This window comes from Spermophilus citellus (genome assembly GCF_964194105.1).
Source record: "Spermophilus citellus genome assembly, chromosome: 18".
NCBI classification, from domain to species: domain Eukaryota; kingdom Metazoa; phylum Chordata; class Mammalia; order Rodentia; family Sciuridae; genus Spermophilus; species Spermophilus citellus.
Window position 1 is genome coordinate 16,167,409 of NC_138200.1, and position 144,179 is coordinate 16,311,587.

General features: G+C 37.1%; 3 protein-coding genes, 2 long non-coding RNA genes and 3 pseudogenes across 17 annotated transcripts in view; 4 read left to right on the top strand and 4 right to left on the bottom strand.

The window, feature by feature from the left end:
• The first annotated feature begins 7,803 nt into the window (after nt 1-7,803).
• On the top strand, nt 7,804-24,726 carry LOC308637137. 3 transcript variants are annotated; one of them, XR_014019558.1, is made up of 8 exons: nt 7,804-8,547; nt 9,094-9,202; nt 9,347-9,445; nt 9,950-10,029; nt 13,929-14,014; nt 18,121-18,188; nt 20,965-21,025; nt 24,087-24,726. It is a non-coding gene; the product is annotated as an uncharacterized lncRNA (long non-coding RNA). The 3 variants fall into 3 exon arrangements; XR_014019556.1 differs by having other exon boundaries at nt 9,094-9,445; XR_014019557.1 differs by lacking the exon at nt 18,121-18,188 and having other exon boundaries at nt 9,094-9,445.
• LOC308637132 (high mobility group protein B1) lies at nt 15,623-16,785 on the bottom strand. The gene has a single exon (XM_081273338.1). It carries the CDS (start codon nt 16,693-16,695, stop codon nt 16,090-16,092), a length of 606 nt encoding a protein of 201 aa, XP_081129464.1. The 5' UTR covers nt 16,696-16,785; the 3' UTR covers nt 15,623-16,089.
• Nucleotides 24,727-25,925: 1,199 nt separating the features above from the next.
• On the bottom strand, nt 25,926-28,149 carry LOC308637133 (cAMP-regulated phosphoprotein 19-like; annotated as a pseudogene). Its single transcript has one exon. The product of its transcript is annotated as a cAMP-regulated phosphoprotein 19-like (transcript).
• Nucleotides 28,150-32,103: 3,954 nt separating this feature from the next.
• LOC308637140 lies at nt 32,104-82,811 on the bottom strand. Of its 3 annotated transcripts, none has more exons than XR_014019561.1 (4): nt 81,502-82,811; nt 59,070-59,434; nt 36,322-36,403; nt 32,104-32,464 (listed from the first exon to the last, which is right to left on the bottom strand). It is a non-coding gene; the product is annotated as an uncharacterized lncRNA (long non-coding RNA). The 3 variants fall into 3 exon arrangements; XR_014019562.1 differs by lacking the exon at nt 32,104-32,464 and adding an exon at nt 33,259-35,649; XR_014019563.1 differs by lacking the exons at nt 32,104-32,464; nt 36,322-36,403 and adding an exon at nt 56,176-56,359 and having other exon boundaries at nt 81,502-82,807.
• On the bottom strand, nt 51,705-52,045 carry LOC308637280 (large ribosomal subunit protein eL30-like; annotated as a pseudogene). The gene has a single exon. The product of its transcript is annotated as a large ribosomal subunit protein eL30-like (transcript).
• Nucleotides 82,812-95,628: 12,817 nt separating the features above from the next.
• LOC308637122 (uncharacterized protein) lies at nt 95,629-112,947 on the top strand. Of its 3 annotated transcripts, none has more exons than XM_081273306.1 (3): nt 95,629-95,727; nt 96,544-96,618; nt 111,006-112,947. In XM_081273306.1, the coding sequence occupies exon 3, from the start codon at nt 111,085-111,087 to the stop codon at nt 112,546-112,548; it is 1,464 nt and encodes a 487-aa protein (XP_081129432.1). In that variant the 5' UTR covers nt 95,629-95,727; nt 96,544-96,618; nt 111,006-111,084; the 3' UTR covers nt 112,549-112,947. The 3 variants fall into 3 exon arrangements, with proteins under 3 accessions (XP_081129432.1, XP_081129434.1, XP_081129433.1); XM_081273308.1 differs by having other exon boundaries at nt 95,646-95,702; XM_081273307.1 differs by lacking the exon at nt 95,629-95,727 and adding an exon at nt 95,862-95,944.
• A 3,909-nt stretch (nt 112,948-116,856) lies between these two features.
• On the top strand, nt 116,857-117,317 carry LOC308637282 (large ribosomal subunit protein eL21-like; annotated as a pseudogene). Its single transcript has one exon. The product of its transcript is annotated as a large ribosomal subunit protein eL21-like (transcript).
• Nucleotides 117,318-134,126: 16,809 nt separating this feature from the next.
• ZNF420 (zinc finger protein 420) overlaps nt 134,127-144,179 on the top strand; it is a 27,274-nt gene continuing 17,221 nt past the window's right edge. Inside the window, exons 1-4 of one of the 4 annotated variants that reach the window (XM_081273230.1) lie at nt 134,127-137,327; nt 138,715-138,764; nt 141,347-141,436; nt 143,462-143,588. In XM_081273230.1, the coding sequence (XP_081129356.1) occupies nt 141,428-141,436; nt 143,462-143,588 (136 nt within the window). In that variant the 5' untranslated portion in view covers nt 134,127-137,327; nt 138,715-138,764; nt 141,347-141,427. Of the gene's footprint in view, nt 137,328-137,456; nt 137,518-138,714; nt 138,766-141,346; nt 141,437-143,461; nt 143,589-144,179 lie in introns of those variants that run through there. The other 3 variants (XM_081273228.1, XM_081273229.1, XM_081273231.1) reach the window with 3 other exon arrangements.

Below are 144,179 nucleotides of genomic sequence, written 5' to 3' on the forward strand. Positions count from 1 at the left end.
TACTCAAGGGAATGAAACAAGGGTATCTTCTATGACTACTTATACTTGAGATCATACTGGAGGCCCAAACCAGTACAGTAAGATAGGAGAAAGGAAAAATGTAGAGGTTGAAAACGATGATGTATAGAAATATTTGCAGATGACATGGTTTGTATATGCAGAAAAACCAAAAGAATTCTAAAATTATTTGAATAAATTTAGCATGATCACTGGATGCAAATATAAAACATAAATTATATTTCTATATATTAATAGCAAGTAATTAAAAAGTAAAATTTAAGCTGAGTGCAGTGGCGCATGCCTGTAATCCCCCAGCATCTTGGGAGACTGAGGCAGGAGGATTGAAGATCAAAGCCAGCCCTCAGCAACTTATTGAGACCCTAAACAACTTAAGCAAGACCCTGTCTCTAAATAAAAACATAAAAAAGAGCTGGGGATGTGGCTTAGTGTTTAAGCACCCCTGGGTTCAATCTCTGATAAATGTAAGGAAAAGAGTAAAAATTTAAAATAAAAGTACTTATAGCAAGAAAAACACAAAAAATAAGAGGCACAAAATCCTCACAAAACCGAATCAAACAACAAATAAAGTTTATATACTATGTATTATGATTTGGACATAGTTTGTCTCATTTTCATGTGCTGGGAAGCTTGGTCCCTAGTGTGGTGGTGTTGTTGAGTTGGGAGAGCTAGGACCTGTGGAAGGTGGTTAGGTCACTGGGGGTGCTAAAGTCAGAAGAGATTAACGTAGTTCTCAAGGGACCCAAGAGGAAAATACATTGTTTTAAAAACAGCAAGCCTGATCCCTGAATCCCTCTAGTTTCCTACCTCATAGTGTCATCACTTCCTTCCATTTCTTGCTGTTTCTCCACCACTGTATGAGACAGCCAGAAGGCCCTTGCCAGGATGCCAGCACCATACTGTTTAGACACTCCAGCCACCAGATTTACCAAACTCAGATAAACCGCTTTATATAAAAGTCCCCAGCCTCTAGTATTTCTTATAGCAACACAAAACAGACTATATACGATGAATAATAAGTGGAGACCCAAGAATGCAAATTTGGATTAATATGCAAAAATCAATGTAACACACCACATGAACAGAATAAAGAGAAAATCAACTTGATTAATTCAAAGACACAGAACACACATTTAACAATATCCAACATCCTCTTCATGATAAAAATACTCAACAAAGTTGGAATGAAGAAGAAGGTCCTCAACCTAATAAAGGGCATTGTCTTAGTCTGTTTGGGCTATTGTAACAAAATACCACAAACTCTTTGGGGTATGAACAACAGTAATTCATTTCTCACAGTTCTGGAGACTGGAAGGTCCAAAATCAAGGTGTTGGCAGATTCATGTCTGATGAGGGCCTGCTTCCTCACAGGTGATGCCTTCTTGGTGTGTCCTAGAGTAGTGGAGGCGTGAAGGGATTCTCTTGGGTGTTTCTTTGGTAAGGGTGCTAATTGTACTCATGAGGGCTCAGGCCTTAAGACCTAATGTTATTCTCTTATACCAACAGAAAACAGACTCAGGATAGTGATTCTCGGGGTTGGAGTTGTGGCTCAGTGGTAGAGCACTTGCCTAGCATGTGTGAGGCACTGGGTTTGATTCTCAGCACCACTTAAAAAAATAAATAAAGTCCACTGACAACTAAGAAAATATTAAATAAAAAAAGACAGTGATTCTCCCAAAATTGATCTGCAGATTGAACATCATCCCAATGAAAATTCAAGCTAGCTTTCTGGCAGAGATAGATGAACTGATCCTAAAATTCGTATGAAAATATAAAGGACATCTTATACCAAGATTTCCAATTTACAAACACGTGCACCTCCCTGCATTGCTTCTACTTTCTTTTTTTTTTTTTTTAATATTTTTAGCTGTAGATGGCCACAATACCTTTATTTTATTTATATATTTTTATGTGGTACTGAGGATTGAACCCATGGGTGAGGCAAGCACTCTATCACTGAGCCACAACTCCAGACCCATGTCTCTGCATTTTTTTTTAATTGTTGGTTGTTCAAAACATTACATAGTTCTTGATATATCATATTTCACACTTTGATTCAAGTGGGTTATGAACTCCCATTTTTACCCCATATGTCTCTGCATTTCTTTTTTTTTTTTTTTTTAAAGAGAGAGTGAGAGAGGAGAGAGAGGAGAGAGAGAGAGAATTTTTAATATTTATTTCTTAGTTCTCGGCGGACACAATATCTTTGTTGGTATGTGGTGCTGAGGATCGAACCCGGGCCGCACGCATGCCAGGCGAGCGCGCTACTGCTTGAGCCACATCCCCAGCCCTCTCTGCATTTCTTTAGGTCTTTATTAAGTTACTCTCACTAATGTTATGTAAATTTTATTGTAAAGGCTTTTTACCATGTTAAAAAAGTTTTACTGAAATATAATTAATGTAAAATGCTCCCATTTAAAATATTCACTAGTTTTTAAAATATTCACAGGTGTGCAAACATTCCTATAATCTAATTTTAGAACACCCAAGCAATTATTAATCATCTATCTCTATAGAATTTCCTATGTGAACACAAGTTTTCAATTCTCTTACATACCTAGGAGTAGAATTGTTAACTCATGTGGTAACTCCATGCTTAGCTTTTTGAAGACAGCCAAACTGTTTTCTATAGTGGTTATACATTTTAAATTCTACCAGCAATGTTTGAGGGTTCTAATTTCTTCATATCTTCAACAATACTTGTTATTATTTGTCTTTTTGATTCTAGCCATTCTAGTAGATATGAAGTAATATCACATTTGCCTACTGACTAATATAATTGATCATCTTTTCATAGGCTTATCAGTCATTTTTCTATCTGGAAAAATGGCTGTTTGAATCTTTTGCCCATTATTTACTTATTTATTTATTTTTTAATTGTTGAGTTATAGCAGTTTTTTATATGTCTGGTATTTGTTAATTCACCCTGTGTTTATAGACTCAAAGAAAATCCAGGGAAATTCAGTTTTATTTGGGTAAATCAACCAATTGGTTCTTGAAATACATATGGAAATGCCCAGAACCAAGAGTTGCCATGTTAAGGTTGCTAAAGAATATAGTTTAGGAGATGGGGCTGTGGCTCAGTGGTAGACTGCTTGCCTACCATGCTTGAGGCACTGGGTTCGATCCCTGGCATCATATAAAAATAAACAGATAAAATAAAGGTATTATGTCCATCTACAGCTAAAAATAAATTTTAAAATTAAGAGGAAAAAAAAATAAAAGAATACATTTGAGGGCTGGGGTTGTAGCTTAGTGGTAGAGCCCTTGCCTAGCACTTGTGAGGCACAAGATTCGATCCTTAGCACCACGTCAAAATAAATAAAAGGTATTGTGTCCATCTACAATGAAAAAAAAATTACATGGGGCTGGGGTTGTGGCTCAGTGGCAGAGTGCTCACCTGGCATGTGTGAGCACTGGGTTGGATCCTCAGCACCATGTAGATTTAAATAAATGAAATAAAGGTATTGTGTCCATGTACAACTAAAAAAAAAAAAAATCAGGGGCTGGGGATGTGGCTCAAGCGGTAGCGCGCTCGCCTGGCATGCATGCGGCCCGGGTTAGATCCTCAGCACCACATACCAACAAAGATGTTGTGTCTGCCGAGAACTAAAAAATAAATATTAAAAATTCTCTCTCTCTCTCTCTCTCTCTCTCTCTCTCTCCTCTCTCACTCTCTCTTTAAAAAAAAAAATCAAAAAGATTACAGTTTAGGGGTTGGGGCTATGGCTCAGCGGTAGAGCACTCGCTTAGCACGTGCAAGGCCCTGGGTTTGATCCTCAGCATCACATAAAAATAAATAAAATAAAATAAAGGTATTTAAAAAGATGTAAGCATAATATAAAAAAAATTACAGTTTACAATTTATAGCATAAAATTTCAATACTTAATCTTATAAAAATTATGTACATATAGCAATAAAACAAAGTAGAATATAGAAATATACCCACACACATAAGGTCACATGATCTGTTAAAGAGGCAGCACTGAAATTCAATAAACAGTGTCAGCAACAACTTATATATATGTGAGAAAAAATATATCTTGACCTCTATATAAAAACAAATAAAAAACTTAATTTGAGATGGATTAAAGTCCTAAATATGAAAGGTAAAACAATAATGTTTCCAGGAGGAAAATAGAATACCCTTATTTTTGGTCTATTTTGTGCTAGTATAACAGAGTACCTGAGACTGAGTATTTTATAAAGAACAGATATTTACTTCCTCACAGTTCCGGAGGATGGGAAGTCCAAGATCAAGGCACTGGCATCCTGTTTCTGGTGAGGGCCTTCCTGCTACAGGGTAAGGCAGAAGGGCAGGTGGAGACAAATGCTGTGAGAGAATGAAAATCCAGTACAGCAAGCCCTTTCTTTTTTTTTTTTTTTTTTTTTTTTTTTTTTTTTAGTACTGGAGAGTGAACTCAGGGGTACTTGGCTACTGAGCCACATCCCTAGCCCTGTTTTGGTTTTTATTTAGAGACAGGGTCTTGATGAGTTGCTTAGCACCTTGTTTTTGCTGAGGCTTTGAACTTGTGATCCTACTGCCTCAGCCTCTCCAGCCGCTGGGATTATGGGTGTGCCCCCAAAGCCCTTTATATAGTGTCATTAATCTGTTCATGAGGTCTGGGCCCTGATAATTTAAATACCTCCAATTAGGTCCCACCTCCCCAAACTGTTACATTAGGGATTAAGTTTCAACATGAATTTTGAAGAGGACAAAAACAGCCAAACATAGCACTTTGTCTGCAATGGTAGGGAAAAGTTTTAAACAGAATGAGCCATGAACTACAAATAAAAGACTAATAAACTGATTTCATTCAAATGAAGAGCATATGTTCTTCAAAAAGCTTTCATTATCAGAGTGAAAAGGCAATTGATAACCTGGGGGAAAATACCTGTAACATGTATCAATACATATATCCTACAAGGGCCTCATTTCCAGGATATGCAAGTACCTATAAATAAACAGAAAAAAGAACAAATTGATTTTAGTAAAATGGTCAAGAGCTGAAGAAGCAGTTCGACATAGAGAATATTCAAATGGCCATCAAATGGCTAACCTGAATGTTCATCAGAGAAACACAAATTAAAATCACACTGAGTTACCACTACTCATCTATTAATATTACAAAATTTAAGAAGGCCAAGAAGAGCAGCTGAAATCTTTTACTTTGTTGATAGAGGTGTAAACTGGCACAACCACTTTGGAAAGGTATGTGAAGGTATATAGATACTTTGGCAGTATCTACAGATATGTATATACACACATATTAGAGAATATATGCCTACTTATGACCCAGCTATTACACCATTAGATTCCCCACAGAAATGAACGCTAAGTCTACCAAAAGATATTTCAAGAATGTTAAATGTCATAATAGCAAAAATACCAGAAGACACACAAATGTCTACCAATACAAAATAGATTAAATTATGATAAGGATTGAACAACTACAGTCTGTAGACTAAAGCCAGCCCATCACTGTAGTTTTGCATGGTCATTAACCTAACAATAGTTTTAAGTGGTTAAAAAATAGCATTTTCTGATATATCAAAATTATGTGAAATTCAAATTTGCATGTCCATCAAGTTTTTTGTTTTATTTTTTCTTCAGTACCAGGCATTAAACCCAGTATATCATCCATGCTAGAGAGGTACTTTACCACTGAACTACATCCTCAGTCCTTTTAAAATTTTTATTTTGAGATAAGGCCTTGCTTAGTCATCAATGCTGGTCTCAAACTTTTGATCCTCTTGCTTCAGCCTCCCAAGTAATTGGAATTAAAGATGTGTGCCACCAATTCTAGCTCCCCATAATGTTTTGTGAACACAGTCATGTTTATATGTCATCTGTGACTGCTTTCATGCCACTTAAAGGGGTTGAGCAGATGTTACAGAGACCATTAGATCTACCAAACCTAAAATATTTACTAGCTGGTTAAAGGAATTATTGCCACACCCAATAAAAAAAGACAATTCAGAGTCATTGTGGATGGCAACAAGACAGACATATCATTTATCTGACTGCATTCACATGAAGTTCAAGAATACCCCCAAACTGCTGGGCTCTTTGGTGCATGCCTATAATCTCAGCTACTTGGAAGATTGAGGCAAGAGGACCGCAAGGCTAGCCTAGGCAACTCAGAAAGATCCTGTATCAAAATAAAAAATCAAAATGGCTGCGGGTACAGCTCAGAGATAGAGTACCCCAGATTCAATACCCAGTACCACAGAAAAAACAAAACAGAGTAAAAGAAAAAGAATACCCCAACACTAACCTAAGGTTTTAGAAGTCCAAATATTGGTCATTTCTGGGTGGAATCTGGGGCAAAAGGAAGATTTTTTTTTTTTTTTTTTTGGTATTTAGAGACAGGGTCTCACTAGTTGCTTAGGATCTTGCTAAGTTGCTAAGGCTGGATTTGAACTTGTGATCCTCCTGCCTCGGCCTCCCGATCAGCTAGTATTACAGACATATACGATCATATCCAGCACAAAGAAACATTCTTGATCAGTGTGTGGCAATTGCCTGTGTATGTAAAGAATCATTGAGGTGAATATGCAATATTTATGGATTTTATATAAATTATTCCTCAATTTAAAAAAAAAGAAAGACTAAAGCTCAGTTTGAATTTCCTTTCATCTCTTTCCCATTTCAATTTTCAAATATTTGATACATGAATTACTTTCACTTTCACCTCCTTCAAATTTTTAAGGCAAATTGATGTTCCAGGTTGCACTGTCCAATAGTAACACTGCAAGTCACATATAGCTGTTTAACTCTAGGTTTATTAGAATTAAATGAAATTAAAATTCCAGTTACTTAGTCAAACTAGCCACATTTTCAGGTTCTCAATAGCCAGATATCACTAGTAGCTACAGTACTGAATAGCACTGATATTAAAAAATGGGATCCAGTTTTGTTCTACCGGACAGCAATGTTCTAAAGCCTCACACGACTGTTGTTCTTATTTTAAAGGTGAGGAAATAGATGCTTAGAGTTTTAATGATAACTCTTAACAATTTATCTCATTCTCACAATACTATGTTCACATACTTCTTTTCCCACAATCACTACCAAAGGTCAATTCTCAACGTAATTTATAAAATTCTGTAAGAACCCAAATATCATTGTCTTTCTTTCTAAGTCTGATAACATCCTCAAAGCTAGTCATACAGAAGTAGACCAGGTACCCCCACCCCAAAGACCCTTGCCATAATTAAGATTCTCTTCTGGTCAGAAAGATTTTTGGAGTGTCAACAGGATTTCACATGAGTACTGCAGAAAGCTCAGTGTGGTCTGAAGCTTTCTCTTTCTTGTAATGCCAGGTTTGCAGACAAAACATGTGAAATTATGGTCTAGCCTAAGAATACAGGACAGAGAGTAACTGTTATGTGAACCCCCAATCCCCACTAAGTATAAATCTAAAAGAATTTCCAGACTCGGAGTCCAAAGATTTTTAGGCATTAGCCCCTCTGGACCGCTGCAGCTTAAATAAGCCTACTTCCTGAAAATTCCTCTGGTATCCAGCCTCATCTGTCCTTCCCAAAGACCCTCTCATGCACAATCCCAAATGGACCAATATCCCACCTCAGTCTCAAACTCAAGCTAATATGCACCACATTCATAAGGACAGCCACAGCCTTTCCCCACTTTTTTTCCCCCACAGGGGACATTGGGACAGATAGACAGGCAGACACACACACACACACACACACACACACACGGCTGTGAAGCAGGTATCACCCCCCCCCCCCGCCCCGGCCCCGGAAACGTTCAGCAACCTGGTTACTGTGGCGACCGCATCCTAGTCGTAGATCTAGCTGAAAGAAATCCAGACCCTGCCCCGAAGCCTTTTGCAGTTTTTCCAGTTACGGACTATATTTCCTTGAAGGCATTGTAATAAGATGTAACCTTTTCTGTGTGAGATTTTCTAGAAGTTCGGGGGAGCCAGCTCAGTAAGACCGCTCAGATGGGATTCCAGCCGGTGTCCATTCTGGACCTCACCATCAGGCCTGGAATCACCCTGACCCTGCTTGTATCCCGCTGTAGACCACGTTTCCCGAAGGCCTTTGCGTCGCTGCGACATTCCATACACCAATGCCCTTTCATCTTGACGCAAAGATCCGGTGTGCCGCGGTCATGGGAACCGGAACCCTCCCTAAGACCCGCGCCCTGTTTTAGGGTTGGAGCACGAGACAGCTCCCGTAGAATGCGGGTGGGGAAAGCGGAGTGCTGTCAGGGGCTCGATGCTGACAGTAAAAGGGAGAGCGCTGGCTCTGGAGGATATTTCTTCTAGATCTGAGTGCTCCAGACTACTTCCAGGAAGTCGGCTTTGCCGGGGTGGGATACTGGTGTCTCCCTCCGCCAGGAAACAGACACCGTCACTTTAGTTCCGAGATCAGCGAGGGCCTGTTGGTACTAGGTGTGTTCCACCGCTCTGAAATTGATGGGTGTGGCCGCTGGAGAGTCCTCGGGCTCGATCCGCACCGTTATCTTGGCAAACGGGAGTCAGTCCGAGGAGGGAAGGGTATAACTTGTAGTGTTTTAAAGCTGGATGCATGTGTGCTGGCGGGCTTGTAGGACCGCGTGGGAGGCTAATGTTCATGGCCGCTGGTTTCCTCTCCACCTCTCTAATGTTCCTTTGTGTAAAAGGGAGGAGTTCTGCCAGCTGAGAATTGCTTCATTACAGCTGCCACCGTTCTTTCACTTTACAGAGAACGAGGCTCTTTTGAAGAATGTCTTTTAATGTGGATTTAACCCCTGAAAGCATCAAAGGAAGATGCTAGTGTGGTAGTAGGAGCAAATGTGACTCCATTTTGTTTTATGACTTCATCCTGTAAAACAACCATGCCAAGTAGAAGAGTCATGACTGGGGCAAGATGTTCTTTTCCTTTTGCTAAAGAAACCTTTAAGAACATGGAACTACCTAATGGGGCATTGTTTCTGTAACTAGGGTAATGGGGCTCTGTTTCTGTAACTGGGGTGATTGGGCTAACTGTGACTTGTTAGGCTTCCCTCCGCTTGACTGCACTGTCCCGCTCCTGTAACCTAACCTCTCTTTTGTGGTTTTCAGGCTTATAAGGAGCGCCCTTGCAATTGTTCGGGGCTGATCCAGGGAAACAGCTTTATGTTCTGGTCAGCCGCCACCGGTGTGCTTCAATAAAGGCTTGATTCGATTATACGTGAGTGGTCTGGAAGTCAGTTTATGAAACCCTGGGAGGAAGCTTTAACTGTAACATCTGGGGGCTCGCAGGGATCCATTTCTTCCCTACCCTCACGCCAAATTTGCCTCTAATGACGGGCCTTTGGACCTCGCCCCTGAGTAGAGGGGAGCTCCTGAGAGACGTTCCTCAGCCTCACTCTGAGGACGACTCCAATCCATCCTAGGACGCTCTGAAAAGCCTCCTGCCAACCTGTCAGTTCTGGTGAGTCGACTCTTCTGTGGGGGAAAAGGTCAGATTGGACGCAGTCACTTACACCTTCCCCGGGGCTGGACGTTTTCACTGTCTCCCTGGAGGTCTCCCTGTGTGACCTCATCTGTCTGTATCTGGGGCCCACTGGAGGCCTCCCTGAGAGGCCTCATCTGTCTGGGGGCAGGACGAGACGTCTGGAAGTCAGTTTATGAAACCCTAGGATGAAGCTTCAACTATAACATTAGTAGATGTCCCATTCCACCTTGAGAGCCCTTTGAGGGGGGGAGGACGGCTTTCTTGCCTGAGGTTGGGTAGAGGTGGTCCTAAATAGTTTTGTGGACTTTGAGGAAGATTTAGTGTCCTTTGGTTGTTTTTTCTTCTGCTTTTTCTAAGAGGTACACAGGGAGGACTTACACATTTGAAAGCCGTTATTTTTAAAAATCTTTTTGAAAATATTGTTTAGTTGTAGATAGACATAATACCTTTATTTTTATTTATTTTTATATGGTGCTGAAGATCGAAACCATTTCCTCACATGTGCTTGACAAGTGCTCTACCATTGAGCTGCAACCCCAGCCCTGAAAGTCTTGCATAAAGTAAGTTAACATTTTCTTTCTTCCCTCAAATTTCATTCTTTTCAAGGCATTTTCTGTGTCCTACAACATCTTCCTGAGGAGGAACCAGCCAGCCAGTGATACTATAGTTATGCTTTCTAGCTACACTAGACTTCTCCTTTCTACCCAGTTACATATCAATCCTTTCTGAGCCAAGATTTTGATAAAAATAATTACACTTCTGGAAGGAACTTTGAAGACCTTTTAATTTTAACTTTATTAAAATTTCAAGCAGAATAGAAAGTATAAATCTTAATGTTTCTAACAGTATAGCTATACAGTATAGCTATAATTAAGAACATACCTTCTATCAATCTTTACCCATTTTCTTCCTATGATAGTATGAAAATACTATTATATCAACTAACAGTAGTTTCATACTATCATATAACCAGTCCATATTCAAATTTCCCTAGTTTCATAGATTTTTACAGTTGATCCAGGTAAATTACACACATTGCATTTTGGTGCCAAACTTTAAACCTTGTTTAATCCATGTCAGTTTCCTCCTATTTTTTTGCTTTTGTCTTCATATAATTGGTGCTACTGATTTGTACAAAACCTGTATCATTTGACCTGTAGACTATTCCACATCTTACTTTTGGATAATAGATTCCTTATAGTGTATAAATTTGTAACCACATCCCCTATATTTCTGCAAAAGTGTAGCTAGATCTAGATTCAGATCAGATTTTACCTAAATCACCTTTTTAGGCAAAAATAGTTCATGGTTGGTACCTGTTGCATCACATCATGAGGTTCTGAAAAGTGTGGTGTCCCACTTGTGGTGATGTTATACCCATTAGTGTTTATGTGCTATCTGCATAATGTTCCCTATTATAAAATTCCCTCTCCTCTTTCTCCTAAAACATGCATTCTCAAAGGAGGAAAAAAGTGAGTATTGCCCATGAAGGGCCTGGTTAAGTTGTCCTACGTGAGCCTCCAGGAGTAGCTGGAATTAAGAGATTTGGACCACCACACTCAGCTCTTCTATATATTTGTTTTGGTTTTTTGGTGGTGCTGGGGATTGAACCCAGGGCTTTGTACATTTGAGGCAAGCACTCTACCAACTGAGCTATATCCCCAGCCCTCTTATGTACATTTCAAATCATGATTTTCATCTTTTCCTCAACTTTTTTCTTTTGATTTGTAAAATGAAGCTCATTTGATCTTGAAAGTTACCCTTTTCAATATAAGTTTCGAATCCCCCCCCAATTTGTCATGTGTCTGTATGTTTTTTGTATCTCATGGAAATTTTTTTTTTTGAATTTTTAATATTTATTTTTTAGTTATTGGCAGACACAACATCTTTGTTTGTATGTGGTGCTGAGGATCGAACCCGGACCGCACGCATGCCAGACGAGCGCGCTACCGCCTGAGCCACATTCCCAGCCCCTCTCATGCAATTTTTAAATGTAGTAAAATTTATCCATATAATTTTAAGTCATAGAAAGGTTTTTTCCCTTCTGGAGTTAAGAAGAACACAGCGAGTTTTTCCTTCTAGCACTTTTATGATTTTGTTTTATAGTATTTAGAGCTCTTATTTATTTGCAGCTAATCTTAGTATGTGGTATGAAACATAGATCTGATTTTACCTTTTTTACTAACACTTATTAAATAGTCCATCTTGCACGGAGATAAGAGATTTTTATTATATTCCATTATCCTGTCTATCTATTTATATGCCAAGATATAGCATTTCAATGACATGGACTTTATAATTTTTTTTTTAAATCTCTGTTCTCATTTTTTTTCCAGGTATTTTCTGGCTATTCTTACTTTTTAATTTTCTTGCTCATTGAATTTAAATTTAATGTTTCTGGGTCCATACTTTTTGATGCTTTATTTGCATCTCTATCATATATCAAATATCTTATCCACTTGTAGGGAATTTACATCTTTATATTAATTTTAGCCCATGTATTCTCAGTGAGGATGTTATTACCTCCAATGGGTAAAAATTGGTCATGGGAGTCAAAATCTTACTATAATGGCTTCTCACTCTTCAAACTACATTCTACCCAAGAAAATCTTGTTCCTTATTATTTACTTTCTCATTAGCTTTTCTTGGGTATCACTCAAGCAACATTGAATTCAAGAAAGATGCAAATGCAAGATCAATATTTCGAAAAAAAAAATCAGTCCTACAAAACTGTGGCAAAAAAAGTGACTATAATTTGAGGATTTTCACTTGTTCAGTATTTTTTTGTTGTTTCTTGGTAGTTGTAGATGGACAATATGTCTATATCGTTTGTTTATTTTTATGCAGTGCAAGGATCAAACCCTCACACATGCTGGGCAAATGCTCTGCCAGTGAGCTACAGCCCCAGCCCACTTGTTCACTCTTGAAGTCATACTTCTGTTTTTTTCAATTAATTTTTTTTTGTGTGTATGGTGCTGGGGATTGAACCCAGAGCTTTGTGCATACAAGGTTAGCACTCTACCAACTGACCTATATCCTCAGCCCTTGAAGTCAAACTTCTAAAGGTGACCTGCTGTATGTACTTTCACCATCTTGTGAATTAACCCTCATTGCTTTTGTAACCTGAGCTTGGAGAATTAAATAAAAATAGTTTTATTATTTTATAAAAGTTATTCAACCTGTTGAATAAAAAATTCTGAAAGGAAAGACTTTATGCAAAGGATCATTGCTATAAGGGAAGGAAACTGGTATAATTGGGAGCATACTACAACCATAAGATCTGCAACCATCTCAAGGTTCGGGCAGAAGGAATTTTCTTTTATGGGAAAGAGCAAACAGGCAAAAAAGAACTGATATAGGCAGTGGGAAGGGTGTAGACAGTGGAGTTGAAGATGTTGTCGGCAGTCATTTGGGCTTGAGTCACTGTTCAGGGGGTTATTACCATGCTGAGGGGCTGAAGAACACATTGAGGTCCTAAGAGGGTTGCTTTTCTGGGAAGGGCATGAAAGCTGGGTAAAATACTTCCACCTCATACCTTGCTTGTGCATCTTTTCCATTTGGTAGTTCCTGAGTTGCAGGTAAACATAAGTAAAGTACCTTCCTGATACTAAATAAAATTATAGGAGGCCATAATATTGGACTAGCCTCCTTCACTAGACCTTAGCATATATTATCAAAATGGAATCAATCATGCTGAGGTTCCTTGCCACCAAATCAAAAACAAGTTGTCATCTAATCTTCAGAGAAATCAGGAGAGACAACCCAGTTTCTGAAACAGGCCAGGTTCAATTGGTATAATAATGAATTTTCCTCTACTTTAATCCTTAAATCATTTAATCCTTGTAAAAAAGTAACCTAAAGTGGGCTGGAGTTGTAACTCAGTGATAGACTGCTTTCCTTACATGTGTGAGGCACACTGGGTTCAATTCCCAATACCACATAAAAATAAATAATGGTATTATGTCCATCTACAATTTAAAAAAAAGTGGCCTGAAGTAATCTGATGTTAATCAGTAATTTTTCTATTGTTCTCTCTTCCTGTTCCCACTTTACAAGGACTTTGAAATGACAAATCTGTTTGATGTGCTTTGTTTCCACTTTTTACATCCCTTATCTATAAAACTAAGCTCTGTGTTTGGGGATGTCAATCAGTGGTAGGGTATTTGCCTATTATGCACAAGACTCTGGATGTGGAATTTCCTGGGCATGTTCTTTCCTATGCTACTGTAGAGTGAAGGTACCCTAGGAAAGTAGCACCTTTAGCGTCCTGTTTGACATCATGGAATTAAGGAAAATTCTATCCTGAATCTCTTCTGCTCTAGCTGGTTTTCATTGGATTTGTGGGAGGGCTGAGATTTTTCCAAATTCCCTCAAAGAGGGAAAGTTTAAGTAGTTCAGAGTCACTCATTTTGTGAGCTCTGAGGCAAGTCTGATCTCATGGCTTCTTTTATTTCTCCAGCATTGGCATCTTTGGATTCTGCACATTTCCAGGAGAGAAACTCGGAGAAAAGATGTATGCTGACAATTTTAAAAACTATGCCACATGTGAGTCATTATTCCTTCTTTCCTTCTTGAAAGACTATCATTTCATTGTGTGATGTGAATATTGGACTTTTGTATCCCAAAATTTTCTGCCTTTTTTGGTTCCCTAAGAGAACTGGTCCCAAACATTTCCTATTCCAATAAGTGATACTAGGAAAAAACCACTGACTTCTCTAAACATTTTCCCTCTGTCCATTGTTTAGATGTTCATTCATCAGATCCCTTTACATTTTTCACATGCATAGTCCCTGAGGGAGCAGAAATAAGTCCTTTTTTTTTTTTAATGGGGTGGTGGGCAGGGATTGAACTCAGGGGGCACTCAACTACTGAGTCACATCCCCAGCCCAATTTTTGTATTTTTTATTAGAGCCAGGGTCTCTCTGAGTTACTTAGTGTATCACCCCCGTTGCTGAGGCTGTCTCAGCCTCCCAAGTTGCTGGGATTATAGGTGTGTGTCACCAAGCCCGGTTGAAATACCTCCTCTTAAGAGCAGTCTTAGTACCATGGTTTGATGAGTTAGAGATGAATTGTTAATAGGGACATGTAGTAAACCTTGATCTTCTCTACATAGTTTTTCTAGTTGGAAATGACAGCATTTCTCTTTGGATGTTCTCTCAGTGTGTGACAAGATTTTCTGTGAAACTTTTAAAATTGGGTGGGACGGAGTCCTGTGAAGAAAGAGATCTTGACCCTTGTATTCCTGTTGTTACTGTAACAGAAATAAATTTGTCTAAAAAAACAAAAAAAAAAAAAAAAGAAAGAAAGAAATTACTGGACCCAGTGGCTCATACCTATAATTCAAGCTACTCTAGAGGCAGGAGGATCACAAGTTCAAGGCCATCCTCTATAACTTAGTAAGATCCTGATTCAGAAAAATAAAAAGAACTAGGGATATAGCTCAGTGGTAAAGCACCCCTGGGTTCAATCCCCAGTACCAAAAAAAGAAAAACAAGAAGTTTATTCTTATACTTCTGGAGGTCAGAAGTCTGTCATGGGTCGGATAGGGCTTCAATCAGGGTATCAGCCAAGCTGTGTTCTTTCTGGATATTCTAGAGGTGAATCTGTTTCCTTATGTTTTCTAGGATCTAGAGAATGCCCACAGTCTTTGGCTTGTGGCTTCCTTGCATTCTCAAAGTCAAGAATCATATCATTTTGACTTGTATGTTTATAATAAGGTCTCCTCCTCTGACTTCCCTGTTTTTTCAATAATTTTAAATACCCTTGTGATTACATTAGGCCCAGCCAAGTAATCTAGGATAATTTCCCATATCTCTGGATCCTTAATCACACCTGACAAGTCCCTTTTGTCATGTAAGGTAATGTAGTTACAGGTTCAAGGGAATAGGATATGGACATTGCAGGGGTGGGGGGCATTATTCTACTTATCATCATACCAATCTCACCCAGGAACCAATGAGTGAAGATGGTTTTCAGTGAGGTTTGCCTTGGAGATGGCCAGAATGTGCCAGTCCAGAGCTTTTAAATTTAAATTTTTATTTTGAATAGCTTCAATAAAAAAAGGATTTCATAAGGTTATTTACAATGCTGAATGTACAATTATGAATGTATGTCTTTTTGACAACAGGGTACCTTTCTTGAGCAACAATACAATTTTTTTTTAATAAAAATTGTATTTACTTAGAAGCATTCAGAATGTCAACAAAACAGCTGCAACTTTTTTTTTTTTTTTGCAATTACAGAGTGGTATTCAGTTAACAGAACAACAATTATTTCGTATAAGCTGCATCAGAGACAACTGAAGATGAAAAACTACCGTCCCCATATATAACTAATTTGTGCTGTGCACCAACAAGAACCTGCTTTAAATTTCCATGCCAATTTACAACCCCCATACTGTACCAGGCAAGGTTAGTGGCTATTGAAAATACCACCTGGACAGGGCTATCTAAAGACACATTTGGTAGTGTGTTAACTATACAAAAAAAGACACTGTACAGTTTAAAAACAAATCTTACACAGCCTTACATTTCAATTTTTTTCTTTAAAAGGAGTGAGTTGTGTACAGGGGGGTTAAATGCTTTATAGACAAGAAAAAAAAAACCTGCGCTAGAACCAACTTATTCATCATCTTCTTCTTCATCTTCATCTTCCTCATCTTCCTCCTCTTCCTTCTTTTTCTTGCTTTTTTCAGCCTTGACAACTCCCTTTTTTGCTGCATCAGGTTTTCCTTTAGCTCGGTAGGCAGCAATATCCTTTTCATATTTTTCCTTCAGCTTGGCAGCTTTCTTTTCATAAGGCTGCTTATCATCTGCAGCAGTGTTATTCCACATCTCTCCCAGTTTCTTTGCAACATCACCAATGGATAGGCCAGGATGTTCTCCCTTGATTTTGGGGCGATACTCAGAACAGAACAAGAAGAAGGCCGACGGAGGCCTCTTGGGTGCATTGGGATCCTTGAACTTCTTTTTTGTTCCCCCTTTAGGAGGGATATACGTTTTCATTTCTCTTTCATAACGGGCCTTGTCCGCCTTTGCCATGTCTTCAAATTTTCCTTTCTCTTTAGCAGACATGGTCTTCCACCTCTCTGAGCACTTCTTAGAAAACTCTGAGAAGTTGACTGAAGCGTCTGGGTGCTTCTTCTTGTGCTCCTCCCGGCAAGTTTGCACAAAGAATGCATATGATGACATTTTGCCTCTCGGCTTCTTAGGATCTCCTTTGCCCATGTTTAGTTATTTTTCCTCAGCGAGGCACAGAGTCGCCCAGTGCCCGTCCGGCTCTCACTTGCCCCGGCGCTGTCTCTATGGAGCTCAATGTACTCAGCAATACAATTTTTAAAATATAAAGATGTAGTATTATTTCTCATATAGAGTTATTTTAAAAAACCAAGGTCTTAAGGAATTCACAAATCATAACAGGAAGTAACTATTTTATTAATTTCATGTGCAAATAATTACTAAATCTTAATACATTAAAAATATGTGTAAATGCCCATAGACTGTACAAAAATTAACATCCCACTTTGTTGAAAGTTACCAAATACTTCCCACCATAAATATACAAAAACCTATTTTCAGATGTTAAAATTACATGCATGAAATATTAGAATGTTTTCTAAAGCTTGCATTTTGCTCTTCATGGACCAGAATTTCTTAAGTTATTTTCAAATTCTATTAGTCTGGAGACCTGGCAAAAATTGTTTGGAAAGAGTCTATCAATCTTGTTTATCTTTTTGTTTAAAAGGAGAAGAGAAGGGAAGACTTATTTTCATAAAGAATTAATTGTTGGGCTGCAGTTGTGGCTCAGTGCTAGAGCACTTGCCTAGCACGTGTAAAGCACTGGGTTCAATCTTCATTACTATATAAAAGTAAATAAATAAAATAAAAGTATTGTGTCCATCTATAATTAAAACAAAAAAGATTTTATTATTGTTTATTAGAATTAGAAAGTTTAATGTTCTGTCTGATTGCATTCAGTATTTCATGTTCTCATTTCCCCTTTTTTACTTCCAGACCTTTCTGATTAATTGAATTGTCCTATTATACACAGAAGGTTTGTCTGTAGCAATACAAGTACTTGAAAATCATGTTGCTACTACAGTTTAGGCACACATATTCCTTCAGTGACCAATAATATTAATATTATCAGCCATAGCCTATTGTCTATTGTGTCTTACCACCTCCTTCCATGACCTCTTCCATCCTTTCTCATTTCACCTCAAAATTGTTACCATATTTTCACAAATAAAGAATGAATTTTTTGTTCTAGTGGCCGGTGACTTTCAGTAATATGTCTGTCAACTTCTCTCGGGAAGAATGGGAATGCCTGGACCTTGCCCACAGGGATAGGGATAGGACATTAGAGAACTATAGCAATCTAACCTCACTCAGTAAGCTCTTCTTATATAATAATCAGAATTTGTCCCCACATAATTTCTGCCTCCTTCATTGTGAATTTCTAATTTCCATTCCCAAGGAAAGGTTTCAGTTTGTAGAGGTAGAAATGGAGTACTTCATTGTGTACTTCTGTGTTTATCATCCTTTGGATCATGATACCTTCCTCTGTCACTGTCTCTTCATTGTTGGCCACTGAATCTGATTTGATTCTAGAACTCCTGTAGAATCACCATGTTCCATTTCTTTTCTTTTAAGCTGGATGTATCATCCCTAAGCCAAATGTGCCTTCCTTATTGGAGCAAGGAAAGGAGCCTTAGATGGTGGTAAGAACCAAAACAGGAAGACAGTGATCAGGGAAATGAGGGTTGGTCACCGCAAAGCATCTGTTGCTGGTAGTATTATGGTTGGTCTGTTAAGTAGCAGCTCTTTGAGATGTTTGTGTGAAACTCTCATGAAAGGCCCGAGGAAAGAAGGCCTGACACCTGGGGAGAGCAGGTACATTATATCAGTGTGGGTATGTATAACACTCTTCTCTCCTATTTCCCCTTTTGTTTTAAAAAGGAAAACTACTTTTGATCTCTCTCAGGGGAAATCATTCTATTTATTTTTTTAATTATTTTTTCTCCTAGATGTTCTTTTATATTTAAACTTGGACAAGTATCTCCAACTAGGAAATGTCTGTTGAGAATTCCTGTGTTCTTAGATTAGGATGGTCAGGATAATCTGTCAGGGGAGGTAATCTTTGAACTGAGACCAAAATAAAATTAGCCATGAAAAAAAATCAAGGAAATAGATTCCGGCAGAGGAAGCAGAAGTACAAAGTCCTAGAGATAGATTGAGCTTTACTTATTTGAGGATTAGTAAGAAAGGGCAATTAGAGCAGAGACAGTGAGAGTAGAAAGGAGAGGTGAGGTAACCAAAATAGATTTGATCTTATAGGACCTTTTAGGCCACTGCAAGTAATGAAATTTTATTCTGTATATGGAAACCAGCTCCTGACTGGTTTTGTGCAGATGGGTAAGGGATCTTTGTTTAAAGGTCCTGAGGTACTGGGGTTGTAGCTTAGTGATAGAGCACTTGCCTAGCACATGTGAGGCACTGGATTCAATCCTCAGCACCACATAAAAATAAATAAAAAATAAAGGTATTATGTTCATCTACTACTAAAAATATTTTTTTAAATGGAAGCAGGCGGGGGGCTGGGTTTGTAGCTCAGTGATGGAGTGCCTGCCTTGCACTACATGAAATAAACAAAGGTATTGTGTCCATCTACAACTAAAAATATATATTTTTAAAAAATAATGAAAGCAGGACTGGGATTGTGGCTCAGTGTCAGGGCACTTGCCTCGCATGTGTGAGGCACTGGGTTTGATCCTCAGCACCACATAAAAATAAAGAGATAAATAAAAGTATTGTATCCATCTAAAAAACTAAATAATAATAATAATAGCAAGAAGACCATTAGAGGACTAGTTCAGAATTTCACATTGGAGGTAGTGGCTTGGAACGGGGTTTAATAGATGAGAATTGGTGATATTTTAAAAATAGAATAAATACTTTTGAAGTCAAGTACTTTGAAGGTTGGAAATAGAGTCATCAGAGTTAAGAACCTGGCAGAAGAAAGTCAAGTTGTGTATTTGAGATGCTCATTAGATGTCCATATGGAGAAGTTAGATAAGCATTTGGAAGCCTTCAAGTGGTGGGGATAGTCAGGACCAATAAGAAATATGGGATTAATCTTGTATCATGGAACAGGATGTGATTATGGAGGACTTGATTTAGACAGAAGGCAAGGTAAAGTGCAAGGAGAAACCATAGGTATTTCAGCATTCAGTCAAGAAGAGGAGACTAGTCTAGCAAAGGAGACTGAATAGCTTGTTATCAAGGAATGTAGTGTACCAGGAACCAGTGACAAACAAAAGGAGGGATTTGAGTTGGGTGTGGTGGTGCATTCCTGTAATCTCAGCGATTCAGAAGTCTAAGGCAGGAGGATTGCAAGTTTGAGACCAGCCTCAGCAACTTAGTGAGGCCCTGTCTCAAAAAAAGAAAAAGGCTAGAGATGTGGCTGTGATTAAGTACCCTGGATTTAGTCCCTGGTACAGAAAAAAGGGGGTGGAGAATTTGGTTAATGAGAGATTCTGCCCATTGGTCAAGTAAGATGAAGGCTGAGAATTAGCTATTGGATTTGGCAAGACAAAAGGATATTGGTAACCCTCACAAGTAGGTTTGGAAATGAGAGGAACAAAAACCTGATTATAGAGGATTAAAAAGAGAGAAGAAATGAGCCAACACTGGGACAGTGAATTAGCTCACCAGGCAGTGTTAAGGCATTATTGAGGAGCTCTCAAAGATACAAATAGAGTTTAAAAATGTTTTAGAATTGCCAGATATGGTGGCACACACCTATAATCCAGGTTAATCAGGAGGCTGAGGCAGGAAGATCACAAGGTCAAGGCCAGCCTTGGCAACTCAACCAGAGTGTCTCAAAAAATAAAAAGGACTTGGGGTGTAGTTCAGTGGTAGGGCACCCCTGGGTTCGATCCCCAGTAACACACCCAAAGATTAATATCTATGTCCAAATATATATCATATTGAAACTTCCATAGTAGATCATGTGACAAAAAGTGGTACTAGTATGGATGTTATTGAGAAGCAATCTAACTTGAATTGAGCGTCAATCATAAAGTATTTATTTATTATTTATTTATTTTTTAGTTGTAGACAGGCACAATACCTTTATTTTATTTATTTTTATGTGGATTGAACTTAGTGCCTCACACATGCTAGGCAAATGCTCTACCACTGAGCCACAACCCCAGCCCTCAATTATAAAGTCTGAATAGACATTCAGTGTCAGTTTGAAATGAATAAACATTAGGGTTAGAGTAAAGCTTGTGGCAAAAGCATGTGAAATAGAAGTCTTCACATGGTGTGGGGAAGAGGTGTTTTTATAAATGTTAGTGACTGTTAGGGTAATTGGTTAAAATAAGGTGGCAAATGAAATTATGATGGGGGAGAGAATAAATTTATTACTTTTATTTGGAGTTGCATCATGCTTTTCACTTCTAAAGCCAACTGATTACTTCTATCTTTTGAAAGGTGAGAAAGCCATGTTGTTCTATGTGAAGGAATGATATGGCAGTTCTTGCATACTTTCTTGGTAAGTAGAGCTTTTTGTTGTTGTTGTTTTAAATATATTTTTAGTTGTCAAAGGACCTTTATTTTACTTTATTTTTTTAATCTATCTATTTAATTGCGGTGCTGAGGTTTGAACCCAGGGCCTCACACATGCCAGGCATGTGTGAATTACACCACTGAGTAACCACTGAATTACACCCCATTCCTAAATTCACATTCTAGTGTTTTATTTAAACTCTATTTACAGTATATAGGTTCTAGAATAATTTTTGGGTTAAGTGATAGATGTAATAGTGGTAGGAGATGTAGAAATACAAGAGCATTTTCTTGTGTGAATGATGTTTGTTATTATTACTGTGACTTGTGAATTTTCCTCATTGTGTTGTGGTTCATATATACAAGGAATTCAGGGCTATAATTGTATATTAAGTCCTCTTAGAATAGTGGTAAAATTAGAACATAAGTGCTGGAGGTGTAGATCAGTGGCAGAACACTTGCCTAGCATGTGCACGGCCCTTCGTTCAATCTGTATTAGACCACCCAAAAAAATAAAAGTTAGATCATGAAAATAATACTATAATTCTCCACTTAGGTAAATAGTTGGTAGTAAGGATAAGTTAGTTAGGCTTTCCAATACTTGCTTTGCTATTAAAGGAAATAACATCTAGTCTTCAAGCTAATAGTATAGTTTGGCTATAGATTTATTCATAGTTTGAATTTGCAAGATAAAATAATATTGAAGAGCCGCCGCGCCCCCGCTCCGCTAAGGCCCGCAAGCCCCTTGGGCGCAGGCGAAGGCTCGGAGCAGTGCAGGAGCGCGCGGCCAGTCAAGGGCTGGGGTTATGACTCAGTGGTAGCGCGCTTGCCTAGCACATGTGAGGCACTGGGTTCCATCTTCAGCACAACATAAAAATAAATAAATAAAACCAAGGGTTTTTTTTTCTTTAAAGCCAGTCAATATAGAGAACAGGAAATAAAACCCTGCATTTAATTGTTCTGTTTAGTTTCCACGTCAGGAAATTATTATTTACTGATAATAATAATAAAATTGTTAAGATAATTGTTAGGAATCATTATACCCTGATAATTATTTCCTGATGGGATTAGTATTGCTTTAAAAGAATATAGAATAACTGGGCATAGTGGTGCACACCTGTAATCCCAGTGACTTGAGAGGCTGAGGCAGGAGGATTGCAAGTTCAAGTCCAGCCTCAGCAATTTAGCAAGGCCCTAAGCAACTTAGCTAGACCCTGTCTCAAAATAAAAAGGTCAGTGTTTAAGTGCCCCTGGGTTCAATTCCCAGTACAAAAAAATAAAAAGAGAGAGAAGGAAAGAAGGCATTCATGGCAGCTGGAGTAGCATGTGGAAATTCTAAATGGGAAAGAAGAAAGAATTTGATATATTCCAGGATCTTACATCAGGCCAATAAGAGTAGAGCATCATTCTTGAATACAGTAGTGGCTCAGAATGAAGTAAAATGTATTCAAGAACTGGATCATGCAGCAACCTTTAAGACTTTTAAAAAGTATTTGTAGTTATAGGTAGACATAATACCTTAATTTTGTAATACCTTTATTTTTTATACCTTTATTTTATGTATTTATCTTTATATGGTGCTGAGGATTGAACCCAGAGCTTCACACATGCTAGACAAGTGCTCTACTACTGAGCCACAGTCCCAGTCCCAACCTTTAAGACTTGAATAGGAGTTTGGATTTTATTCTAAGTTAATGTATAAATCATTTGAAACATTATGAGTAGTACTCTCAAATTTTGTTTTATATCAGAAGCATCTGAGGAGATTGATGAATACAGGTACATTTGCATTTTCAGTTGTTAATAAGTATTAAATATCAACAAGATTCAAAAAAATGGTACTAAGCACTAGAGACAAAGCATTGGATGCAACAAAGTCCTTGCTTTAATTAAGCATTGGAGAGAAAAACAGTAGACCAACTTTAAAAATAGTCTATTAGTGGAAAATACAGTAGAGCTGCAATTACATATTGGACATTTTCATAACGTGACTTTTGAGCAGATAACTGAAATGAGGGGATAACAAATATAAATAGGGACTGGGTTGTGGCTCAGCGGTAGAGTGATCGCCTAGCATGTGTGAGGTCCTGGGTTCAACCCTCAGCACCACATAAAAATAAACAAGCAAAATAAATGTATTGTGTACAAATAAAAAAGAAATATTAAACAAAGAAATATAGATATTTGGGGGTTGAGGTTGTAGCTTTGTTGAAGAGCACTTGCCTTGTACAGGTGAGGCACTGGGTTTGATCCTCAGCACCACATAAAAATGAATAAGCATGATGGGAGAGGAGGAGGGGAGGGGGAAGGGGGGATAGGAAGAGCAGCAGAATAAAATAGACATTATTATTGCTGTATGTATATGGGTGACTGTATGACCAATGTGATTCTACAACCTGTACAATCAGAAAAATAAGAAATTATACCCCATTTGATTAAAAAAATGAATAAGCAAATAAAGATTTTAAAAAAAAGAAATACAGATATATGGAAGAAGAACATTCCAAAAAGATAAGTAAGGTAGTGATTTCCCCTGGCTTAGGATGGTTTCTCCATGTGCATGTATTGGTGACTACTTACCTGAACATTAAGGAAGACCCTTCTTTTTCCAGTTGTTGGGATTGCAGACATGTACCACCACACCTGGCCATTTCTTTCTTTTCCTATGAAATATCTATTTATGCTTTTTGCCTAATTCTATATCATACTAGGGGTCTTTCCTATCTCAATTTATCATTTTCCCATTTTATATTGTTTAAGACCTACAAAAATTTGACTTCCTTGTTTCTGCAGGGTTTTTGAGTCATAGTTATTTTTGTTTTTGTGATACTGGAGATTGAACTCAGTGCTTTGTCCATGCTAGGCAAATGCTATATAAATGAACTCCATCCCCAACCCTCTTTCTTTCCTATTCCCTCTTCCTTTTCATTCCTCTTCCTTTTTTTTTTTTTTTTGTTGTTGTTGGTTTGTTTGTTTTTTGAAAATTTGAGACAAGATGTCTCCAAGTTGCCCAGGATGATGTTTAACTTGTAATCTTTCTCCCTCAGCCTTTCCAGTTGCTGGAATTACAGGTGTGCACCACCCTGCCTATCTTCAAGTCAATAGTTATTGGTATCCCCATTCTATGGTTATAAAAGGTACCAGCCGTGTTTTCTTGTCATACTTGTGAAGTTTCTTTTTTGTATTTTTATTGTTATATTAGGTCTCTTGATTTGTCAGAAATTTAGTCTGATTTACACTACCAGGAATAAATTTAATTTTACTTTTTCTCCCCCCAAAGGTTATTTAGTCCTTCTTTTTCAAAATGGTTCCAATATAGTGACTCTTGCAAAGAAAGGTGGTTAGGGCAGAATGAGGGTAGTTTGTCATCTGTGAGGTATACTAGAAAATTATCAGTGTTCAGAATACATAGAGGATAATGGAGAAGCCCAAATGATGCGTTAAAGGGTATCCAGAAATTCACTGTGAAGATTAAACACTGGTAATTAACAATTACCCCAAACTTGAGAAGGCAGTTTGGGCCTAAGGAAAAAGGAATGAATTATACTTTTCTATAAATGTGTGACCCAAACCAGTGATGGGGTCAGCGATTCATCAGATAACCTCTAAATGATATTTTTCTCAGTGTACATATCACTTTGGAAAAGAAATCTAGGGGCTGGGGTTGCAGCTCAGAAATAGGGCACTTTCCTTAAATGTGTGAGGCACTGGGTTCAATCCTCAGCACCACATAAAAATAAATAAAAATGACGATATTATGTCCATCTACAACTAAAAAAAATATTTTAAAAAAATAAAAAATAAAATAAAGTTATTGTGTCTGTGTTACAATTAAAAAATTATTGGAAAAAAAAAAAAAGAAAAGAAATGTAGCCAGGCATGAAGACATACACCTGTAATTTCAGTTGAGACGCTGAGGCAGAAGAATCACAAGTTCAAGACCAACTTGAACTGGGCACTAAGCAAGATCCTACCTCAAAATAAAATTGAAAAAAGAAATGAAGATGTATCTCAGAGGTAAAATGCTCCTGGGTTCAATCCCCAGAATGACAAGCACACAGCATTAATGAAAATGGCCAGTTTATCATAGTAAAGTTATATAACAATAAATTACTTTCCCCACAGTTGTAAAATTCCACCTGTTAAAGATAGGAGTTATTAAAGTACTAAACGTGTGCACTAGAGCGATTGCCTAGCATGTGCGAGGTCCTGGGTTCAACCCTCAGCACCACATAAAAATAAATAAATTATTTTACTTTTTTTCCCCCAAAGGTTATTTAGTCCTTCTTTTTCTAGAACAGTGACTCTTGCAAAGAAAGGTGGTTAGGGCAGAATGAGGGTGGTAATTCTAAAAGGGAGAAGAACTGCACTTAGGGACTGGGGTTGTGGCTCAGTGGTAGAGCTCTACAGCATGTGTGACGCACTGAGTTCAATCCTCAGCACCACATAAAAATAAAATGAATAAAATAAAGGTATTGTGTCCATATACAACCAAAAATATTTTTTAAAAATCTGCACTTAGAAGAAACTGAGTAAGTAAAAACTAAAAGTACATTTTCATTCAGGATTCTCATCCATCCAGATAAAAGATTTGTAAGCATATTATAAGCATAATATATTTTAATCATATATTATTCTTTCATTAACTACTGGGTTCAGCTATTGTTTTATTCATGTATCTTCCTGAATGAAATTTTTGAATTTGTTGTTCAGAAGCTATTGTGATCTAATTGTAAGAATTACATCAACATAAACTGGCAAATTTGCTGTAGAATTTTTTTGTTCCTTGAGGGTGTAACTATACAATTATCTAGTCTCACATGATTTTTAATTATAATTTTTTGAGGTTTTTGTTTTGTGTTGAAAGGTTGTGCAAAACTACTGTATTTATAAAAATGGCACAAAAGAGAATTCAACAGTCAATGCACATGCATACTTCATTCACATCCTCAACAATGAAAGGTATTTAACACTACAAAACTAAATAAGAATACTAGCTTCAATGGCAGCTGTTAAGCACTGGAGTCACGTAAGTTACACCAGAATGGGCAAATATTGCCCAAATAAAATTCTATTGTTAAAGCTGAAACAGGTTTAAGGCCATTCAAGTTCAAGCACAGTTATACAAATCTTTCAAAGCCCCTCTTATTTTCATTTGAATTTGTGATCTTTCTTCAAACTTGTGGTCTTAAACTTCTGTTTGACAAAATCCAGAAGGAAAATACAGAAGAAATCAATACAGAGGTTCCATTAAATAAGAGTAACATACACAGCTATAATTAAGATAATCGAGGAAGGCAAAACATTAAAATTGTAAAATTTGCTTATTACTTGTGGGAACCTTTATTAGGAGTTAAGTAATATATACAAATACTTCCAAGTAGATTACTTATGTTGCTCTAACATGTCCTTTTCATCAATGCACTGTTAAAACTAATCAAAACCTCTACACATGTATATTCCAGCACATACTATGGCTACCTGCAAAGCCGCCAGTCTCATTTAAATGGCTTAGTGAATGAAAGGAATAAAAGGTGGATAAGTAACATATGAGGAGAAATAATGGGAATTAGAAAATTCATGCAGGTCAGCTCTTTTAATCAGCCAGCCAGCTTGCTAGCAACAAGGGATGGTTTCCGTTGAGGAAGGTCCTGGGGAGTGGGAATATGGTCACCAGTGACCTCTTTCTTATCCGGGCCTGCAGGGGAAGTTGCTTGTTCTTCGTCTTTGCTTTTGCATGTTGCAATCCCCAGAATCAAAATATTTTTGCCCTTTCTGCAATCGTTTCCTTAAAAAATCTGAACCTCCAGGCTTTTGTCCCAGGTGAGGATACCTTGCTTTTAAATTTTGCTTCTTCAGCTTTATCTGGATTAGTCACTTTATCTTCTTCCATTTCCTTCTGCTCCTCCGCCAGGGCCGCCTCTGGGACTTCAGTGGACATAGTGCTCCCTCTGCCCAGCCGCACTCCTCTGGCTCCGTGACAACCGAACACTTCCTCTTTCCTTCAAAGGTCCTTGTTTTTGTTTTTGTTTTTTGCCTTTGGGGGGCTGTTTAAAAAAAAATCATTTAATAATATTTCCTAGAAAATAAGTCCTCTTCCTACAAAAATCACACTTTATATATTTTAAAAATACCCTTAAGAGTATAGGTACATCCCTTTCTTTATCATAATGATAAAGACAGAGGCATTACCAAATCTGGGAATAGTTTTCTTCAGAGAAACAGGTTTTTTTGTGTGTTTGTTTTTTGTTTAATCTGGTACTGGCGATTCATCCTAGGACTTTGTGCATGCTAGGCAAGCATCCTACCCAGCTATATCCCAGCCCTCAGAGAAATGCTTTGGATAAACCTTTATTGTTCCTCATTCCATGATTTGGTCTTTATTTAAAAAAAAAAACAAACCATATTCATCCACTCATTTGGGGCATTTGATTTGTGGTGCTGGGAATTCATTCCCAAACTTTACACATGGTAAGCCTGTGCTCTGTCACTGAGTAACATCTCCAGCACAGATACTTTTTTCTTCTTCAAGCTTGCTGAGTAATCATTATTTAATTCAACAAATCCTTTGAGATCTTACAATATTGTAGGCATTATTGAAACTGCAAGAGTGGTGACAAGACACAGACTGCCATCTGTCTTCCTGGTTACTTACATGGAACAATTTCTACTAAGAACTGTTTTGGTCTCATTCATAAAAATTGAAATACAGAGGTCTAATTAACATTCACATTTAAATAGTCAGCAATTTCACCTTTTGTTCTTTAAGAATTGTTTATATAAGTAATACTAAATTTCCAAGAGGTCAGAATTCATTTGGCTATCCATTTGCTGAATTTTAACTATGATGAAAAAAATGATGACATTTGGTTTTAGAAACTATTGGGACAAATTACATCCAAATGCCTTTGTTTCTCCACCTTTGGTACTGAGGATTGAAGTCAGGGGAACTTTACCACTGAGCTACATCCCCAGCCCTTTTTTATTTTTTTATTTTATTTTGAGACAGGTTCTCACTAAGTTGCTCAGGGGTCTCACTAATTTGCTGAGGTGCCCTTGAATTTATAATCAGCCGTTTGAGTCACTGGGATTACACGTGTGTGCCAACAAACCTGGGGCGGTACTGGGATTGAACCCAGTGGTAGTTAACCACAGGGCCACATTTCCAACCCTTTTTTTGTATTTTATTTAGAGACAGGGTCTTAATGAGTTGCAAAGCGCCTTGCCGAGTTGCTGGGGCTGGCTTTCAATTCACAGTCCTGCTTTGGCCTCCCAAGTCGTTGGGATTATAGGCACACACCACCATGCCTGGCCCAAGTGCTTTTTTAAACAACTATTGAACACTCAACAATTCCACACACACTAAAACCAGTAAGTAAGAATTTTTTTTTATAGTCCAGATCCTTTGAAACAGCATATGAAATTAACAGTGGTCAAGGCTTTCTAACTTTCATTATAATCTACTGGTTTCCATTCAGAATTAACATTATGATAAGACATACAGATAGCGTATTTGTCATCATTATGCCCTTATAGTCCTGCACTCGGTAGAAATGGCAATACTAACACTAATGGTGGTCATTAAGTTATCAGGTCTCAAAATCATCCAACCCTTGTAATCTAATGACTAAACAAACAGATCAATTGAAGTTACTTTCCAACAAATATAGAGGCAGGATGTATTGAAACCAAGACATGCAAAGTAAGTTAAATGACATAGTTTAAGGCTTTTCCAAACTGATTATATAAACAGCCTCTGTATGAGATTTTTGGAAATGCAATAAGATTCTGGTAGTGATGGAATATTTCCCACATGAATTAAATATAAATTCTTTATAAAAGATATAAAATTATCTCTTTAGAAAATGATCCAAAATCGGGGTTGTGGCTCAGCCATAGAGTGCTCGTCTAGCATGTTCGAGGCCCTGGGTTTGATCCTCAGCACCACATAAAAATAAACAAAATAAAGGTATTGTGTTGTTGAGAGCCACAGCCAAAGGGGCCCCAGCAAACTTCCAGCTGCCAGCAAACTTCAGACTGCCAGCTGATGATTGGCTCACAGGGCCCCAGCAACATCTAGCTGATTGTCTTCTCTGCAGTGATGTTCATTGGGCTGTTTCCCTGCCCTTCAGACTGTCAGCTGATGATTGGCTCACAGCGGCCCCAGCAACATCTAGCTGATTGGCTCCTCCACGGAGCTGCTCATTGGGGGACTTCTTTGGCTCCGCCCACATGACCCAGCCAATCAGCCTCAAGAGCAGGAGGAGTGTGGGAGGTGGTGGGGTTTGTGTGGGGGTGAGAGTCTTGTGGGAAGCCGGTGATGGCAGTTGGGCTCTGAGGGTTTTTTCCTGAGGAGCTGTTTTGTTTGGCGTTTGTAGTTCTAAAAATAAAGTTAGTTTCTTTTGACAAGTGGCTCCTGAATTGTGCCCAGCCAGACTGCGGCATTGTGTAAAACTAAAAAATAAATATTTTAAAAAAAGAAAATGATCAAAATCAATTCTCTCCCAGTGATTCAGGAGGCTGAGGCAGAAGGCAAGTTTGAAGCCAGTCTTAGCAACTTAGTAAAATCCTATCTCAAAATTAAAAAAAAAAAAAAAAAAGGACTAAAGATAGCTCAATGGCAAAGTACCCCTATTCAATCCCCAGTACAACAAAAAAGGAAAAAAAGGAATCCATACTCTGATGTCATTCATAGCATTTAACCATGATGTTCCATAATTGATGATGAGCAGATTTTTTTCCTAAATTATCATAGATTGCATGGTGTATTCTTTGATGGGTGCACTGTGTGACCTGTCAAAAGGTCAATATTATACTTCTAGCGTTTCTCTAAAGAAGGAACTAACAGACTGAATTAATTTTTTATGAATAAAGTCTTTTTTATGTTTTAATCTGGGAAAATCTTGTCTCTAAATCTTCATATTCATAGCATTTCTTAAAGGTGTAAATATTCTGGTGTTGAGCAAAATTTAAGACTAAAGGTGTTCCCATAGTCTGTCCATTTACAATGATTCTCACAATTGTGAATTTTCAGCTCTGTAAAGAATGAATGGTGACCAAAGGCCTGGTCAGTTTTCTTACATTCATAGGGTTCTGCATCAGTATGTATTTTCCTATGTTGAGTGAGCTGTGAGCCTAAGACAAAAGGATTTCCCACATTTTTCACTTTTATAAGGTTTCTCGCCAGTATGCATTCTCTGATGTTGAATAAGTTGTGAGCCCGAGAAAGGCTTTCTCACATTCTTCACATTCATATGGTCTCTTTCCAGTAAGGATTTTCTGATGTCAGTTCTGAATCATGAAAAAAAGGTCTTTTTACATTCCTTGCATTCATAATTTCTCTCACCTGTATGTTTTCTGATGTCCATTAAACTTGAGCCATGAAGAAAGGTCCATTCATGGAGTTTCCTCTCAACATGACTTTTCTCATGGTGAACAAGATGTGATGCCCAAATAAAAGTCTTCCCATATCGCTTACATTCATAAGGTTTCCTACCAGTATGAATTCACTGATATCGAGGAAGGTGTGAGCTCCAAATGTAGGGCTTCCTCCCAACATGAACATACTGGTGTTGGGCTAGATTTGCACTATGAATAAAGGCTTTTCTCATTCTTTACATTTATGTGATTTCTCATCAGTATGAATTGTCTGATGTTGAGTTAGGTGTGAGCCACAAGTAAAAGGTTTCCTGCACTCCCTACATTCATAAGGTTTTTCACCAGTGTGAATCCTGGGATGTTTAATGAGATGTGATCTTTGACTAATTGTCTTTCTACAGTGAGTACATTCATAGGGCTTTTCACCTATATGAATTCTGTGATGTCAGGTAAAGTCTGAACCACAACTGAAGGCCTTCCCACATTCTTTACATTTAAAAGATCTCTCCCCAGTATGAATTCTGTTATGACCAGTAAAATTTGAGTACATTCATTTTCTCACCAGTGTGTAGTATCTGCTGTTAAGTTCTGAATCAGAAAGAAGTGTCTTCCCAGGGGCTAGGGATGTAGCTCAGTTGGTAGCGTGCTTGCCTCACATGCACAAGGCTCAGGATTCAATCCCCAGCACCACAGACACACACACACACACACAAAAGGATTTTATTATACATCTTAGTTTTATACATTTCATATATGCTTTTAAAGCTTCACTTAACAGTTCAGTGGTTTTCAGGCACAGAACTTAGGATATTGGAGCAAGTCTTTTCCTGGCATATAATGGACATTAACCATGATAGTGGATAGTTTCCTTCTGACCTAGCTGCTTTCTTGATTGAATTTTATTAGAGCAAACAGCTTTAAGACATGTGATACTGCTAAATGGAAACAATGAGATTGAAAATGTTTATAACCTGTATTTTCTTAAAGTCTTTAAGATATAAATGATTACTTTTCTCCTAAACTAGGATCATTCAGTGAAAATAATATTGTCCACAAACTATTTGGAACAACTGCCTAAGAACCCACTGTCTTCAGGCCTCACAGAATGAGGTAGTGGTGTGACAGATTTCTGTTTGGTATCCCTGGAAAGTGCCTTACTCATATCATAAGCATCCTCATCAGGCTCCCCATTGCTGGCTGAATAGTACTCTAACAACTGTCCTGTACACACTGTAGGCCAACTGCTTGTACATGTTGACTGCAACTTGGTTATACTCTTACAAAGAGATCAACCAAAAAAAATCCACTTCTTCTTTCTGAAATATCCTCTAATAACTCTAAGTTTAGCAGCCAAACCAAGGTGTTAAAATTCAGGGGCATCAGACAGAGCTGTGACATGCCCATGCCATTCTGCCCTGGCTACAGAGCCTTCTGCTTTACCCATAATGTAACCCATTAATTCTCCACCAGGTGCCTCTGCAACGATGAAATACTCTGGCCACTGAACACTGTACTGTAAGTAAAAGGAATCCCACTGTCATATATAAATTAAAAAAAAAAAAAAAAAAAAAAGGAATCCCGTTTCTGTAAGAGGTTCCAAGTTAATGTTGAAATAAAAATGGTTGTCACAGATGAAGGTTGAGGGCATGGTCCTTTCACCACAGCCGCCATCCCAGAAAGCCAGCTTATCTCCTCTTCACAGAATTTCAGTATAAATTAACTGATATTGAGCATGGTGAGAGGCAGAACGGAAGGTTTTTTTTCAGTCTTTAAATCATTCTCTCCTATATTGAGTCTCTGGTGTTAAGTAAAACCTGTGTGCTGGTTCATAGTTGGCATTTTTTCATAAGTCAGTATCACCTGCTGGAAATACTCTTCCTGATTTTCCTTTTGTACTTGAAAGTGACCGTTGCCTTCCCATCACCTAGAACACAAACCTTCAATGCTGTGGTTTCTATAAATCTGCATTATCTCCCATGGGATAATTCTCTTTCAAAAAAGTTAGTTTTTGATAATAACTTCTTGGTCTGACACCTGGTCTGGGGGGCTGGAAGACAAGAAGGTAAACACACACTATTTTACTGTCCAAAAGAAAATTAGATGTCCAGTATAAATATAGAAAGTAAATCCTAAGTTTCACAAGAAGAAAATGATTTTTAAAGTTCACAGATTCTGTGCAATATGAAAAAAAAAGGCAAGAAGTAAGTCAAACTTTTAAAGTGCTAATAAAAGTTTAAAAAAACCTTTAGTCAGGTGATGAGAGACAAAGTTTGTTTTGGCCATATTCATCTGAGGAGTTTGATAAATGATTCTCTGGGGCTGAGATTATGGCTCAGGAGTAGAGCTGAGCACCACATAAAAATAAATAAATAAAAAATAAATGTATTAACAACTAAAAAATAAATATTATTTTTTTTTAAAGAGAGAGTGAGGGGGGGAGAGAGAGAGAGAGAATTTTTAATATTTATTTTTTAGTTCTCGGCGGACACAACATCTTTGTTGGTATGTGGTGCTGAGGATCGAACTCGGGCGGCACGCATGCCAGGCAAGCGCGCTACCGCTTGAGCCACATCCCCAGCCCCAATATTAATTTTTTTTAAAAAAATGATTATCTGTATACCTCTTCAATAACAGAATAACAAACTAAAGACTTTTAGTATGGTATAATGAATTCTTAGCATATGTTAGTTGTTGGAAAATAATTATAAACACATTATAAGACAAAAAGAGAATGAATGGTACATAGGATGGAGTAGGGGATGCTAGGGACAAAGTAGCACAAATGGAATAATCTAATCATATGATCTATCTTACAGTTTAATCCCTTGCATCTCTTATGTAAATTATTATGCATAGTGCTTCCACAAGATAATAGCATTTCCAGGTGCTTAAGCAGTCAAAGAAAGATATGAAAGAAGGAATGTGATTAGATCTTCTTATTCTCCATTTGCCATTCTACATGTAAATATTTAACCTTGCTCATTTCTTCTACTCTGTATAGCCAAATCATTTTTTGTCATATAATCCCAACCAAAGTGCTTTATTTATTCTTTATACCATGGTATTGCTTATCCGTTTTATAGTAGCTTTGGTTGTTTTATGCTTTCAAACCTCTTCTGAGATCTTCTATTCCCTTCTAGTCAAGGCCAAGGAAAGTATTTCAGAAAATAGCTACAAATACACAAGTAATGTGTGAGACACTATGATGAACATTTTATATAATTCTAAGTTTAAAAATGGGAAGGTTGGGAAATAACATCATCGGTTTAACATATGGAAAGCATATAGTCCAGAATCACCACTCTACCAGGAACTCCATGACACACGGGGTAGGTTATATTTACATTGATTGAGTTGGTTTTGGGTGATATTTCAGATAAGAAAATTACTTGAGAAATCTGCCAAAGCAGTATGAATCTGGCAGGAGCTAGAAATTAAGTAGAAGTCTTACTATTTTGAGACTTAATTTTTCTTATGTATTTAGGATTCAGTAAAAGCATCATTTGGTTGTGCTATAATTTTTTTCTTCAGAACGTGGGAATTCTTCCTGGAAACAGAATTTCTTAGGAACTGAGCAAGGATTCAAGCAAAAACCAGATGAGTTAAAAGGCAGTTCAGTCACAAGATATGAGCAGTATAAATTAACCACAGCAGAAAGATAACAGTCCTCAGTTTGAGACTATTTTAGTTTATTGATGTCACCTTTTGGTGATGGGAAAATTAGTGACCTTGACAGAACTTTTGTTTATTTTCTTATTTTTTAAAAATATTTTTTTAGTTGTAATACCTTTGTTTATTTTTATGTCCTGCTGGGGATTGAACCCAGTGCCTCATGCATGCTAGACAAGCACTCTACCACTGAGCCACAACTCTGGCCCCTTTTGTTTATTCTCTGTATGATTATCAGAGGTTTGTTGAGGAAATTGGGAATAATACACTATTTCTATGAAGCACCTGGGACAGAATAAGTGCTGACTCTAACCCACATCCCATGTGTGAGGTGGGAATGGAGTTCCTCTTGGTGTAATGGGCTGGCTGCAGGGGAAAAGCTAAGAAAGAGTAGCAGAAAGTAAAAAGCAGGAGTGGGACAAGCTAGCCGATCTTAGGAATCGAGCTTCCAAACTAAAAAGAGCAAAATGGAGCCCGCGCTTGATTTATATCAGGGAATACCAAAGGTTTTCCATGGAATGATCTTTGCCAAATAAGGTAGGAGGTGGGCTGTCCAGTTCCCAATGGGTTATGCCCAACTCTGGAGCTACAAGAAGGGTCTTCCCAGAAGACCCGCGATATAGGTCATGTGCCTTGGGCCATCAGATAGTTACCAAGGATAAACCTAAATCTCCATGGCTCCATACCAAGAGAAGACCCTCAAGTAATTCATGGCTGGGTCCCTGCACTGAACAGCTAATAAGCAATCATCATCATCATTAGAGAAGTAAATGGAGAATCTAGGGAACTGGACAAACCAGAGCTTGTCTCTTCTGAGGCTGCATTACCCTGGTTGTCTTCTGTTAGCTTTAACCTCTCTTCTGCCTCTTCCTCCTTACTGGCCAGAAATTGTTAACACCTATTATTCTGATTTCAACCATGCAGTCTATTGGGTCTTTTCTTACTGTAGAACCTATTATGCAGATTTGTGGCCATGCTCTTATCATAGGAAAGAATAAAATTTTCTTAATATTATATACTCTTTGTTAACTCTTCTAAACTAAAATGAAATTTAAAAATCAGCTAGAAGAATGTCAGCTAAAAGCATGAATTAATGAATGCAGGAAATACATAGGAAGGAAAAAGTAGGTAATATAGGAAAACTTCAAGAGGTAGTAGATACAATAAAAACAAAACCACAATTTGTTTGAGAATGAAGAAATTAACAAAAATATAAATGAAAAAGAGAAACTTGACCCAAACCATTCATAAAATAATTACCACTAGAAAAAAGAGGAACATTTACCTTTTTGTAACACAAGGGAAAATCTAGAGCATAGAAATAGAGAGTAAAGAGAAAATTCTCTTGCAAAAGGCTTTGTGTGTAGATTTCAGGACTTTATCAGAGATTTTTGGCCAGTGAAGTGATATTCAAGCTGGATATTTCAGAGGTGTTGCTGCCTCACCAAGCAGCTGAGCTGTTATCTACAGTGATGGCTGTCTGATGCCTCTTCAGCCCACAATCACCTGGGCAAGGTCCTCTTACTTCATTCTTCAAAACCATCCAGGAATCTTGGCCTTTTCCTAATAAGAACACATCTGGGGGCTGGGGATGTGGCTCAAGTGGTAGCGCGCTCGCCTCGCATGCGTGCGGCCCGGGTTCGATCCTCAGCACCACATACCAACAAAGATGTTGTGTCCGCCGATAACTAAAAAAAAAATAAATAAATATTTTTAAAAAATTCTCTCTCTCTCTCTCTCTCTCTCTCTCTCTCTCTCTCTCTCTGTCTCACTCTCTTTTTTAAGAAAAAAAAAAAAAAAAGAACACATCTGGCTGATAAATGTATAGTCCTGCCCAGAAGATAAAATATTTTAAAATGACCACATGAATAAAATTTCCATCTGGAACCTTGGTTATTACAAAAGAAAGATAATGACAGGACAAGAAAAAAGGCACGAAGGATGAGGAAGATGGGTCACCAAGAATGATGAGGACTGCTAATAAAATACAAACCAGAGCTGGGCTTGTGGCTCAGTGGTAGAGCGCTTGCCTAGCATATGTGATGTGAGGCACTGGGTTTGATTCTCAGCACTACATATAAATAAATAAAATTCCTTCAATAACTAAAAATATTTTTTTTAAAAAAACCATTTTCCCAGAAACAGAAGTCAGAAATGCCCCTAGATATTTAAAGATAATCAAAAAATTGAGAGTAATAAAAGCAGGAATTTCTAGGTTCAAATTCTGAATCTTACCCAGTGAGATGAGGTGGCGTAGTTCTCCAACGTTACATGTCTATACAAATCCCTCTGTCCTTGACACTAGGCACTCCCACTCCTGAAAAAAATTCATTCACATTCTTGATTATCATCAATGGCTAAAAGCACAAACAGAAATATTAATGGTGAAATCTGATGAAATATTTTAGATGGAAAGTGGAAAAGGGCACTCCAGGCAACTGGACATACTAGGAACAAAAAAGTGGAGTTGGCAGCCTGTGGTATGGGAGGAAATGATATATTAGTGTGACTGCAGCGGAGTGCTTTCAGGCTCTCAAAACTCGTATTGCTCAGTCACAAGTTCCTGTGACCTTCATGTAAAACACAAGGCACTAGGATGGCAGCCCAGAGTAGTACACATGCATCATAGCAGTCCTTTGTGATGTCACTGAGAGGCTGGAGCGTGGCTGCAATCATTACCTCCAGATTTATAACATGAAGAAAGTTGGGGCTTTTGTGGGCTGTTCATTTCCTTGTGCTGTGTAAGCTTTTAGTTGAATTTTCCATCCTTTTAAATTGAAAGAATGCTTTATAGGTATGCTCCTTCACTGCTCTTTTCTATGGAAAATGTGTAGGGACTTTGGTGGTTAAACAGCTAACAATCGGTACATGTTTTCTTGATATTTATGTCTCTCTGATTTCCTGGCAACATGTCAGATTTCTTTGAATTCTCTAACTAAAAGTATCAGAAAGTGTCTTATACTGAAATGAATGCCATCCAATGCTTTAGATAATGTGGGGTTGGGGTTGGGGTTGGGGCTCAGTGGTAGAGCACTTGCCTAGCATGTGTGAGTCATTGTGTGCTTATCCTCAGCATCACATAAAAATAAATAAGGTGCTGTGCCCATCTACAACTAAAAAAACTTTAAAAAAAATGATAAAACACTGAAGAAAAAATCAAAGACTCTAGAAGATGGTAAAGTCCCATGATTATGAACCAACAGAATTAGGTATAAACTTAAAGGAAATATAGTCAGCCTACAAAAGAGATACCTGCATACCTATTTTTATTGTGGCAATATTCACAGTAGCCAAGTTATGGAATCAGCTTAGGTACCTGTTAACAGATGAATGAATAAAGAAATTATGATGTGTATGTATGTATATGTATATGTGTATATATATATATACACACATGCATACATACATATATATACACACACACATATATACACATTTATTTATTTATTTATTTTAAAGAGAGTGAGGAGAGAGAGAGAGAGAGAGAGAGAGAATTTTTAATATTTATTTTTTAGTTCTCGGCGGACACAACATCTTTGTTGGTATGTGGTGCTGAGGATCGACCCGGGCCGCACGCATGCCAGGCGAGCGTGCTACCGCTTGAGTCACATCCCCAGCCCTATACACATATATTTACAGGAAAACTATAGAACTGAAGGTAATCAAGTAAGCAAAAATGTCAGATGTAGAAATGAAGTGTATCATGTTTTCTTTCATATGTGGTAACTAAAAGATTAAAAAAAAACATGAACTGAAAATAGAAGAGGGACTATTAGCACAGGGGAACGAATAAACACAAGAGAAGGTAGTATGGAGGGTATATCCAATGAAAACACAATATATATGTGCATAGAAATGTCACGGAAACCCATTAATTTGAACCATTATAATGAGTTAATGTATATGATGATAATGGTGATAATAATAACAAATATAGCTCTGTATATTTAAGGAATATAAAGTGGGAGAAAAAATTGATGGTGGGTATATTAAACAGGGATCAGATAATGAAAAGTCACAAAAATAGGCTCTCAAGTTTGGGCTTCTTCTCAGAAGTAATGAGAAATCATTCTGCATTTTTAAAGTCAGGTTAATAATGTTTCCAAAGAGATAAAATTGGTGTAAGAGGAAAGACTATACTCAGTTTGAGGGGTTTGTCAAAATTTCATTTGTAAAGCATGTAGTATGAGCTGGGCCAAGGAAAATTTCAGTGTCATAACAGAACTTCATGTACTTTGCAAGAAAAGCAAGGAGCTGGACAACAAACTGGACTGAAATATACTTGTATTTCGGAAGCAGAGAGGACTTGAGAAAGAACCTGTGTGGATGCCATAGTAAGGTTACAGAGAAAACAAGAAATATTTATTGCCATAAAGAGTTGCCATTTCTGTAAAGAGGAATGGTATAAAAAGAGGTAGTAAGGGCTGGGGCTGGGGCTCAGCAGTAGCGCACTTGCCTGGCATGTGTGAGGCACTGGGTTTGACTCTTAGACCTTTATTTTATTTATTTATATGTGGTGCTATCAACAACTAAAAAAAATATTTTAAAAAATAGGTAGTAAAAGGAGACATGGAGACATGAGGGCAAGTCAAGGTGATTAAAGAAATAGTGAACAATTCAATGGTTATCAGTGTATTTATAAAAATATGCAAACATTCAAGTCAATTTCATGCATGCTAGGCAAGCGCTCTACCACTGAGCCACAACCACAGCCCTGATTTCTCCTTTTTATTTTATTTACATGATTCATTACATTAATTGATTTGGGGATGTTGAGGCAAACTTGCATTCCTGGGATATATCTGACACTGTATCATGTTGGATAAGTCATTTCATATGTTATGGGGTTTGGTTTGCTTGAGTATTTTGTTGAGAATTTTTGCACCCTTATTCTTACAAGATATACTTACAGGAAAATTATAGAACTGAGTCATTGTATGCTTATCCTCAGCATCACATAAAGTTCTAGTATGTAGGCAGTCTTATTAACTGGCTCAGCCTTTGTGGAAAACTAACAGTAACTGCTTATGAAGATTCATATACTGTATGACCCATCAGTTGCTCTCCTAAGAATATACCCAGCAGAAATGCAAGAAGCCTTGTAACATCACTATTTATGAGAGCCTAGAGAAGGAAACAATATCTATCAGAGTAAAATGACCAGGCACAGTGGTGCACACTTGTAATCCCAGCCGCTTGAGAGGTTGAGGCAGGAGGATCTTGAGTTCAAAGCCAGCCTCAGCAAAAGCAAGTTGCTAAGCAACTCAGTGAGACTCTGTCTCTAAATAAAATATAAAATAGGCCTGGGGATGTGGCTTAGTAGTCAAGTGTCCCTGGTACACCGCCCCCCCCCCCCCGAAAAAGGTAAAATGGACACATACAAGTGGTGTATTCATGCACTGGAACACTATTTAATACAAATGAACTTTCTGCATACAACAATATGGATGGCTCTTAAAAACATGATATTGAACAAAAGAACCAACACAGTAGGGTACTCACAGTGTATGATTCCTTATACAGATCAGTTCAAAAAGAGACAAAGCTGATGTATGGTGGTTTCTTTGGTGGAGCTACTGGTTGAACAAAAACTCCAAAGGGACTTCTAGGTTGCAGGTGTTACTGGACCTGGGTACTTATATTGCTGTTCCCTTTGTGTTCTTTCACTTAAGTCATACAGTTCTAATTCTAGTGGTTGTTTGATTGCATTATCATGTACAGACTTGCCTATAAACACGGTAAACTCTAATAAAATTTACTTGGGAAGAAATATATAATAGGCAAATAAACAAAGATAAGCAGGGGTTATAATCTTGAAGATTATAATACCATAGCCTACAGTTCACAATAACATATAGCAATTATAAGTATATGCCTATTAACAAAGCTACAACTTTCCCGCCGAGGCTGTAGTTCAGTGGTAGATACCTTGCCTGGCTTGCACAAGGCCCTAAGGTAGATAGAGACATCAACACCACAAAAACAAAGAACAACAAATACAAATTTAAAAAGCTGCACTTCTCCTAAAGCAAAAATTACAGGTTATGTAAGAAATAAAATTTTCAGGCTGGAGCAGAAATGGAAGAAAATGATAGACTATAGATGGGAGTTAAAAGAATTAGAGAATGAGAGAAAAAAATAGGCAAAAAATATAGCACACTTATATCCCCAGTGATTCTGGAGGATGAGACAGGAGGATTTTAAGTTTGGTGCTAGCTTGGGCAACTTAGCAAGCAAGACCCTGCCTCATAAAACAGAAAACTCCCAAAGAACTCCTAAGTACCAACAATGTAGCTCAGCAGTAGAGTGCCCTTGGGTTCAATCTCCAGTACTGGCCCCTACATAAAAAGAAACAATTTCATTAATCAGAGAATTTTAATACACAATCTAATATAAATCAGGTACAAAATAATAAGTAACTACAGACTGGCTTTATATTATATCACAACGAAAAAGTCAATTCCAAAAGTAAAAAAAAGTCACAGTGCGGCAAAATCATATTGCCTGCGTCCTTTATCTGAAGTGGTCATTGAGTTCCCCTCCTGTCACAGGGTCAAGACTCCTTTCCAGTACTGAGGCTAAGGCACTATACCAGTATATTAGTTTTCAACTGCTACTGCAACAGGTGTCTATAAATGTGGTGGTGCCTTAGGCTAAAAGCAAGGTGGTCTTGGCAGGACCATGTTCCTCAATGCTCTAGGAAGAATTTGTTTCCTTATGTTTGCCAACTTTTTGGAGGTCACCAATATTGCTTGATTTGTGGCCCAGTTCCTCTGTGAAGCCAGCAGAGTTACATCTCTATGACTATTTTTCTGTGGTCACACCTTCCTCTGATTATAAAGTCATCCAGGAAAGATTCATTGACCTATACAATCATATTGGGCCCAATTAGATAATCTAGGATATTTCCCCATTCAAGGCTCCTATTCCATCTGCAAAGTCCTTTTGCTATATGAGGTTACATATTAGGAATTAGGAAGGGGACATCTTTGGCAGGGCCATAATTCTGCCAGCTCTGAGGCTGGGCTCATCACAGAAAACTTGCACCAGACATGTTAAAAAGGCAAGAAGGGCAAGGTTAAGGAGTACAGCAACTGTCTATTTCAGTACAATAGTCTTTGGGGTTTGGGGGGCTGTTATAGCCAATAGGTAGAGTAAGGAGTCAGGTAACCTTATGTTTTTCATGGATGGAGAAGATTCTTGCTAAAGTGGCTTAGTAAGATTCTTATTGAAGTGAAGTTAACAGGCTAAGGAAGAAACCTAGCTAATAAAGAAGGCTCAGAGGAGCCTGATTAGAGTCTGGTTTAGGGAGTCCTTGTCAATTGAGAATCATGGAAAGCTCTGATGAGAAGTTTCACTGAAGCAGTTTTGGTTTGGTCAGTTGTCTGTACCATTGGACTGTGGTCAGGCTGTACTTACTGGACTCTACTTCTCAGAGGCCTCTAGGCCCAATTCCCCCTCCTTGAGCCTCTTCTGAGGACTGGATGGTCTTTTCCAAAGAAATTGGGGAACAACTTCAGGACTTTGTGAGACCAGGTTTGACTCGTTTGGACTGAATGTAGTGGAGCTGATTCGGTCATAGGAGGCTTAATAAGAGGTGCCTATGGACTCTGCAGTTGTGACTGGTTGAGAGGTTGTGTGTGTGTGTCCTGTTGTGTTTAGGTTTGGGGTGCCTGCAATGTTTGTGTCTCCTTGATGTGAGTGAGTTTCTAACTTTTTGTCCTTATTGCGACTGACTGTAGAAGTGGGGCACCTTGGTCACTCCAGCAATGGATCTGTCAGCTCAGGGAGAGTTCTGGACAGAATCTGTCAATGTCTCTGCTTTTATCTGATGCCCAAATTAAGTAGCATACCATAGACTTCTTTGACTAAACTCCGAATGTGCGGGGCTGTCGGAACTGAGCCAGGGTGACCTCTGAAATGGTATGGTGGCCCCACAAAAGAACCTATTGTTTCCTTCTGCAGCTCTGCCCTGCTTGGATAGAAGCCTCCTTCTTGGATAGAGAGGAATCATGGCTGTTGAACATCCACAAAGCATCTGCAAGGTAGCTTGTCATTTCCTCTTGTTTCCTGAAATCACTTACATGACTTCCTTTCCTTCTCTTGAAAGTTCCACATCCAGTGACCTGATTCCTCCAGTTTCCTTTTTGAGAAACTATGATGGCAACAGACCCCAATCCTTGATTCCCACCACTTGATTTTCCCTTATTAATTTCTCAACTAGTTTTATAAATTAGTTGTAGATGGCACAATATTTTATTTATTTATCTTTATGTGGTGCTGAGGATCGAACCCAGGGCTTCTTATGTGCTAGTCAAGTTCTTTACCATTGAGCTACAACCCCAGCCCTATCAGCTAGTTTTAATTTTTCTTTGAGCTGTCTTTTTATTTAAAAAGTATTTTCTGTCTTGTTAAAAAATTAAAATTAATATGACTAAGTAATTTCAAAAGTACAGACATCCCCAGTGAAGATAACCTGAATTCCCTATTGAGACCAGTGCTAATTTTTTGACATTTTCTTCCCGGTATATTTTATGTGCATGCATAAATTATAATTTTTTAATCTTTTTCTTTTGGGGGGCTTGATATGAAGCCCATATTTTCATTCATGCTTGGCAAGTGCTTTAATGCTAAGCTAAACACCAGTTCTAATATATAATTTTTAAAACTTGAATTCATATAGCATTTTACATGTAGCACATTCTACCTTTTCACATAGAATCATATTCAATTATTTTTCCACTTAGCCTAATTTCAGAAATACTTTTAGAGAGGCATAATATTTATTTGGATACTTTTGGTTTATTTTCTTCAAAATTAGATCTAGAAATGGCTTAAAACAACCATTGGTGTATATAGTTTAACAAATAATTATAAAACACACATGTAAGGGCTATAGTGTTCAAGAAATAGAGCTGAAAATGCCCCTAATTTACTCTCCTACAGAACCACAAACAATAAGGTTAAATTAATGATAATCATATGACCATTTCTTTGCTTTTTTTTTTTTTTTTTTTTTTTTTGGTTACCAGGGATTGAACCCAGGGTACTTAGCCTCTGAGCCACATCTATAGTCTTTTTTATTTAATGTATTTAAAAATTTTGAGACAGGGTCTCACTAAGTTGCTTAGGATTTTGCTAAGTTGTTAAGGCTAGCCCCGAACTTGTAATCTTCCTGCCATAGCCTTCTGAGTCTCTGGGATAACAGAACTGCATCACATCTAGTTTCTTAGCCTTTTATTAGAGCTTTGGTACTTATCAATACATGAAGCCCCAAACCATACAGATTTATTTTTCGTCTATTCTACAAGTAGACATGTCTATTGTACAAGTATATATTCTTTGTGTCTTTGTTTATAACACATTAAAATTATACTTCATTTTTTCCATTGCCTTATATGTGCTATCCTATATATTTAAAATAAACTATAGTGTAATTTACTTTTCTTTTCTCCTTTTACTGAATATGTGACTTCCCCTTTTTAGCTATTAACAAGTCATGTGATTATGAACCTTTTGGCACATATTTGGATACACCAGTGCGTACATTTACATACTTAGGATATAACTAGGATTAAATTATTGATAGGGTTTGTGGGCCTTTGATTTTACCAGGCAATGCTAAACACTTCTCTTACAATACTGTGTAAGTTTCTACTTGTATCAACAGTTTACAGGGAGTCCTTTTGCTCCATATATATGCTAGTTCTTGGCCTTGTTATACTTTTCTATTTTTTGCCAATTTTGTGTCTAATATCTTCATATTTAACTTATATTTCCTTTATTATTAGTGCAGTTGAATACCAGTTCTTGGATATTAGAAAGTCCTCTTTTCTAAAATGCTTGTGGAAATATTTTGCCAGATTTTAGGTGGGTTGTTTTTCTCTAATATGCAGTAGTTAATATACATATATGTAGATACATACATACGTGTATAACTTCTGTATATTAGTCATTTCATAGTTATACATATGACAAATTTTTTCCCGCTCTGGCTCAATTTTTCACTTTTTGTTCCTTCCTTCCTTCCTTCCTTCCTTCCTTCCTTCCTTCCTTCCTTCCTTCCTTCCTTCCCATTGAACCCAAGGCCTACTGCATGTTTATTACTACCATGAGCTATATCTCCAGTCCTATTTTTGTTATTTTATATTGAGACAGGGTCTTCTTACATTGTCCACACAGTACTTGAACATGGGATTTTCCATGTAGCTGGGATTTTTCAGGTATGTGCCACTGCACTCAGCTCAGTTTTTATTCTTTATATCATTTTGTTGAAATTCTGGATTTGGATGTAATAAAGTCTTTTCCTATGATTAATTCTTAAGAAATGTCCTTGTGGGGCTGGAGATGTGGCTCAAGTGGTAGCGCGCTTGCCTGGCATGCATGTGGCCCGGGTTCGATCCTCAGCACCACATACAAAGATGTTGTGTCCGCTGAAAACTAAAAATAAATAAACAAATATTAAAAAAAAAAAAAGAAATGTCCTTGTACCTTGAGATACTGAGATTTTCTTCTGTATTCTCTTCTAAAAGTCTTCTAGTTATTAACATTTAGGTCATTATACTATCTGAACTAATTTTTTTAGGGGAGGATTCTGTTTTATTCTTTTCCCCACATGGCAATTCAGTTGTTTCAGTATCATTTATCAGAAAGTATATCTTTTCTTCACTTGTATGCATTACCACTTTTGCAAAGAATCAAGTGATCATTGTTTCAAAGTTTGTTTTCAATTTTATATTCTGTGCCATTCATTATTTATCTCTCCTTCAGTAATAAAGCATACTATCTTTTTCACTGTCAATTTATATTTGGAGAAAGTTCTTTCACCTTTTTTTTGTTGTTGTTGTTTGTTTGTTTTTAACCAGGGATTGCACTCTACCACTGAACCACATCCCCAGCCATTTTTTGTATTTTATTTAGCAACAGGGTTCCACTGAGTTGTTTAGGGCCTTGCTAGGTTGCTGAGGCTGGCTTTGAACTTGCAGTCCTCCTGCCTCAGCCTCCCAAACTGCTGGGATTACAGGCGTGTGCCCCCCAAGCCCAGCTCTTTTTACTTCTTGTTCCTCAACAATGTCTTAGCTATTTTGTTTTCCTTCAGATAGTTATCAGTTAACATCATAATTTTAACCTGAGTATTTGATAATAAATAACTATGCTAATTTTCCCTTTTTTTGCTCTTTTTCCTCCTTCAAGAAAAGCAGATTTAATAAACTAAAATGACTATGCTAACTTGAACTCAGCAAAGTTGTAAGAAAAAAGTCTTAAAAATTCACCTGCTGATGTCCCCACAAAGTGTGAGTTTCATTTTCATGCACCATGTTCTTTCCCCAGAATGCTGAAGTTCAGTTTGGAATTGAGCAGAAACGTAGCATACAGTTTTTCTCAGTTCAGTCCTAAGTATTGGACTTTTGAGGCAACAGGTTGCTGGTGAAAATACCTGGGGAAAACACAAAAATGTGGGTGAATAGTTCTTTGAATATTGCCTCCTTCTACTTCTATCTTTCCCACATCTTTATGTATGATTTTGAAAATTTTCTCACGTTCTTAGCCTCCTCAAATACACTTTGGAAAGTGGAAGATGTGAACAAATTATAGATTTAGATACAGATGTAGATATTTGTTGTCTGATATTTTGTGTTTTAATAACATTTGGTCTAAGTCCATTCTGTGTGGTATCTTTTCCCATTCTCCCTTATTACACTTTTTTTATACTCTTTTCTCCCCTTCCACCCCTTACCCCCACCATGTTCTATTACTTTCTGCCTATACAGATTTGCCATCTATTCCTAATAACATTTTAATTCAAATTTTGAATTCACTATAAAAATATACAAATCAGATTATTTAATCATTGTAGTTTAAATAGTTTGAAATATGGTATAAAGACCTTGGGCTCTATTATCAGAAAAAAGTTTCTTCTGATCTCACCTATACACCTGAGAACTTTTTAACCTGTGAATGAGAGAATACTTTTTTCTCAGTGTTGTTGATATTGAAATAACGTGTGTATAGAACACTTGATGCATACCAGGTATTTGATAACTACTATCTCCCTTTCTTCATTACTGCCTCTTTGTGAGACTGCTATAGCACTTAAAGTATATAGCATTTAACTAGATGCATTTTGTTTTCCCTAAAGTATCTTACAGTAAAACCAGGATGATGTCTTTCAGTTATATTATACATAGCTTTACAATCCATTTACAAAGTTTTCCTATTTACTAGGAATCTAATTCTCATTTACCTACTGTGATTCTAATATAATATACTCAAAATGACTTATTTTCTTTTCCCTTACTTGGCACTGCGTTCTACTTGATATATCATTAAAATAATTTGCATTAAACATTTGAATTTTTTGCAGTTCTTTGATTTATGTCTTGTTGCTTCTACCTAATACTATGTTTAGGTGTTTTGTTTTTAAACTCTTTCAATAACAGATCAAATGGCACTTCTTTTCTGAAGATTGCTGTAGTCTTTGTTTCTTTCATTATAACAAAATATCTCTATTATAAATATTTTGGAAAACATAGAGAAATATAAGGAAAAACCAATAGTCCTCTGTAACCCCATATATTAGAGATGGGTCACCATATGATTCTAATATGCTGTTACATGTGAGAACTAATGACTTGAGCTTATGTGAGGTGATAAGAGAAACATTAAGGTTTGGCATGGTTTCAACATTTAGAATTTTAAAGACCTATTGATTCTAATGTGCAATCAGGAATGAAAATCACTGGCTTAGACAAATCATGATTCGTTTTCTTGAGCTGAACATAATAGCTGTGAAAGAAAATCAATAGTTTTGTAAGAAGGAAGTAACAAAAGGTGTAGTTTGGGAGAGGTAATCAACAATATCTGACACACTTGTGTTCTTGCTAGCAATTAACATTATGAAAATATCACTGGTCATTTTAGTGGCTTTGGAAGAAAGAAAACTAAAGGATATGGTACATACACACCATATTTAACCAGTCTTTTTTTTTTTTCTTTTCAAAACTATCTTTGGGCTTTGTAAACCTTGCATTTTTTTAATCTGAATTTTTATTTGATATTCTTTTATTGAGAAACTGAGTTTAAGTGGGTTTTCTTTTTCTCCTTTTTAGGCATTTAATTCTGTTAATTATTTTTTTATTTGGCAGTTTCCCTGGGTTCAGTCTTTGATATGTTGGTTTCTTTTTACTCCATTTCTGGGTGATTTGCATTTCTTTTATATTTTATATTTAATGTGAGAATCATTTAGAAATATGTTTGAAAGAAAACTGGCATAGAACTGATCACAGAGGCACACCAAGGACTGAGGCAGAAAGCAGATGTATTGTCAGGCACCCGACAGGCTGGTCTGCCCAGAGAGAGCAGCCAGCTGGAAAGAGCAGCAGCAGTCCCCTTGAGCATTACTTTTTATAGGCCAGGATCATGACTGGGTTTAGTCCTTGTGACTGGCATAGCAAGCATCACCTGATTTCACAGAAGGCAAGTTTCTATTTCTTGGGAACAGAGATGGGCAAGTCTTTATCTTTCAAGGAGAATAAGAATAGTATTCATAAAGTTGGGGTGGGGAAAGGAAGATGGCTGTAGTCATGCCAACAATGTTTTATTTTGGATACTTACATTTTTAACTTTAAACTTGCATGGGTTTTAAGTAGACTGTTAAGTATACTTAATAGTATACCTCTTACTCATATTACCCATTGTTGTATTTTCACCAAATGGCCTTATCACTGCTGCCTGCATCTCTTCTTTTTCTTTTTATGTATATATTTTGCCCCCTTTACCACCTCAGTGTGTTATTTTCTAAGAATAAGTGTACACGTGACCATGGTAGGTTATTAATATAAGAAACTTTAACAAAGAAAACATTTGGCATTTGTTTTTTTTTTGGGGGGGGGATTGGTTAACTTCACTTAGCATTATCTTCTCCAACACCATCCATTTACCTGGAAATGCCATGATTTTATTCTTTTTTATTGCTGTGTAAAATTCCATTGTGTATATATGCCACATTTTTTTAAATCTGTTTACCTACTGAATGGTATCTAGGTTGGCTCCACAGTGTAGCTGTTGTGAATTGTGCTGCTATAAACATTGATGTGGCTGTATCCCTGTAGTATGCTGATTTTAACTCCTTTGGGTATAGACTGGGTCAAATGGTGGTTCCATTCCCAGATTTCCAAGGAATCTCCATACTGCTTTCTATAATAGCTACACCAATTTGCAGTCCTACCAGCAACGTATGAGTGTATGTTTTCCCCCACATCCTCGTCAACACTTATTGTTGTTTGTCTTCATAATAGCTGCCATTCTGACTGGAGTGAGATGATATCTTAGTTTTGATTTGCATTTCTCTAATTGCTAGAGATGATGAACATTTTTTCATATATTTGTTGGTTGATTGTATATCCTCTTCTGAGAAGTGTCTGTTCAGGTCCCTGGCCCATTTATTGATTGGGTTATTTGGGGTTTTTTGGTGCTTAGCTTTTTTAGTTCTTTATATCCTAGAGATTAGTGCTCTATCTGATGTGTGAGGGATAAAAATTAGCTCCCAGGATGTAGGCTCTTCAATAAAATAGAAGATACTGAAGGCATCTCTCTTTTCTTATCTTTGATCACTTTTACATTTTTGAAGAGGATAAACTGACATTTGGATTTGTTTTTTGATTCCTATGCTTACAGGTTATGAATTCTGTGGCAGGACTAGTACAAAAGTGATAGTGTGTCCTCAGTGCTTTCCATCAGAAGAGACATGACATTGACTTTGTCCCATTATTTGGAGATGTTAACTTTCATAATAGATTAAGGTGATGTCTGTCATATTTCATCACTATAAAATTAGTAATTGTATGTAATTGATAGATATTTTGTGAGGAGATGGTTTGAAAATAGAAATAATTTCTCACTAAACTTTCACCCACTAGTTTTGACATCCATTTATATTGAAAGATCTACATTAGTATGATGTTTTCAAAGTAGAAGTTTCTTTTTTTTTAAACCTCCATTATATTGTCAATATTAACTAGTTGGAATTATAATACAAAGAAGAGCTTTCCCTTCTTCCCTATTTATTTGTTCATTTACTAATATCAGTATGAAATCACAGATTTTTATTCACTGGGTTATAATCTATTATTTTTATTTTCATACTCTGATATCCCTATATTTGGCCAGTGAGAGCCTATTAAGGTTCCTGTGTCCTTTAATTTCTATTATTTGAACATCCTTACCTCCCAGCATGCCAATATGTTCAGTTCAAAGTACTAATCTCTTTGCTCTAACTTGGAATAATCTGTGTCCCTAGAAAGAAGTTTCCTTATAATGAAGTATATTTAGAAACCAAGATATGGCTAATAGGACTATAGCTTTCATTTTAATCTTTACCTGTTCCATCTTTATATCTTCCTTCACCAGTAGATAAAAACCTGGCTCCACTTATCATTATCTTTACCAATTTGTTCAATTCTATAATATACAAGAATGTAGTTTTAGAGTGCTAATCTGTACTATAGTAAAAACCAAAATACTGAGTAAATCTCACTATTTATTTATGCTTCTCTATTTTTAGACAAGGTGCCTAGCTAAGATACATGTGAATTTACTTCGATAATTTTTTCCCAAGGAAGTTATAATATTAGTTTACGTTTGACTATTTTTATTCCTTCATTATTATTCATTTGATTGCATAAGTTCGTAAATCATTAACATGGTTCTTAAAAGTTGAAACTACACAAAAAGCAATATTACTATGCTCCCAAACCCTTATTTTGGTGTGTGTTATGGGGAGAATTGTGTCTCCCAAAATTCATATGTTGAAGGATTAAACCCCAGTACTTCAGAGTGTGACTGTATTTGGAAAACAGGGTGGTTATGTTAAAGAGATGGTGATGTTAAAATGAGGCCATTGGTGTGAACCTTCATCCAGCCTGACTGGTACCCTTATAAGAGGAAATTTGGACACACAGAAATACACCAGGGATACTCACATTCAGAGGAAAGACTGTATGGGCATGCAGAAAGAAAGTGCCCCTCTGCAAGCCAAGGGAAGCCTCAGCGTCTAGGGTTTTCAATAGTGTCCGTTTCTTCTGGGTTCCAACCAAATGTCCCAGTTTCACATTAGGAAATTTATATTTGAGGTAAGCAACATTCTTTCTTCAAATATATTTTCAACTATTTTTTTTCTCAGACCTTCTGGGACTCTGATATGGATGTTAGAGCTTGTAATTGTCCCTAAAGTGCAAAGGCTTCATTTAAATTTTTTTTCAATTTATTTTCACATCTAGAATGGGTAATTTGTGTTGATGTGTATTTACCATTTCTGTATTTACCATGGAGCACAACTTCTCAAACTTCTGGCTGTACATAGTGCAGAGATATTTCTGAATAAAGTATCCCTCTCTGAATTTGTTTCTTAGTTCTCTTAAGTGTCTTTAATTTTCATATTTATTGTTTAATGGATGCATTGTGAGGGTAGCCCAGGACCTTTATTGTGCTAGGTAAGCACTCTATTACTGAGCCACACTCAGCCTGTGAATAAATATTCTATCTCCCCACTTGCCCCTCCTCCATCTTGCTATGTTGTTGTGTCCGCCGAAAACTAAAAAATAAATAGTGAAAAATTCTCTCTCTCTCTCTCAAAAAAAAAAAAAACAGATGGTTTAAACTACAGTATAGTATGTTGTTGTTTCTACAAAAATAGGTGGGTTTGAGAAACAAAGGAGGGAATAGGTCTTGTTATTACATCTCATCAGGCAAGTCCTCTTTGCCAGCCAGTAATGTTTGCTTTTCATTCCCATACATTTGAACTTTGCTATTTTTGACATCTTAGTTTCTTCCACTAAGGGATAGGATGATTCCAATGATCTTGTTATAGAATCTGTCCTTCAGGCAAAGGAAAGATGTCAAGTATGTGTGACACCTACAGAATGTCAACTTAATTCTCAAAAAGGAAGCAGGAATATGTTAGGAACATAGAGGCATCCTTTGGGATGCTTCTGCCATTTCCATGTCCACTAATAAACATTAATGGATGCATACAGCACCTCAAGAGTGGCAAAGTGAATAATTCAGACTCTTTGGTAATGCAAGTTTATGCAAACCTAACTGGTAAATATTCCAGCTGAATGTACCATGAAATATCAATGGTAGAGTAGGTAGGAGGCATATGGTTGTTCACTGTAATATTCTTTCAGTTTGTCTCGCTAAAATTTCATAATAAATCCTTTAACAAAGAGGAGGAGGAGGGAATATAATTTTGAGATGCTAGCTTAATATAGAGAGTATGTGTGAATCTTTTCTTTGCTCCTACTATGGAGTATTTTAATACATTTTTGGATGTTAGCCCATTTGACTGGTATGAAGTGGTATCTCAGTGTAGTTTTGCTTTTTTTTTTTTCAAAGTATAGGTTTATAATTTTACACAGTAGTTAGGTTCATCCTAACAACTTTATACATGCATGGAAATCAATTTTAGTTCATGATCTTCTCCTTTTCCCTCCTGTCTTCTATCCCTCTCCCATTCCTCTACTCTATTAGATTTCTTTTCAGTAGTCTATTAATGTATATTTGGTTCTTTTTTTTAAACAAGCTCTGCCAAGTTTTATTAAAGAAAAATTTTGCATGTTTTACCTTTCACCAGTCTGTTCTGGCATGCTTCTAATGATATCAGACTCACCTGGACCAATGATAGACAGCATGCACACTCTGTAGTATTTTCCGCATGTTGTGCCCAATTCAATATTATAGCCACCGTAGTGATGGTCACCAGTTTTGGCCAATATGGCACAGTACTCTATTTCAGATTTCCTCAAAGCTGGATAGTTATTGGCAAGGAGGGCAATTTCACTTTGCCCTGTGTGATCATCTTCGGAGTCTGCTGTACCCCAGCACATACTTTCCACTTTCCATAACAAGTTGGAGCTTTATTAACTCCAGAGACATTTTTTGTCTTCTTTGGAGCCACCATCTTCCTGCCTTAGATGTGGACTACCCCCAACCAAGAGTAGCTGTCAAGATAGCTGGAGAGCTGGAAAGCTATATTTGGTTCTTTTTAATTTTTTTTTAATTTGTTCTTTTTAGTTATACATGACAGTAGAGTGTATTGTGACATATTATACTTTCATGGAGTATAACTAACCATTCTTGTGATTGTACATGATGGGAAGTTACTTATACTGGTCATGTGTTCATACATGTACATATGAAAATTATGTCCAACTCATTCCAGTCTTTCCTATTCCCATTCCCCCTCCCTTCCTTCATTTCCCTTTATCTAATTCAGGGAACTTCTGTATTTGGTTCTTTATGTTATCTAGCCTTCCCTTCCCCTTTTCTTTATTTCACTCTAGCTTATGAGAGAAAACAATCAACCTTTGAGTATTTGAGTTTGGCTGATTCCACTTATCATGATATCATCCATTTCTAACTTACTGGTAAATGACATGATTTCATTCTTTTTCATGCCTGAGTAGAACTCCACTGTATACACATATACAACAATTTCTTAATCTGTTCATTTATTGATGGGCATCTGGGTTGATTACATAATTTAGCTATTGTGAACTGCACTGCTGTAAGCACTGATGTGGATGTATTATGCTGATTTTAGATCTTTTGGGAAAATTCAAGGGAGTGGGACAGCTGAGTGAAATGATGGTTCCATTCCTAGTTTTTTTGAGCAATCTCCATACTGCTTTCAAGAGTGGTTGTACTAGTCTGCAGCCCCACAAATAAAGTACGAATATACCTTTCCCCTATGACCTTGCCAGCATTTATTATTATTCGTATTCTTAATCATGGCCGCTCATACTAGAGGGAAATGAAATCTTAGTGTAGTTTTGATCTACATGTCTCTAATTGCTAGATATATTGACCATTTTTTCATATATTTGTTAGCTATTTGTGTTTCTTCTTTTGAGAAGTTTGTTTAGTTCTCTTGCCCACTTATTTTTTTTTTTAATATTTATTTTTTAGTATTTGGCGGACACAACATCTTTGTATGTGGTGCTGAGGATCGAACCCGGGCCGCACGCATGCCAGGCGAGCGCGCTACCGCTTGAGCCACATCCCCAGCCCTCTTGCCCACTTATTGATTGGGTTACAGGATTTTGTTTTTTGATGTTAAGCTTTTTGAGTTATTTCTCAAATATTCTGGATATTTATCCCCTATTGGATGTAGCTGGTCAAGATTTTCTCCCATTCTGTAGGCTCTCTCTTCATGCTTTTAATCATTTCCTTTGCTGTGCAAAAGCATTTTGGTTTGGTGACATCCTTTTTATTGATTCTTAGTTTTATTTCTTGCATTTTGGAGGTGTCTTGCATTTTCCTAATGAGCAAGATGAAACACCTTTTTAAAAGTTTTTTAAAAAACTTAACCCTGATATTCCATAATGATGATGAATCAGTAAATCCTTTCCTAAATTAATATAGATTGCATTGTGAATTTTCTGTAGATGGGTGAATTCTATACCATATCAGAATGCCTTCCATATTATACTTTGGTGTTTCTCAAAAGGATGAATTAATGAACTTCAATGTTATATTGTTATAAATAAAACTATTCCTAAGTTTTGATATAATAGATAAAATTAGAGCTTAAAGAAAACATTCTCTAAATCTTCATATTCATTATACTTTTCAATAGTGTAAATATTATGCTGTTGAGCAAACATTGAGTCATGATTAAAGGTGTTCCCAAAGTGTCCATTCATAGTGGTTCTCACCATGGTGAATTTTCTGCTTAGTAAAATATGAAGTGTAACTAAAGATGTGGTTACTTTTCTTCTCTTCATAGGGTTATGCATCAATATGGATTTTTTCTGTCACAGAAATGGTGGAGTTCTAGATACAGATTTCCCATACTCTTCACATTCATGTGGGTCTTTTTCTGGTATGGGAAATTATGTTAATTAAGTTCTGAGTCATTGAAAAAAAAGCTCTTTTCACATTCCTTGCATTCATAGATTTTCTTACCAGTATGAGTTTCCTGGTGATGATGAAAATTTGAGCCATAAAAAAAGGTCTTTCCACATTCCTTACATTTATGGAGTAAATTTTCTTAAATTTTCTCATGTTGAGCAAAATACAAAGCCAAAATAAAAATCTTCCCAGCTGGGCATGGTGGTGCATGTCTATAATCCCATCAACTCAGGAGGCTGAGGCAGGAGGATAAGTTCAAAGCCAGCCTCAGCAAGAGCAAGACTGTAAGCAACTCAGTGAGACCCTGTCTCTAAATAAAATACAAAATAGGGCTGGGCATGTGGCTCAGTGTTTGAGTGAGCTTGAGTTCAATCTCTGATGCTACCCCCCAAAAATGTCTTGTGCCTAGATGGGTTACAAGTCAATGTATCCTATGTGGCAAAAGTTATTGTACTGATGATCTCTTGCAGAGGGCACTCAAACCAGCATATTTTGGTATTGTTAAGGAAGAGAATATAAGAATGAGAAGAAAAATTTCATGAGAGAAAAAAACATGTAAAGTTATGCTCATGATAAGTACTATGAAATTCAATGGAAAAGCATACTTTATCTAATTTATGATTATGTTGGGATATGTGCATGTCTGCTCAGTAATTAAAATTGTAACATTTGCTAGATCTATACAAGTTGTTTGGAAACAGTATACTCTAAGATGTCATAGAAATCTTGTTTGAATCACGTCAAAAAGTATAAAAAATATAAAATTTACATAAACAGTGTCCTTAGTTCAGAGAAATGACAGGTGGATTATAGTCATATAAAATGTAACAAACTTGCATACAAAGTCAGTAGGAAAATTCCAACTATTAACATAAACTCATTGGGGCGGGGAGCTGGGGGTTGAACCCAGGAGTACTTAACCACTGAGCCACACCCCCAGCCCTCTTTCTATATTTTATTAGAAACTTGCTGAGTTGTTAAGTGCCTCACTAAGTTGCTGAGACTGGCTTTGAATTCATTATCCTGCTTTGGTCTCCTGAGCCCCTGGGATTACACCCATGCACCATTGTGCAGGCCTAACCTAAACTCATTTTTAATGGCCTGTCTCTCAAGCTGGCATATGAAGAACACATTTCATTTCTCCCATGGATTCAACATAGTTCAAAATGAAAGGAGAAAAAAAACAAACTCCGTATGTAACTTAAAACCCTGATTCAACTTAAACAGTCCATACTGATTAAAACCATACACTATTGTTTAAACAAAACTTGTAGAATTGTATCACCTCAAACTTTAGTTTCTTTTCCTGTGGTTTTTTTTTTTTGGTTGTTGTTGTTTGTTTGTTTTGTTTTGGTAGTAGGTATTGAATTCTTGTGTGGGTGTTGCTTTCTTAACCACTAAGACACATCTGCATCTTACGTATTTTAAGAAAGGGTCTCACTAAGTTGCTGAGGCTGTTCTCTAACTTAGGGTCCTCTTGCTTTAGCCTCCCAAGTCACTGATATTACAGGCACACACCTCCACAGCCAACTTCAGTATTTATTCCCAAGAGTAAAAGTTTTTATTAAGTCACTGATACACACAATATATATTTAACTTTTTTACATTCTTTTTAGGTTTTGCATTTTTTGCAGTATTCTACACCACTTCAATTGAATCAAGCTTTTAATAGTACTTACATATATTTCCCCTACATGGGGAATTTTTACAGGGCTTGGAATCTGTAAAACCTGAAAACTTTCTTGTGTTTTTCACATTTACAGGGCTTTGTGCATTGTTATATATGGGCTAAATCAGGAGTTTTGCACCTTTTTCTAGTCATGGTCCCTGACTATATTTTGTTCTTTCACATATATGAACAAAACCAAGATGACTAGAGACATTCCACACATCTTTCATTGACATGAGTTTTTTCCACCATTCAATCTCAAATTTTCTAGAAACTTTGTGTGGTAATGAAGCATTTACACATTCTATATTTTGAGTTATTGTCTAGTGTGAATTTTTTTCATGCTTGTGAAAGGTATTGCAATGACTAAAAGCTTTCCTACATTGTTTACTTATATAGGAATACTCTACACTGAGACTTTGTGTTGTCTGTGTTTTGTGAAGGAACTGTGATCTCAGATGTCTTTCCCACATTGATCACATATGTAAGGGTCTTCTGTAGTAAGTAATTTCATTAAAAATGGAATATCTGAGCATTTTATCACCTTGTATCCATTCTTGATGTTACTCTAAAGTGTCCTTTCATTCCTCTGAATGTTATCTGGAAACAACTGAGGGACTCCCATATTCCTTGCCTTTGTATGGCTGCTCTCCATATTCCTGACATTCATATCATTTGTATCTGATATGAGCTCTGAAAGGAACATTAACACGTGAATGACCAATGAGGACTTCTCCAAACAAATTACTTTGACCAGCTTTTTACTCAAGGAAGTTTTCTTGTTTACCATAGAATCTATAGTACTACTGAATATTTTTCTATGTTTTGATTACCTATTTATGTTCAGAGTCTGTGTTTCATTTGATTTCTATAGAGGCCAGGTTCCTGAAGGTTTCCCACATTACATCTCTGTAGAGCTTCTTTTGGAAAGGATCCAGCAAAGCCCACTCCTCTACAGAAAAGCTCAGAGCGACATCCTCAAAGGTAACTGATTTCATTTCTGGATTCCAGGGTTCCTCAGCCTCCTCTCTACAGTTCCTCCAGGTAGTGGAGGACATAGACTGACAGAGGTTGAGCCACATAGTTCTCTCATCACCTGAGGGAATGTCCCTAGAGTAGAGGTGCCACAAAGCACCAATATGAATTTTCTGATGTTGAGTTAGGTGTGACTCAAGAGTAAATGCTTTCCTACAGTCCTTACATTCATATGGTTTTGCACCATTGTGAATTCTTTGATGTTTAATGAGATGTGATCTTTGACTAAAGGCTTTTCCACAGTGAGTACATTCATAGGGCTTTTCGCCTGTATGAATTCTGTGATGACGAATAAGATCTGAGCCAGAGCTAAAGGCCTTCCCACATTCTTTACATTCATAGGATTTCTCACCAGTATGAACTCGCTTGTGGACACTAAGTTGTGAATGAAATCTAAAGGCTTTCCCACATTCCTTACATTTTAATGGTTTCTCCCCACTGTGAATTCTCCTGTGACAAGACAGACCTGATCTCAAACTAAAAGTTTTGCCGCATTCTTTACACTCATATGTTTTCTTACCAGTGTGAAAAGTTTGACATTGAGTAAGTTCCAAGTCAGGAAGAAAGGTTTTCCCGCATTCTTTTTCTTCATGTAACATTTCACCACTGTGAACAACCTGATGCTGATTATGGTCTGAGGCAGAACTGAAGACCTTTCTACAATCCTTCCATTGACACAATTTCTCATTAGTATGAATTTTCTGATGTCGAGTTAGGTATGCACGACGAGTAAAATCTTTCCCACACTCCTTACATTCATAAGGTTTTTCACCAGTGTGAATTCTCTGATGGTTAATAAGATGTGAATGCTGACTAAAGGACTTTCTGCATTCTTTACATTGATAGGGCTTTTCACCAGTATGAATTCTTTGATGGCGAGTAAGGTCTGAGCCACACGTGAAGGCCTTTCTACAGTCTTTACACTCATAAGGTTTTTCACCAGTATGAATCCTCTGATGTCTAGTAAGGTCTGACATATAACCAAAGGCCTTCCCACAATCCTTACACTTTAAATCTTTCTCCACAGTATGAATTTTGTTGTGACTACTAAGACTTGCACATGACCTAAAACACTTGCCACATTCTTTACATGTATACGTTTTCCTATCATGATGTATCTGAGATTGAGTAAGTTCCAAGTCAGGAACAAACATCTTCTGAGATTCCTTATCATCACAGAATTTCTCACCAGTGTGAATTAACTGATGTTGACTATGTTTTGTACCAGAACTAATGGCTTTTTTATGAAAGTCTTTACATTCATGGGATTTCTCACATTTATGAATGTTCTGATGTTGAATTAAGTGTGAAATACGAGCAAAATTTTTCCCACACTCTTTACATTCAAAAGGTTTTCCACTCATGTGAATTATCTGATGGCTAATAAGATGCGATCGCTGATTAAAGGCCTTTCTGCATTCATGACATTCATAGGGCTTTTCACCAGTATGAATTCTCCAGTGTCGAGTAAGGTCTGAGCCACAACTAAAGGCCTTCCCACATTCTTTACATTTATATGATTTCTCACCAGTATGAATTCGTTTATGGATACTAAGTTGTGAGTGAAACCTAAAGGCCTTCCCACATTCCTTACATTTTAAAGGCTTCTCCCCACTATGAATTCTCTTGTGACCACTGAGACTGGAACGTAAACTAAAAGTTTTGCCACATTCTTTACATTCATATTTTTTCTTATCATTGTGAATAGTCTGATATTGAGTAACAGCTGAAACAGAAAGAGACAACTTCCCACATTCCTTTTCCTCACATAGTTTCTCACTAGTGTGAATTAACTGATGTTGACGATGATTTGAGCGAGAACTAAAGGATTTCCCACATTCCTTACACTGAAGTGATTTCTCACCAGTATGAACTTTCTGATGTTGACTTAGGTGTGAGCCACAAGTAAAAGTTTTCCCACATTCCTTACATTCATAAGGTTTTTCGCCAGTGTGAATTCTATGATGTTTAATAAGATGGGATGGCTGGCTAAAAGCCTTTCTGCACTCATTACATTTGTAGGGTTTTTCACCAGTATGAATCCTCTGATGTCGAGTGAGGTCTGAGCCACAAGTAAAGGCCTTATTACAATCATTACATTCATAGGGCTTTTCACCAGTATGAATTCTCTGATGTCGAATAAGTCCTGAGCCACAACTAAATGCCTTCCCACATTCCTTACATCCGTAAGACTTTTCACCAGTATGAATTCGCTTATGAAAACTAAGATGTGAATGACATCTAAATGCCTTTTCACATTCTTTACACTTAAAAGTTTTTTCCCCAGTATGAATTCTCTTATGACCAGTAAGGCTTGATTGCAAACTAAAAGCCTGGCCACATTCTTCACATTCATATGTTTTCTTACCAGTTTGAACTGTCTGAAATTCTGAATCAGGAATAAATGTCTTCCCAAGATCCTTATCTTCACAGAATTTCTCATCAGTGTGAACTGTCTGATGTTGAGTGTGGTCTGAGGCAGAAATGAAGGCTTTCTCATATCCTTTAAGTTCATTCAGTCTCTCTCCTGTATTGAGTCTCTGATGTCGAGTAAAAGCCATGTGTGGGTTCACAGTAAGCATTTTTTCCTCCTGATTTTTCTGTTTTGTTTGAAACTGACTTTTGCCTTCCGTATCACAACTATAACATAATCATCCAAGGTTGCAGATCAACACATTTCCATTGTTTTTTTTTTTTTTATTAACTTCTTGGTTTGATTCCTGGAATGTATGTCTGCAAGATAAGAAGGTAAATAGTTTTACTCTACAAAAGAGATTAATATTTCAAAGTAGACATAGAAGTAAAAACTGAAATTAAAGCACAAAGAATTCCCAAATTTTGAACCATCTGAAAAAAGTTAAATAAAAAAATGTTAAAAAAAAAATAAAACTGGAAGCATTTGATGAGACAGGAAGTTTTGTTTATATTCATCTGAGGAGTTTAATAAAAAATGATCATACAGCTGGGTATGGTGGCACATGTCTGCAATCCCAGTGACTCAGGAGGCTGAGTCATAAGGATTACAAGTTTGAGGCTACCCTCAGCAATTTAGTGAGGCTCTCAGCAACTTAATGCGAAAATTTAAAAAAAAAATTAGAGGTGTTAGAATGTAGCTCTGTGGTAATTCAATCCCTAGTACCTCCTCAACCGTCCCCAAAAAAATGAAAAAAAAAATGTCCAGCTACCACATCAATAACAGAAAAATAAGTTAAAGATTTAAAATTGTGGTTAATTCAGTGTGATATAATCAAACTTTAGGAACCATTAGGCATTAAAAATTGTGGAATAAATAAACTTACAAGAAAAACAGCACAGTTAGGATAGATGAAAGGTATTAAAAAATCTAGGGGCCAGGAAACACAGACAGGATAATCAGGGTAATAAACACGTGACTTATCTCACTCATGTCTTTTGTATCTGTAGGGAAATGATTACACATACTCCTTGACATTCTTTACAAATAGCAAACAAAAGCATACCCAGCCTAGAGTGATGAAAGACAAATATGAAGGAATGTGATCATATCTTCTCATTTTTTTTTAAAGAGAGAGAGAGAGAGAGAATGAGAATGAGAATTTATTTTTTAGTTTTGGGCGGACACAACATCTTTGTTTGTATGTGGTGCTGAGGATCAAACCCGGGCCGCACGCATGCCAGGCGAGCGCGCTACCGCCTGAGCCACATCCCCACCATCTTATCATTTTTTTAATTTGCTTTTTTCACATGTAAATATTTAACCTTGCTCATTTCCTTCACTATATCAAGTTGTTTTTGTCATACAGTCCTAACCAAAGTGCATTTGTTTACTTAGGTATTCTTAATGTTATATATTGCTCATCCATTGTAATAGCATTAACTGTTTGGTGCTTTTAATTCCTTTACCCTGATTTCCTTTTTATTTATTTATTTATTTATGTATTTATTTATTTTAAAGAGAGAGTGAGAGAGGAGAGAGAGTGAGAGAGAGAGAGAGAATTTTTAATATTTATTTTTTAGTTCTCGGCGGACACAACATCTTTGTTGGTATGTGGTGCTGAGGATCGAACCTGGGCCGCATGCATGCCAGGCGAGTGCGCCACCGCTTGAGCCACATCCCCAGCCCCTCCTTTTTTAAAAAAAAAAAATTTCTTTAGTTTTTGATGGATTTTTAATTATTTTTTTATTTTTAATTTTTTTGTGGGGCTAAGGATCAAACCCAGGGCCTTGCACGTACTAGGCAAGTGCTCTACCACTGAGCTACAATCCCAGCCCCTCCTCTGATTTTCTTTTGCTCTTCTAACCAAGGCTAATGAAAGTATCTGAGAAAACAGCTTTAAATTGAAAGTACTTTGTAAGGCACTATGATCAATATTTTGTATAATTCCAAATTTTAAAAAAGGAAATAATACAGTATCCATTGAGTGTATCGGAAGTAATCCAGTCCAGAGTTACAAGTATACCAGGTGCTTAATAACACAGGGTATGTTGTATTTGTATCAATGAAGATAATTGTAGATGACAGTTCAGATAGAAAAATAGTTCAATAAATCTGTCAAAGGAACGTGAGTCTGGCAAGAGTTAGGAATACGTAGAAGTCTTAATCTTCTGTGATTCATTTTTCATCTATACTTAAGATTCAGTAAAAATGTCATCCATTTGTGGTATAAATATTTCTTAAGAGAACAGAATTTCTTGGAAACTAAGCAAGAATTTGAGCAACAGAATGAGGTAAAAGACAGTTCAGTTATAAGGTATGAGCAGTAACTCCAGGGGAAAGATAACAAAACACAGTTTCAACTACTTCTATTTACTGAAATTACCTTTGGTGATGAGAAAATTACTGAGCTTTACAGAATTTTTATTTTCCTATATGTTAAATAAGAATAAAATCTTTTTTTTATCAGAGTTCTGTTGATATAGTAGGAAATAATGCACTATTTCTATAAATCACCTGAAAACAGAATAAATGCTTAACAACTAATAAATGATGATCATTATCAATATAGAAAAAAATGAGAATATGGGGAACTAGACTAGCCAGGACTTCTCTTTTTGATGGTGAGTTCTCCTGTCTTTTAGTCTTAACCTCTATTCTGCCACTTCCTGATTATTAAGATAAAAAAAGCTTTTAGCCTATTATCCTGATTTTCTTTTTTTTTATTTTATTATTTTTTTTTTATTGGTTGTTCACAACATTACAAAGCTCTTGAATTATCCTGATTTTCAACAACTACATTTTTTTTTTTTTTTTGGTACTGGGGATTGAACTCAGGGACACTTGGCCACTTAGCCACATCCCCACCCCTATTTTGCATTTTATTTAAAGACATGGTCTCACTGAGTTGCTTAGTGCCTTACTAAATTGCTGAGGCTGGCTTTGAACTCGTGATCCTCCTGCCTCAGCCTCCTGAACAGCTGGGATTACAGGCACTACTACGCCCGGCTAGCTCTTTCTTAATGTAGACCCCATCATGCAGAAATATATAGCCATGTTCCAGTTAAATAAAATTTTTTTAAAAAGTTCTTAACCCATTAATTCCCAAGTTTTTAATTCTATGAATGTTTCAATGAATTTGACATGTGCATTAAAATAGGTTAGAAGTCATAATCTAGTTATTACATATTATATTCACATAACTATCATTTAACTATTATAATAATGCTTTTATTGCTTTATAATTTTATTAAATATTATGTAACTGCATTAAATATTATATACTATATTTTAGGTTTGTATGCATGTGCAACATCTGGGACAATGGGCCAATGTATTATATACTCTGTTAATTCTTCTAAACCTAAAATAAAATTAGAAAATCAGTGAATGTTAGTTCAAAGAATAAATTAATTGATGAAGAAAATGTACAAGCAAGTAAAGAACATAAAATAAGAAAAATTCAAGAGATAGTAGGTAACTAAGACCACAAAACTAAAGGGCAAAGAAATTTGTAAATAAATTTTTAAAAAGATAGGAAGGAACTTGATCCCAATAATCCACAATATGACATTACTGGAGGAAAAGTATAGCAACCATCTAACCTTTCTGTAATAATAGGGGAAAACAAAAGTATAGAAATGGAGAGGTATCTGAAGTAAAGAGAAAGTTCTCTTGAAAAAGGGTCAGAGATATTTTGTCAGGACGTAATACTAAAGCTGGATATTCTAGGGGTGCTGGTGCCTCATTAAGCAGCTGAGCTATTATCTGTGATGGCTGCCTGATGATGCTTACCCACACTCACCTGGTTAAGACCCTCTTAATTCATTCCTCCAACAATCCTGAGTTCTTGCTCTTTCCTGAATAAATAGAACATGTCTGGCTGATAAAGCTCAGTCCAAACCAGCAGATTAAAAAAAAAAAAAAAGACCACATGGCTAAAAGTTCCAAATCTCCAGCTGGTACTTTGGTTAATCACAATTCTAACAAAAATGATAGAGGATTTCTGAACCTTGGAAACTGCTTGCTTTACAAAACAAACCATTTCCCAAGAAAAAAAGGTCCAAAAAGCCCTGTAAATATTTAAAAACAATCCACAGTAATAGCAGGAATCTTTTTTTCTTTTCTTTTTCTTTCTTTTTTTAAATTTTTGGTGCTGTGTATTGAACCCAGGGCCTTGTGCATGCAAGGCAACCACTCTACCAACTGAGCTATTTCCCCAGCCCGATAGCAAGAATTTCTAAGTTTAAATTCTGAATCTTCCCCAGTGAGATGAGGTGGCTCTAGTTCTCCAACATCACATGTCTGTAAATATCCCTGTTTTTCAGGCCCATCCATTACCCTTCCACTAAGAGAAATCCACAGCCACATTCCTGAACATCACAACTGCTAAAAGCACAAACAAAAATATTAATGGTGAAATCTGATGAAATATTTTTGATGGAAAGGGAAAAGGTAGAAAAGTGCACTGTAGGGAACTGGACATACAAGGAACAAAAAAGTAGAGTTGGCAGCCTGTGGTATGGGAGAAAATTATACATTAGTGTGACTGAAGCCAAGAGCTTTCATGCTGTCAAAACTCCTATTGCTCAGTCACAACATCCAGTGACCTTCATATAATACAAGGCACTAGGATGGTAGCCTAGAGTATTATATGTCATAGGAGTCCTTTGTGATGTCACTGAGAGACTGCATCAGGCTGCAATCACTACCTCCAGATTTTTAATATGAAGAAAGCTGGGGTTTTTGTGGGCTGTTCATTTTCCTTGTGTTTTATGTAAACTACTTTTAGTTGAATTCCATTGGTTTAAATAGGAAGAATGCTTTACAGGTATGCTTCCTAACTGAATACTATTTCCTTTGGACAATGTGTAAGGTCTCGGGCTCTCTGCTAAGTAGCTAACAATCGGCACAGGTTTTGTTAATACTGCTAGTCTCTTTCAGATTTCCTGGCAAGATCCCAGATCTCTATGAATTCTCTGTCTTGTCATACTTCTGACTAAAAGCCATATGTTGAAATGAATACCAACTAATGCTGAATTCTATTTTAACTAATTGAAATATCCCATTTTGGAGTAAATTAAAAATTTCATGTGCCTTCACTGTAACCACTTGGTTCCTCCTTGTAAAGCTGCAGTTTTATGATAAAGGTGTCTTCTATTCTCTTTTAAAAAATTAATTTCTTCTCTTTCAGTGCTCTGTCAGAAAATTAGGATCCAGGAGATACTGAATGCCCTGTCAGGCAACTTGGGAATACTGGAAAAAAAAAAAGAGGGACATCTAGGGAAGGCATGGGACTGTCTGACAGCCATCATTTACCACCTTGGAATGAATCAGGTAATAAGTTTAAGGACATGTGATAAAAATGTTCATATGCTTTGAAATAAATGATTACATTTTGGAAACAATTTGAGTCAAATGGGTTATGACTTTAAATTCCAAGAGTTGACCAATCCTCCTCTGGATTATTCTCTTGGTAAAGCAGCCATGAGAACAGAGCTAGAGGAAAAGAATGGAGAAATGAGAAAGGCCATTTTCTTCCTTGCAGGAAGGTTAGAGGAAGTCTGGGAAAATCCTGGCCCTATTCCAACTAGAGAGATTTTACTTAAGCACTATGGAGTTTCAATCTAATTAAAATTGCCAAAATCATTACATGAATCTAGGTATGAGATAACATCATTTTAATTTTTTGCAAGTGTTCTCTACAATTATACAAACCCAAGATCATCTCAAGGGCAATGGAATTTTCCAATTGGGAGTGCACTGTACCTGCCCACAGCAGTCCTATATACTTCCATGACAATAACTTTTATTTCCTCCATGTCCAACAAAGTTTATTGCACCTACCAACTGATTTTCATCCAAAACATCCAAGAGGGGCCATAAATCTAAAGGTAAGATAGGCCACAATAAGCTTTACCAGGATGAATGACATTTAGAGACATGACTGATATGCACAGCCCAAGTAGTCTTTACTGGGGCACAAACAGACATGTGTACAAGTCTTGGCTCAACTGGACTGTCAATTCTCATTAACCTCCAAGTCCTGACACTCTCTTCTTTCTCTGCTTTCTTCCCACATCCTTGCAACCTTTTAAGACAACATATGTCTTAGAGAAAATGAGAACATGATTCTGATATTCATTCCCACTCTAAAATTAAAACAACAAAAATACCAAATAAACAATATTATGTTTGGGCAATTTGTGTGTATATGTGTATGTATGTGTTTACTTAAAAATATGGAATAATCTAACCTATATAAAATTAAATAGAATAGCTTTACAAGTCTCCATGTCTGTTCCCTCAGACTCATCAAAGGTCACTTCATGTCTAGATCAATCTTTACTCTCAAGTAGTCTGTTAAGGGCAGTTATCCTCATTTAAAAGATTAGGAAATTGGTAACTTGCTCAAATTCACTATTAAGAATTAGTTTAGGGCTGGGGATGTGACTCAAGTGGTAGCGCGCTCGCCTGGCATGCATGCGGCCCGGGTTCGATCCTCAGCACCACATACCAACAAAGATGTTGTGTCCGCCGAGAACTAAAAAATAAATATTAAAAATTCTCTCTCTCTCTCCTCTCTCACTCTCTCAAAAAAAAAAAAAAGAATTAGTTTAGGGGGCTGGGGTTATGGCTTAGTGGTGAAGTGCTCACCTACCATGCGTGAGGTATTGGGTGCAATTATCAGCACCACATAAAAATATTGTGTCCACCTACAACTAAAAAATAAACATTAAAAAATAGTTTAGGGTTGTTGAACCCAAAGCTTGAATTTCAGAATTTCTAATTTATAAAATGGTGAAAGATGACCCAAGTAGTGCCCTTACGGAAGTAGACTCCATTCTCTGTTAAGTCTGTGTTTTGCTGATACTGAAGAAGAGTGAGGCACTGGATAACAAACTCTGGAATGAAATATATTTGTGTCTGGAAAGCAGATGGGATTTGAGAGACATATGATATACTTTAAAGGAGTAACTAATTCTGTTTCTGCCAGTCCTCCTGGAAACTGTATGGAAAAAAACAAGGAGAACGTTTTAGATGCCACAGTCATACTATAAAGAAAATCAAAAAATATTCATTGCCTTGAGGAGAAGGCCAGACCCTGAATGGAAGTTTCTGTGAGCAAAACTGATATAAAAAAGAGGTACTAAAAGGAGACATATAGATATAACGGCAATTCAGCTAGTAAAACCGCTGGCTATATTTTTAACAGCTTTATTGGGGTACAATTCCATACTACATAATTAGCCCATTTAGAGTGAACAATTCAATGGTTCTTAGTGTATTTTTATATATGTGCAACCATCCTAAGTCAATTTCAGAATATTGTCATCAATGCAAAAAGAAAACCTATACCTTTTTTAGCTATTATTCCTCCTGCTACCCACCTAAACTTAAATAATGAATTATCTACCTTTTTTTCTCTATTGATAACCACCCCATAGCTTTTAACACAAATGGAATCAATACATGGACTCATGAGTGGTTTCTTTTCTTTTTTTTAGAGAGAGAGAGAGAGAATTTTTTAATATTTATTTTTTAGTTTTCGGCGGACACAACATCTTTTTTTTTGTATGTGGTGCTGAGGATCAAACCCGGGCCTCACGCATGCCAGACGAGCGCGCTACCACTGGGATTTCAGGTGTGTGCCACCATGCCTGGCTACAGGAAAATTTTTTACATTAAAAAAAAACCAACATTAAATACAATTAGAAGTACTGTTTCTAAAGATTCAAAAGTCTGAAAATGTGTTAACATTCTCACAAAAAACAGTAGATCAAAATTATCACCCACCAGTCCAACATGAATAAATAATAAATGATGATCTCACAGATCTAAAGCTGGACTACATAATCAAATACATAATCCCAGAAAAGGTGACAAAGCCATGGCTAGACTACAGGTGGGAGTTAGTAGAATGTGGGAGCTACCCTACCCATGGACTAAGCATCCTTTCTCAGCCTTGAGTAATGGGGATGTTTGATCTGGCATCGCAAGCCACGCACTGTGAGAAACAAGTGGTCTCCACTTAAACTTGGCAAAGAAGTTTGCTCTAGCCCTGGACTTGGGCATTACCCAATAGGATTGGACATCCCCCATTTGAAACCCTATCCCCTGCCTTATTTGGTGAGGAACATTCCATTGAAGCTCCTTTGTGTGTCCCCCTATAAAATAGATTCCGGGTGCACACTCTCTTGCCTTCCAGCATGGAAGAGGACCCTTGAGGTCACAGAGCAGTCCCACCCTTGACCTGAGAAACTCATGTCCATGTGTTGCGTGATCTCTTTGCCATTTTCTTAGACTAATGTTGCAGCCAACTCTTTTGAACCCAGATCATCTTGTCAGCATGGGCATCTGGCAAGAGTAAATTCAAAAATAAAAGAGAAAATAGGCAAAATATTCTTCATTCCTTTCTGCAAATAATACACTACAAGGAGTACAAAGATTGAAAAATATCATAGACATATAGGTAGTGAATGGAGCAAAATCTAACAAGAAAAGCGATTTTTTTAAAAAAGCAAAATCAGAGCACATCCAATGTACAAATAAATAAGCAGACACACTAAAGATGAAATCAAAATTAAGGTACCAAGCATAAACCTATAATCCCAGCTATTCTGAAGGCTGAGGTAGGAGAATCGTAAGTTTGAGGCCAGCTTAGGCAACTTAGTGAGATCCTGACTCAAAAAATACAAAGGTCTGGGGATGTAGTTCAGTGGTAGAGGGTTCCTGGTTTCCATCCCTAACACACACACACACACACACACACAGACACACACAGATTTTTTTTTTAAAAAGGAACAAAGAAATTAAGAGGCAATATCTAATATTCTTTTTTAACATACTACCAATATCTACATTAACTACTACAAATAATATCATGAAAGTCAATGAAGACAAATGAATGAAGGAATTTATCACATTCATAGATGAGAGTTTCCTCTAAACATAGTAGTTGAGGATAGGTAAGATATATCATAAAAAAATTATTTTCAGGTGGCTAGGTTATACCATACAAGGCAGGGCTGGGGTATAGTTCAGTGGTAGAGTGCTTGCCTAGATGGGAGTTTGATTCCCAGGCACAGCACACACACACAAAAGGCACAAAAAAGACACAAAAAAACCTGACAGCAGGATTGATTTCTTTCCTTTTTCTTTTTTCTTTTTTTTTTTTAAACAGGAATTGAACCCAGATATGCTTTACACTGAGCCCTATCCCTAGTCCTTTATTTTGAGACATTATCTCCTTAAGTTTCTTAGGGCCTTGCTAAGTTGCTGAGGCTGGTTTTGAACTTGGATCCTCCTGCCTCAGCCTCCCAAGTCACAGGGATGTGCCATCACACCCAGAAGGGAAAAATAATGAGATTTTTAAAAGCAGTTTCCATTCATGAGAACAGGGTAAGTGTATCTGCATACACAGAAGTGACAAGGGACTCACATTCAGATTACATAAAAAACGCCTAAGAAACAACAATAAAAAGACAAACTCCTCAAAATTGGGCTAAGGATTTGGACTGGCCTTGCCCAAAGGAAGATGTCCAAATGGCCAACAGACATCAAAATAAAGACATTCCACTTCACTAGTCATCAGGAAAACCATAATGCCTTACCATTACCCCACCATATTTTACTGTCTGATGACACCATGTATTAAGAAGAAGGTGGAGCAGCTGGAACTTGTATAAATTGTTAATGAGTCTCATAACTTTTTCAGCCATTGTGGAAAACTCAACAGTAACTGCTTATGTAGACTCACATTCTCTGACACACCAACTGCTCCCCTAATATATTACCAAACAACCATATGAAGACAAAGCAGCAAGTTCAAGAAGGCTCATAGCATCACTATTCATGATAGCCCAAAGAAACAATCCAAATGTCTGTCAAGAGTAAAATGGACACATACAAGTGATATATTCATGTACTGAAATACTATTTAGCAATGAGGATAACCTGAAATGTTTCTACAAACAGTAATCTGGATGGTTCTCACAAACATAAAGTTGAGCAAAAGAACCAACACAACAGGGTACACATATTTCATGATTCCAGTTCAAACAGAGACAACTGATGTATGGTGGTTACATTGAGGGAACTATAGGTTGCATAGAAGCTCCAAAGGGGCTTAGGTTTCAGGTAATGTTTTTATTACTGGACCTGGGTACTTTCCCTTGTGGTCCTTCATTTAAGCCATACAGTTGTGATTGTATTGGTTGTTTGATTGCATTATCATGTACAGACTTGTCTATACACATGATAAACTCTAATAAAATTTGGGGGGGGAGAAATATATATATATATATAGCATAAGCAGGAGTTATGATCTTAAAGATGCTAAATCTGTAGCCTCCAATTCACAAAAAAATATATAATAAACATAATGTCTATCAATTAACAAAGCTACACATTTCAGACTGAAGTTGTAGCTGATTGCTTTTCTCCCATGCACAGCACCCTAAGCTGGATACTCAGCGTTACAAAATCAAGCAAGCAAGCCTAAAAAAAAAAAAACCAAAAACCCAAACTTTCCTAAAGCATAAGTTACAGGTAAGTTTCGTCAGTCATACAGGATTTTAATACACATCTCAATCCATTACAAACAAGTGCAAAGCTATTAAGTAATTATAGACTGAGTATATATTAGATCACGACAAGAAACATCATTAAATGCCAAATTTCAAAAATCACAACACAGCAAATTTATTGCCTAGAAGTACTTGGAAGATGGTGAATTAGAAGAAGGGCGCACTTTCCAGTCTCTCTGTGGCTTGAGATTTAAATATTGGGAGTACTGCTTCTCAGCAAGGTGGGTGATAGACAGAATTCACTGGATTTCAACAGTGGACAGTAAAATTATCATAGCAACTCAGAAATTCAGAATCATTGAACACAGAAAATGAAGTGTTAGAGATGTGCTAGCTTTGGCAACTATGTCTGTTCACTGCAGAAAAGAGGGGTAACACAGGCAGAAAAAGAAAAAAGCACTCTGAATATATCTGGCATAAGAGCTCCTGTGGAACAGACAGGGAGGCTGATCTTAATTGACCCAAGACAGTATGCAGGCTGATTGAAAAGTACTCTGAATCTCTTGGCTGGCAAGCAGAACTGAGGTGTGAGTCATTCTGAAGTCACCTCATGGTAACTCTTGGCAGCGGCAGGGGGGCAGTTCATAATAATGTTGCCAGCCTATCCCAGCAAACGTCTGCCATGGAGTCCAGAGTGTGCCCAGTGTGATTGATACAGGCACAGGAAGGACTGTGCCCAGGGGAATCCAGACTGGGATTACTGAGGGGAGAGAGGCTGGTGTTTCCTTTGCTGATAGCCACTCATTCAGAATGGGGTAAGATCAGAAATTGGTCAGGCAGGCCATGTTTACCCTCCAGGTTTGTTCCTGGGAAGTTCACATCCATGACAGTGGATTAGGGTTTAGATCCCTCACTATGCACCTCAGAAGGTCCCTGAGACCCAGACATCCAGACATTGGCATCTTCCCAGTATCAGGGGGTGGGATCTAATCTCTGGAGTAAATACCACCCTACAAAGTTCCAAAGGATGTTCCAAACTAAATCCCAGCAGCTGGAATTTTTCATTTAGAAATCTGCATTAGCCCTGCTCTGGGAGCACACTGACACAGTCCAGAAAAAACTCCAATTGTCAGTACTCCTAGTCTGTCCCATCTTATGCTGTGAGACAAGAAGCTGAGAGCTACTACAACCAGCTTTGGTCCAGGCCACACCAGCTGGAAGTTTGGTGAGAAACACAACAAGTCAGATTTAATAACACCCAGTCCTTGAAATAGGGTTACAGACCCCAAAAAGAAACAGCAAGAAGGGCACAACAGCATATTCAGTGAACATCTGTCCTTGTCAACAGTTTTGACCACAGCAGAAACAAGTCCTTCATTTTTCATTAAGAATTATATTCTGGGGGCTGGGATTGTGGCTCAGCGGTAGAGCACTCACCTAGCATGGTGAAACCCTGGATTCAATACTCAGCACCACAAATAAATAAATAAATAAATAAAGATATTAAATTAAAAAAAAAGAATTATATTCTGGGCTGGGAGCTTAGTTGCAGAGCGCTTGCCTAGCATGTGTGAGGCACTGGGTTCAATCCTCAATAAAGGTATTGTGTCCATCTACAACTAAAAAGAAACAAAAAAGAATTATATTCCTATTTTTTCTTTTTTAAAATTCTGTATGTGTTCTTGCTGTACTGATTGGTTTTCATATAATTTTATTTTATCATTTTTCAATTGTTATTTTGACTTTGGAATGATAGGGGTTTTTTTTTAAGTGGGTTTGTTTTGATTTGCTTTTAAGTGTTCCTACCTTTGTTTTTGTTTCTCTTGTTACTTTTTCCTTTTCTTCCCTAATAGTCAAATTGTATTGTTTCCTCTTTTTTCTGTTTTAGCTATCAGCTGTTCTCTGACTTCCCCTCTGTTCACTTTTTTAAATATTTCAAACTTTCTCTTGTTTTCCTATTTCATTTTCTTTTCACTTAAGGAACCATAATTTTACTATGTTTTAGAACTATTTAGTATATATAATTCCGGCCTCCCACCCCTCATGGTGTTGTTGTATTAATACTTTGGACGGCATAGTTCACACCTGCTATTTAATGCCACATCTAGTTGTGGCTGCTTACTGTTGTGGACAATCCTAAATGCTAACCTCCACCATAACCTTTGGTTTGGCAGTTAGTTTTAGAGATATTATAGTAGACACCCAACATTTATTTTAACTGGATAACGGTTACTCTGTTACTGCTATTGCTTGCTTCCCTTTGTGCTAAGAGGGCTGGAAGTAATTGGGACATTACAAGTTCATAGGGTAGAGACCCTGCTGCTGAGCTACACCCACATCTCAGCCAAGTGACAATGAATCTTACTCCATGTACGAAATAGCCTCATTTAAGCTCCAATAATACATTAACACTTAGGATAAGGGAGACAAAAACCCCACTTAATGACCAAGCCCCCATGTAGGAAGAGCTAGAGGGGGACCTCAAGTCCCACTCCTAGACAACTACTCATACAACAAAACAGAATTCCCAAGATGATAGCTAAGAGGAACCCAGAGTATTGCAGCGGTTCTACAGCAGCAAACTGACCAACTTTGGAGGTTGAAATCAACACTCAGATTATAAGAAGCTTAGGTGCTGAAGTTAAAATATACCAAAAACACAAGACTTATTACCAAAAAAGACAAATACACATCAAAGGATGCAGAAATTCTTATCTACAGCAAGTTGAAGACCTCTGAAAACATAAGACCACAGGCAAATAAGTATGCCCCCCAAACTTTAAAATCCTCTAACAAAGGAACCTGCAGAAACGAAGTAGATGAAATTCAAAAGACACTATAAAAATTGATTATTAAAATGTTCGATGAGCTAAAAGAAGATCTAAGGAATGATTTAAGAGAGCAAATGAGATGAAAAACCTTTTTTATCTTTTTTCCATATTTTTATTGGTACGTTTTATAACTGTACATAATGGTGGGATTCATTGTTACATATTATATGTGTACACAATGTAAAAATATGATTTGCTGGTAGCATTCACCAGTATTTCTTCATTCCCTTCCTGCCTCTCTTCCCTTGCTTCTTACCTCTACTTACTTATCTCCCTTTGGTGTGAAAGACCATGTTGGTACAGAATTAATAAAAAGAAAACAATCAGAATTCCTGGAAATAAGACAAAAAATTCATTTGAAAGTATCACCAACAAACTGTACTATGTAGAAAACAGAACTTCAGACATTGAAAACAGTATATGAATTTGAACACTTGATATTGAATAAAGGAAAAAATAAAAATCACTATTAGAATATACAAAGAACTCTGGGAAAAACATCAAGAGATAATACTTACATGTAATTGGGATAGAAGAGAGGATAAAGATACGATTTAATGGCATTAAGAATCTTCTCTAGAGTAAAATTATGGCATTTTCCAGTAAATGGTTGGAGTTGGAGAATATCATGTTAAGCAAAATAGCCAATCCCACAAAACCAAAGGCTGAATGTTTTCTCTACTATGCAGATATTAATTCACAATAAGGCAGGGGGCACTAGGGAAGAATAACATTACCTTAGATAGGCAGAGAGAAGTGATGGAATGTGGGCATAGGAAAGATAGTAGAATGAAACAAACATTATTACTGTATGTATATATGTGACTACATGATCAATATGATTCTGCAACATGTACACTCAGAAAAATGAGAAATTATATCCCATCTATGTATGATATAACAAAGTGCATAAATGCACTCTACTATTATGTATAACTAATTAAAACAATTTAAATTTTTTTTAAAAATAATCTTTGTGAAACAACACATTTTTTTCCAAACTATAAAAATGAGATGGACATCTACATAGAACCCTGGATAGCCAAGATCAAAAAAGAACTTCTCCAAGACACATCACAATCAAAATGCCTAACACAGAGAATAGGAAAAGAATATTAAAAGCTGTAAGTAAAAAACATCAGTTCACATTTAGAGGTAAATTTGTGCATCTGTAGGCATGAATTCCTCTTCCTCTGTTAAGGCTTACTTTTGACTTCTCAACTCAGACTGTAAAATAAAGGATGGCTTGGAATGAGATATTCAAAGTTCTGAAAGAAAACAATTGCCAGCAAAGACTGCTATATCCAGCAAAGCCATCTTTCAAAAGTGAAGAAGAAATAAAAACTTTTCATGATAAAGTAAACCAAAAGAAGGTTGGAGTGTGGCTCAGTGGTATAGCACTTGCCTCACATTCATGGGACACTGGGTTCAATCCTCAGCACCACTTAAAATTAAGGTATCATGTCCATCTCTAACTAAAAAATTTAAAAAAAAAGAATTCACAACCACTAAAAGAGCACTAAAAAAAGTAGTTAAAGGTATACTACACACAGAAGAACTCAAAACATGCCCAAAGCTCCCAAATGAATGTTCTCTAGAAGAGCAATTAAATAAATGAAATTAAGACTGAATTAAACATAAAAGACAAACAAAATGATACAACATAACAAACACTTATCCACAATAACACTGATTGAGATGGGCACAAGTGGCACATTCCTGTAATCCCAGTGACGTGGGAAGCTGAGATAGGAGAATCACAAGTTCAAGGCCAGCCTCAGCAACTTAGATTCTGCCTCAAAATAAAAAATAAAAAAGAATACAGATGTGGTTCAGTGATAATGCACCTTTGGGTTCCATCCCTAGTACCAAAATAACACCAACAACACTGAATGTAAATTTCTCAACTCTCTAATTAAAATACATAGATTAAACATTCCTTATATATAAACAGATATGAAAAATTGTGCTCTATATATGTATTGTAATGCATTCCACTGTTGTGTATTTTTAAAAAAAATAATAAAATCAATTAAAAAAAGACATAGATAAATGGAATGGATTAAAAAAACAAGATCCAACTATATGCTGTTTAGACTCATTGGCAAAAACATCCATAGGCTTAAAGTAAAAGAATGAAAAAAGAAATGTCATGCAAATACAGTTTGAAAACAAGCAGGAATACCTATTATATCTGAAAAAAAAAACACAGACTTTTAAGCAAAAATTAATCAGAACAGACAAAGGAGGTCATTAATACTGAGAAAGAGAACAATCCAACAAGAAGATATAATGATAGTAAATATTTATGCCTCAAATGTTGGTGCACCTGATAACATGAAACACTCATTGACACTAAATTCCAGATAGAACCTGATACAGTAATACTGAGTGATTTCAACATACCCCTCTCACCAATAGACAGGTCCTCCAGACATAAAATTAATAAAGATAATTCTGACATAAATAATACTAAAATAAAATGGGCCTAGCAGACATCTATAAAATATTTCATCCAAAAACAGCTGAATTTACAATCTTCTAAGCATGGGATCTTTTCCAACATAGACCACGTTCTAGATCACAATGTAAGTCTTAGCAGATACAATAAACAAACTGATATAATGCATTTCAACATATCATAATGGAATGAATTAGAAATCAACAAGAATTGTAGAAACCACATAAACACACAGAGATTGAATAATGCTCTTTTAAATCAGAAATGGACCATAGAAAAATGTACAGGAAAAATTTTAAAATTCCTAGAACCAAATGAGAATAGTGATACAACATGCCAAAATTTCTGGGGTACTAGAAGGTAGTTCTAAGAGGAAAGCTTACAGTAGTAAATGCCTATATTAAAAAGAAAGATTCCCAAATAATCAATCTAATGTCACATCTCAAGCCCTAAGAAAAGCAGGAAAAAACTAATTCCAAAACTAGCAGTAAGACAGAAAACAATTAAGATCTGAGTTAAAATTAATGAAATTATCAGAGGGGAAATCACTGAAACAAAAAAGTTGGTTCTTTGAAAAAATACAGATTAACAGGGCTGGGGATATGGCTCAAGCGGTAGCGTGCTCGCCTGGCATACGTGTGGCCCAGGTTCAATCCTCAGCACCACATACAAACAAACATGTTGTGTCTGCCGAAAAACTAAAAAATAAATATTAAAATTCTCTCTCTCTTAAAAAAAAAAAAAAAAGATTAACAAGCCCTTAGCCAAACTAGGCAAAAGAGAGAAGACCCAAATCAACAAAATTAGAGATGAAAAAGGAGATATTACCACAGATATTGCTGAAATCCAGAAGATTATAAGAAACTATTTTGAAAACTCATATTTCAATAAATTGGAAAATCTAGATATTGACAAATTTATAAAAACTTATGATGTAACCAAAGTGAACCCAAAGGATATAGAAAACCTATACAGATCTGTTAGAGTCTGTAAACAAATCAGGATGGTGCCTGGCAAATGTTAGGGTCTGTAAACAAGTCTGGATGGCGCCTGGTATTTTGCCAGGGGGAGTGGTTTGTGAGGTGGCGCTAGCGAGCCATTAAGTGTGGAGATTTCTTATTGGTTGACTGTTGTATCTAGTTTATGCTAATTAAGATAAGCTGTGTGGAATGTATAAATACTGCTCCTGTCCTACAATAAACGGCTCCTACTCCTGCTGTATCAAGGTACACAAGTTGTTCGTCACCCCCCACCCCCCCACCCCCCCACCCCCCCACCCCCCCACCCCCCCACCCCCCCCACCCCCCCCCACCCCCCCCACCCATTCATATTAAAAACACTGAAGAGGGACTGGGGATATAGCTCAGTTAGTAGAGTGCTTACCTTACCTTGCATGCACAAGACCCTGGGTTCAATCCCCAGCACCACCAAAATAATAATAATAATAATAATAAAAGTAAAAAATAAAGAAAAAACACTGAATCTTTAAGAAAAAATACTGAAGAAACGAGGTGTAGAAGGAATGTACATAAACAGCCCAAAGGCTATATACACAGACAAACCCATAGTCAACAAACATCATTTTGAACAGAGAAAAACTGAAAGTAGGATTGGGGTTGTGGATCAGTGGTAGAAGGCTTGCCTAGCATGCATGAGGCACTAGGTCCGATCCTCAGCACCACATAAAAATAAATAAATAAAATAAAGGTATTTTGTCTATCTACAACTAAGAATAATATTTTAAAAATTCTGACAGCATTTCCTCCAAAATCAGGACCACGATGAGGATGTCTGTTCTCACCACTCCTATTCAAAATATTTCTTGAAACTTTAGCCAGAACAACCAGGCAAGAGAAGGAAATAAAAGGGACAAAAACAAGAAAAGAAGCCAAACTACTCCTCTTTGCTGATACTATTTAGAAGACCCAAAAAAATCCCAGAAGACTTCTAGAGCTAATAATCAATTTAAACACAGTTGCAAGATATAAGATCAACACCCAAAAATTAGTTCTCCCATATTCCAATAATTAGAAAGAAATAAAGAAAACTATTCTATTCACAACAGAATTTTTAAAACCTTTGGAATAAATCCAACTGAGGTTGTAAAGACCTCTAGAATAAAAATTATAAAACACTGAAGATAGAAATTGAAAAAGACTTAGAGTATGGAAAGACTACCATTCATAAACAGGCAGAATTAATATAATCAAAATGGTATTTTTCACAAAAGTAGTTAAAAAAAACTAGTAAAAAACTATTTTTACTATTTTTACTAGTTTTTTTTTACTAGTTTTACTAGTTTTTTTTTTACTAGTTTTGTGAAAAATACCATTGGTATTTTGATAGAAATTGCACTGAATCCATAAATTGCTTTTGGTAATAATGCCATTTTGATTATATTAAAAATATAATATAAGTTAAAAAAAAATAGTAAAAAACTATTTTTACTAGTTTTACTATTTTTTTTACTAGTTTTGTGAAAAATGCCATTGGTATTTTGATAGAAATTGCATTGAATCCATAAATCGCTTTTGGTAATATGGCCATTTTGATTATATTAAAAATATAATATGGAAAAATAAAAGAGCAAGACAAACCAAAGCCATTATGACCAACAAGAGTGAGGATACAGGATCTGGGGTTGTGGCTCAATGGCAGAGCACTTGCCTAGCATGTGTGAGACACTGGGTTCGATCCTCAGCACCACATATAAATAAATAAAAAATAAAGGGACATCAACAACTAAAAAATATTTTTTAAGAAAGTGAGGATACAGGTATCACAACACCTGATCTCAAAATGTACTACACGCCTATAGTCATAAAATCAGCATGGTATTGACATAAAACCATATATGAATACCAACATAATAAACTAGAAGACATAAAGACAAATGCACATAAACATAGTCATCAGATCCTTGCCAGGTGCCAAAAGCATAAGCTGCAGAAAAAGATAGCCTGTTTCACAAATGGTACTGTAAAAATTGGATAGCCATATGTAGAAGCATGAAACTAGATTCTATCATGAAAAATCAACCCAAAGAGGATCAGAAACCTGAAACAGCGAAACTCCTGGAAGAAAATATATGAACAACATTACAACATACTGGCATAGGCACTGACTTCCTCAGACCCCTAAAGCTCAAGAAGTTATCAGTGGAATAGTGTTACATTAAAAAGCTTCTGCAAAATGAAGGAAACAATTAAGAATGTGAAGAGAGCTTACAGAATGGAGGAAAATCATTGTCAGGTAGTCATCTAATGGGATTAATAACCAGAATACATACAGAACTTAAAATACTTACCACTAAGAATACTAAATGGATAAATGGGTGATATATCTAAAGAGAACTCAACAGAAATACAAATGGCCAACAGATATAGGAAAATATGTTCAACATCCTTAGCAATCAAGGAGATGTATATCAAAACTACACTGAGATTTCATTTCACCCTAGTCAGAATGGCAATCATCAAGAATACAAACAACAGTAATTGCAGACAGGAATGTAGGGGACAAGCTAAACTTATACATTGTTGGTGGGACTAAAATCAGTACAACCAATTTGGAAAACAGTATAGACTAGGAATAAACTGACTAGGAATGACTAGGAATAGAATCACCATATGACACAGCTTCCCCATTCCTTAGTATTTATCTAAAAGATCTAAAATCAGCATACTATAGAGATACCTACAAAGCAATGTGTATAGCAGCACAATCCACAATAGACAAGTTATGAAACCAGCCTAAGTGCCCATCAATAGATGAATGGATAAAGAAAATGTGGCCTATATAAACAATGGCATTCTACTTAGCCATAAAGAAGAGTAAAATGGGGAGGGGGGGGCTGGGGTTGTGCCTCAGCAGTAGAGCGCTCGCCTAGCACATGCGAGGCTCTGGGTTCGATCCTTAACACCACATAAAAATAAATAAAATAAAGGTATTATGTCCAACTACAACTAAAAAAATAAAAATTTTTAAAAAGAGTGAAATTACGTCCTTTGCTAGTAAATCAATGGAACTGGAAAATATCATGCTAAGTGACATATGTCAGACTTAGAAAGTCAAGTGTTGAATGTTTTCTCTCATGTGGAAGCTAGTGGGGAAAAAAGGAATTTTTAAAAAGTGTGGGGAATAGAAGGGAAAGCAGTGGAGAATTAGTAGGAGACCAAGTAAGGGAGAAAGGAAAGCAAAGGGGAAGAACTGGGGAATAATACTGACCAAATTATGCTATATGTATACATGAATGTATCACAGTTCATTTTAATTGTATATGTAACTATAACTCACCAATTAAAAAACAGGGCTGGTGCTCAGTGATATAGAGCTCGTCTAACATGTGTGAGGCCCTAGGTTTAATCCACAGCACCACATAAAAATAAATAAATAAAAGGTATTGTGCCAAACTACAATTGAAAAAGAAAAATATTATAGAGTATAGGAAGGGGAAAGAGAGAAGAGGATAGTACTGGAGATTGAGAAAATTATGTTACATGTATTTAGGGATATGTCAAAATGAATCCCACTATTAGATAACTCAATGTATTAAAAATAAAAATTTTATAAATTATCCTAAAATAAAAGGATTTTGTGCATGTCCTTTTCCTGAAGTCTTCAATATTATCAACAGAGATTGAGCTTACCTTATGTCACAGGGATCAAGACTCCCCAGTACTGAGGCTAAGATACTACATCAATGTATTAGTTATTAACTATTATTCTAACAAATTACTACAAGTGTGGTGCCTTAAAATAAAACACTACATTATAATAAAAAATGCTGAGATGGGTCTTTCTAGGATGAAATCAAGGTTCAGTGGGGAGTGTTGTGTTCCTTTCTGGAGACTCTACAAGTGAACTTATTTCCTTGTAATGGACTTTCCACCTCCAGGGGCCATCATCATCATCATGGCCCCCTTCCTCCTTCTGGCGAGCAAAATTAAATCTCCAGTAGTTACATACATCTCTCTGATCATTCTTCTGTGGTAATCATCTCCTTCTGTTCCTAAACTCAACCTTGAAAGATGCATTAATTTTAAGGGCTGTAATGGCTTGGATTTGGAATGTGTCCCCAAAATGCAGCAGTGTTCAGAGCTGGTGCTTTAGAGAAGTGATTGGATCATGAGACTCTCAACCTCATCAATGGATTAACCCAGTGATGGATTCATAGCTGAATGAACTATAGGGAGATGACAGAAACTAGGAGGTGGGATCTAGTGAAAGGACGTGGGAACTGTATATTGTCCTTGGCTCCTATTTCTGTCACATTCTTTAATGCTGCCAAAAGGTAAGCAGCTTTGCTCATCCACATCTTCTCCACTATTATGTGCTATATCCCACACAGGCCCAGAATCAATGGATCCAGATGACAATGGACTGAAACCTCTCAACCATGAAACAAATCTTCCCTCCTTTAAGTTTTTACTCCTCAGGTATTTTGACAGTGATGAAAAGCAAGCACAAGGACACATGCAATTATATTGCAATCAATTAGACAATATAGGATAATCTCAAGGTTCTTAGCCTAATCCATTCTACAAAGTTCCTTTTGCTATATGAGGTAACATTCACAGCTTATACGGATTAGGAAGTGGATATATTCAGGGCCATAATTCTACCCCAATGACTCTTAAGGCTTCCATCCTCAGGCTTCCAATGTTGGGAATACTAAAGAAACCAACCCTCACTACTCCAATATTACCTCTCCAAAACTAGAAATGGGGCAGATGGCCTGTTCTTTATGACTTTTGGACCCTTCTTCTTTCACCTTTCCCAAAATCTCTAGTTTTGAATTTCATGCCAGGAGATTATATGTTAACTAGTCACACCTGACGGTGGCTCATATGTATGAAACACAGGCTCTTTCCCTTTATTTTCTGAGATTTTGGACTTAAGGTTCACTTTGTGCTACACTTTTAGACTTTTTTACATTCTTGAAATTTTGGGGTGGTCACCCAAAGGAGCCTGGTTTACTCACGCCGGCCCGTACTTCTCCCCTCTTGCGGCTCATTCCCAACAGCATACTGACAAGTTGTTCTCCCACCTTCCGCAGTTGCTGCTCCATTTCTCTGCTCTTAAATACAGAGAAACTCCTGGAATATGTTGTCTATACTGTCTCTGATTCCTCTTGCCTCCTCCTACTTTGCCCGCCCTCTTCAATCCAGTTACCTTCCAGCACAGAAAAAGCAGTCCACGCTTTCAGGAATGCCTATGTCTTTTACTAAACCGGCCGAGGCTGCTGCCACCACGTTTACACACCTGATCACTCATAAACGCAGAACCCTGAACATACAGTCACATTTAAATTGTCCATAAATGTCCCACAGTTCCTGTCACCATCGAGGGCACGGAATCACTCCCCGATGGCTCGGGGGGCGTCACTCCCACGTCTGGCTGCGGTACCAATCTGACACCCCCTGCCCAGGCTCCCTCCCGCAGTGCTCGCTCGGGCAGGCGCACACAAGCCCAATTTCCTCCAGGCGCCCTCGCTGGCAAAGCCCCTCACTCCCCAAATCCCCGGACTCCGCCGGTGTCACTCCGCTTCCGGGTGTCGGACTCACCTACCCCAACGCGAAGTCCCCTGGAATCCTGGAACGTTCCGCGCGGACTCTCCTGCGATCCGTCTGCGGTCCCTAAAGGTGCGGAGCGTGCACTGGCGGTTGCGTGGCCGCGGTGCACCCTAGGAAGTGTAGTCCCGAGAGGGCCTCAGTTCTCCGGCCTTGGCTTTGAATCCCTTCCCTTCTCTCCGGAAAGACCGACGCCCAGCACCGTCTAGGTGTTTGGGTGAGAGCTTCAAAGAGTTCCGGGCTTCGGTTAGAAGGCTTTAACTGAGCTCTCCGTGCCACCGCTGCTCTGCAAACCTGCGACCAGCCCCGGGAACGAGGACGATTACGCAAGGCCTCTTCGCCCTGGAAGTAGAATTGGATTTAACTGCTGGGAAACGTAGTCCACAGCCGGGCAAGCCACAGAAACGCCTCCGGATCCGTGGGTCACTAACAAATGTGGTGTGGCTGGAAGGTCCTGGAAGACGGAGTCACCTGGCGCGGAGTCCGTCCGGTCTCGGCCCCGCAGTGTGAATACCTTACCGCACCAGCCCAGAGTCTGTCATACGATGAAGAAGAAAGAGGGCTATTGGGATGGGTGCATTGCCCCAAGGGGATCCCCTGCCTGAGAATCCTAGAGAACTCCTGTCCTGTTGTTAAGGTCGGGCAAGCGTCGGAGGAAGAGACCACCAAGAGACTGTCTCATGCAACAGCAGAGGGTTTATTGGGGGTCCAGCATGCTGGGGCTCAGAGCTCACTTGAGAGGAGCTGAGAGCCCCCAGAACAACTTAAGCAGAGCTTATATACATTGTTTGAACTGGGGAGTTCATGCGGAGGTCAGGGAATGCAGGAGGAATTGTTTGTGCAGAGCAACCAGATGGTCAGGAGGCATTTCTCAACATACATTTAACGGTTTTTCCGGGAATTGTTTTGACACCTACATAAATTTCAGGTTTCAGGAAAACAGGACTTCAACCAAGAAAACAAAACTTAACCTTTACATTCTTAACCTTTCACTGTAGTATCCCTGCCATCCTCAAACAAATATTTAACTTAGCCCCATCATCTAATTGCCTTAAATTGTTTCAAGTTGAAGTTCGTGATAACTTTTATTTTATAAGCATTGTTCATGCTATTCTTTTTGCTTAATACATGCCAGCTTTGCTCACTGCTTCCTTTCCTGCATTACATTTGGATTTATATCTAAACTGTTGGACAGAGGATAAATTTCTTTCTGTATTTGCAGATTCACCAAATAATCAAGTCTTTCTTTAAAAATTTTTTGTTCTGAAATAAAAAATATTTGGAAAAGGTTCATTAAAGGTGTAAATGCAGTATAACTCCACCCAAACAAATAAGTCAGGCACTGTTAGTATCTCAAGAAGCCCAGCTGAATACTATACTGACATATAGGGTATTAATATCTCTACTTGGGATGGGGTTCTAGCTCAGTGGTAGAGCTCTTGCCTAGCATGTGGGAGGAACTGGGTTCAATTCTCAGCACACATATAAGTAAATAAATAAATACAATAAAAATCCATTGACAAATTATATGTGTGTGTGTGTGTGTGTGTGTGTGTATGTGTGTCGCTGGGGATTGAACATAGGGCCTTGTGCATACAAGGCAAACACTCTACCAAACTGAGCTATATCCCCAGCCCATATATATATATATATATATTTTTTTTTTTTTAATTTAAACTTGTCAGGTTTTATCTGTTTGAAATTTACATAACTGCAATCAAATTGTGCAGGAGGATTACAAGGTTGAGGCCAGCCTCAGCAACTTTGCAATGCCCTAACCAACTTAGAGAGATGCTGTCCTAAATAAAAAGGGCTGGACATGCAGCTCAGTGGTAAAATGCCCTTGGTTCAATCCCCACTACAAAAGGGTGGGGCAAGCCCAGGGAAATCCACAATTGTACACTTTCAAGACTCCTTTTCCAATAGAGCCATATGTGATATTGAGTTATGACAACACTTTTGAGATTCTATTAACCAGGGAAGTGCTCACGATTTTTGCTAGAAGCCTGTCACCTAGGCAATGCCTGCCTGATGCATACCAGAATATCAGATTCCCAGAAGGAAAGCAGATGTGCAGCATGAAACATATTATTTACACAAATAGATTAGGCATAGTGAGCCACTTTCTTCAGTTCAGATGGTGGGAACCCTTCAGAAATCTAAGTCCTAGATACAAGAGAGGGACTAACCTTGTAAGCAGTCTTTCTTTTTTAAAAATATTTTTCAGTTGTTGTTGGACATAATACCTTCATTTATTTATTTTTATGTGGTGCTGAGGATCAAATCCAGGGCCTTGCGTGTGCTAGGCAAGTGCTCTACCGCTAAGCCCCAACCTCAGCCCTGTAAGCAGTCTAAGGTTGAGTTGTCACAGGTTGATTGTGTTAACTTTTGTACACGTAACAGTACTATAAAAGATGCCTGGTTTTCAAAAATAACAACCATAAATTACAAAGCATATGAAAAAGGGAGTAAAATTAAGACATAAATGCAACAGAGCTTGACTCAGATAAAATCCAGAGATTGGAAATTAAAATAACAATGATAAATATTTTACTTGTTTAGTACCAGGGGTTGAACCCAAGCGTGTTTAACCACTGAATCACATCTCCAACACTTTTTATTTTTTATTTTGAGATGGGACCTCACTAGGTTGCTTACAGCCTAACTAAGTTGCTGAGGCTGGCTTCAAACCTGGGAGCCTCCTGCCTCAGCCTCCTGTCTTAACCTCCTGAGCCACTGGGATTACAGGCAGGTGCCACTAATATTTTAAAAGCTCTAATGCAGTGTTTTTAACCAGGGGTGATTTTGTCCTCCAGGAGACATTGCTACTATCTGGAGAAGTTCAATTGGCATCTAGAGGGTAGAGGCCAGGGATGCTGCTAAAAACACTACAAGCACAAGGATAACCTTCCACAACGAAGAATTGTGAATAGTGTTAAGCATGAGAAACCATTAATAATGAAGGCAGTGTTATTAGAAAGGGATAGAGAGATTGATTAGTAGAACAGAATAGAATCCAGAAAATAGATCTACACAAATACAACCATTTGGTTTTAAACAAAGATGCAAAACAATTTAAGGAAGAAAGGGTGTTCTTTTCAACAAATAATGTTGGAACAACTGATCATCCATATGTGCATGATAATTAGAAATGAAGATGTAAAATATAACCCTGAATCTTTTTAACAATGGAATCATAGAAAATGGAATGTAATGAAACATAAGCCTCAGTGTGAATGACTAAGAACTTTAAAAGACTGCAGTTCTATGAAGGACAGAATGCACATATAAGCTGTGAAAATTAAGAGGAGACATGGATGAGGTGGGGAATGAGTGTAATCAGAGATACTAGGGAGGGCTGAGGTGGGAGGATCCACAAGTTCAAAGCAGCTTAGAAAACTTGGTGAGACCCTGTCTCAAAATTTAAAAAAAAGGGGAGGGGGGCTATGGATGTTGCTCAGTGCTATAGCATCTTTGGGCTTATTTAATTTATTTTTTTAATATTTATTTATTTTTAGTTTTCAGCAGACAACATCTTTATTTGTATGTGGTAGCTGAGGATCGAACCCGGGCCGCACGCATGCCAGGCGAACGCGCTACCTGCTTGAGCCACATCCCCAGCCCGCATCTTTGGGTTTAATTTGCAGTACTTAAAACAAAATGGAGAGGAATATAGTCCTTTAAGAGCTGCTTAAATAAAAGATGGCATTGATAGAGGAAGAATTGTAACAAAAATATTCACATTAACTAAAAAAGTGCAGGGTGTATAATGAAATCCTGAAAAACAGTGTTGTCAACTCTCTCACTGAATATACATGTTGGAAAGCGACTCTTTTACATTTCTTCTACCTACCACCCTCTCCTCTTGTTTGAACAACTGAAAGATTTCACCTACTTTGATAATATGATAGCCTATCTGTGAAAAAGGCTTGAATTTTAATTCAATTACCATCTCAAAACTGACATTTAGTCTTGATATTTAAGAATAGTACCATATAAATGGGCAAAGCAAAAGTAAACAACTGTTGTGTTCATAACAACTAAAACACTCAGGGTCACTCCAGGTGAACTGGGCTGCATGAAATAATCACACAAGAGATACCTTTTTCTTTGGGTCCTGTGAGGGCTCCTCTGACCTTAAGGGTCCCCAGAAAGAGAAAGAGAGAGCACGTGCTGAACCCTTTTATTGAGGAGGAGCCTTTGGGTCGGGTTTCAGGGGGTTGAGTCTAGCTTTGTGATGTCTGCTGTCAGCTGGTTGACTGAAATCTAGGAAGGCCACACTCAAAGGCAAAGCAAGAGCAGGGGACACACAAGGCGGTTCCATGGAACATTCTATCCCAAACAGGGCAAAGGAATCGTATTACAAAAGAATAGATGAGTGTAGCTCAACCCCAGGGGTGACACAGCTTCTACTTCCTGGGCTAGGACTAAGCCCAAGTCACCACGAAATGCACTGATTGGTCAGAGCCTCTTGCTTCAGGCCTGGAAGACCTGGGTCATTCAAAGTGGCTCTCCATAAACAACCTTTCATATGCAATCATATAGCAAAGGGCTGCAGACTATTGAAGCTTGCATCTCAAAACTGTATCTCTGGGCTGGGGATGTGGCTCAAGCGGTAGCGCGCTCGCCTGGCATGCGTGCGGCCCGGGTTCCATCCTCAGCACCACATACCAACAAAGATTTGTGTCTGCCGAGAATTAAAAAATAAATATTAAAAATTCTCTCTCTCTCTCTCTCTCTCTCTCCTCTCTCACTCTCTAAAAAAAAAAAAAATATTAAAAAAATTTCTCTCTCTCTCCTCTCTCACTCTCTCTTTAAAAAAAAAAAAAAAAAAACCTGTATCTCTTATCCCTGTAATGTTTCTAAATATTATGGAAAGGAGGGTCTGGAACTATGGCTCAGCTGTAGTGAACTTACCTGGCATGAGGTTCTAGGTTCAATTCTCAGCACTGCATATAAATAAATAAAATAAATAAAGGTCAATCAACAACTTAAAAATAAATTTATTAAAAATTTTTATGGGAAGGAGACACAATGTTACTTTCAAATTTTGAATTATACAGAGTCCTAATCATACCAAATGTGGCTGTGCAGCTGTTGCTCTCCATCATTACATTTCTGTACATATTTTAATTGTGGCTAATGCTGCTGGTTGAATTAAACTATCATCTCTGAATATATATTCTACCAATTTCTCCTAAAAAAAAAAGAAGAAAAATGCCTATGGCAAGGATCCTGGACATAAACTATAATAGGAATCCTGTCCAAAAATCATACTGACTGAGGCATTGGCCTGTGCTTACAATCCCAGCTAGTCAGAAGGCTGAGGCAGGAGAATCACACAGTAGTAGCCATCCTAGGCAATTTAGCCAGACCCTATCTCAAAATAATTATTTAATAAGAGTCATAATGATTTTAAAATTTATTCCAGAACAAATTTATGAAATTTTATAAAAATACCCTGGATTGTTTATTATTATCAATCATGTAGTTTCCCCCCTTGAAGTAGATGCTCAAGGAAGTACACATTCAGAATTTGAAAAGGAAATGAGACTTAGAGATTTCATATTTCTCCAGTCGCAATATCAACCACCCATGCAGTGATGCACATTCAGAAGATCTCACAAACACACTCACACACAAATCCACACCCAGTCTCCTACCCCCAATATTACTCTTCACCATCACAAAGCACCTTTCCTATACACATCCTTGTTACCCTCACGCAGTTTTTTTTAATTCCACTTGTTATAGGGAGACCGCTCAGAAAACAAAGACTGAATTTGAAACAAATTAAAGAGCTTCATTACCTGGCCAGGGACACTTCTGCCATGCCCAAATGGCCTTCTAACACAAGCTCGCCAGGCTGTCTGCGGTTCCAATATTTAAGGAGGAAACCCACATACTGTGGAATCTGCAAATTGCAAACAAGCAAGGTACAAAGGCTGAGAAAAGCAATTAGTGAAGCAGTCAACAACCGCACCTGGGTTCGAGCACAGCTGTGGGTGTACATCCTGGGTTCGAGTGTACTTTGTGGGTTACAAAGTAAAGAAGGTGAAAGGAAAGTGACCACAGCACTCGGAGCGACCAAGAGATCTTTCTGCAGCACTGCAACAGAAGAGAAAAGAGAGAGAGATTGAGAGAGAGAGAGAGAGAGAAAGAGAGAGAGAAGAGCAAGAGAACAAGAGAGCAAGAGAGAGAGGGGCCCAGCAGGAGGGAGTTTTTTTTTTTAATTTTTTTTTTTAAAGAGAGAGTAAGAGAGGAGAGAGAGAGAGAGAGAGAGAGAGAGAGAGAGAGAGAGAGAATTTTTAATATTCATTTTTTAGTTCTCGGCGGACACAACATCTTTGTTGGTATGTGGTGCTGAGGATTGAACCCGGGCCGCACGCACGCCAGGCGAGCGCGCTACCGCTTGAGCCACATCCCCAGCCCCAGGAGGGAGTTTTTATAGCCCAAATCTAATGGGACCTCTGGGTCTGCAAGCTGCCTTGTTGGCACAAGGGGGGGGTTGAGTGTTCAGCCTTGAGTGGGGGTTGAATGTTCAGCTTTGACGCAAACAAGTGATAAAGGACCAGACAGAGGGGGGTTTGAGTGCGTGGGCCATCCTTCAGCTAACATTTGTTCAGCCTGCCCTGCAGATAACATAGTTCAGCCTGTTCTGCACCTAACATTCCTCCCTTTTTGTTTTTCTAAGTGACACAGGGGACGTAGTAAAGTCCTCTAGCTACTTCCTGCTTAATGGTGGGCAGCGTGGAACCTAGAAGGAAAAGTGGAGGAATGTTCAGGGGACAGGTCTGTGAACACCAGGGCAGCCAGAAATAACATCCAGTGGCTATAGACAGTTATTTCGGAAGGGGCAAAGTCCATAAAGGTTTTTTGAAGCCGTAGGTTGTCAATAGCATCAAACCATTTCTGAGCAGAGAAGATCTTTGGTATCAGCCATTGTTCCTGTTGTAGGGACTCTAGGAAGTATCGGAGGTGGCTTGGTTGAATCCAGTAATGTTAAGGGTGACAGCCCAATTGCAGCCAGTGGAAGAGCAATTGCCTTGACCCATAAACTGAGAGTGGGTGGTGTCATCCTGGTGCCATGTTGCTTGGATGTAGAAGCGGCATCTGTGGTTTGAGATAAAAACTTGAGAGAGAATAATGATTAGTAGAAGAAGAAGAGGGTTGGTGAGAAATTTTGAGTTTGGTGGGCGTGGTGGAAGTCCAGGACTGGAAATTTGGAACAGGTGCCTTTTTTAAGGCAGGAGACATAGTACCAGGGAGAGTGGCCCAAAAGCTTGGCCACCATTGGGGTAGTAACTATGACTGTATGGGGTCCTGTCCATCGAGGTTCCAACAATTGAGAATGCAGTTCCTCAAGTAAGACTGAATCACCCAGTTGAAGAGGGTCCAATTCAGTTTGTGGTTGTGCTGGGATTGAGGCAATGAATGGAATAGGAAGACACCAGTCTGCATGTTCCCTTAGGAGTTTGCATAGAAGTGTGAGATTAGGCAGGTAGAACACAAGGGGAGGAGGAGTGATTGGAAAGCTTTGGTTGATTAAGAAAGGGCACCCAAAGAATTTTTTCAAGGGGGCTAAGGCCTGAGGGGGTCCTTGGGGCTGCCTGATTCAGATGAGGGCCAACAGCAGGAGATTGGGCCAGAAGAGCCTGAGTTCAATAGCATGTTCAGTGATGATCCCTGAGAATGCCGTTAGGCCTCTCAACCTTACCCAAGGATTGAGGTTGGTGGGGGATGTGGAGCCTCCAAGTGATGTTGAGGCCTTTGGAGACTAGTTGAACAACCTGAGAAGTGAAGGCTGGACTTGTCTGACTGGATGGAGGCAGGAAGTTCGAACCTGGGAATGATCTGCTGGATGAAGATGGAGGTGACAGTGTTAGCAATCTCCCTGGACATAGGGGAGGCTTCTATCCAACCTGAAAAAGTATCAACCAAAGTAAGTAGGTAACAAAGCTTTTTGTGCCTAGGCACATGAGTGAAGTTGATCTACCAGTCTTTGCCTGGCTGGTGGCTCCTCATCTGAGCTGTGGGGAGTTTAGGTTTGATGCTTCCTTGTGGGGATACTGTAGAGCAGACAGAATAAGCAGTGGACCTGCTGGAGAGTAGTTCTCATTCCTATGAAGTGAAAGAGGGGTTGTGAAATCTGGAAAAGGGGGTTGGAGAGGGTTTTAGATGGGCACAGAGTCTCTGGAGCCAGAGAAGTTGGTCATGGGTTGTAGGTCTCCATCTTGGGCATCAGGACTGGTAGTCTTAGAGAAGTAGTTGATTGACTGACTGGTTGGTGAAACTATATATCTGATCTTGCAGGAACTTCTGTAGGCAATTTAACATACATGGTCCTATTAGGAGAAACATAAAGAGGACTAATAGGGGTCCTGTGAGGGGGAGGAGCCAAGGCCATACTTGACTGAACATTTCCTATGGAGCCTGTTGGCCTAGTTGCTGTCTCCTCTTTTCTAGCTGTTCTTGTCTTTTATTACTACCAGGAATGACTTTTTGGTTTAACTGTTTTTGGTAGGTGTTTAAGATCAAGCTGGTCAAAATTGACTTTGTTTTTATCTATTGTTAAGAGTCAGCCGAGTTCCCATAGGGGTCACTCGTGGGGGAACTTGACAACAGCTTCTTAGTTCTGCTAGTGCCATTTGCACTAGGATGGGTCCAGTTCTTGCTTGACCATGTGGCTTCCCTTGGAAGCATCAGGGATGTCTCCTGTCTCCAGTGACCCTCCTATTCACAGCAAGTGCACTGATTGGCTTTTCATTCTCCAGTGGTCTCATTAATCTCCCTGATCAGGAGGTTATGTGGCCCAGAGTTACAAAGCTCTTTAGAGAAGTTCCCTGTTCCCTGGATTCAGATTGACTCAGAGGGCCAGAGCCAAATATTGGTTTTCCTGGCCATTTTAATTTAACTTTGTTAAGTCTTGATCATAAACATCCAGCAAAGTCAGTTTCACCCTAAATTAAGAGTATTTGGCTTTAGCTGAAGTCTGGCCCACTTTGGAGTCATTCTAACATATAGTAAGATGGGAGGCAGAGCCTTATCTCAGATAAGGCTAAGATTTATAAATCTTAGGTAAAGTGTTCTACTATTGAACTGATCTTTGTTTTTAAAATATCATTTTATAAAGTTTACATATATTGTTGCTTGATGTCACATGAATATTAATACAATATATTACATTTAAATTGTACCCAGTGTATAGAACTTCATATTAATCTTATTGATAACAGGTCCAGTTATAGAACATTAAACGATATAAATAAATCTCCAATATGTTATTTTTATAAGTCTAAAATTCCACCATGCGGCCAGCGCAATGGTTTCATTAATGAGGTTCTTGGCATAAAAGTTAGCTAGCAGAGATCGAAATAAAACACACAGACTCAGTTACCTTATTTCTATTGCCAGGTCCGAGACAGCTCCCCTCTCTGGTTCCCTCCTCTAACCGCCCAGCAGGGCAGCGAGGATTACTCAGGGCTAGCAGGAGAGAGAGAGAGCGAACACGCCTGGGAGTAGCCTTTTATTGGGGAACAAGAAATTCATGGGAGAATTCCATCCAATGAAGGTTGAGGGGGGGCCGCACTCCAAGGTCAGGGTCAGTGATTGGGCCCCCGGGGGTCAGTGGTCAGTCACACCCCCACACGGATGGGTTCTCTCATCAGGAGAGGGCCGGGAAAGCTCCGACACAGCCAGAGCTCCTCAGACCCAAACCGGGAGTCGCCCAGTCATGTGTGAAGATGGCTCCCCACATAAAATTATCATGCAACCTTTTGGAGAACACCAGCTTGATATAATTTTTTAAAGCTTCTATCTTAAAGACTTATATACCTGGAGAATATGAACACATTTAATACACAAAGAAGTAATAGTACCACAATTACATTGATGTTTTATATTAATCAAGTTTAGCTCTTAAAGAAATAACATATTATAATATTGCAAAATAACAGTTGTTGTTTAACCATAGTTGTATACACAGACCTTCTTTAGCACTTACTTACACCTATATAGCCAACGTACACAGACTTTCTTTATCACTTGCTAAAATCCTCTTATTTACTTAATAGACTCTCTTATCCAGAAACACATTTTTCTTCCATTAAATCCATACCTAGAACCTTCTAATTTCTCTTTCCTATCTGTTAACTCCTTCTTTATTCACATTTTGAAACAATCCTTGTAAATTTCTGAACTTAGGCAAATTATTTCATTTTAATAAGAGATATTTTGTTATTTGCAGCACACAATTAATCAATCTGTTGACCATTTCATGAAAATATGAACAATGTTTAAGTATATAGAATTATATTGTTGTAGGGATGGACAAGGCAAGGCACCTAAGATAGCAGCGAATATAGGGAAACAGTTTAATTTGGTTGCAGCCAGGTTCAGAGCGCACTGCTTCTGTTGTAATCAATTAATCCCCTGAACCCCAAGTTTAGGTAGTTTCAGAATTTTGTACCCAACATGTAAGGGGAGGGGCTCAAAAGTTCAGAGTCTGCAGAAGTTCACAAAAAGCAGTTTTTTGGTTTTTGTTTTTTGTTGTTGTTGTTATTGTTCTGGGCTAGTTAACTTTTAAGGACACTTGGGAGGGGGAGAACTTTTTTTCCCTTTCTTTCCTCCCCCTGCCAGCTGTTACCATGGAGCCCAGTTGGTAACTTCCTTATCTTAGAAATGTAGCCATCTCTGTGAGGCCCAGCTCAAGGCCAGAGGCCTTGTCCACATTTTTGTGAAAAACTAGTAAGAGGGTGTCTAGCTTTTGGAGTGCTGATTTTTTCCAGCCAGTGGCCAAGTAAAACAGGGCAATATGAAAAGAGGAAGTTTATCTACATTAAACTCTTTTGTAGAGATTTTTTTGCTGAAAGTCCTAAAATCAGCCATGGTGAAGATTTCTGGAGAAGGTCAGTTAAGACTTTTCTGTGGGCCTGGTAGGGAGGGGGAAGACGGGAAGGCGGGGCTGAGAGCAGCTCCGTGGTGGATCTGAGAATGAGGAAGGAGAGATGTAAAAGAATAGGATTTTCCCTAGCAAGGAAAACTTGAGCAGTAGAACAGGATGGGAGTGAATATCCCAAAAAGCCTGTAAGGGACTTTAAATTCTTAGTAACCTGTTTTCAGTGATGACAAAGCAACTTTAAAGGCCATTTTATCCCAGATCTTGGATAGGGGTCTGAGGGCTCTCCTTAGCTCGTTTGAGCTTTGGGTTAGCTGGTAAGAGGACCTGGTGGGACCTGGTGTGGGTGCTGACAGTAGAAGAGAGGAGTGAGTGGGTGGAGGGATTCCTTCAGTACCTGCTACCTCAGTAAAGGGTCAATGGTCTGAGAACCGGCCGAGGTTTGGGTTTTTGATCTAGTAATTGGAGGGGAAAAATCAGGTTGCTGAGGTGGCGGGGGTGACTGCAGAGGGGCTGGGGCAGAAGGTTGAGGGTGAGGACCTTTTTGAGCCAGGTGATAGAGTGGAAGTTCCTCAACAAGGTCAAAAGAAGTGGATGAGTTCAGAGGAGGAGAAGATTGGGGATCAGTGGTTGTGGGTGTTGGTTTGTAGGCTAGAAGAATTTGCAGAGGTTTGCAAGAAGTGCAGAGAGCAGGATTGGATCTGAGCAAGAACAAAGCCTGGACATAAGCCATCTTTACCCATTTTTTGAATGCTCACAGTAACAGTAGAGATCCCTTAGAATGGAGGGATCCAGGGACCCAAAAGGGGGCCATCTGTTTTGGTTGTTTAAGGGATAAGTGGGCCAGGCCTGGGTGCTATATTTGATCAATTTTTTGGTTTTGATGTCTGGTGTCAAGGAGACGGTTTTGAGGTTATCCAAGAGGCATTGTAGGGGAGAGTCGACCCGCAGAGAGGACACATTACCCATGTCGCAAACATAGTATAAGGAGGAGGGAAGAGGATGCAAAGATAGTATAGGAGAGAAGGAGGAAACTGATTTATTGGCAAAAGGGGCGTCCCCGCAAGAGCAAAAAATCAGGAGTGCCTTAGTGGCAGGTTCGAGCTGCAGGGTTTGGTTGTCACCGAATCCTGACAGTCGAGGCTCTCGTCCTGGACGGAGCCGGAGCCGTGGAAGACCTTGGCCAAGGCTTTTCGGGACCCCTCCTGGAGAGGCTGGAGACTCCCAGGGCCAGAAAGAGGGGAAAGAGAGAGACAGGGGAAGAGAGAGGAAGGGGAGGGTAAGCGTCTCTCTAGCGGCTGAGTCTTGGAGGTGCGAGGACTAGGACGTTAGGAGAGCCACTGAGACCGTGAAGGTCTGGGTGGGGTGTGATGTTCAGTTCTCTGTTATGTGTCCCCGGAGGTTACACAGTCCTTTGAGGGAGACCTATAAAGCCTATGTGGTAAACTACCAGCTGGGAAGGGAAGAGAATAATTTTGAAAGGAAAGTGACCACAACACCTGGAGCAACCAAGAGATCTTTCTGCAGCAGTGCAACAGAGGAGAAGAGAGAGAGAGAGAGAGAGAGAGAGAGAGAGAGAGAGAGAGAGAGAAGAGCAAGAGAACAAGAGAGAGAGGGGCCCAACAGGAGGGAGTTTTTATAGCCCAAATCTAACAGGGCCTCTGGGTCTGCAAGCTGCCTTGTTGGCACAAGGGGGGGGGGGTTGAGTGTTCAGCCTTGAGTGGGGGTTGAATGTTCAGCTTTGACGCAAACAAGTGATAAAGGACCAGACAGAGGGGGGTTTGAGTGCGTGGGCCACCCTGCAGCTAACATTTGTTCAGCCTGCCCTGCAAATAACATAGTTCAGCCTGTTCTGCACCTAACAGAAGGCAATATATTATTGTTTTGAATTTAACAGAAAACAGCTTTTATTTTGTTTTCTCAACAAAAATAAGGTGGAGTCGTAACTAGCTCCCACTATGGTCTAGCACACTGGAGCCTTCTTTTGCCCATTCTCCGTACAGGACCAGGCTAGAGGCTTCCTCTTGGTCAGCTGCCCCAGCAGAAGCTCACGTCCGACATTGGAGGTCACTCTCCCAGCTCGTGGGCGCCCTCCACTACTGCCTGCCTTAAGAACCTCTGTGCGCTGCCGGGTTGAAGAGGGATTCAAAACTGCGGCCCCGCAACGCCAGTGTGGTCACAAAGGCCAAGACTGAAACTCGGGATCTGGAAGGCACAGACCACTCCGGTCACGCCCATCCCACCCCCCCAGCTGCAAAACGTTTGTCCTCATTTCCTGGGAGGCCCCGCGGCACAGTATGTCTACAGGTGAGTGGTCGAAGCCCGGGGCACGGAGGTACTTAGACTGGGCTGTGTCAAACAAAAATTTCTCTAGACATATTAAACAGACATGGAAGACGTGGTTGAAGGAGTATTGCAGGGCTGGGGGTGTGGTTCGGCGGTAGAGTGCTCGCCAGGGTTCAATCCTGAACACCACATGAAACTAAATCAAGGGGCTCTGGGTGGTGGCTCAGTGGAGGAGCTCTTGCCTAGCACAGCTGAGGCACTGAGTTTGATTCTCCAGCACCACGTAAAAAAAGTGAATAAAATAAAGTTATAAAAATATTTTTTAAAAAATAAAGGTATTGTGTCCATATACAACTCAAAAAAAAAAAAAAAAAAAAAAAAGTATTGTAGGGCCAGGGTTGTGAGAAAGCGTAGAGCACTTGCCTAGTATGAGCGAGGCACTGAATTCGATTCTCAGCACCGCATAAAAATAAAGGTCCACCAATAACTAAAAAGTATATATAATAATTTTAAAATATTACTATAGTCAATGTGGAATACAATAGTCCCTGGGAATTTATAGCCCGCGGGTAGGGTGAGAGGTTAGTGGCTAGTAAAGCACTAGGGGAAACTTTAAAGGGTTGTGAGGATTCTGGTTAAAGTGGCTTGGGGAGACTCTTTCTGGAATGAGGTTCACACGGAGGAGGCCTAGGCAAAAAGAATGCTCCGAGGAGTCTGATCAAACTTTGCTCTAGGGGATTCCTTGTGGGCTCAAGGATTTTGGAAGGCTATGAGCAGCTTGGTTGGAGGCAGTTTGGGCCTCTTTGGTTAGCCATACCATTGGAAGGCATCTGAGCATGCCTCAGCCTTCTGTCGCTTTGTGGACTACACTTCCCAGAGGCCTCTAGGTCCAGTCCTCCCTCTCGCGAGAACTAGTTCTGAGACCTGGGCGGGATTTTCTGACCGGTTTGGGAGACAGCTTCAGGGCTTTGTGAGGGCTGGGTTCGACCCGTTCCTGCCAGAGTGAAGCGGAGTTGAGTGGAACGTAGGGGGCGTAGGTGAGGCGGCTGCGAGCCGGGCGTCTCTGAACCCCTGGCCTGTGAAGCTTAGTGGGTGGGGAGCCGTGAAGGGGAGACTGTGAGGAGCGTGCGAATGATTCTTACTGAGTCTTCACAGTGGGCGTGTGTCTGTGGGATCGTGTACCGACCTGTGAGGAAAGGGAGGAAGACTTGATTAGCGATTATGATCGCGCGTGTATGAATGGAGTTTAATTGTGTAATCACTTGTTTTATTATGGTTAGCGAGTGTGAGGTTCCTTGAGCGTGTGTCCGCTTGGGAGACGTGTGTTTATGACGTTTCCCAAACTGTGAGTGGGGTGTGTGTAGGATGCTCTGAGATTTATTTTTCGCTTTCCTCCATGTGTGTTTGTGATATTGTTGTTGTAGGGTGCGTGTGAATTCGTTGCTGTCACTGTGTCCCCTAGGTGTATGGTACTGAAAGTATGAGGTTCCTGTGGACCCCGCGGTTGTGACTGTGTCCGTCTCCGTGGTGTGTGATTGTGCGCGGCCGATAGCATTAGTTTTGGGTACCTCTGACGTGTGTTCCCTTGGTGTGTGTTTTTATAACTATGTGTCCTTATCGCCAGTGTGTAAGTGGGGCGTCTTTATGCCTTTGTGACTCCAGCCAGATATGTCCGTTCAGAGACAGATTCTGCCCAGAATTGCAGTGACCCTTATTTTCTCTGATGCTCCAAATTTCTCTGTCCAAACTGTATGTGCGGGACAGTCGGGGCTGACCTAGACTGACCTCTGAAATGGCCCGTCTGACCCCCAGAAGAGCCTGGCGTTTCCTGACTCCTTTTTTTCCTCCCCCAGCTCTGCGGTGCTTAGATAGAGGACTCCAGAGAGGAATTGATAATGGCTGTCGAATATCCACAAGGCATCTGAAAGGTAGCTTGTCGTTTCCTGTTTCTCTTGAAAATTCTTGCCTATTAGGTAACATGGTTCCTATAGTTTTCTCTTTGAAAAACTGGTGGCTCCATACTCCAACCTGTGCTCCCCACCACTTAATTTTCCGATTTTCAGGTTGTTTTAATTCTACTTTATAATGTATTTTTAAAAATAATGTTTTTCTATAATTATAAAAGCAAAATATGATTATTTGAAATATTTTCAAAAATACAGGCATCACCAATGAAGAAAACTTAAATTCCTACTAAAATCAATGATTTTTAAATATGTCCTTGCAGTACATTTTATGGGCATGTATAAAATACAATGTTTTAAATTTTTTTGTGGTTTTGTTTTGTGTGTGTGTATTTGAAGTCTTTTAGGATCAAACTCATGGCCTCATTCAGTGTGAGGCAGGCCTAAAATAAAGTTTTGAAAACTTGAATTTACACATTTACCATGCGGCACATCCTATCTTTTCACATGGAATCATATTCAACTACTTTTCCACTTAGCTTAATTTCAAAAAACACTTTGAGATGCATAATACTTATTTGAATGCTTGCATTTTATTTTCTTCTAAATTATACACAGAAATGGCATAAAACATCTGTGGGTATAGTTTAATAAATAATTATAAAGATACATTTAAGTAGTGCTGAGATTAAGAAATAGAATACAGTCATCACTGAAAAAAAAAAACCCTCATTTGTCCCATGTATAATCATAAACAACATTATGTTCCAATACTGATAATCACTGTGATCATTTCTTTGCCTTTCATTAGAACTTTAGTACTTATATATGATTTCCCATACCATATTGGTTTGGCTTTCTAGATGTGTATAAACAGAAAATTTTAGTATTTTTTCATAAAAAATTAAAAAGAAACCACAACTCATTTTAATGTTGCTGAATATATACTGTACCAATTATAAGCATATTATAATTGATTTATCTGTGCGAATTCTGATTTTTGACTCTTACAAGTAATGGAACTGTGAATCTTTTCTGCATTTATGCCTCTCTTATTTTTTTAATTTTTTTTTTACAATTAAGAAGGGCAGCATGCCTTTATTTTTTTATGTGGTGCTGAAGATCGAACACAGTGCCTCACACATGCTAGGCAAGTGCTCTGCCACTGAGCTACAGCCCCAGCCCTGTGCTTCCCTTCTTATAGCCTATATACCTAGGATTAAATTGCTGATTGATAGGATTGGTGTATCTTCATTTTTGCTAAGCAGTGCCAAAGTGTTTTTTCATAATACTGTGCAGCAGTTTAAAGGGATTCCTTTTGTTCCATATCTATTCCAGCTCTTGGTATTGTTTTACTTTTCAATTTTTCTCAAATTGCAATGTGTCTAATGTTATCACATTTAATTTATATTTCTTTCATTATTAGTGAAATTCAGTACCAGTTCTTGGGCATTAGAACATTCTCTTTATCTAAAAATTTTGACAAATTGTTGGTTCCATTCTCCAACCTCTGCTCCCCACCACTTAATTTTCCAATTGTTTTAATTCTACTTTATATGGTATTTTAAAAATATTTTTAGTTATAATTTATTTATTTTTTAAAATTTATTTTTATGTGGTGCTGAGGATTAAACCCAGGGCTTTACACGTGCTAGGCAAGCACTCTACTGCTGAGCCACAACTCCAGCCCCTATATTATTTTTTTAAAATAATGTTTTTCTATAATTATAAAAGCAAAAACATGATTATTTGAAATATTTTAAAAAGTACAGACATCTCCAATAGAGAAAACTTAAATTCCCATGATTTTTTAATATGTCCTTGCCAATACATTTTATGTGCAGGTAAAAATATACTTCTAAAGTGCTCCTTCAAATATTTTGTCAGTTTTTTAACTTTTTATTTTTAAATTTTCATCCATTTTTTAATTATTGTTATTATTATCAATAATAGTAGTAGTACTAGTAATAGGAATTGAACCCCAGGCTGCTTTATGACCAAGCTACATCTCTGACCCTTTTTACTTTATTTTGAGAATAGGGTCTAGCTAAGTTACTCTAAAGGTAGCCTTGGACTTGGGATCCTTCTACCTCAGCCTTCTGAGTAGCTGGGAATTACAGGTGTAAACCACCACTATGCTCCACTTTGCCAGTTATTAATCTCTGATATAACAGTATGTGGGGGGGGAAGACTCATATGTATATTCTGCTAGCCTTTTGTCAGTTATATATATAATAAATATTTTATCCTGTTTGGGTCTTTTTCACTCTTTGTTCTCTTTGGTTGAAGTTCTGAGTTTTGATAGAAAGAAGTCTCTTCCTATGATTAGTGCTTTAGAAATTTTCTTCTACCTTGAAATAATGAAGATTTTCTGCGTTCTCTTCTAAAAGCTTTCTATTTTTTTGTTTTAACATTTAGAACTTTACAATACCTGTAATTAATTTCTATAGGGAAGGACTCATTTCATCTTTCCCACAGTAGGGGAATTCAGTTGCTCCAGTATCATATATTTAAAAGTGTATCTTTTCTGCACTGATATGAATGCCAGTTTAGTAATAAATTAGGTAACTGTATAGATCTATGTCTATCTTTCAATTCTATATTCTGTCCCATTGATTTGTTTGTCTCTCCTTGCAGTAATACCATACTACCCTCTTCATTGTAATTTTTATATTTGGAATAAGTCCTCTCACCTTTTTTCCTCAGCAATATCTTGGCCACTTGAATTTCCATATAAATTTTTGAATTGTACTGGTTCCACCAACATCTCTTGGGATTTTGATTGTATTGTATTTGTGTGTGTGTGTGTGTGTGTGTGTGTGTGTGTGTGTGTGTTTGGGCAGAATTTGATGGGTAGAAATTTGGGAATTCATCCAGTAATATAAACCTCTCAGTTGATCAGTGTCTTAATGTTTTTTAACAAGGTCTGGCTTATCTTCTATAAATAGTTCTAGATAATGAAGCATCATTTTGTATAGCTTTTGTATAGTTGGTCAGGATTTTGAACACTTCAGGTAATGATCAATCATAGAAAATTTACCTGTGGTTTTTTTGTTTGTTTTTTATTTATTTCTTACATACATGACAATAGTGGAGTGCATTACATTCATAATTATCCATTCACAGCATAATTTTTCGTAACTCTCTGTATAGAACCTGTGCTTTTTTATAATAAGGAACTATGACAAGTTTCCCTTCTTTTCTTCCTTCTTTTAATACTCTTCCTCTCTTTCCTTCCATTTTCTTAAAGAAAAGCAAAAATAATAGAAAAATTGAAATGACCATTTACTAACTTGAACAGTTAGTTTATAAGAGAAAAGTCTTGGAAATTCACTTGCTGATGTGCCATAGAACATGAATTCCATTCACACGCACATGTTCTTTCCCAAGACCAATAACTTTAGTTTGCAGTTAAGCAGAACCATGACATTCAGTTTTCCTCAATTCATTCTTGAGCTTCAAAGTATTGGACTTGGAGGCAACAAACAGGTTACTGGTAGTAGTACCTGGGATAAGATAAAACTCTGGGTAAAAGTTCTTTTTGTGAAAAAAAAAATAGTTTTAGTAATACATAGGCACAGTACCTTTATTTTATTTGTTTACTTTAATGTGGTGCTGATTATCAAACCATGTGCTTCACATGTGCTAGGCAAGCACTCTGCCACTGAGCTACAACTCCAGCCTGATAAAAGTTCTTTTATTTTTTTTAAAATATTTATTTATTTATTTTTTAGTTTTTGGCAGACACAACATCTTTGTTTGTATGTGGTGCTGAGGATCGAACCCAGGCCACACACATGCCATGCGAGCACGCTACCGCTTGAGCCACATCCCCAGCCCCAAAAGTTCTTTTACATGTTATCCTGACATTCCTGCTTTTATTTTCCTTTTTTAAAGGCATTTAATTCTGTTATGCTTTTATTTCAATTTCCCTGTGTTTGATTTTTGATATATATATTCGTCTCCTTTTTAGTTTGTTTCAAGGAAGTTTGTATTTCCATTTAGGTGTAGATGTAACATGAGAATTATAATTATATAGGAGTGCATTTTATCTTGGTCACTTTTAAATTTTGATTAAATTTCAAACTTGCATAAGTTGTAAGACCTGGTATTAAGTATTCCTTAGTTACTCATATTCACCCATAGTTACATTTTGGCCTGCGGGCATTATCACTCCTGGCATATGCACTCTCTTATTCTTTCTCTCTTCTACACACACACACACACACACACACACACACGCAGGCACACGCACATGCACATACATGCACACATGGAAAACACAAGTTTTATCTGAACCATTTGGCATTATCACTCCTGCATATGCACTCTCTTATTCTTTTTCTCTTCTACACACACACACACACACACACACACACACATGCAAAACACAGTTTTATCTGAACCATTTGAGAGTAAATGTAAACCATTTGTCCCTTTTACCCTTTACCCCCTCAGTTTATAATTATTTAAGAACAAGAATATTCATTTAAATAACCACAGGGAAGTTACCAAGCTAATTTTAATATTCATATAATACTGTTATCTAATCCACAATTTATATTTAAATGTTTTTACTCATCCACATAGTATCCTTTATAGGTCATTACTCTCTCTCCTACACACTCCAGGATCCAGTCTGTGATCACATATTCAATTTACTTATCATGTCTCTCTAATCTTCTTTAATTTGGAAGAGTTGTTCTCTTTCCTAGTCATTTATGACCTTGACATTTTTGAAAGGGATAATCTAGTTGTTCTGTAGAATACCCCTTCATTTGGGTTTGTCCTATGATTATTCATGCTTACATTCAGGTCATGGATTATTTGGCAGGACTGTCTATCACAAGTGTGATACTTTATTCTCAGCACACCACATTAAAAGATACAAGATGTCAACTTCTCCCATTTTTGAAGATGTTAACTTTGATAACTGATTAAGGTGGTATCTACCATATTTCTTCACTGTAATACTATTATTTGTTTTTAATTCATAGGTAATATGTGGGAAGATGCTTTGAAAATATAGAAATAACTTTTCACTAAATTTTCACCCACCTTCATCCATTTGTAATTATTGTCATCCATTTAACATCCATTTGTAATTATTGTCTGAATCTATTTTACTAATGATGTTTTCAAAATGGAAGGTTATTTTTTTAAAATCTCCAATATTTTGTCCATATTAACTATTTGGCATTTTACTATAAAGATGAGCTTTCCCTTTTCCCCTACTTATTTGTTAATTGTTTATGTCAGTGTGAATTCATAGATTTTTATTCACTTAGTTATATCTGTTACTATTTATTTTCATGCTCAAATTTTCCTAGATTTGGTCATGGGAACCCACTGAGGCTCCTGTGTCCTTTTAACTTGTCTCCATGAATTCTTTGAGCATTTCTTTAACTCCTGGCATGCCAAGATGTTCCAAGATCATTTTTAAAATTTTTTTTTAATTGTAGATGGACAGAATGCCTTTATTATTATTTTTTTTATGTGGTGCTGAGGATCAAACCCAGTGCCTCGTGCATGCTAGGCAAGCACTCTGCCATTGAGCTACAGCCTGAGCCCCGCCTCCAAGATCATTTCTAAATACTACTCTCTATTTCCAGCTTGGAATGAACTTTTTATTTAAAGAGCTATTTCCTGGGCTGGGGATGTGGCTCAAGTGGTAGCGCGCTCGCCTGGCATGCGTGCGGCCCGGGTTCGATCCTCAGCACCACATACAAACAAAGATGTTGTGCCCGCCGAAAACTAAAAAATAAAGATTAAAAAATTCTCTCTCTCTCTCTCTCTCTCTCTCTCTCTCTCTCTGTCTCTGTCTCTCACTCTCTCTTTAAAAAAAAAAAGAGCTATTTCCTTGCAATGAAGAATATTTAGAAACCAAGATCTGGGTAATAGGACTATAGCATCCATTCTAGTCTTTACCTTTTCTACTTTTGTATCTCTATTCTCCTGGAGCTGAAATCATGGCTGTGATTATCCTCATTATCTTTACCAATTTGTTCAATTCTAGAATATACAAAAGTATAGTTTTAGAATACTGACCCATAGTACAGTAAAAATAAAAACCAAGATACTAAGTAGAGCTCACTATTTGTTTATACTTCTCTGTGTCTTCAAACAAGGTATATAGCTAAGAGACAGTGTTCAAATTTATTTGGATGCATTTTTCCCCCAGGGTAGTTGTGATATTTATTAGAAATACATTTAGGTTCCTTTGTCACCATTTGTATTGTTTGACTTTATTTTTATTTCTATATGGCTGGTTTCCTTGTATGAATATGTAAGACATTAACAGTGTTGTGAATGTTAAAACTACACAAAAAAGTACAGTTAGGGCTGGTGTTGTGGCTTAGTGGCAGAGTGCTTGCCTAGCATGTGTGAGGCACTGAGTTTGATTCTCAGCACTACATTTTTAAAAATAAATAAATAAATAAAGGTGCTATGTCCATATATAACTAAAAATATTTTTAAAAAAGTAAAGCAGTATCACTCTGCTCCCACAGATATATTGTGAGATATACTGGATGAACTGTTTCTAGAAATTCATATATTGAAGAATTAAATCCCAGTACTTCAGAATGTGACTATATTTGAAAACAGGACTTTTAAAGAAATGATTACATTAAAATGAGGCCACTGGATGAACCTTCATCCAATCTGATTGGTATCATTATAAGAAAGGAAATTTGGATTCAAAGACATCAGGGATGCTCACATACAGAGGAAAGACCATGTGAGCACACAGCACAAAAGTGCCCATCTAGAAGCCAAGGAGAGAGACCTCAGAAGAACCTAAATCTGTCAACACTTTGATCTTAGAATTCTATTTCCAGAATTCTGAGCAAATTTCTCTTATTTGGGCCATCCAGTTTGCAAGTATTTTGTTATGGCAGCCCTAACAGAAAAAAACTATACAGTAAGTTATTTTCTCTTTGATCATCGTATGTACTTGTCTCCCTGTATTATGCTGAGATTGGACCCTTAGTATAGAAACCAAATGATTCCGGTGGATCTTGCAGAGAATGAGCATGTATTTTGAAAATTCTAAGTAATGTTATCATTGGGTTTCCAATCAGAGGGAAACTATTCTGTATTAGACGTTGGGTTGCAAAGTAATTTAGGAGTTTTAAGTATCAGTTTCATCTGGATCCCAGTCATATCCACAATTCAAAGTATCATTCACTCCCCTGCAACCTTCATGCGAAAAGTAAGGCAAAATTGTGAATTTGACTATCATCACAATTCAGCTATGAAGACAAATTTTCATTGATTTTTCAGCAGTATCAGCTCGTTTGACTATAGAAAATAAGAGTTTCATTAGGATTTTCATAGAAATACTCTGTTTATCAAACTTTGACTTCTGAGCTTCTCAGTTTCTCTCTTTTTTTTTTTTTTAAATTTTTATTTATTTTTTAGTTCTCGGCGGACACAACATCTTTGTTTGTATGTGGTGCTGAGGATCGAACCCCGGGCCACACGCATGTCAGGCGAGCGCGCTACCGCTTGAGCCACATCTCCAGCCCCATCAGTTTCTCTTTATAAGTGCTCAAGTTAGATAAAAATGAAACTGTCTTACACATGGTCCCTGTAAAGTCATTGTCACTGCCATAACTGTCAAGTATAGTAACTATTTGGTTCTCATGCCACTTCATTACAATCAACCATAGCTTGATTCATTGTAATGTCACTACATACTATGGGTAACTAGTATCCCAAATCCTACTGGCATTGTACCCAAGCCAGAAGTTAGTAAAAAGGATGGAATAGCAGAGTGCAGCAAAGATTCAATTCATGTCTAAAGGGCATGAACAATCTAATTCCAGAATCCCATCTTTACAGGCCTGTCTCCTGAGATCACTTCAAGTACTAATTTTTTTGTAGTTAACATCTAATCAAACACAGAAATTTGAACCTAGGGTGCTAAACTTAAAGCACTCTCAACTCTACACTTGCTTGACCCAGAAAGTGAGTGCCTCAAACTTGCCACTCTGAGTCCCTCCTTTTAAGAAAACACACATTTTCAGGGTCATAAGCGTAGGGATGGCATTTTCGAGTAAGTGCCTTCTTAAAATGAAGCACTGTACATTCCTCCCTTATATGACATAAGTCCTGTCTCTGCTGTGGTTCTGCTCCAGTGGAACTTGCTGGAAATATGCTTTCTAAAATTTTGCCAGAAATTTACCCTCTAGGATAAAGAGATTTCTTACCAGAAACATTTGCTAGCAAAACCATCAGAAGAAGCTTCTGGAGTGCTGCTGTCATCATGAAGTTTAAAGTAATGAAACATTGCTGATACCTGAAAGCTCTCTGCCTGCTCAAACCAATTAATCTCTTTCACTTCCCACTGAGGTGTAACTGTGAAGCTGAATTTTGCAAAAACCATTCCTCTGTAATTTTAAAAATTGTCATCAACTTTATATGACTTCTGAAAGAATATTTTAGTTTTGCCTGTTTTTAAACTATATATAAAGTGAATCACACTATCCATTTGTTACCTTTAGTTATTAATTAATTCATGTTGAATAATTTAGATATATCTTGCTAATTTTCTCTGCCATGTTACTTCATTTCATAAACTTTATAACTATATATTATTGTATTTTTTCAATATTTTTGTTATAGATGGACACAATACCTTTATTTTATTTATTTGTTTTTATGTGGTGCTGAGGATGGAACCCAGTGTCTCACACATACTAGGTGAGCACTCTACCACTGAGCCACAACCCCAGCCCTATATTAGTGTATTTTATACTATATATATATATATATATATATATATATATAGAGAGAGAGAGAGAGAGAGAGAGAGAGAGAGAAAGTGAGAGAGGAGAGAGAGAGAGAGAGAATTTTTAATATTTATTTTTTATTTTTTTTTAGTTCTCGGCGGACACAACACCTTTGTTGGTATGTGGTGCTGAGGATCGAACCCGGGCCGCACGCATGCCAGGCGAGCGCGCTACCGCTTGAGCCACATCCCCAGCCCCTATACAATATATTTTTAATGGACAATTATGTTTCTAGCTTTTTGCTTTTATGATCTGAACATTCTAGGACATGTTTTCTCCTAGCAGAGGAATTACTGGGACCATAGGGAAATGCATGTTCACCTAGAAAATAGTAAACTCTTTCAAAGTGGTTGTATGAGTTTCTACTTCCAATAGTATATGTTTGCCCATTGATTGCTCTACACCTTTGCAAACATTTGGAATCACTGAACTTTTTATCTAGTACACTTAGTAATATCTCATTTTGGTTGTAATTTGCTTTATCAATGAAACTGAACATCTTTTCCTATGCATTATCTTTTGGCTCCTTTTCTCTCGTCTTTTTTTTTTAAACTTATTTACATTCAAGTCACATATGATTATAAGTAACCATTTATAAGTGTACAATCCAGTGGCATTATTTAGTGTATGTATAATATGCAACAATCTGTTCTCTGGTTTTAAAAGCTTTTCATAAGTCCATAAAAATACCCTGTAACCATATGAAGCACAAAACTTTTTTTTTTTTTTGGTACCAGAGATTGAACCCAGGGGCACTTAACTATTGAGCCATATCCCTAGCACTTTTTTTTTTTTTAAAGGTGTTCCTCGTTCTTTTTTTTTTTTTTTAAGAGAGAGAGAGAGAGAAACAGAATTTTTAATATTTATTTTTTAGTTCTTGGCGGACACAACATCTTTGTTTTTTGTATGTGGTGCTGAGGATCGAACCCAGGCCGCACGCATGCCAGGCGAGCGCGCTACCGCTTGAGCCACATCCCCAGCCCCTCCCTAGCACTTTTTAAAAAATATTTAGCTATAGGTGGACACAATATCTTTATTTTATTTTATGTGGTACTGAGAATCGAACCCAGTAAGAATCGAACCCAGTCCCTCATGCATGCTAGACGAGCGCTCTACCTCTGAGCCCCAACCCCAGCATTTTTGTATTTAATTTAGAGACAGGGTTTTACTGAGTTGCTTAGGGCCTCATTAAGTTGCTGAAGCTGGCTTTGAACTTATGATTCTCCCTGCCTCAACCTCCTGAGCCTTTGGGATTACAAGCATGGGCCACTGTACCTGGCTCAAAACTTTTAACCTTAATGAATTTAAAGTATGTAATTTTTTTCTTTGCTTTTGCTTTTGGTGTCAAATTTCAGTCTATTGCCAAATCCTGGGTCATGAAGATTGATAAATCCTTTTATTTTCTTGAGAAGAGTTTTATGATTTAATTCTTTTTAGGTTATTAATCCATTTTGAATTCATATAGGAGTCTGACTTCATTCTCTTGCATGTGTTTATCCCAGGTGTCCCAGCTCCATTTGGTGAAGATTTTCTTCCCTGTTGAGTAGATCTGTTATCCTTATTGGAAAACATAGATGTTTGGGTTTATTTTTGGATTCTTAGATTTATTATTTTTGGTCTATATGTCTATCTTTTTAAAAATATTTTTTAGTTATTGATGGACCTTTATTTTATTTATTTATATGTGTTGCTGAGAATCGAACCCAGTGCCTCACACATACTAGGCAAGCACTCTACAACTAAGCCACAACCCCAGCCCCGATATGTCTATCTTTTTTTTTTTTTTAATTTTTTAATACTTATTTTTTAGTTTTCAGTGGACCCAACATCTTTATTTTATGTGGTGCTGAGGATCGAACCCAGTGACCCCTACATGCCAGGCGAGCACGCCACCACTTGAGCCACATCCCCAGCCCCCTATATTGTTTATCTTTATTTCAGTACCATACTGTTTTGATTACTATAGCTTTATGGAAGTGAGTTTTAAAATTTTAAGATTTTTTTAAAATATTGTGTTACTACTTAGAACTCTTTACAGTTCTTCGTGAATTCAAATGTTGCCTTTTGCGTTTCTCCAAAGGCCATTGAAAATACGTCCTATTTTTAGAGAAATTTCCTTTTTTTTTTGTGGTGCTGAGTATTGAACCCAGGGCCTTGTGCATGCAAGGCAAGCACCCTACCATTTCAATTTCCTTACCTTTCAATGATTTGTTTTAATTCCCACTTTATAGGTTCATTTTCTAAGAATACATTTTTGTGCTTAATATTCCTTTCATGTTGTCCTATTCTTGTATCATATGAAATAGTTCTCACATCCTTGTGTGGATATTAATGGTAGATCCTTTTCTTTCCTTATGTAGTCTCCCTTCTGGGAGTTCCCCAATTGTTTCGTTTAATTTCTTTAATGTTATAGGCTTTCCTCAAATATCTGATGATATTTGCCTCTTTTTGTTTTGTATTTCTTGGGGCTTGGGAAGTATATATCTAATGTATACAGTCTGTTTCACTGTGACAATACCTAAAATCTACTCAGCAAAATCCAAAATACAATACAATATTATAACTGTTGTCCTCATGTGTACATTACATCTCTGGAGTTATTCATCTTATCCACAACTTTGTGTTCTTTGACTTACATCTTCCTATTCCTCTCTCCACAATTCCTGGTAAACCATGGTGGGCTTCTACATTTTCATTCATTTGTAGAATGGTTCTGTAATTCTGTGTATTCTACTTTTAAAATTTTAGAATACACATATAAGTGATATTATGCTGTGTTTTTCTTTGGTCACGTAGCATGTTCTTTAGGTTTGTCCATGTTGTAGCAACAAATGATAGGATCTCTTCCATTTTCAAGGTTTATATATTCTATGTATTCATAATATATGGAGTATCAATGTATTTTTTAATATACATGTATATATATGAAATATTTTTTTATTCATCAATTTATGGCCCCTTAGATTTCTGTATCTTGGCTGATGTGAATAATGCTGCAGTAATTTGGGGGTGCAAATAGAGTGGATACTAAGAAGCTGATAGCGCTTTTTATATGTTGATTAGTAAATTTTCATAGGTACTTACTTAATGTCCCCATTTCTTAAGCCTTTCTGGGCTTCTGTGACATAAAATATCCCCTTCTTGTTTTTTCTTTGTTTTACCTTCCTTAGGTTTGTTAAGTTAGTCATTATTTATCTTTATGCTTTCTAGCTTCAAATCGTTTGTGCATAGTTTCCACTTTAATTCCCTTTGACTTGGTGGATTTGTACCTTCATAAAAATATCTTTCAGTGAAGTTTTATAAAGTAAAGGAATAAGCACATGTGGTCTGCCTACCCTTTCTCAGAGAAAACATGTCTTCTTTTTACAGAAATCTTATTTTTAGAAATTTACTTTTAAGGATAAATTTAAAAAATCATTTAATTAGACACTTAATAAATTTTTCATGTGCCAAGGTTAAACAGACATTTTTGCCTTCATGAATCTCATCTTTATTATAACAGACAGACATTAATGAAACATTCAAATAGGAAAATCTCAATTGTAGGGTACAAATGTGTAATTATCCATTACAAAAACAGAACACAAAGGTAGGGGAGGAAGATCCAGAGAAGTAATGGCAGGGTGTCGTATTGAAGACATTTCAGGAAATATCTTGATTAGGTTATGCCATTCAACAGAGACCTGTATGACCACCAGAACTTGCAAGGCCAAGAGAAGATGGGGGAAACATTTTAGGCAGATGAAATCATGGTGGGTGGGCTTCTACATTTTCATTCATTTGTAGATCCGAGACCCGTGTAGCTATAGCTTATTGTTAGGAGGAGGACAGTATCCCATTGAAGAGGCAGGCAGGAGGACTCAGAATTTCTAAGACCAAGTTAAGGAATGTGGGTGTTATTCTAAGGACAGTGGGAAACCACTGAAACATTTTGAACAGGATAGTTCCAAGCTAAAATTCATTCTGGCTGCTAAGAGTGGAAAACTGAAAATGTAGCCAGCTAGATAAAATGATGTTTTAGAGTGCAAGTAAAAGATGATTTTGCCTTGGATTAGCTACAGACAGTCGATTTAAAGAACAATTTCAAACAATATTTAATCCTGGTCTTAATAAGACCAGTGTATGAGCATTACAGGAAGAGACCAGTTTTGGAATGTTTTCACCTTTTGGGGCTGGAGTAGAACCTAATGTCTTCAAATCTGTTTCCTTTTCTAGTATCTAATATTATGGCAAGTAAATCTTACAAAATAATAGTTACCAAACACTATGTAGTGACTTCAAAACATTCAATAATTGTCAGAGTCACCTGTTTCTTCTTTGTAATCTTCTAATCATACCACACTCTTACATTCTTTTTCTCTTCTCTTTAACTTTAAAATGAGATTCTCAGTTACTCTGCTATACCTTTGCTGTGTCCTCTCTTTTTTTCTCCAAAAGTTAACTTCTTGGGGCTGGGGATGTGGCTCAAGCGGTAACGCGCTCGCCTGGCATGCGCGGGGCGCTGGGTTCGATCCTCAGCACCACATAAAAATAAAATAAAGATGTTGTGTCCACCAAAAACTGAAAAATAAATATTAAAACATTCTCTCTCTCTCTCTCTCTCTCTCTCTCTCTCTCTCTCTCTCTCTCTCTCTCTCAAAAAAAAAAAAAAGTTCTTAAATTTCTAAGACAAACATTGCTTTCATCAAATTACATAAACAAACCACAGAGGAATCATCCTCCTCTATTGCTCATTCCATATTCATTTGGCACATTACTCAGCAGTTTTCATCTGGCATCTGCCTCATCTAGAGTACCTTTCTCTTCTACTTCCCTCAGTTTATTTGAAAATTATGTTTGTTACTTAACCATCTATCCCTGATTTTCATTTTCTTTATTTCTTTTTTTTTCTTTTTGGTACCAGGAATTGAACCCAGGGGTACTTAACCACATCTCCAGTCCTTTTTTAAAATATTTTATTTAGAGACAGGGTCTCACTAAGTTGCTTAGGGCCTCTCTTAGTTGTTGAGGCTGACCTTGAACTCATGATCCTCCTGCCCCAGGCTCCCAAGTTGCTGGGATTAAAGGCATGTGCCCAACTTATCCCTGATTTCCCCCCATGTGTGTTATTATGTTTTTTTATGGACACATAAAATGCCTTTATTTTTATGTGGTGCTGAGGATCGAACCCGGGTCCCTCCCATGCTAGGCGAACGCTCTACCGCTGAGCCACAATCTCAGCCTCATGTGTATTATTTAACGATGCAAACAACCCTAAAATATATATCATAATTACACTAATTTTTAAGTATATATTACACTAGATCATCCTCCAAAAATAGTAGGATGGGGTAGTACATCTGTTTATTTATCAATCTTCCCAAATGTGCAGGGAATTTTTATCCTTATTTTTTATACTGAAATAGTGGAACAACTCACTTAATTTGTTTTCCTAAATACCTCCTTTACTTTTCAATGTGACTTTTTCTCATTCTGCTTTCCTGATATATCTCACATTTCCCAGTAATATTTAAGAACTGCATAAGCTGCCTAGTTAATTCTTTCATATTTACTATAAAATTTTCATTTCTCCCAACACATCAAAAAGTGAATGTTTGCTTTTATATTTTCTTTCAGACTGTCAATCAAGGTTGAGAACAAGAAAATATTTCTGAAAGAGGATATGTATGGAATAGAATCATCCTGATGGGAGATAATGGAAAAACTTACAAAATACAGCATTGAGTATTCACGTTTCAGAGGTGATTGGGATTATAAAAGCCAGTTTGAGAGAAAACAGGGATCTCAGGAAGGACATTTCAGTCATATGATTTTTACTCCTGAAGACATGCCCACTTTCAGTAACCAGCATCAGACCATTCACACTGATGAGAAACTCCTTGAATGTAAGGAATGTGGGAAAGATTTTAGTTTTGTATCGGTCCTTATACGACATCAGCGAATTCACACTGGTGAAAAACCTTATGAATGTAAAGAGTGTGGCAAGGCCTTTGGTAGTGGTGCAAATCTTGCATATCATCAAAGAATTCACACTGGTGAGAAGCCTTATGAGTGTAAGGAATGTGGAAAGGCCTTTGGTAGCGGCTCAAACCTTACTCACCACCAAAGAATTCATACCGGTGAGAAACCGTATGAATGTAAGGAGTGTGGGAAAGCCTTTAGTTTTGGATCGGGCCTTATTCGACATCAAATCATTCACACTGGTGAAAAGCCTTATGAGTGTAAAGAATGTGGGAAGTCCTTTAGTTTCGAATCAGCCCTCACTCGACATCACAGAATTCACACAGGTGAGAAACCTTATGAATGTAAGGATTGTGGGAAAGCCTTTGGCAGTGGTTCAAACCTTACTCAGCATCAGAGAATCCATACTGGGGAGAAACCTTATGAATGTAAAGCATGTGGAATGGCATTTAGTAGTGGTTCTGCACTCACACGGCATCAGAGGATTCATACAGGTGAGAAACCATACATATGTAATGAGTGTGGGAAGGCTTTTAGTTTTGGATCAGCCCTTACTCGACATCAAAGAATTCACACTGGTGAGAAACCTTATGTATGTAAGGAATGTGGAAAGGCTTTTAATAGTGGCTCAGATCTCACTCAACACCAGAGAATCCACACTGGTGAGAAACCCTATGAGTGTAAAGAATGTGAGAAAGCTTTTAGAAGTGGTTCAAAACTTATTCAGCATCAAAGAATGCACACGGGGGAGAAGCCCTATGAATGTAAGGAATGTGGCAAAGCCTTCAGTAGTGGTTCAGATCTTACTCAACATCAGCGAATTCATACTGGTGAGAAACCATATGAATGTAAAGCATGTGGGAAGGCTTTTGGTAGTGGCTCAAAACTTATTCAACACCAGCTAATTCATACTGGGGAAAAACCCTATGAATGTAAAGAATGTGGAAAGTCCTTTGGTAGTGGCTCAGCTCTTAATAGACACCAAAGAATACATACTGGTGAGAAACCTTATGCATGTAAGGAATGTGGGAAGGCTTTCCGTAGTGGCTCCAGCCTTTGTCAACACCAGAGAATTCACACTGGTGAGAAACCTTATAAATATAAGAATTATGGGAACGCTTTTGGGAAGGGTTCAGAGTTCCAACAACATGAGAAAAGTCATAATGGTGAGAAGTTCTATGAATTAGGAATTCTATGAATTGAGGGCTAGGGATGTGTGAACACTTACTAAGCATGTGTGAAGTCCTGGGTTTAATCCCCAGCACAAAGGAAATTCTATGAACTGAAACTAAGTGGTAAAGTAAGGAATTTCAGCACATGACGAAAGAAAATTCATACTGGTGATAATCTCTACAAATGTAATTAAGGCATAAATGCCTCCCACATGCTTAATAGGTCAGTAAGCCTAAGATAAATCATAGTAGGGAAAAATCACTGGATAAAATAAATATTTGAAGATCTTTATCTATATTCATTCTTTATAACTGTCAAAAAATTCATACTTGTGAATATTAAAATTTTTTTAATATTGTATTTTTACATTATTTTAAATATTAAAAATTTTACTTTTGGTTTAACTCTATTACTTTTAAAACTAAATGTAATTATGCTATGCTGTATCCAACCTTTAATATTCTTTGTATGTAAGTATATTGTTAATATTTTATTGTATTTTTAAGTATTCATTTGTCTTTATTATATTTTTAAGTATTCATTTGTCTTTATAAAACCACTGTTTTGTCAAATATTGAAATTTTTACCATTATAAACATTTATCTTGATGGTCCCTTTTGAATGTGTCTGCATTATTTGTTTATCATTCATTTCAGAGATAATGTATGGATCTCTTCTGCTTGTAAAAGATTTATATATCTCTTTATATAAAGATTTTTACTTCTCTTTGACCATCATTTCTGACCTCAGTTCTTCCCTGATTTTAGTCAACTTATAGATTCTTTTTTATATCCATACATGATATAATTTTTGCATAGGTGAGCATGATTAGAGTCCTTCAGAGGCTTTTTGTATGGATTTTATAATTGTGCCTAACACATAATAAATATTTGGTTAATATTAGCAATAATAATTGTTATACTCTCAAGCTATATTATTGTTTGTGGAAAAGCTTTTGACTATGTACCATATGTTAAGCAACAACAAATACATCATAATGGAGAAAAATGTTCATGTAAATTAATATAGGAGAGTTTGATCAGCATGTATTCCTTTTTGAATAAAAATAATTCACCCTAAAGAAAAATATGAGATTATAAAGTATGAGAGGACAAAAGCAACATAAAATTAATACTAGGATGGAAATAAAAATTTAACTATGGTAGTCCTTCCATAAAAAAATCTGAATACTATTTCAGTGCCAATCTGCATCAATCTTTAGTTAAAAATAATACCAAGATAGGGCTGGGGATGTGGCTCAAGCGGTAGCGCGCTCGCCTGGCATGCGTGCGGCCCGGGTTCGATCCTCAGCACCACATACCAACAAAGATGTTGTGTCCGCCGAGAACTGAAAAATAAATATTAAAAATTCTCTCCCTCCCCCCCCCCTCTCTCTCCTCTCTCGCTCTCTCTTAAAAAAAAAATACCAAGATAAAATTGCATTTTTGTTTGAAATAAATGTTAGCAAAATCAGTGAGGACCTGCCAGATCTTACACTGAGAAAATTTTATAGCTCTAAGCCCATCACTGTTTGAATATGAAACAGATTATGAGTAAAGAAACTAACCATAAAAATTCAAGAAGTTGGAAAAAGAATAGCAATGAAAACACCAAGGATAATGAAAAGTAAAAGTGAAGAAAAAATATAGTAAAGAAAAAAATAAATGAGATTAATTATCACAATGTGTTGCTTTTGGGGGCAGGGAACAAGAATATAATTGCAGATAATATAAAAGTATGCTGGTTGCAGTGGCACTTGCCTATAATCCCAACAACTTGGGAGGCAGAGGCAGGAGGATAACAAGTTCACAAATATCTTTCTCAAAGTCAGCCTCAGCAATTCAGCCAGGCCCTAAACAACTTAGAGGAAAACAAAGGGGGCAGAGGGCTGGAGATGTGACTCAGTGATTAAGCACCCCTGGGTTTAATCTCTGCTACAAAAAAAAAGAAATATAAAAATGTGTGTATCATACGTATATATGTATGTGTGTGTGTATATATATATATATATATATATATATAAAAGTATACAACAGTATATATGATATGTACTATTAGTATGTTGTATAATATTAGTATCTTATATACATACTAATAGTATATATATTATATATATACATACTAATAGTGTGTATATATGTTTATGTATGTATGTGTATATATATGTATATATATATATATATGTATATATATATATATATGGTAAATGAAGTTAGATGAAGAACATTATGAAAGAGGAAAGGGTATGGTTCCAGGTTTAGAGATTTTATGGGTTATATATTATTATTACATGTAACTTTCAATGCCATATATTGTAAGACATGTCATTTTTATTATATTCTCAATATTTTAAAGCTGCAGATTGGTGCTGAAGTTGTGGCTCAGTTATAGGGTGCTTGCTTAGCATGTGTAAGGCACTGGGTTCGATTCTCAGCACTGCACATAAATGAATAATATAAAGGTCCATTGATAACTGAAAAATATTTTTTTAAAACTGTGCCAATTAATCTGTAATACATAATACATTTAATCCCAATTTCAGAGATCTTAAAAAATTGGATAAAAGTAAATTTTAGAACTGATAAACCATGTTTTATTTTCTTTCTTTCTTTTTTTTTTTCTAAAGAGAGAGCGAGAGAGGAGAGTGAGAGAGAATTTTTAATATTTATTTTTTAGTTCTTGGCAGACACAACATCTTTATTGGTACGTGGTGCTGAGGATCGAACCCAGGCCACACGCATGCCAGGCGAGCGCGCTACCGCTTGAGCCACATCCCCAGCCCATGTTTTATTTTCTTTATATTTCAAATTTTGTTGCTGTAAGAGCATGTAATTGACTTAATTTTCAATCTCTGAATATGTATTATTATCTCTACTCATATTCTTAACCATTATTATTCTATATTTATTTGAAGGAGACACATTCATTTCATTTGCTGTTTCACAAATATCTTTCTCTTGGGCTGGAGTTGTAGCTCAGTGGTAGAGCGCTTGCCTAGCATGTGTGAGGCACTGAGTTCAATCCTCAGCACCACATAAAAATAAAAACAGGGCTGGGGATGTGGCTCAAGCGGTAGCGCGCTCGCCTGGCATGCGTGCGACCCGGGTTCGATCCTCAGCACTACATACCAACAAAGATGTTGTGTCCGCCGAGAACTAAAAAATAAATATTAAAAAAAAAAATAAATAAATAAAAACAAAGGCATGCTATCCATCTACAACTACTAAAAAAGTCTAAAAAAATTTTATCTTGATTTTCTTCAAACTTTCAATTGTTTTTATTTACTTTATTCTAAGTTCACAAGTACATTTCATTATTAATTTGTTTTTTGTTTTTATTGTGTTTTCTTGAATGCTTAGGTATAGTCCTTTGCAATCTCAAATTGCAAGCACTTTAGGTGAAAGATTTTCTTTGAATATTGCTAGAGACCCTAAGTTTTATTAACATCTAGATAATCCTTGTTTTAATTTTGAATTCTTTTTTATTCACTGGTTACCTGTGTGTTTGTGTGTGTGTGTGTGTGTGTGTGTTCAATTTTTCAAAAATTTGCTCTGAATAAGATTTAGCCAATGGAGTTATGTGTGACCTATAAAAAGACTATTAACAAGTTAAATCATATATATATGCATATTATGTAAAGTAATATATATTCTCTGTAATACAGAGTTCTAGGAAATTGTTTCATATGTAGCTTGTCAACATTACATAGTCTCTGTTTATTTCATTCTGAAAAATGTGAAGTATACTTTTTCAAGGACTCCTGTGAAAGAGAGGTTTTTACTTTTGATATATTTTTCACTACTTAAGCTTAAAACTCATTTGTAATGATGTTGAATTCCAATTTTTCTAATGTTAAGTTGAAAAAAAATCCTGCTTTGACTTAATCATGATCTGAATAATGATGATTGCATGCAGACACCTACTTCAGATCTATTGCTTAGGACTGGAACAGATCATCTGCTTCCTACATGCCGGAATAACACTCAAATCTTTGCCTTTAAATTATTCTGCTCTTCAGCATTTTATTCTACCTGATTGCACAACTATTCTTGTTGGGTGTCCTGGATTCTAGCTCCTATTATACAGAAGCACCCTAAAGTGATCATCATGATTTTGTCTGATGTAGTGTTTAAGTTCTCTGATGACTCTAAATCTGCAGAAGAACTAACCGAACAAAAAAATTACATATATGATTACATACACAAATTACATATACTTATACAACTATATGTATAGGAAAAGTGGTAAATTTTACTACATGAAAGATTTCTGCCAATTAAAAATAGCATAGAGCTTTTCAGCCAGAACCACAGTCTTACAGTAGTTCACCAAAATGAACACACAGGGAAAGAGGAGAAGAACCAGATATATGTTCTCTAGACCTTTTAGAAAACATGGAGTTATTCCTTTGGCCACATATATGGACACCTACAAGAAAGGTGACATCATAGACATTAAGGGAATGAATACTGTTCAAAAAGGAATGCCCCACAAACGCTACCATGGCAAAACTAGGAGTTACAGTATTAACCAGCATATGTTGGCACTGTTGTAAACAGCAAGTTAAGGACAATATTCTTGCCAAGAGAATTATTGTGTATATTGAGCATATAAAGTACTCTTAAAGAGCCAAGACAGCTTCCTGAAACACATGAAGGAAAATGATCAGAAAAAGAAGGAAGCTAAAAAGAAAGGTGCCTGTTTTCAACTGAATCACCAGTCTGTTCCACACAAGAGAAGCACAGTTTGTGAGAAAATGGAAAGGAGCCTGAACTGCTGGAACTTTCCCTATGACTCCAAGGCCCCTGAACTGTTAAAAAAAAAAAGGTAAAAAAACAAAAATATGAAACATTGATATTAATTTATAATCCGTTAAAATGATATTAATTTATAATCAGTTAAAATGACCAATAACTTGATGGGGAAGGAGAAAAATTCTTAGTAACAGATATACCTTTTAAATATTTTTAATAATTGATTTGTTTCCCTTATAACATAGGACAAATGAAATGACAATGAAAATTGTTTTCCTGTCTTGTTTCATCAAAAGGGTTTTGTTTTTGTTTTTTGTTTCCAGGGATTGAACCCAGAGGCATTTAAGCACTGAGCCATATCCCCAGACCTTTGTATTTTTTGTTTTGAGACAGGGTCTTGCTAAATTGCTTAGGGCTTCACAAAATTGCTGAAGCTGGTTTTGAACTTGGAATCCTCCTGCCTCAGCATGCCAAGTTGTTGGGATTACAGGCATGCACCATCACACCCACCAAGGCTATCTTTTTTAAAACAAATTTTCCTCTTTAAAAAAAAAATAGTGCTGGGCACAGTGGTACACACCTGTAATCTCAGTGGCTTGGGAAGCTGAGGCAGGAGGATCATGAGTTCAAAGCCAGCCTCAGCAATGGTGAGGTGCTTAGCTACTCAATGAGACCCTGTCTCTAAATAAAAAAGAGGGCTTGTGGCTCAGTGGTTGAGTGCCCCTGAGTTCAATCCCTGGTACCAAAAACCAAAGGATATCATTTTCTTCTCTACCCATTCTTGACTTTGGAACACCTTTTAGACATATTTTAAATATTTGGGATGCCTTTTGTTTATTGTTTTCCTTATAGTTTTCATATATTTTATGTCTCTGAGTTCTGTGACAACATTGTGAACCCTACTTCAGATGGAGTATGCAGCCATTATCCTACTTTTTTCTTTCTTGAAGTGTATTGTTCTTTTTCAAAATCTCTGTAGTGTTCTCTGGTTTCTTCTTAAATGTGGCCTGTTCTACTGTAAACATTACATACAGTATTGTTTCATTTTTGCTGAGAAAATGTTTTAGGGACTTACAAAATATTGTTTCAGGAGGCATTATTATTCTGTTTTATTAGAAATCTGTGTCACAGACTAATCTCCCTCTTTTGAATTGCAGAGTTTTATGTGTTGTTTTTCTGTGTCTACTAGTACCTATACAAGAAGGTATGAATAAGTTTTGACAGATGACATGGCCTACTAAAATTCCTAGTATTTTTCACATAATTGAGATAGATTCTATAATATTATATGAAGGTCATTCTTAACATTTTTCTTTTCCCCTAAAATAAAATATAATTCAAAATGTGAAAAAAAAATTTCCCAGAAGAAAAAAAGGAAGTCTAGAATTTTATAACTTTCTTTGTCTGCAAATACAGGCAATCTTATATCTCATTTTACGTTAAATATATTGGAAATTATTATACTTTTCTATTTTTGACTTAGTACCTCCAGAAAATGTTATAATTTAATAATTTATTAATTTATACCCACTAAGCATTAGATGGAAATTTGAGAACCCAAATCTTGATGTCTAGTATTCTTTCCATTATAGTATACTGTTTATACAGTTAGTCTCAGAAAACATTGGAACAGGAAATTATACCTTTGTGTAAGGATGGAACTGAGGACAAGAAGACTGTAATTGGGATCTAAATTTAGAGAGATAACAGAATTTCTCTGTCTGGATTTTAGCCCAAAAAGATGCATTAGGGGGGACATAGTTCTTTTCTTAGAAATTCACATAGAACAACTTTGAGGGGTGGAAGCTAGGAGTCAACCTTGAGATGACTCTGATCACAATTTAATTCCTTTTGAATTTATTGTTCCACGGAAAAACTTTGGGTTACTCAGAAGAAAGAAGGAGTAATAGAGGAAGGAGCTTCTGGATAGCCACTTACAAACAGGTTCAGGTCCCTGGAGTCCAACCTTCTATCACTACAGGAGTCTGAGGGGCCAGGCTTAGTTAAAGAATGGGATTTGTGCATTTTCCAACCCACGTTGGGTGTTGAGGGGGGATTTGTAGGTGGAGAAAATGAACAGGGTTGAGCAGGGGAAAGGATGGTCATTTGAATCAGTAGTTAGTTCTGTTCACTGTGGTGCCAGCAACCTTGCCTTGACTCTGCCCTTTTGAATTCCAGGGAGGAATGTGTATCTCTTGTCATGGAAAGCCACAACTCAGGCAAGGTGATTCATCCCCTTTCCTTCCTGAAATATGTTGTTTTCTCGGGACATATGAACATTTGTTTTCATGATCCTGACCTTTCCTGGGCAGGAAAGTCCTACCCAGAACCTCCTAAACATTTTTGCCCATTCCAGTCACACAGCCCAGGGCTCTCCCTTTTAATCTTCCATCTAATTGTAAAAAAAAAAAAAAAAAGTAAAAAAAAAAAAGTTATTCTTTCTATTAAACTCCTTGGTTTATGTGGGGCCAGGAATCTTGATAGGACCCCAAATCCCACATGGTGGTTCTGACCTAATTGAAAAGTGATGAGACAGAGTTTAGTACTTAGGCGAGAGCTCATTAGGGAAAGCCATGAATACTAATTAGTCTGTTTTCTGTTGCTAAAATAAGTCCCAAGTCTGGATAATATATGAAGAAAGGAGGCGTATTTAACTTACTTTTGGAGGCTGAAAAGTTCAACATTAGGGAGCCTCATTGTTCTGCCTCTAGTGAGGGTCTCCCTGGCTGCATCACAACATGGAGATGGCATCATGATGGGAGCATGTCTGAGAGGGAGTTAGCAGTCACACCGTAAGTTAGGAAGCAAGAGTGATTCAAGGTCCAGGCCTGCTCTTTATATAACAGCTAATTCTCATGGTATCTAGACCCATGAAAGGTAGAATTCTTGTAATCCCAAGCCCTTTTTACTTTTTATTTTGAGACAAAGTCTCGGTAAGTTGTTCAGGGTCTTGCTAATTTGATGAGGCTGGCCCCAAACTTAAATCCCTCTGCCTCAGCCTCCCCAGTTGATGGGATTACAGATGTGCACTACCACGCCCAGCAAGAACTGGAATTCTTGACAGAAAGTATGAATCCATCGATAAAGTTGATGCCCATGGCTTATTTAACTCCCCAAATCCTTACCTCATAAAGGTTCTACCACCTCACCACCACCATAATGGGGACCAGGCTTCCAGTACACAAATCTCAAGGGGTTATATTCATCTACATAACAACCAAAGCACCATGCTATTCTCCACTGAGTAAGATTTCCTAGGAAGAGAAGATAGAAGATGGTGTTGATGGGGCCCTTTTTGTGAAACTGTCACCATCTTTCATTAGTTTTTCTTTAAGCAAAGATGAAATTTACATTTGATGGTGAATGGTTACAAGAAGGATCTGCTTAAGGCTTATGTTGTGGGGAATCATATGAGAATTCAGGCCACTCATTTTTATGATGTGCATGCTTCACCTGGAAATGCTGTTTAAAGACTTGTCACAAGAAGAGATAAATACATTAAAATATGCATAAAAATTAACCAAGATTGGGGCTAGGACTGGGGCTCAGTGGTAGAGCGCTTGCCTAGCATATGTGAGGCACTGGGTTTGATCCTCAGCACCATATATGAATAAAATAAAGGTCCATCAACATCTAAAAAAATGTGTAAAATGAACCAAGATCTTCTAAAACCTCAGTTCTATGCAGATTTGCTATGATGAAGATAAATTCATTTTCATCAGACATTATATGTTGAAATATCAATGAAATATCATAAAAAACAATGTTTTCCCCTCACTCATTCAGCCCATCTCTCCAAGGCAGTTTCTCCCAGATTTCCAATTATTCTGTTATTTATGAAACAAATATAGCTGTTACCTGTTGATCTCCCCAGTTTAGTGATGGCTTGTCCATACCCTACCCCAGACACATTCCCAACAAACTCAAAGCTCTGAAATTTATTTTAAATTAGTATTTTATACTCAATATTACTGTCTGAAAATGGAAAACTAAATCAGAATAGCCAGTGAACTTAACAATAGTAACAACTGGGGAATCAGAACTATTAGGTATTAAGATAAACCTATAATAATTAAAAGTGTAGCCTGCAGTAGAAACATAATACAACACTAGAATTACTTAAAACTCCAGCTATAGACCCAAATAAATAAGGAAAGGTAATAAATGATGATAAAAGTATTTTCACACACGCACACACCTTGTCATGTTACCAGACAGACCTGGAACTTCTGGGCTCAAGGGATCCTCCTTCCTCAACCTCCACAGTAGCTGGGACTACAGACCCACAGCACTACACCCAATTAAATAAGGCATTTTGGATTATTTAATGTGATTTTAAAATGTTACAAATCTTGAGGTTTAGATTTATTATTTCATATTTATTTATGTATTACATAAAGATTTTCCAGGAAATATTTTTAGCAGTCATAATAAGGTAAAAATAAAACAAATTTTCATCTATGTTTATTCTAAAAGTGTGAAAGCATCATCCACAGTTATCTCAATTATTCAAAGTGAACTGGCTAGGGGCATAGCTTGGTGGTACAGTGCTTGCCTCACATGTGTAAGGCCTTGTGTTTCAGCCCCAGTAACACCACCAAAAAATAAAAGGAAAACTTACAGATTTATAGTGGATAGGACTTCAGGCTACAACCTTAATAATGACATTAAAATCAGAAATGGAGAGATTGACATCATGTGGCTCCTTAAGTGATATTGTAAGATAGACAAAATATGTCCCAAAAATATTTAGCCTGAATTCAAATATAGGGAAATAATTTAAAATATATGTAGAAGGACATTCTGGGGACTAAAAATATGGAATTGTGAAATATAAAGCTATAAAGTATAAAAAGAGACTAATGAGATAGATAACTAAATGTAGCATCTGATTTCTGTATCTTGGATTTTAAAAGCTTTGAGAAAAATTTAAATATGTACATATATTAGATCATAATATTGTGCAATTGTTATATCTCCTAACTACATTTATTCTGTCATGGTCATCTTAGAGAACATCCAGTTCATAGGACATGTGTGCTATAATAGTACTCTCTGCAACTTTCTCAAATGGTCATTACACACACACACACACACAGAAATAGCAAGAAAAAAGAGAAAATTTGTAATAGGAAATGTATTAAAAATGATAAGTCTAGGTGAAGGGTATATATGTTTATTATATTATTCCTGTAATTTCCCTATGCTTGACATTTCTAAAAACTTTTAGGAAAATAAATGTATAGCATAAATCAATAGTTGAAACTTTGTAATTCAGGTACAGACAGATAATGAATCAAAGGAATTAAATGAAAAACTTAAATGTAGACCCAGCAGTTCAGAAAATAATTCATACAGTAAACATGATATTTAATATTAATCTGAAAAATATAGATTATCCATTAAATGCCCTTGTGTAATTGGGCACTCAAAGAAGAGATTTAAAAACTTAATTCCTAATACACAGTCTTAAGAAAAATTAAATGCAAATGAAACAGAAGTTTAGAGAATTAAGAAATGAAACAAAAGTTTAGAGAATACATTGAGGAAAAATAGTGTAAATTGTAGGAAAATATCTATTTTTGCTTGGCAAAATTATAAAGGAAACACTATTAAAAGTCAAAATATAAATCCCAGAATGGGAAAAATTTTTTCCCCACAATTTTTATCACAAAACAGTCTTATTACCTACAAAAAGAGTAATATAAATCATTAAAAACAAAGACAAATAATGACCTACTAGAATATGGGAAAATATATCACAGAAGGAAAACTGCAAGAACTATGAATATATCTTTTATCCTCTTTTGCAATAATATGTGTAATTTAAAAATGTGGTCTCCACACATAAGATTGGCAAGATGAGGACATCTGGTGTCTAATCTTTTAGACATGTTGTAGGCAAATGCGTTCCTAAACATGTTGCTTATGGGTGGCTGAACTGGTATAAGCTAAAGTAAGGAAATAGAGAAATACCTATCAAAATTGAAAATTTCTCCAGGTTTTATGGAGGAATTTATGCAATAGACATTACTAGACATATCCCCTAATATGTAATTTGTGGTACTACTGTTATAGCAATACACTAGGTAAAGTGATTCAATTATAGTAATGAATTGGTTCAATAAATTTTGATACATTTATGTAAGGAAAAATATGCACCAAATTAAAAGAATGATTTATCTTCAAATATGAAACATTTCTTTCATGAAAATAAGAAATATTTTAAGTAATAGGTAGAATAAACTAACATTTTTGTTTAAAATATATTCATCTGGGGAAATGAACTCAGGCACAGATTTGAACAGATATCCTTTATGGTAGAAGGTTTTTCCACATTCATTGCATTCACAGAGTTTCTCTCCAGAATGAATTTTCTCTATCTGGCCCAAAGCTTTCCAACATTCCTTATGTTCATAGGGTTTTTCTCTTGAATATTTTTGTGGTGTGCAATGAGTTTTGACTTGTGACTGAAAGCTTTTCCACATTCTTTACATTCAAAAGGTTTTTCTTCTGCATGAATTTTATTGTAAATTGAGGTTTCTTTTCAGGCTAACTTATAACACTTATAAAGTTTCTCTGTGGTATGAATACTCAAGATGTCTACTGAGGTCCAACTCCTCTGTGAAGCCTTTCCTACACTGAGCACAACTAAATGGGACTACTATAATAGAGGATGACCTGCGGCAGGATTTGCCAGCTTTATTATATTTGTGATGTTTCTCTGTTACATTATTTTCCCCAGGATAAAGTAAGTCTAAAGTGTATTTCACACTTGTTCCAAAAGAGTCACATGTATAGAAGCATTTCCTTGTAAAATTAATGTCTGAAGTCACAAAAGACATTCTTCCAACATTTAAAAAACTCACTGCCGGGCTGGGGCTGTGGCTCAAGCGGTAGCGCGCTCGCCTGGCATGCGTGCGGCCCAGGTTCGATCCTCAGCACCACATACCAACAAAGATGTTGTGTCCACCGATAAATGAAAAATAAATATTAAAAAAAAATTTTAAAAAAACTCACTGCCTTTCTCCTCTAACATAGTTTTCTCCCTCCCCCAGTATCCCCTCCCTTTTTTCTTGTTTCTAGGGATTGAACTCACTTTATTTTTTAATTTTTTTTGATGCTGGGGATTGAACCCAGAGCCTTGGGCTTGCGGGGCACTTTAATACTGAGTTATATTCCCAGCTTCATAATTCCAAGTACACATCATGAAGTATATTCAAGTATTCATCTCAAATAGATCCCAAGCATATCACTAGGCTATATAATCCTCACCTTTATAATCCCAAATAGCTGGGATTAAGGTGTGTACCACTATGCCCAGCTATCATTGTTTTCTTCAGTATTGCAACTCCTTTTACAAATCTTGCTGTTGTGTTTGCATTTGCTTACCAACTCCACGTCTTCTTCTAAGACAATATAATGATATCAAATAAAAATTTCCAGCATTGCATTGTTTCTTATTTTTAGAAATAAACTAATGTGGAGTCAATTCTTTGGTTTCAGGGCTTGTCTCCCAAAATGAATGGAATCCCAACTGTAAGTAGTCCATATTGCCTTGGTTTCAGAAAGAAATCTCCTTAGAATTTGTTTTTTTTTTAAAGCTATATAAGTACCTAATACTTATCTAGTTTTATTTTGTATTCTAGGAGAGAATAAGTTGTATAGAATATGATCTCTATAGCTTTATTTATTGCTACAGGTAACTTAAATGTTCATTATCATCTACTGTGTGCAAAAGAGACCTTATACTTGGAAAATTGGAGAGATGGAATGGCAGAAGAAATGGTTATGTGATTCATTGGAGGCAGGAGGAGGCACAACACAACAGAGATAAGCATGAAAGTTTGGGCATGTAAAATTCAAGCCATCAGTACAGCAATCAGGTAATGACAACATTAAGACTGTTAAGTTTGTTAATGAAGTTGGGACTGGAACAGCTATGAGTAATTTGATAGTCATCAATCTATAATGGTAACTAAACCATTAGAGTGGGGTGTGATGATTCACTGAGAAAAGGACAAGGGAAAAGAAGGTAAGTCATCAACAGAATTCAAAGGACAAGCACCATTTGAGAAACAAGCAAAAAAAGAATTCAATAATGGAAGATTGTTTTTAAGTTGTCATACGATTTTAATTTATCTTGGCAAAAAATATGATGATGATAAGGAAATTATTTCAGGTATCTTTTAAAAAGTCACAAATTCCAGATTTTAACTCCCCCAGTCTCAAAACAAATCAACAGAAAACTCAAAACTTAATTTGCAAATTAATATATAAGAGAAACATCTTCATTTGAAATATAAATATGAAATTGAGGTATCCACATAACCCATACTTACAGGACTTGTTTACTTGTTTTTCCTATGAAAGACAGATTGAAATTTGAAGCTCAATTCTACACATTTAAATTTTTGTATATTCTAATTTCCCTTTTCTCTTGGTCTTAATCATTTATATATTTTCTGACTTATCTGTTAAGAGGCATATGATCTACTTTATTTGCATTGCAGAATATGATAGTAAAATAAATACATTATTTAAACCTCACAGTAGATGTTGTCATTTTCTTTTTTTAGTATTTTTTAATTGTCAATGGATATTTTATTTATTTATATGTAGTGCTGAGGATTGGACTCGGGGCCTCACACATGCCAGGCAAGCACTCTACCACTGAGCCACAATTCCAGCCCTTGTCATATCATGAGATGACCACACTGAGGATGGATAAAAAAATAAGGTATGAAAAATCAGGCTTGTTTAGTAGCTCTAGACAAATCAGGCTGGAAACTCCAAGAAGATAAGTACAAGCACCAATCTTAAGATCCATGAAAGGGGCTGGGGATGTGGCTTAAGCGGTAGCACGCTTGTCTGGCATGCGTGCGGCCCGGGTTCGATCCTCAGCACCACATACAAACAAAGATGTTGTGTCCGCTAAATACTAAAAAATAAATATTAAAAAATTGTCTCTCTCTCTCCCTCTCTCTTTAAAAAAAAAAAAGATCCATGAAAAAGCCAACAATGACCACATTGTTTGGAGACACCAATTGTACAAGTATGACCAACAAAATCCTATGGAGCTTCAGTATAGATTTTTAATTTTTTAAAAAATTTAAACTGATGTTTAAAAAATAATGACAGTGGAATGCAATACAATTCTTATTACACATACACAGCACAATTTTTCATACCTCTGGTTTGTATATAAAGTATGTTCACACCAATTCGTGTCTTCATACATGTACTTTGGATAATGATGTCTATCACATTCCATCATCCTTGCTAACCCCTTGCCCCTTCCCTTCCCACCCCTCTGCCCTATCTAGAGTTCGTCTATTCCTCCCATGCTCCCCCTCTCTACCCCACTATGAATCAGCCTCCTTGTATCAGAGAAAACATTCAGCATTTGGTTTTTTGGGATTGGCTAACTTCACTTAGCATTATCTTCTCTAACTTCATCCATTTACCTGCAAATGCCATGATTTTATTCTTTTATTGCTGAGTAATATTCCATTGTGTATATATGCCACATTTTTTTTTATCCATTCATCTACTGAAGGACATCTAGGTTGGTTCCACAGTTTAGCTATTGTGAATTGTGCTGCTATAAACATTGATGTGGCTGTGTCCCTGTAGTATGATGTTTTTTTATCCATCCATTCACCAGTCTCAAAGAAAAGATGGAAGTATAGTACAAGGAACATTTTTGTTTCTTGACCCATTAGAGAGTAAATTACCGACCTAATACCATATCATGCCTGAATACACTCAATGGTCAAGTAAGACATACTCCTACATAACCATAATACAATTACTACATTCAAGATATTCAGATTCCATTCAAATTTTTACCAGTTCTGCCAATAATATCCTTTACAAGAAAGGATCTAGTTCAGAATAAAATTGCCTTTGGATGTCAGGTATCTACCTGCTTTAGTCTGAAACAATTTCTCAATATTGCCTTGATTTTTGTAACCTGGACACTTTTGAGGATTATAAGCCAGTGTGTAGAGAATAGTATGGTTTTCTCTCATGTTTCCTCATGATCAGGTTATGTGTTTTGGAAGGAATTCCACATAAGTGATGTTGCATTCTTCTCAGGACCTACCAGGGGGCACTTGATAACAACATGTCCCAGTATTAGGAATATTCTTCTGGATATACCTGCCAGAGTTATACACTGTAAAATTATTTTTCCCTTTGTATTAATAAGGATTCTATGGTGAAATATTATGAGACTATGTAAACATCCCATTCACCCATTCTTTATCAAACTTTCAACTTATATTTGGATGTGGATTTGAGAGTCCCCATTTCATTCAAAGGTTTATAATCCATTATTATTATTTATTTCAGTGGTCAAATTTGTCCCAGATTTGACAAATTGGAACTCCTTCTATCTGGCTTCTGTGGATTTTAACAGGTCCTTATAGTTCTTTGAGCCTTCCTTACTTCCTCATACCTGCCATTCCAGGATCTTGTATTTGCCCTGCCCAACATGAGACTTTTCTTCAAAAACCCCTGGTTCCTATTAAGGGGGGATGGATGATATTTAGAGAACATGATCTGAGTGCTAGTGTACTCACTTATGTATCACTTCTCCTAGGTCCTTTCAACGGATAAAGCTAATGAATATACTTATATGTGTTTATATATTGCATATACACATTTATATCTATGCTTATTTTTATATCATAAATATGAGGAAAATAAATGAATTCACACCAATACTTCCAATTGTAATTTAACACCACCGATTCATTATTCTAGTGTTGTCTCTTCTCTGACAGAAATGCTAGTTCCATTATCCTTAAATATTTATACTTCTGTATATAAACAAATGTGATTGATTCCCCTGGGAGTAACCAATATCACAGTGGCACTGCCATACATGCTCTGGATAGATAACTCTCCTCACTGCTTGTGCTTCAGTACACGGCGTTAGGCCATCACGGCTTCCCTGGCATGTGTGCCTACCTTGTTCATCCTCACCAAACAACTTTAGGTTACAGTGGTTAGGAAGAGGAGGGAAAGAAAATCATCTTTCCCAGCTAGGCAGGCAAGATATGCTATGATAAGGACTCAATTCCCTGTTGCTGGCTTTAAAGATGGATTAAAAGGGGATGATCCCGGCTGGGGATGTGGCTCAAGCGTGCAGCCCCGGTTCGATCCTCAGCACCACATACAAAGATGTTGTGTCCTCTGAAAACTAAAAAATATTAAAAAAAAAAAAAAGGATGATCCAAGCAGCTCTAGAAACGAAATGGTGCTCAACTTATAACCAGCAAGAAAATGGTGACCTTGGACTTCCAGATGAAATGAACTGAATTCTGCCTACTACCCAAGTAAGCAGGAAATAGATTCTTCCTGGACCTTTCCAGAAAATAATGCAGCACTGCTCACACTTTGATTTTAGTCCGGTGAAGCCTGTATTGGGCTTTTGACCTACAGAACTGTAAGATAACAGATCTGCATGACTTTAAGTCACTAATGTTATAGTAAAATTTGTTACAGCAGCAAGAGAAGGCTACTATATTGGCTATTAATATTCAGTAAAATTTCCAAAGGTACCCACAATTGAAAATATCACTTGTATTTTAGATAAGTAGTACTGGAACAAGTTGAGATCCATATAGAAAAAGTAGGGGTGGGGTTGTGTCTTAGAGGTAGATAGTAGTAGAAGAGACAAAATCTAGAATAGAAGAACAGTAATTACTTCTGGATACAAGGGAAAGAAGTGACTGGGAAGAAGTATAAATGTACTTTCTGGAGCAATGGTATTTTTCTTCGCTTTGATTTATTTGTTTTTGGTACTGGAGATTAAACCCAGGGACAATTAACCACTGAGCTACATCTCTAGGCCTTTTTATTTTTAGACAGGGTCTCCTTAAATTGCGTAGGGCCTAAGTTTGCTGAGGCTGGCCTCAAACTTGTAATCCTCCTGCCTCAGCCTCCCAATCACTGGGATTACAGGCATGCACCATCATACCTGGCCCTTTGATAGTATTTTTTTTTTTAAAGAGAGAATGAGAGAGGAGAGAGAGAGAGAGAGAGAGAGAGAGAGAGAGAGAGAGAGAGAGAGAGAATTTTAATATTTATTTTTTAGTTCTTGGCAGACACAACATCTTTGTTGGTATGTGGTGCTGAGGATCGAACCCGGGCCGCACGCATGCCAGGCGAGCGCGCTTGAGCCACATCCCGATCCCCAGCCCCCTTTGATAGTATTTTGATTTGCAAAAGTGAATCTGTCAAAATTCTTCAAGTGGTAAATTTAATATTAATGCATTTTATTGTATGTAAATTTTACCTAAAAAGCTATAACTAGATACTAGAACTTTTAGTTAGTGATATGCATGCTAAAGTGTTTAGTGATAAATATACTAATGTCTGTAATTTACTTTGAAATGAATCAAAAAGAATACAGGGCTATAGAAGAATACAGGGCTATAGACACGGCTAGTTATTTGATATAGCAAATATAGAACACAATTTTAGTCATACTATTTAGATGGTAAACACATTTGGCATTCATTGTACAACTCCTTTAATTTCTGTATGTTTGGAAATATTCATAGTAAAATATTGGTGAAAACATGAAACTATCAACCTATAATTCTACTCAGCAAAAACTTTTGTGAGCTTTTATTTTTCCTTTATTTACTTATTCATTTTGGGGTGCTGGGAATCAAAGCCAGGGTTTTATACATGTTAATAAGCACTACCTGTGAGGTATAGCCCTAGCCCCTACCAAATGAGAAGTTTTTAGACAAAGACAGTTTTTCAGCTGTTGATCCTCACTAAAAAAAAACTGTAATGGATGTTACTTCAGGTAGAAGAAAAGTGAACACAGGAAAGGGAAATGATCAAAGGAAGCAATAAACCATCAAACAGTTATGTCTCCATATGTGTGTGTGCATTATTTTGAAGCTTATGTTTAAAATTTGACAGGATATACTGTTATCAAAGCTTAAACTTAATCTTTATTTTCTACCCAGCAGTACAATGATATTAGACTACTTCAATTCCAATCACTTCTGCCAATTTATAAACCATTGCTATATTTTCTGAATTATATATAAATACATCACAAAGATAGCATAGAAGTGGTAAAAGCAATGATTTTCATTATTCTAATAGCATTTTGCTGGACCGGAAACAAAGTTGAGTTTAGACTTTGGTAACTTAAATATATCCAATTAAATAAAATTTTTATCAAAAGCACTAAATATAAGTAGAATGTGTTTCTTCCCAAAGACTAGAACAAAAGGGTGATGGGGGCAGAAAGGAACCAATCTAAAGGAATAAAGGAAAGAAATAGAAATATTTAAAAAGTTACAATCACAAAACAAAATGGTAGAAATATATATAAAACTATGTCAGTAAATTTCTGGACAAAATCTAATTAAAATCTGTTGTTTTCAAGGGATATATTAAAGGAAATACACAAAAAGGGTGAAAATGAGAGGGCAGAAAAGACATCTGGAAAATACTAATTAAAAGATAGCAGGTGTAACTATAAGGTGAAACAAACTTTAAGTAAAAGCACTATTATAAAGTGATCACTTGGGGCTGGGGATGTGGCTCAAGCAGTAGCCCGCTTGCCTGGCATGCACGGGGCGCTGGGTTCAATCCTCGGCACCACATAAAATAAGATGTTGTGTCCACTGAAAACTAAAAAAAAATATATTAAAAAATTTTAAAAATAAAGTGATCATTGGGATAGTAGAGGATAGGAAAGGTAGCAGAATACAACAGTTACTAATATGGCATTATGTAAAAATGTGGATGTGTAACCGATGTGATTCTGCAATCCGTATTTGGGGTAAAAATGGGAGTTCATAACCCACTTGAATCTAATGTATGAAATATGATATGTCAAGAGCTTTGTAATGTTTTGAACAACCAATAAAAAAAAAATAAATAAAAATAAAATAAAATAAAATAAAGTGATCACTAACTACATAATAATGAAACATTCAATTCTCCATGCAGATTTAAAGATTCTAACTTTACATTACTAAAAATATACACATATTTATCCAAAGATAATGAATCTACAAGAAAAAGTAAACTCACAAATACAGTGGGTTATTTTATATATTTATTCTAGAAATGACAGATAAAAGAGAGACAAAATCAGCAAGATTATAGAATAGAAACAAAAACAAACTTTATTTAGTATATTTTTCACAACAACTGCAGAAGACAAATTCTTGTAAAGACACTGATTATTCAGAAAAAAATTAGACACATATTGGGCTACACATCAAATCTTAAAATTTCAAAGGTCTAGCTTTATAAAGACTACCTTGCTTTATAAAGACTACCTTCTTTGCCTCAAAAGCAGTTATATTAAATATACTTCATTAATGGATAATCAGGAAAAAACCCTACAGGCCTGAGAAATATAATTCTAAAAGATGTATGGGTAAAATAAATCATAGTTTAAAGGAAATATTAAAACTAAATGATGAGACTACTATATATCAAAATTTGTAACCATCAACCAAAGTAGTAAGTACCTAGATAAAAAGTTAAAACCTTATGCTTATAGGGGCTGAGGTTGTGGCACAGCGGTAAAACGCTTGCCTAGCAGGTGTGAGGCGCTGGGTTAAATCCTCAGCACCACATAAAAATAAACAAAAGTAAAGGAATCGTGTCCAACTACAACTAAAACAAAAAATAAAACCTTATGCTTATATTAGAAGTATAAAATTAATTTACCTAAGTTTTCAGTTTAAAATATGAGAAAACAATGGCAGAATAAATCTAAAGAGAGTAAAAGGAAATAATAAAGACCAACAAATAAATACAAAAAGAGCTATGGATAGGACTGACAAAGTCAAAAATAGGTCTTTGTGTTATTGTATAAAAAATTACTATAAAACTGTTAGAGTACATAAGTAGTACAGGGAATAATAAATTGAAAAAAGAACACTCCAAAAATCTCATATATGAAAATCTAATATATGGCTGCTGGTAAGTGTAGAAAAGACACCCTTTTCATGTTCTGGGATAACTGGTAGAACACACACAAAACATACAGAAATCAAATCTCTAATTCACCTCAGAGAAAGATCATTCTCAAGGATCTTCTAACAACAAACTATGAAAGACAAAATTATAAACCTTAAAACAAAAGAACAAGCTATAAATTTAATAAACCTGACATTAAAATAGAACTACTATTTGTCAAAGGATCCAGAGAATCCAGAGACATGCTCTCAACTGAGATATTTTCAACACATATGCTTAATATAGGTTAAACATCCCAAATACTTTATTAAAGTTCTATAATTAATAATTAAACAAAAAGAAAAATGAAACAAAAGGCTTTAGTAGGCATGTCAAATAGGAGGACTGACCAATAAACATGTTTTTAAAATAATCTCAACATTATTAACTAGAAAAATGCAAATAAAAACCAAAATGAGGGCTGAGGTTGTAGCTCTGTGATAGAGTGCTTGCCTAGCACATATGAGACACTTGGTTCAATCCTCAGCACCACATAAAAATAAACTTTAAAAAGGTATCACATCCACTTACAAAACACACACACACACACACACACACACACACACACACACACAAATGATATTCTATTGCATACACATCTACCAAAATGACCTAAACTTACTTAAACTCTGACAATGTCAAATATTAAATATTAGTATGGAGTGTAAACTGAAAAATTATCTTTGGAAAATATTGTACTTTGTTTAGTAAAATTGAGAATATTCAGGGGCTGGGAATAGAGCTCAGTAGTAGAGTGCTTGCCTAGTATGTACAAGGCCCTTGATTCAATGCCCAGTACCATAAAAAAAATAAAGTTTGGCCAGGGTTGTGGCTCAGTGGTACAATACTTGCCTAGCATGTGTGAGGCACTGGGTTCGATCCTCAGTATCTCATAAAAAAATTTAAATAAAAAATAAAATAAAGGCATTCTGTCCATCTACAACTATAAAACATTTTTGAAATAGATTTTTAATTATCAATGGACCTTTATTTTATTTATTTATATGCGGTGCTGAGAATCGATTCCAATGCCTCACACATTCAAGCATTCTACCAATGAGCCACAACCCCAGCCCCAAATTACTTCTTGACTATGAAGAAAAACAGTATCTTTTACCATGGAGAAATCAGGTGTACTAAGTACTTGGACCAAAGTGATCAAATTTAGAATCACCAATAATGGATCAAACTGTAAGTATGTGTTTCTTTATGTGGTACAATTTGAAGAATACATCACCACCCATAGTATTTGTGCCAAATATAATTTAAACAACATAATTGTGACAGAACAATCAAATAAATCCACAATGTTGGCATTCTATGAGATAAATATTCTAGATTCTTTCACTCTTCAAAAATGTTGCCATGAGGGATATAGCTCAGTGGTAGAGTGCTTGCCTAGCACGTACAGAGGCCCTGGGTTCCAACCACAGTACCACACACACACACACAAAGTTATCATGAAATTTAAAAAAAAAAAAGTAGGTAAGGGGAATGCTGCTCTAGATTAAAGAAACTAAAAAGAGAGGTCCATCCAATGCAATGTATGACTTTGCTTGGGGTCACGGGTCAATCTTTCAAAATATAGATATAGAATATAACATACAGGGGAACAACTGAGGTAGTTTAAAAAATGGATTGTATATTTTATATTAAGAATCATTTTGGAGGGCTGAGGTTGTGGCTTAGAGGAAGCACCGGGTTCGATCTCAGAACCACATAAAAATAAAATAAAGGTATTGTGTCCACCTACAACTAAAATAATAATAATAATAAATGTTTAAAAAAGTCATTTAAAAAATTTTTGTCTTCAAGTTACAAGGGTATGCAGAAGAAAACAACCTTGTTCTTAAAGAGATGCATGTTGAAATACTCAGCCATGAACTATGAGATCTCTGCAGTTTACTCATAAATACTAAGCAAAAAATAAAAATATGTAAATACATTGAGATTAAGCAAATGGTACAAAATGTTAAAAACTGGTGAATCTAGGTAAATATACATCAGTGTATACCATCATGTTTTCTTTTAATTTTCTTGTAGCTTTAGCATTTGTCAAAATAAACTCTCAGGGAAAATAATTATAAAAATACCAGAGTTCCTCAAACACTTTCCCAGAACTACTGATTAATATATAACATCTATGCATTGGTATAAACCCAATCTACTGGAAAAAGGACAATATCATCTGCCAACACCTAAAAAGATTTTCAAAGAAAATTATTCAGTGCCAGGAAAGAGACCATACTTATCAATGCCATTTAGGGGCAGCCACACTAGGATGAATCTAGTTTCTGGCTGAAGAAATGAATAATCCTTAAAGGTCTGCAAGGTTAAGGATATAAATCTGGAACTGACAGTTTAGAAAAGAACTGGTACACCTGAACTATGAAAAGTTGTCATTGGGGCTGGGGATATGACTCAAGTGGTATCGCACTCGCCTGGCATGCATGCGGCCTGGGTTCAATCCTCAGCACCACATACAAACAAAGATGTTGTGTCCGCTGAAAACTAAAAAATAAATATTAAAATTCTCTCTTTAAAAAAAGAAAAGAAAAGTTGTCATTGAAGTATTCCTTTGTCTCTGAAGTCCTAAGTTTTGTTTCTATTCCCCTTTTGTCTGCTTCTACAATTTAGGTTCCTTGTCTCACTGCCATACTGCAAAATCTTCAATGTCTCTACTATTTTTTTAATTTTAAAATTTCAATTTAAATATATAATAAGATAAGGTTTCTTCATTGACAGAAAAATGATCAATATGCTCACTGTCCCTTCAACTTTACTCATTTGTCCTTAAGCTAAATCCTCTCCTTTTACGCCAAAGGTTACCACTGAAAGGAATTTGGTGTATAAACCTCTATTAAATACAATACTACGGGCTGGGTTGTGGCTCAGTGGTAGAGTGCTTGCCTCACATGCATGAGGCACTGGGTTTGATCACCAGTACCACATTAAAAAAAATTAAATAAAATAAAACTTTAAAAAAAACTACACTTATACTAATTCTATCATATGGTATGTCCTCAGTTTCTTCAGTCTGTTTTCCAATGGTCTTAACATTTTGGGGTTAAAGCACCTCTTTGTGAATCTAAGAAACTCTCATACTTTCTATTGAAGAAATCACATTACATCAACTTTTATAAAATATTTCAAGTTTAATATACAAGAAGTCCATTCACAAGGAATCTGTGCATCTCAGGTTATCAATTTCTGTCTTTCACTTTTAAGTGATAATTTCCTTTTTCTTGCAAGTATTCTTCACAACTATTCAAAATCCAAAAGATAATCCAGAATCACAGAGATGTGGTTTGAGATTAATGCATACTATCCAAAGTAAAACCAGACTATAACTATCTCTTTTAAAAAAATCTGTATCTCCCATATATACTGACATAACTCTTTTTTCCTCTTTGACTCACACTAAGTCAGTGCAATTAGACTTTTTGTTTTTTTCCACACAGTTGTTTCTGGGCACACAACTTCCAGTCAGTAATCCAGATCATCAAACCTGCTACTCCAGTGTCAGTACTGGTAAGAAAACAAAAGTATGTGGTGTATGGTCCTGAAAGTTAGATTGTTTTATCAACACTCCCACTCTTGTGAAGGAGTGATATTACCTCTATCTCCTGTGTGTTGGAAGTTCACAAGTTTGTGATTATTATTTTTTTTTAATGGCCACAAGGTGTTGAAGTAAGTGGAAAGAAATTCAGGCTTACCAGACAGCCTTAAGTTCCTTTCTTTACCTTTCTCTCTGTAAACCAAGGTTTGCTCATCAGACAATGGGGACAAATGTCTAACCTAGAATTCAGGTTAAATGTACTCTAAAAGTACTCTGAAGGTACTCTACTAAAATTCACTCTTCCTATGTGTATAAAGGTTTATTTTTATTATTATTTTATTACTCAACAGCCTCTCAACCTTACCTAGTTGTGTCCTTCTATAACAGAAAACAATTGGGGTAGAGGAAGAATTTACCCTAGGACTGGCTTAGAGCTAATAAAAATTGTCTAAATTACTTATCAGATAAATTGATTACCTTTTCCAGATCATCAAATCCCTATTCAAGGAAGAAATAACTTGACCATCATTTCCCCCCCGTCACTCGCAGTCTCATTTGTAGTTGAACTCCTAAAGACATTCTGAAATATAAGCACACACATACACATAAAAGTACATCTGTGTAACACAAATCATCATCATCAGCTACTCAATCACGGACACAAAACCAGAAAACCAGAGACTCTTCATAAACCACTATGGCAGAGATCTCTCTTTTCACTTTTAAATGATAATCTAAAACTTTTGGTGCAAAAGGAGGATTTAGCTTAAGGACAATTCCACACAGTTCTAAAGTTCCATTGCCACGCGGCTTCAAGTACAAATCACCTCAGACTTCAAAACACGAAGAATTACACAGGCAGAAACACAATCATACAAAAGGCCACTGAGACTCCCAATCGGCCAGACAGTCGCGATCACATACACAACGGCATGGCAAGGCACCCACAGAGGGCCCCGTGCAAATCCAGGTTCCAACCAGGACTCCTGCCACGGCTCCGGCTCCTTCACCTCACTTTCCGGGCTGGCAGTTCCCACAATCTTTCGCACAGCGGCGGAACTCGGGATCGCTTGACACTCTCAGCCCTCATTGTTCGAACTGAGCGCGCGGCGCCTGCGCATTGACGCGGAACTCCCAGAAGTCTCCGGGGCGCGGCGAGTGGGAAAAGAGGGTTCCAGCGGCCGGGTCATCGAACGCAGCCGAGGGTGAGTGCACTGCGCCTCCTAGCGTCCTGGCGGGCAGCCACTGCCTTCCGGGCCCTAGACTACTTTTCCCAGAGCCACCGCGTACCGATCTCCGCTTCATTTCCGTTTCTTCGCGAGAGTTGAGGGGGGGTTGGTGGGGAGCGGCTCCCAGCCTTGGGAGAGGGCCTTGTCTGTGGGGGAGCTTGCTCTGCACCCCTGGGCGGGCGACCCAGAAATCGGGCTTAGAACCCGGGCGCCGCATCCTGGACGTCTGAGGTGCACTCCTATGAAGGTGAGTGTCCGGGAGGCCAGGGCGGAAACACGCGCGGGGAGCGTCGCAGGAATTGCGTGTGTGGCGGTGTCTCCTGCGGTTTCGTGCGCGCACCGCAGCCCGCCTGGTATTGGTGATCGTGTAGACAAATGGGCGTGCGCGACGGTGTTTTGTGTCTGAGCGTTCGTGTGAGTTGTTTGTGACTCTGAGGGTATGTGACAGGAGATAGGCGTCTGTGACTCTGTGATTGAGTACCTCGTACATAACGGTAGTGCAGAATGTTTGGATGTGCTTGTGTCCCGTGTCTGACGGGTTTGCCCGAGAGGTTGATGTGTGTGACAGCGTTGCTGAGACTGCGTTTATGACTCTGTGTTTCCTTGACCTGAACTTCGTTGGGTTTGAGTGGATGATCATGTGTGTGACTGGGATTCTGTGTGCCCATTTATTGACTGTTGTAAGAGCTCCAAAGTGTCGCTCTGAAAGGGTGTGTTGGGCGGTGTGCGTACCGGGGAAGGTGTTTGGATGTGTTTGTGTTTATTCCCTGTGTTTGACTGGGTTTTGTTTAAGGGTAGAGTTGTAACACAGCAACCTAACTAATGATTGTGACTGGCTGTTGTAGCTATGGAAATGTCATTATGTGCGACTTTGTGTGGTCATTCATATATTTTATATTCTGTGATCTTACAAGAGTTTAGTGGGGTACAGTGATAAAATTTCGTTTTGATATTTCTGGGGTTCATTCTGGGGTAGAGTCTATGGATCATGTTTCCTGTGTGGCTTTTTGCTGCTCTGAGAACTTAAGTACTTGACCGTTTTGAACACAGTGGCTACCCATTCCACACATGGCCTGAAGTTTTTTTCTATATCAATCCTCAGTTCACTTGGAATCTGAATTGTAGGATTGCCTCTGCTTCCGGGTCATCTCTCTTTAACTTTATAACCCTAAGGGAATTGGATGCAGAGAAGAGGTAGGAAGAAGGAATTCAGAAATTTGAGCCTTTGTGCAAAGAAAAGGTTATTTCCCAGCCACAGACCTGACTTAAAATTGTTCCAGCTAATAGCACCTTCAGGACTAATCAGTTGGAAATATGGCAGGGTTCCAAGAGTGGGAGAGGGAGTGCTATAAGTGACAAGGACAGTCTTTAGAACCTCTAATACTCCACTCAGCGTTCAATCTCAGTGGACACCTTTGAATCCAGAAATAAATTCTGGCCCAAGACAGCTTGAGCCCTTTTTGATATAGAAGGTGCAAAACAGTTGTAATTACCTTGCCTGTCTGATAAAGAGGACTTGCCTGTCTGATAAAGAGGAGTAGATTGTGAGAATAGAGAAAGAAGATGTGTTCTAATTTAGAGTATAATTGAAGAAAAGTCTAGTGTCTCATTCCATTTTCTTTTTCTGAGAATAGAGTCAAAAGAAGGAAAGAATGACTGTCACACATTCAAAAGCAAAGTTCAAGGTGAGTATATATTTCCTCTTTGTTTCTTGAACTCTCTTTGTGTTTTCAGGACACAGGAATCTTTGTTTTCTTTTTGCACTTTCCTAACTAAATCTTAGATGGTGGAAGGACAAAGCAATTTTTTGAAAATTGAGAACAAGGAATATATACAGTTAACTGTGAGGATGCTTCCCAGTAGTAGTTAAATTTAGGAAGAATGGATTTGATATCCATGGATTTGAAAAGTGACACCTCTATTTTTATTTGTGACACTATAACATTCATTTTTAAACCTTTTGGGGGTTTGCTTTTGGGTTTGTTTGAAATTTTCAAACAGAAAAATATAATGAACCATTTTATGCCTAGTTCAAAAGCTATCACTTGCCATTCTTGTTTCATTATCTGCCTTTTGTTCAGAATACTTTTTTTAAAATTTTTTTAATATTTATTTTTTAGTTCTCGGCGGACACAACATCTTTGTTTGTATGTGGTGCTGAGGATCGAACCCGGGCCGCACGCATGCCAGGCGAGCGGGCTACAGCTTGAGCCACATCCCCAGCCCCTGTTCAGAATACTTTTTAAGTTGTCTTTTGGTTTATTAACTCTTGGGCTATTTTACTGTGTGTTATTTCGTTTTCAAATAGTTTGAGGATCTTCTAGAGATCTTTTTGCATTGATTTCTAATATTATTTCATTTTGTTTGGTGAATACACTTTGTATGATTTGAATCCTTTTAAATGTATTGATTTGTTTTGTGACCTAGAATTTGAGGCATCTTAGTAAATGTTCTATATGCACTTAAAAAGACTGTTCGCCTCTGTTTCTGGGTAGAATGTTTTATAATATTGTCAGCTAGTTTGTATAAATCTTTATATCTTAACTGATTTTTATTTCTTGACTGATTTTTATTTCTTGGATTTATGTCTCTCTCCTTGTAGTTTCTATCAGTTCTTGCTTCATGTGTTTTGAAACTCTGTTATTAGGTCAATGAATCTCTTTTTCTTATGAAATGTTCTTCTTTATCCACAGTAGTATTCTTTTCTCTGAGCATCTCCATCACTGATACTTAAGTAAGCCCTCCAGCTTCATTAGAGTTAGCATGGTATGTCTGTCTGTCTGACTATATTTCTTTTTCTTTTTTTTTTTTTCCTGTACTGAGGATTGAACTCAGGGAAATTCTACTACTAAACTTAATTCACAGCTATTTTATTTTTCATTTTGAGACAAGGTGTTGCTAAGTTGCCTAGGCTGGCCATGAATTTACTATCCTTTCTCAGCCTCCTGAGTTGCAAAATTAAAAGACATTATGATTTTTCATCTTACCTGAGTTACTTTTGTGGTTGTTAGAATGAGCACAGTTATCTTTTGTAAATTTCTAGGTATGGAAGGAATGGAACTTAAATATTTATTGGGCACCTAAATCAATGATTCTCTGCAGTGGCAGTGATTCTCTATTTCGGATGTTTTAGAAATATTTCAGCTTTTGATTTTGAATGTTAAAAATAACTGATTGAATGGGAAGGCTTCTAGCTTTGAGATCATAGATGTAGATCGGAGATTAACCCAACTTTTTCTATGAAGGGCTAAACAGTAAATATTTTATGCCAGATAATCTCTTTTGCACCTATTCTGCTCCACCTCTGCAGTGTGAATATAACTAAAGATAATACATTTAAAAATGAGTATACATGTATTTCATTAAAAATTTATTTACAAGACTAGTTGGTGGGCAGTCATTTGCCAACTTCTGCTCTAGATGTCCTCCAGTGCACAATAAAGAATTGTCTGTAACATAGAATGAGGACCATAGCTGGAAAAAAAATGTGTTTATAATTATCTGGGTCTGAAAGCTCTCACCTAAAGCATTTTTGTGAGTTTATTTTTGTAAATGCTAAATTGATATATTGTCTGTTGTTGGATGGTTTTATTATTAGGTGAATTTTCCATGAATGCAACTATGGCTTAAGAAAAAATTGTATTCCATTTTGTTCAGAAATTTACTGAGATATTTTAACCATTTCAGAAAGTCACAGCATTGGTGACAACACTGCTTGAAATATGTAACTTGCCAGTAGCAAATATTTGTAGAAGGCTCTATTTGTAGATAATGCATTTTTATGTATTCCACACACCCAAACATACATACACATTTTTAGCTTTCATTTCAAAATGCCAAATATAAGTAAAAGGTGTCAAAAATATTTAGTTGAATATTGTCGTCTTAAACTAGAAGTTTATTCAATATAAGTAGTTGTAAACATAGTTGTTTAATTATTTGTACCTTCTAATGAAATTATATATGATCATTAATATATTGAAATATAACAGTTGGTCATTATCTCTACTTTTATATTATATAATGTCTACAGATATATGATCGTTTCAAAAATCCTAGATAAGTTATATTTCCCTTTGAGTATAGAAAGCATTCAGTTTGATTGGGGTAAGAACCAGCACAGCACCTATGTCTACCCCCCTTAATATTATATTTTGGGAGTGGGAGTAAGAGACAGGAAGAAAAGAGCAACACAGATAATTCTGATTTAATCATTTGGAGCCTTGCAGAAAACCTGGTCTCATGGTTCTGTTTTCTCCTCCTCAGGCTCTGCCTTTTCCACATTCTGTGCTACTCTAAGATAGGAACCCAGAAGAGGAATGGTCATTTCTTGCAGCTCTAAAAATCATGTCTCAGGTGACTTGGCACTTATTTGTACCTTTAGTAACTTTTTTGTAACTTTAGTTACTTTTTTATAAGGCATATGTGTTTCAGCATTCCTTATTCCTGAAGCTATAATCTAACCTATATTTATATACCTATTCAACAATCCTTTGACTAGGAACACTAGGAAAACTGATGTAACAGAACCAGATTTCTCTAATTTTATAAGATAGAGAAATATGTTAAATGATACCATCCATGATAAATCCTTGAAATTCTCTTTAGACCTAAGTCTCCCAGTTAGACAAAATAGGAATTGGTCTTGACTGTCTCTGAATGTGACAAGAGCTCATGCTTTATAAGCTTTTTAAATTAGGCACGTAATTAGGGACTGAATGGGAAGAATACATAATTGATGAGCTCTGATAATTGGATCATTTTGAAATCCAACATTATGGTCTGATCTCCGATGTGTATGTTTGGATTATCTTTTCCAACTTTCTCTGGGTTATAATGAGGAAAAGGTAATCACACACAGAGGCACATGCCTATAATCCAGCCACTAGGGAGACTGAAGAAGGAGGATCATAAGTTTAAGGCCAGCATTGGCAAGTTAATGAGACCATCTTCAAAATAAAAAGATTAAAAGGACTGAGGATATGGCTAAGTGGTGGAGTGTCCATAGTTCAATCCCCAGTACCTGGGGTGGGGCAGGGGAAGAAAATGAGAAAAATATACATTTAGGAGTGATGAATAGTAAACAAGAAAGACTACCATCCACTTGTATAACTTATTGAGAATTATAAACACAACTGAGAAATACTAGCAACTAAGAAATACTTGTGAGTTTATATAACATAAAATTTTTGAATGTGAGCACCTACTAAATAAGTTAGATATATTCAATACGTGGAGCTATTCTTTAGCTTTTAAGAAAGATGAACTAGGGGCTGGGATTGTGGCTCAGTGATAGAGCGTTCGCCTAGCATGGACAGGACCCGGGTTTCATCCTCAGCACCACATAAAAATAAAGGCATTGTGTTGTATCCATCTACACCTAAAAAATAAATATTAAAAAAAAAAAGAAAGATGAACTAAATTACTGGTGACATGGGAAATGTTTTATGAAGTAATACTCTGATATAATGATGAGCAGGAGGCTTCAATAAATTATTTTTTAAAATTTTTTTGTAGTTGTAGATGGACAGAATGCCTCTGTTTATTTATTTGTTTTTTTTAGAGAGAATTTTTTTAATATTTATTTTTTTAGTTCTCAGCGGACACAACATCTTTGTTTGTATGTGGTGCTGAGGATCGAACCCGGGCCACATGCATGCCAGGCGAGCACGCTACCGCTTGAGCCACATCCCCAGCCCCTATTTGTTTATTTTTATGTGGTGCCGAGGATCAAACCCAGTGCCTCACACATGCTAGGCAAGCACTCTGCTGCTGAGCTACAGCCCCAGCCCTCAGTAAATTTTTTAATACTGTAAGAATCCTGTTTCATAAGATTTTACAGGACATGGGGCTGGGATTGTGGCTCAGCGGTAGAGCGCTTGCCTAGCATGGGCGGGACCCGGGTTCAATCCTCAGCACCACATAAAAATAAAGGCATTGTGTTTTGTCCATCTACACTTAAAAAATAAATATTTTTTAAAAAGATTTTACAGGACATTTTCCCAATTATTTTTCTTATTCCTTAAATACAAAAAGAGAAACTTGCATTTATGATAGAGTGCATGATAGACAGCTTACATTTTTGCAGGGTACTTGTATATACCACTTCTTTTAATTGGAACATTGAATTTTCTTTATTAATTCTCAGACCTATCTGTACAATGAGATGTTCTTTATGCAGAAAAAAATACAGCAAAAGGAATAAGAAGGAACATACTACCACTTCAGAATCACCAATTTCTTTACTGTCTTCCCCCACGTCAGAAGCTTCCTACTCTGTTTTCTCTGTTGTCTCCTTTGTAGAGTGCTCCTCTTCATTTCTGCCTTCACTGATAAACTATTTTATTGATTTCTACAACTAATACTGTGTTTGTGTTTCAGAGATCAGTGATGTTCAGGGATGTTGCAATTGACTTCTCTCAGGAAGAGTGGGAATGCCTGGACTCTGCCCAAAGGGATTTGTATAGAGATGTAATGTTGGAGAACTATAGCAACTTGGTATCACTAGGTAAGGGTATCTGTCCCTTGTATCTCAGGATCTAAATTTAGAATGGCTGCTTTCTCTGCTATTATTTCAAGGCTGCTTTTACATAATTGACCTTTTTTTTTTTTTTTCTGAGGATTGAACCTAGGGGCTCTTAACCACTGAGCCATATCCCCAGCCCTTCATATATATATTTTTTGACTAGGTCTTGATAAGTTGCTTAGGACCTAGTTGCTGAGACCTGCTGGAATTATAGGTGCACACCACCATGACTTACTTAACTAAATTTCTTACTATTCAGAAAGGTATGATTTGAAATTGCTGAAAGTAGAATAGGTTTATAGCTACCTTTATCTTCTCCACCCTTCAGAAAGTCTTTAATGCTGCCTTCTTCTTTAATGCTTTAAAGTCTTTAATGATCAAGGGGCTGGATTTGAATTCTGGGGTACTTGCAAATGTTGTCAGAAAAAAAAAAAGGCTATACATTTTATGCTTCAGATCCACCAAAAGAACTCAGAAAAATTCACAGGCCTCAGTCACAGAGTTCAAAAAACAAATGTAGAAATATGTTGTTTTTCTGAACAGAAGAGCTTCTATTATTTGTGTAGTGATAGA

What these genes read in the sequence shown, in the direction of transcription:
- LOC308637132 (XM_081273338.1), bottom strand. Translation starts at nt 16,695, where the DNA reads ATGGGCAAAGGAGATCCTAAGAAGCCGAGAGGCAAAATGTCATCATAT.
- LOC308637122 (XM_081273306.1), top strand. Translation starts at nt 111,085, where the DNA reads ATGGAAAAACTTACAAAATACAGCATTGAGTATTCACGTTTCAGAGGT.